The sequence below is a fragment of the Hermetia illucens genome, chromosome 3 (genome assembly GCF_905115235.1).
Source record: "Hermetia illucens chromosome 3, iHerIll2.2.curated.20191125, whole genome shotgun sequence".
NCBI lineage: Eukaryota > Metazoa > Arthropoda > Insecta > Diptera > Stratiomyidae > Hermetia > Hermetia illucens.
Window position 1 is genome coordinate 19582781 of NC_051851.1, and position 105091 is coordinate 19687871.

At 44.4% G+C, this 105091-nt stretch overlaps 3 protein-coding genes across 6 annotated transcripts; all 3 read right to left on the reverse strand.

Moving 5' to 3' along the window:
• Positions 1-6941: 6941 nt before the first annotated feature.
• Positions 6942-24318, reverse strand: LOC119652343 (beta-galactosidase-like). Of its 3 annotated transcripts, XM_038056366.1 has the most exons (10): positions 24163-24317; positions 23938-24094; positions 14177-14288; positions 13956-14116; positions 13742-13892; positions 13620-13683; positions 13098-13515; positions 12779-12977; positions 7682-7957; positions 6942-7604 (listed from the first exon to the last, which is right to left on the reverse strand). In XM_038056366.1, exons 3-10 carry the CDS (start codon positions 14252-14254, stop codon positions 7011-7013), a joined length of 1941 nt encoding a protein of 646 aa, XP_037912294.1. In that variant the 5' UTR covers positions 14255-14288; positions 23938-24094; positions 24163-24317; the 3' UTR covers positions 6942-7010. The 3 variants fall into 3 exon arrangements, with proteins under 3 accessions (XP_037912294.1, XP_037912295.1, XP_037912293.1); XM_038056367.1 differs by having other exon boundaries at positions 23964-24318; XM_038056365.1 differs by having other exon boundaries at positions 23938-24318.
• Positions 24319-46349: 22031 nt separating this feature from the next.
• LOC119652861 (beta-galactosidase-like) lies at positions 46350-59919 on the reverse strand. Of its 2 annotated transcripts, none has more exons than XM_038057217.1 (6): positions 59683-59919; positions 48375-48538; positions 48160-48310; positions 47762-48104; positions 47557-47704; positions 46350-47499 (listed from the first exon to the last, which is right to left on the reverse strand). In XM_038057217.1, the coding sequence occupies exons 1-6, from the start codon at positions 59785-59787 to the stop codon at positions 46431-46433; spliced, it is 1980 nt and encodes a 659-aa protein (XP_037913145.1). In that variant the 5' UTR covers positions 59788-59919; the 3' UTR covers positions 46350-46430. The 2 variants fall into 2 exon arrangements, with proteins under 2 accessions (XP_037913145.1, XP_037913146.1); XM_038057218.1 differs by lacking the exon at positions 59683-59919 and adding an exon at positions 54516-54696.
• Positions 59920-70169: 10250 nt separating this feature from the next.
• Positions 70170-84871, reverse strand: LOC119652495 (beta-galactosidase-like). The gene is made up of 6 exons (XM_038056677.1): positions 84789-84871; positions 72248-72426; positions 72031-72181; positions 71630-71966; positions 71403-71550; positions 70170-71289 (listed from the first exon to the last, which is right to left on the reverse strand). Exons 1-6 carry the CDS (start codon positions 84861-84863, stop codon positions 70221-70223), a joined length of 1959 nt encoding a protein of 652 aa, XP_037912605.1. The 5' UTR covers positions 84864-84871; the 3' UTR covers positions 70170-70220.
• Positions 84872-105091: the final 20220 nt, after the last annotated feature.

Below are 105091 nucleotides of genomic sequence, written 5' to 3' on the forward strand. Positions count from 1 at the left end.
TTTTGTAATGGACTCCTGTTCATAATCAAATGATCAATTTGGGGGTGGTTGCCAATTGGCAAATTGCCGATTATTGACCATCCAGGTCCGCTCGCAGCTAAATACTGCCCCATTGCAGTTTACGTCGATATCGCAGTTTACGTCGTTTGTACACCACTGTGCTAGTCAGTTCGAGAAGGAGCCCAGGATCCTTGGTAATTCGGATTGATCATTTGGTTATCTCACAACCTTGGGATACAATTGCCAATTCAATATTTTCCACCAACTGCCGCCAATGTTATGTACTTCCACGAAACAGACGTAACCGTTGTCCGTAGCATATCCCTGGTTTTTGTTGAAGCGGATTCTTCAATTTGCCTGGAAAGGGCTACATGTCCGTCGTGTGCGGTTGCTAATAAAAACTTATTCGTCCTAAAAATAGGGACCAACGGTTTCGTCCAGGACAGAGGCAACTCTTCAGACGCTGCCACACCTCTGCCCTGGGAGCAGCGTGACCGTAAGTGGCAACAGGTGAAAAACGCTCCTTTATATAATATATTCGCAAAAACACGTCAAAGATGCGAATTATATCCAAGTAAAACCGCCAAAAGTTTCAGCTTAAGCTAGGCTAAAACTTAATTATTGTTTAGGATAGTGAGGGATCCTAAGTCCACATCCACTTGATGTTGGACCGGACCAAATGGAGAACAACTTACTCTCACGTTTTTTTTTTGGTCCACGGATCCCTCGTTTGGGGCATGGCACCTAAGCATTTAAAAATAGGAACCACCTGTTGCCACTTACGGTCACGTTGCTTCCAGGGCAGAGGTGAGGGAGCGTCTGATGAGTTGCCTCTGTCCTGGACGAAACCGTTAGTCCCTATTTTTAAATGTTGGGTTCCATGTCCCAAACGAGGGATCCGTGGACTAAAAAAACGTGAGAGTAAATTGCTCTCCATTTGGTCCGGTCCAACATCAAGTGGATGTGGACTTAGGATCCCTCACTATCCTAAACAATTATTCATCCTATTCCACTGCATGGAGTAATCAGTAATGTTAAAGAGTGACCTATCTAAAGCTACTTTCGTGTGTGCGCCGACCAAGTTCATAATTGGAAATAGTGTATTAGGCGAGGGCACTCCGATGATATAACGCAGCCAGGTGTTGACGAAGGTTCGGAGCTTCCGAGTGGCGGTGTCCCTTTTCATGTACTACTCTCATATAACAACACAGAAAGAACACTAGCACAGAGCAGTCTCAACTTGATCTCGGTGTTGAGATAATTGCATCTGGAAATGCACCGAAAGCGAATCTAATGTTGTTAGTGAGTCGGGCAACTTTCAGTTCGGAGCTACCGTCAGCCGAAACCACGCTTGCTAGATATACAAATTGATCGACGCCTTTAATGCTCCGTCTATTGCAGATAGGCAGAGGATGATAACCAGTCAGCCCGAGAATCTTGGTTTTGTTGGTGTTTACCTTCACACCCTATTTGCTTCCTTTTTCAAATTTAGTGAGAAATCAAACAGATATCAGCATGGTCGAGGTGTTTGAGGAAAGATGTCGTCATCCATTGAATTCCTCCATGTCATCCGGTTAAGGCAGCATGAAGAACGTCACCGATGATAACAAGAAGAAATAACATCGGTAAGAAAACGCAACACTGGCAGAATCTGCTTTGGACTTCAAAATTCTATGAAATTTTACCTCGGTGCCACACGGGACATTTCCTGCCATCATATGTCGCTCTGACAATGACTATTAGTTTCTCCGGAATGTCTCACTCGCTGTTGAAATCGATGAAGAGCAGGCGGAACGCAGTACCATCCTAAAAAAAAGAAACTCGGGTTGTTGTTGAATCTAAAGTGAAAACTAGCCTGCTCTTTGTCGATCAAGCCAATGGAGCCCTCCGTCCCCTTCCGATCGTCGATCCGCTTCCATGATTCCTGAATCAATCAGATCTTGTGATGCTCCTTCGGGACGTGGTAGTGCTTGGCAAAAGAGTATTTTTAATGGCAGCCCAATGCTCATCAATATGGAACGGATTTTAATGTAATTAAATATTTTCTCTAATCAATATATTATCATACGGTCGATCGCATTCTGAGTCATCTTAAGCTGTTTTTATTTTACACATTTTCAAATATTTCAACATAAATTCAAATTTTTACATACTCCACTCTTTATCACATATTTTTACGGCAATACGTAGTTCCTTATTAAGGCAGGCCTAGACCCGAACCCATCATCATCATCAACGGCGCAACAACCGGTATCCGGTCTAGGCCTGCCTTAATAAGGAACTCCAGACATCCCGCCGGGGTCCACCAATTCGATAACTCTAAAAGCTGCCTGCCGTTCAGTCCTACGCCATCGTTCTATCCCAGGCCGGGTCTGCCTCGTCTTCTCTTTCTACCATAGAAATTAGAAATGAAATCTGAAATAACTGGGAACGTCCGCGTCAGCACTAATTTCTGCGAAACCCCTACCTTAGTTTTTCATTCTTTCTCCTCGTTTTCTCTGGAATATTTCAATCGCACTTTTAACTTAAAAATAACAACGTGCCCAAAATTGCGTCTCATCTACAAAAACGCTCGTTATCGAATACTTCTGAGAGTTTCGGCATGAAATTTTAAAGGCAGTACCTACAACAAAACAGAAAATAAAGCGGAGAGAATTAACCCACACTCAAACGTTCATCCCAGCTTCTTCCTCAGCTGCATCATCAAGTAGTAAGTGACCACGACGACCCATCAGGGGTCGTCAACGATCCTTAAGAGGTCGCTTACGATACGGGGAGTGGTGTCCCCGAGGTGTCGGAGCAAGGAGTTCTGACCTCCTAGCTGGCATAATACTTGCGTCCTAGGCAGTAGCATCGAGAAATTTTCTCGGTGAAGAGCGAACTGCTAATGTCCTATACACGGCGGGACACACTGGAAATCCGCGGAGCCGTCGACAACTTCTTCTTGACGTCGATAGGGTGCTGTGAGCCTAGCTCTGCCGAGTTGGTAGTTGTGGCTTGTATCCGGAGCCAGCTTCTTCGGGACCCTGGTCGGGTAGTGTGCATTGAATCGGTATTAGTAGGCCGTCCGTGAGTTTCGGGGTCAGCTAATCGTAGGTCAGGCCCCAGGGAATTGGGTTAGGGGCTTTGTCCCCGAGGGTATACTCGTTCGTGACTATTGCGGCCCACTCCTTTGCACAGGATGTGCTGGTAAAAAAATTTAAATGTTGAACAAAAACAAAATGAACGAGGAAATAGTGGAAATGGAGAGTGAATTAGCTGCGTTTATATGCAGCACGAAAATGCGTCGCTCGCCCCAGCGCCCAGCGAAGGACGCAGCAAGGGCTGAAATACCCGACGAGACATCGGGATGCGCAGGCAGAGAGGAGGACCCGTAAAGTGATGCGGCACCTACAATGGAGACGGGAGCCCAGACAGTACCATGCAGTGCCACAGTTGCAGAAAGAGACACAGTGAAAACTGCCGAAAGTAACCAAATGGTTTCGAATATAAGCCGAGTAGGAGGGCTGTCGACTAATCTGGCGCAAGTTGAAGAGGAAAGGCTTATTAAGAAATGCGTGGGAGTTGTGAAGCGCATGCGATCTGCGACGTTCCTCCAGAAACACGTCGGCAAAGTTGTGATAAACGGGCTGATGGAGCTGGAGGAGCTCCTGGACAGAATTTCATATTATAGGTAGACATGAAGAGCAATATAAATAAAATCCGCGGGAAGCAGAAACAACCGCACTTCCTGATGAGAACAAGTGCTAAACGGATCGCAGACAGCCCATTGCGTAGCGAACTGCTGAAAAACGAAAGGAGGAAGGGGCATCTGAAAGAAGAAGGCGAAGAGGGACAAGACATAACCACTCGCCGCGTCATCAGAGAAAACCTCTGCTTAAAATTAAGGTGGACACGAAGGACGGAGCACCAAAAGAAAAGGTGGGGAGACGAAGGAGGGCTAGACCACCAGCTCAGCTTATTAAGTCGATGGACAGCAAGACTTTTGCGGAAGTCCTCAGTGAAATCCGTTACAAGAATAGTCAAGAAGTGTCTTCCATTCATAAAACGAAGGTTGGTGGAGTCCTAGTCGAACTAGGCTTGAGAACAACAGATAAAGTCACGTTCTGTGAAGCAGCCAAGGGGCTTCTGGAAGAGAAAGCTTTGGTTTTCAGCCTGGAATCCACGTGTTCTCTAGAAATCCGAGACCTTGACTGCCTTACAGAAACACAAACTCTGAGTGTGCTCCATTCTGGTGCTCTTTCTGTGCATGGAATGTTACGGTACACCTGGGCGTGGTGGCGCTGCAGCTGACACTGTCGCAAATTCAGTTATAAACTTGATAATGACGGCCTGCGGAGTCTCCATGCCCAGGAGGGCATCGAGACGTGGCAAACCTTCTATGCATTGGTGGACGGTGGAAATTGCAGAGCTCCGGAAGGAGTGTAACAGGCCCCACCGCTTAACACAACGTCTAAGCGACTGGGAGGAGGCATATAAGAAGACTCCGCAGCGCAATAAACAGGAGCGAAGATCACTGCTGGCAGGATCTGGTTGACGAGGTGAACGGGGACCCGTGGGGACTTGGTTACAAACTGGTAACCCGCAACCACTTAAGGCCGAGTAGATGGGCCGCATTGTACGGGCACTATTCCGTGCGCACCCCGAACGGGATGATGACGTCTGTCCACTCTTCTCTATAAAAGAGTTTGAATAGGCAGTCCTTTCTATCAAAAGCAACAAGGCGGCGGAAGCCGGTGATATTCCAGCAGAGGTATACAAACTGGTATTCCAGCATCGGCCAAACTTACTGCTCGGGGCATTCAACGTTTACCTGAAAGAGGGTATTTCCCTGCTCGTTTGGAAGGTGACGAAGCTTACGCTGATCAGCAAAAGGAAAGGCAACCTCGAGATGCCGTCTTTATACCATCCACTTTGTGCTTGACACTGCTGGAAATGTGCTCGAAAAGCTCATCAGAAGTAGACTCGCCTAAGCAATATGCGCTGCCGAAGATTTATCTCCATGGCAGTTCGGTTTTAGAGCAGGGAGATACACAGTTGATGCTGTCATGCAAGTCGTGGATGCCCTTCGACGAGCGGAGGCACATGGCCGCCGAACTCGACGGGTGGTGCTCCTCGTAACGCTTGACGTCAGGAACGCCTTTAATTCCGTAAGACAATACTTTTGACGTGCCAAACTACCTCTTACGGATATTGAGGGACTATTTGAGGAACCGCCCCCTGCTCTATGAAACGCTAGAGGGTCTGTCATAGCCGTCAATATAGCTAAATTTTTAATGGAAAAAATTCTTGGAAACACGACCTTGTCTACATCTCGGCGAATGTGAACTTTTTAACAAATGCAATTAAAAAATTAGAGGCTAAAAGCATGCAGTTGGCTGACAGCATTGCTGTTGTCAGAAGTGTCGCAGAAAAAATCGAGACGATAGGAGGTACTGGAGACGTAACTATCGCGATGAAGAAACAATTAAAGACTTCCTTGGATAAAAACCCTGGATGGAGAGATGCGGATGCGGATATCCATGATGGGAACACGAATGGATATTTTTCAGTGGAGCTAGATCCCTTGGATATACTACGATTCAAATATGCACCCATTACGTCGGTGGATGTTGAACGATCTTTCAGCTGGTATAAAAAAATACTCAGATCGGACCGAGATAATTTTTTATTTGAGAACGTAAAATGCATGTGCTTTCGAACAACAACAACAATCTTCTACACATCTAACATGTTATATTCTCAAACGGGTTATTAGAGGTATCTGCCGTCCGATCAGTAAGATAAAATCCCCACTGTTGGCCACAACCCGATCATATATATGGTCTATGTTGAATTTGGAGGATCGAAACTCTCCAACCTTGTGTGAAACGCCAGACTTAACACGTGAGCCAAGACATGTGGCCATTAGATGGTGATAAAACGAGAAGATAACTCCTAAATCTACTGTTGATCGCAATTAGGTCAATTTGATCGTTCTTGCAGTGTCAGTGAATTGAAACCCAACTGGCTGTGCTCCAACAATGGAAACTGCAGAAATCCATAAACCTTCCATCATTATCATTACAGTCGTCTAGACCGTGCTTCCCCATCACATGTTCGCGAAAGGTATTGACAGAACTCACCTTGGCATTCATCAGCAGGATCGCAATGTCATCTTTAGGAAACCTCTCCTGAAGTGCGTGTATGCTCGTAGAAAGCATCCTTCTCCACTATATTCGTTAGTGCATTGAACTCTATAGTTATGATGCTCCTTAAATTGGACCGGAATCCTGCTGTTAAAAGTCTGTCCGAAACCGACGCCCATGCTAAGAGAGTCCACCTTGCGGTAGTCGTCAGTAACAATCTGACACTGGATTCGTGTCTGCTACCACTTGCCTTTCCAGAGGATAAAAGTCTAATGTTGCATAGGTGAGAGGAGTACTCTGGACAGTCCCACAATCTCACTTCCCTTAGGCCCGGAATTTCCAGCTTATATCGCTGGAATTTACGGTCAAATTGGAGAAAGCGAGCACTGTGAGGACCCTGAGGTGCTGAGGACTCCTATCGATATCGTTGTCGAGGTGCATGCCTGCATTCTACAGACCAATCATTAGCCGTTTTCAGAGTGAAAGGTCGTAGCTGTGGGGTCAGGGCGGTGCCGACGTTCCGGATGCAATAAAGTTACAAAATTTGCAGGTTGCTAGCCCAGAAATTTCTATCCTTTTTAGTCGTCTTTTATGATACGCAGAGAACACTTTGAGTGTATTTTTAAAATCCCAATTCACAGGTCTGGGATTTGATTTAACCTGTTATGAACGTTCGTTCAGAGAGACGGTTTTTTGACGATTTTCGAACCGAGCGGATAAGGATGCATAGAAAACATAGTGATGTGATGACGATAAAGGCAAAAAGGGAAAGTTTCTGCTATTTATGAAAGTGAACTGAAAGTTCCGAAAACAGGCTAGCAATTATTGTTACACTTTATTTTAAAATACAGAAATATTACATTTGGTCATTGACTACATACATTATCCCATCCACATACCATCTAAATTAGGAACATTCGTGAATCGAATTTCCCCTGATTCAGGGGCTTTTTGATATTCAAGTAGGATAATTTCATTCTCTCCAATTTTAAGTATTTCCTTAGGAACATATAATGTAATTTGCGGTCCAACAACCGGCCAATATCGTCCCAGATTAAAACCGTTAATAAATGCTATTCCTTTTCCCCATCCTGTGGGATCTAGGTAGGTGTCATATGTTTGATTTGCACTAATGGTAAATAGGCCATGGAAAACTATTGGACCAGTTCGTAATAGTTCACGGTTGCGATGATGTCGCAGTTTTCCACTACTTGGTGATGGTCTTTCAATGAAATTCTTTAGTTTGGTTGGATCGTCTAAAGAATACGAGGTTATGGTCCAGTTCCGCAAAATAACAGGTTGGGGGTATGCACTTAAGTCCAGGATTACATCACTGAGAATGCCTTTAGAATCATTGAGCACATGGAAATTGATACGGCCTTGATTTTCCACTAGGATTTGTAGCTTCGAGCCAGAACCTGCGGTAATTGGTAACAGGTGAACCATACTTTGCCGTGACAGGACGCCAATGAATTCCTGCAATAGATGGTTGTTTAGAGCCAAAATAAATCTAAGCCTTGCAATAAATCTTTGATTAAAATCTCACTACTTACCCGATCTAAGTAAACATACGCTCGATCGTGAATCTCGTCAATTTTGAGTACACTTGGATCCTTCCTCAATCTTGGCAGATCCGCCTCGTAAAGTACCAGCCCGGAGTATTGGTCGAGAGCTTCGAAGGATAGAGGTCTCATAGAATTTACAACCTTATCCGATAGATATTTGCGACCATCGTGTGAAAGCATACATCCAGCTGCAGTCATCTTAACAATTCCGTAGCTCTCCTTGTGTGTTGGTAAAGGAACCGATACGTTTGGTAATGGGAGATACTGGTAAGAGGAAAAATGATATCATTGACCATAGGTCTTATTACAAAATAGCAGTGGAAAATAATACAGTTTCAACAGACATATTGCAATGAGACGTACTGGTGTTGATATTTTTCAAACAACTTGTTCCTTTCTTCAGTACTGAACGTCTATGTCAGTATAATAACACTTTCCTTCCCCGAAGCCTTCGTCTCCACTGTTCTCGGTTGAGCAACCATGCTCTCCAAATTTCGGAAACCAAGGAGGTGTAACTTGAAATGAATTTTGCTATTTGTTTCCGGTTTTTCAGGGGTACTCTTTGCTTTCCATCTTGTCTTTGATTAGGCGCCTGGGAATCCTTCTGTCGTCCTTGCGTTTTACACGACCTGCCCGCTGAAGCTTTCAAATCTTAATATGGATGACAGTTTCTGATTCGTCGTATAATAATAATAATCGTTGGCGCAACAATCCAATTGGATCAGGGCCTTGGAGTGTGTTAGAGCACTTCATTCAAGACCGTACACGTAACGGTACACTATAGGATTACAGTACCCTGTAAGAGTCAATATGGTCAGCATTGCGCTCGCCCGAAATTATTACCTTGATTTGAGTCAGGTACTCCTTTACAGCCGAGTTGACTGATAACCGACGTCAAATCACGCTACAAATTCCACTGCTACCAGTGAGATTCGAACCGCGACCTTCCGTCGTAAAATAAATACAACTTATTATTGTAACTTATTCGCCATTCGCCATCGAATCTCACTGGATCTATGATTCGCCTGATGACTCGATATTCGAAAGCGTTGATTTTTTGTTCTCTGGCTTCGTTGGTCGGCGCCTTTTCGGTATCGTAACACAGGACTGACCGAAAAAACAGTGTCAACTTTGTTTTTGAGAATTGGGATGAACTGTACAGAAGCGTACTATTTTAATCCACTGGCATCTGAGGGATTATATATGTAGTTTACAGCGATGTTGAAAGCGATAGCCGTCAACAAAGACACTTCTGTGGTTCTCTGCAAAGATCTGACTAATTATTGGTTTTCCACGTTGGCATTCTCCCTGGTATCCCTCAAAAATATTTTTTGAGAAAGGCGTGAGCCTTTTGCTGATTGCTTTTGACTGACTTTTTAAACTTCCCACACCAACTAATAAACGAGGCAAAGACCAAAGAAGAAAAATTGGCGTTACAGTGGTAATCATTATCCTTGAGTTTGTGCCGTTTGTTCAGCGACAAAGTCTCTCACGATTGGACACTAACCGGGTCAGGGAAACGCCCTTTATTAAATTTGGAGGGCTGACGATTTGTTCCTCCTCGAGTTAATGCAGTTAACCCAAGCGAACCTAAATTATCATCAAATGATGGCCTATTTCGAGGCCGATATCAGCACCTCTTCTTTTGTGCAAATTTAGAAGACCACCCCTAAATTTAACATACTTCTGGTTACGATATGATTGACTGATTAAATATCTGTTGGCAATCGGTCGAAACCCAATTAAGCTTCTGGCAGGCCTTGTGCTCGAATGATGTGGTATCGATGACGAGACGGTGAAAGCCGCAGAAGCCTACAAACTTTTCACTGTTTTTTTTATTAAAAAAAAAGCCGTAGGTTTGCATCCACTTGCTGAAGGACTGCCCTAATTGCAGAAAAACCATTTTTGTTACCGTCATCAACCATATTCCTCCTCCTCAAATAGGAGGAAGGAAGATGTAGTCAAAGCCCACCATTGAATTTAGATAACTTCTATATCTTCTATATTAGAAATCCCTGTTGGTGGCTGGTAATTGTGTACAAATGAGATACTTCCTGGTCTGGAAATGAATCTGGCAGTTAATATCCTGCGGGAAAATGGCTACCTGGTTAGGAAAGCGCATTTGCTCGCAGCAACAGTTCCACACCAAATTCACGCCTACCATCTTTGGAATACTACATACAGGAGGTTCGTCTCTCGGCGTATTGCTCGTACTTGAATGATGAAAGAAAACATCGCACATGTGCCTTGTTTTTCAATGGCATACGCAAGAAAACCTGATGATGGTTTCACTCCGAATACATTAAAAATATGTATAGAACTCACTTTACATAGTATTTTTGGACACGCTTCATTTAGCCACCTCGTACCTAAGAAGACTATACACAAGAGGAGCGACTTCAGCGGCAAAGGGACACGGAATCCCATTGTGCACCTTTCGGGTAGGGACGAGGTAGATAAGTTGTATTGGTGTTGTTAAAATCAAAATAAAAGAAATAATGAATGGCAGAGGATCGAGGAATAAACAGCGATGTCGCCTAGATGGTTTTCTTGTCTCTTTTTTTTTTATCCCAGTAGGAAGTGTATGCATCCGAAAGATTGATTTTGGTTGCATCGACTTATTTTCACCTTACTTCCTAGGAGGGCAAGCATGGATTTATTGCCAAGAATGTTTGCTTGCAGCAAGCTTCCAATAGAGGAATTTTCGCCCGTGATTCCATTAAGATCCATTGCCATTAATCTGAAATGAATCTTTAAGAACCCTGCCTTTGGTTCTCGATGAGATCTGCGAAGCTATAAACAGCTGTGCAATATCTATTGTTATGTTAGATGCTGCCACGTGCCTGCAGCAACTCGCAGTCATGTGCTTGCAACAACGCGGGGGCACACTAGTGCACTGCATAACATACTTGGCACCAACACCAGCCCTTAAGTACGGAATTTAGCTCGCGCAACTCCCGTCACAGTTGAACGTGTGCAAGACTTTTCCATCTCCATAAAATTTGAAAGAATGTGCTGGTAGTTGAATCCCATGTCTATAGTCTTTTTGCTCGTACCTAACCATATGTGATATCAAATTATGTGCGGCGAAGAAAGTGGATTTGGTGCTCTATGTGTAGTCTGCTTGCTACGATCACTTTGCAGAGTTCAGAAGCAGTGATGCAAGAGTTAGTCCGAGTACGGAGCTATTGGTATCCCTATAACGATATGGTCAATCTCTTAATAGATAGCAACTCAACGGCAAGGAAATAGTTGCGTTCGCCAGCTCTTTATTAAAAAACACACAGTTAGGAAATTGTGCGGCCCCAATCTTGTGGAGATAAGACTGAAAACCTCCATGCTCACTTAGCGACTGGATAAGGGGATATTCATTATCTGTTATCAATGAGCCCATTCTTTACGAGCAACTATATCCCTTGACTCCTCTCCCTTGCGCCAGTAGATGGGTCTGCGTTATGACCCCTTTTTCAGTGCTTTTTTTTTATTTATTTTTTTCTCTATTTGCATTTGTTTTTGACACCAAATTTATAGCCAATAAAGAAAATAATCTTCTCAGCCCATTTATGACGACAGGTCGGAATTCCCTTTTCATTCAAAATGACTAATTCGGTTTTTCTCAGCAGAAGGCTTAAAATATAAGTCAAACTTCTCCTTCTCTCGTCGCATAAATACGCCCAGTTTGCTTTGTGCATCTTCAGCAGTGCTTACTACAGCAAGTGCCGCAAAATCATCTGTATAACAAACCAGGTACAACTTTTCTGACATGTTGAGTTTTAGCAGACTACCATAGGAAGCCTTTCAGGGAACCGGCCCTAGGAAGTGACCCTGTGCTACTCTCAAGTGTCGATAAGGCGATCATTCTGCCCTGGTCCCCTACTGTCTCAAAGAGTAGGATAATCCCTCAATATTCGCAAGGCGTGTGTCTAGCCTGTCTGCCCATTGTCGTGATACAATCAATATCTAGAAACAACCAATGAATGTCAAAACACAACAACCAACTTATTATGAAAACATGAATTAGTATTATAACATGCGAACATTTCCCATAAACGCAGTCGGAGTGCAAATCGACTGAGCAATGAATTCTGCTGGAGCTCAGGGTATCATTGCTGCTCAAAAGAAGATAGCTTCTGAGTTTCTCCTGGAAACAAGAAAGAAGGATAGCTTCTAAGCTTCTTCCAACAAAATCGGTCAGGCTAGTGCTATAGCGTCTACGCTGCCCAGGAAGCCGAGTTGAAGCAATTTAGCTACTTGCCCTTGATCCAGTGTTTACCATCGTACCTGACCAGAACTATAACGCTCCTCATTGCTCTCAGCATCAAGATGTGGTCTTCCAGGCCCACCATCATATGGAATTGGCAGAATTTCTGATATCACGCGTTACGAGAAGCATTACCCGCTTTAGTTCGATGAATCGCGTCCGCGCCTTCCATGAGAGCTTTCCTAGAAAATTGTCAGCTGTGTCAAACCTACAAGGTGGCCGGTAAGCAAATGGCAGCTTCGCTTTTGCTAACAGATGCAAATCTTCAGACAACCGTTCAATGTGCGATCGGTAGTAAAACACCAGTTTATTACTTGTGCAGGGATGCTTTCGAGCCTGGGCGCCTTCTTATATCGTAGACAGGACCAACTCTTCCAGATTTATGATGGTGAAAAGTGAGCAAACCTCGGCGACCCCAAACGGGATGCATAGGAAATAATACGGTTTATCCGTTCGGCATTAAGTGAACAGGGTTTCCGCAAAGCCCCCATTTTTCGGATGACTGATTTAGAATCGAGTCTTCAAGGATCCATGTCCACCTCGTCGGCCAGCAATGACTTTCGCTTTTATTTAAGACGTTGGGGACTCTCCTTCAACCGTAGGTGCCCTCCGCGGGTTGAAAGTCGCACAAGCTGCCGTTACTAAATTTATGCTAGTGTCACCAATTTCAAGGACACGTTTCCATCTGGAGCTTGGATGAAACATATCCAATTCATGCGCTTTAGCATTAAAATTACCTCCAACATGCTAGTAAGATACTCCTAACAATTCCAGAGTATAAACCTAAAATTCGAAAAATCTTTTATTTCCACTTTTTTACCTACCCGACTAACAGCATCTCGTATTGCCAGGTATTTTTGCGTGGGGTCACCTGCTTCATCCATAGGGGCATCATAATCGTAAGAGGTAACATCAGCGGTAAAATCACCCAGTACACCATCATTTGCTCCAGCTGTAAATCCGAAATTCGTACCACCGAAGAACATATAAAAGTTAACGTTCGCTCCTGCGTCCAACATTTCACTGCAATTAAGGACAATAACGCATTAAATTATAAAGGTAGTAAAAGTAGGTTGACACCGCAGAAAACACTCATGAGATCTTCTGAAAGTAGCCCAGTGGTACCCCCCACACCACACTTACATCAATGTCTTCACAATAGCGTCGGTGTTTACCCGTTGCATATTCTCCTGCCAGTGGGTTAACCACCCGGGGTAGAATTCTGAATTGACTAGTGGACCTTTTGGCTGGTAGTGTTTCAACTTTGACCAGGCAGCTTTGACATCAGTCCTTGCCCCGAAATCGATTGTAGCCAAGGCTCCTTCAACGTGACCACAACCCACATACGAGGGTCCATCGGTCGTATACAGGATCGCGTTGCCTCCTACATGATGTGCTGTTAGGTCCCGAAGCCATTCCATATATTTACGGTTGCAAGTGAAATATGATCCGTACTCATTCTCAATCTGAACCATTATAATTGGTCCACCATTACCATAAAGAAGTGGCGCAATTTTTGGTAGAAATATATTGTACCATGTCTGGACTTCTCGCATGTAGTCTGTAAAAGAGGAGTAGGAGTTTGAGTAGGATTTAAAGCACCAATTCTGGTAAAGGTTTCATTTTTTTATTATTTTGGTCATCCCATTAATCTTACATACTCACTAAGATCATAAGTTCTCAGTTGAATTCCAGGATATTTTCGTAACAACCAGTATGGAAAGCCTCCCTAGGAATCCAGAGTTTGATGAGTACCGAACAATATTTTTTTAAAAGGGTAAATTTACCATATCTCGTTCAGCACAAATGTATGGTCCTGGACGCAAGATTACCAGCAGATCCTCTTGCTGAGCAAGCTCTATGAATCGTACAATATCAGTGATTCCGTCCCAGCGGTAAACATTTTCCTTAGGGTTATGGAGCGACCATTCGACATATCTGGAAAGAAAATAAAATATAGAATATAGTTTGCAGGGAACAAGTTGAAGGCTAAATCCTCACGTGGATACTGCATTCAATCCGGATGCACGCAATGTTCGAAGTTTTCGTTGCCACGTTTCAGGCAAAGCCCGAAAATAATGGAAGGATCCTGCAACGTAACGGAAAGGTTTCCCATCCTTCAGGAAGGTATCCGAATCATAGTCGATGGTGAAACTACGTCCCTGGAATACGGTATTCAGGTTGATAGATATTTTATTATTCCATTTGCTTATGCTTCTCACCTGAGTCAGGACCACATTTTCAGAGTAACATATACGGAGGCTGAGTATGCATAATAATGCAACTATCACAGTATTCATTTTCAGCGATAAGGTCTGTTTTTCGTATTTTTATCTGAAAAGGGAAGTTTTTTTAAAGATTTCTTGTAGCCAAAAGCTGTAAAATAGATATATCCATCCAATGTGATGGATAAATCAATTTATGGGGACGTAGAGAATCGAAGAGCAGAGATATATTCCGAGGTCCACAAAAAAACTTTGAGGGGATGTTCCTTATATGAAATACCAGTATTAAGAAGCCGTGTGCTCCCTTGTGTCTGGATAAAGCAGCTGACGAAAGCCGTTCCACGCAAGGTATGTTCAGTGTCGTCCTCCACTCCATTGCAGAACACACAATCAGGAGATCGCGCCTTCCCAATCTCATGCAAGTAAGACCGAAAACCTCCTCCATGCCATGGAGTTGGGTAAGGAAGTAATCAATCTCACGGGGCGTTCGGTTCAGTCATGGGTCCAAATTGTCGATGAGCCACGCAATCCATCTAAGAATTGCCACTCGGTAAACATGCGTTGACGTTCTTCACGGGCAAGTTTTCGCCCTTACGGCAGTAGATAGCTTTACGCTCCTTGGCAAGGAGGGCAACGGGGGTCATTCCCGTGATCACCATCACAGCCTGTTCTGAGACAGTACGATAAGCAAAAGCTACTCGCAAAGCTCCCCATCTACGTTGACGTCTCCTAGTAAATATAGGGCCCTCAACATTCGCCATTAGCTGACTCAAGGCCGCGACTTCAGGTGCATCCCTGTCTGCTGCTGATTTGATCTGCTCAAAGAAGCTCATCTTCGAGTCGAGCATTAAACCAAGGTATTTAACTGCTGATTTTGGCTCTATAGTCAACTCGTCGATCGATATGGGACACAGGGTCGGGATTCTCTTTCTGGTCAAGGTGACATCAATATGCCAAGTCTGCTTTGCGCCTGTTCAATAGCGCGTTCGGCAACAAGTGCCGCAACGTCGTCTGCATAATCGAGTAGGCGCGACTCTTCGGGCATATCAGATAATCCTTCAATATCGCAAGAGATAGCTTGGCACGTGGAATGAGTTTCCTAATATGCCCAGCATATCTGTCCATCTTACGGAATTGAAGGAGAACCATGCGTCGAAATCGGCGACTGTGTGCCTTGGCTCGATGAACCGCATCCACGACCTCCATAACAGGATCCACTGTGGATCTCCCTGTTCTGAACCCGAACTGCTTTGGGGATAAGTCCCCGGCAGTGCGGATCGCTTCAGTGAGTCTACTCCTGATGAGCTTTTCCAGCATTTTCCCAGCTGTGTCAAGCAAACATAGCGGTCGGTAAGCAAACGGGAGCTCTGGGTCTCCTTTTCCCTTGCTGATAAGCGCGAGTCTGGCCACCTTCCAGCGACAAGGAAAAATGCCCTCCTTCAGCGGGGCGTTGAACGCCCCAAGTAGCAAGTCTGGTCGTTGACGGAACACCAGTTTGGAAACTTCCGCCGGGATGCCATCAGGATCTGGCGCCTTCGCTTCTTCGAGCTGTCTCATTGTGAAAAGAGGGCAATCTTCGACGTTTTCCGGGCTATTGACATCAACCCGTACAGAATATGTGGGGAATAATGCCCGTACAATGCATCAGGTCGGTATTTAGTATGCAGGGCTTCCACAGAGCCCTGATGTTCCGGGTAACAAGCTTATAGCCAAGACCCCACGGGTCCTCATTCATCTCGCTGACCAGGTTCTGCTAGCTTTGTTTTTTTTTATCACGCTGCGGAGTGTTCTTTTTGGTGATCTACACTGCGCCTTTCTGGCACATGCCTCCTCGTTGGCGTGTTAACGTTGTGCCAAACCACTGCCATCACTGCATTTATGACGGTGTCAGCTGCGGCGCTACCACCCCCTATGACAGTATAGCCAGGGTAAAACTGTACACAGCATTGGAGAATTCGGTATCCCAGCGAAATTGATATGACTGACTAGGCTGACCGTGACCAATGTGCAAGGCCAGATAAAAGCAGCAGGATCACTCTCGCGACCACTAAACATCAACGACGGTCTAAGACAAGGGGATGCTCTTTAACCTGGTCCTGGAAGAAGTGATTCGCGATGCAGATGTGAATGGAAAAAGCACCATCCTCTTCAAGTCCACATAATTACTGGCCTACGCTGACGATATTGACATTATGGGAAGAACAACCCGAGATGTACAATCTACCTTCATCCAGTTCGAGCAGGCGGCGAAAGATCTTGGGCTGCATATTAATGAAGGCAAGACGAAATGCTCGTACCAAAGAACAAATAACCAACAACATCGAATCGCACTGGTCAAACGAAAACAATAATGATAGGAGACTACAACTTTGAGACTGTTAAAAATTACTCCTAGTCCTACCTCTATGCCGATGAAATCTGCGCGCCGTCGTTCGCTGCCAACAAAGTCTATTTCAGCTTACAAGACCTGTTCGCTGGAAACGTCTCACCATAGGGTCACAGCTCTTATTGTACAAGATTATAATCTTGCCAGTCCTTATGTATTACTTGGAGACCTGGCTTCTTAGCAAGAAAAATTGCGTGTTTGAGAGATGAATCCTCCGAGGAATTTTTTTACCCCCTACATGAGGATGAATGATTCCGTAGCCTACATAACGACGAAATCTATGAGCGATACCATGACCGTCTGGTTGTGGATAAAATCCGGCCCAGTAGGTTGCGGTGGGCGAGTCACTTAATCCGTATGGATGAAGGTGATCCACCCCGAAAAGTCTATAAGGGCAATATCTGTGGTAGAAAAAGAAGACGAGGTAGGGACGCCAGACAACTTTTAGGGATATCGATTTTGGACCTCGGCCCCTATTAAGGCAGGCCTAGACCGGATACTGGTTGTTGCGCCGTTGATGATGATGATAAATTCATGGGTCTTGAACATGGAATATATAAGAACAGTCCTGCAACTTTGCCAGCCTTGCTGCCAGTAGATAGGAGGAGGCTTTGGTATGCTGCAGGTTAATTTGACTAACTCTTATATTTGTAGAGATAAGTGTAGCCTAATATGAAAGCGGCCGCCAACCGAAAAGTTTGCTCCGTTCCGTCGAGGTTACCGGCTTCTGAGAGGCCTTCCTCTTCCGTTTTTTGGAAGAGTTAAGCAACAGTGTCATCGACAGGCCGGCCGTAGTCAGATTTCCAGATTCTCTCATTAAAGGGGTTGCTGTGCTATCCTTTCTGGCTGACCAGGCCGCAGACACCGGGTGCAGATTTTCCACTGAAATGGGGAGTCTGTATTCCACAGATTTCCGTGTCTTAAAGTCGCCAGTGGATTCGAAGTCTGTGACACTTAGTGTAATAAACAACAGCAGGCTTCCCCACCAAGACTAGGGGACAATTCGATTGCTAGCTACCCCATGCAAGATGTGGGTGGCCTCAAGAGCACTTAGCGCAGAAGAGTATAGGTGGGGTGTGTGCATCTCGGGAAGTTCTGGAAGGAGTTGAAGGGCATTTTAGCGAACCTTGAACGATGATGTGTAGGTATGGTTGATGCGCTGTACTCTACCAAGTGGTGAATGCAACCATATATGATTTCTCACACTTCCCCGAGCGACGAAAGACATGAAGCAGCTTTTTTTCACGTAAAATACAAGCAGCGGTGCGGTTATTTTGAATTCTTCTTGGCGGCCTCTACAAAGGACTTTCGGTGTACATACCTTCTTTATTCCCTTTTTCCAGGGGTGGAACTGTTAAATCAAACTTCATTAACTTTTGAAGAGGTCGATGGGCCGTTTTTTACAACAGGACTTGAAAGAGAAGACCGCCTGCTCCTCTTTTCATACCCACTTTTTCCTGCAGGAATAGGGGTCGAACTTAAATGCTAATGTTATGATATGAAAATACTGGTTGAATGCCACGAGTTTTTATCGGGAGTTGAAAGGGTTTCCTTCTCGGGGAATGGAGTTAAAAATTCAACTTTTACCTTGAATTTATGTACAAATGGTAAAGCGTGCGAGAATAATTGTTGCATTGTCCCAGAATTTATTTTGGAAAATCTGTTTTTTAGGAATATAGCACTTCTCGCTGGAGCCGAAATAATTGCAAGTTTTTAAAAGGCGATATTGATGTCTGGTAAGAAAAAGTATAGAAGCCCACCCTGTATAAGCAAATACGATAAGTATTCTCTTATCGATAAACAATTTATCAGTTCGAAGTGCTCAACAGGAATATGAGGCGGACTTTTATGAATGCATCGACAAGCAAATATCAATATTAAATCATTGTAAATAAATATTTATTGTTTTTTTTTGTTTAGTAAAGAAAAATTAGATTTTCTTCCGAGATATACCCCAGGTGTGGCGTCATGTCAGCATGGCATGAAACAGGCTTCTTGCTTCTTTATAAAAACATTCCAGTTCACCTTCATCGAGGAAAAAAAGTTCCCACAGAAAAATATATTAAGTTTAAGATTGTGTATCTCAATCGCATGCCTGCGGGTATTGTTGTAAGAACTTTATATTGTCTCAAGCATGATACAATGTCTAAATAATTCAATTGAATTGTAAAGTGAGAGGTTTTTGAACTGTTGCTTGAATACTGGTAGAGTTAGAAAAATCAAATGAATTTTAGTAGGAAATTATTATCTGGAAAACTTCATTCGACACGGGAAAATTAAGATTTTTTTAGTATTCTGAATGTAAGAGTTCATTGTGGAGATAGTGTGAACTTCATATTATTTTTCTCACATCACATATTATACTACACTTCTAATGGTACCCCTAGACTGGCAGGAAGAAGTATCTGAACACTTAAGGGTGCTAGGAGTGGGTCATTTTTTTAACCGTTGAATAAATTAGACCTTACTGTGGTGTTACGGGGGGTATGACACGGCGGACCTCCTAACCCCCATGCTCGTGGGAATCAAATGAGTACAAGCAAAAAAGAAAAGAAAACGAAAACCAACAAAGCGGGGCTCCGTACTGCACAAAAACTGGAGCCATATCTCCGAAATACTGCGAGCCAGGTGAATACACCCAAGAAAGGAGAAGTTGGGACGTCAAGCAATGGATCCAAGGTTAACATTGGTATACTGCGTGGACATCAACCAACGAACGCCACTGCTCGAAAACCAGGGAAAGGCAAAAGCACGTCTGAGATAAATATATCAGACGCCAGGAAGGAGACAAATCTCAGTGGTGCAGGTATTAAATGGTACCTGCGCTATCTGAAAGAAGGCCTGAAACCAGAAGAGGTCGTTAAGAAGGCTCAGGACATCTCTACCGCAACCGAGAAAGGCGGGAGCAGCAGAGATCAGCCCGCATGAATGGAATACTCCTAAAGAATCAAAACCTGAACCCAAGGGGGAGAAAACCCGGGCAGGAAGCCCGCCATTGGCTATGCTAGTGCGGTCAAGGGCATTCGACTGGCCATACTACTAAAAATGTTTCCCGAGCAAATACTCACTCGTGACGAGCAGGAAACCATTGAGGACCTTGTCGTCAGGCAGATGTGCAAGGGATGGACTTCGAAACTTGTGTTCGCCGGGATATGCTTTCAACCAGGCCTTATACTGGTGGACTGCGCGAAGGAAGACATTGCAGAGTGGATTAGAACCATAGTTCCTAGATTGCCAAGCTGGGAAAGGGTGGAACTGTCAACACATGCCGAGGATGATATACCAGGAGCCAGCCCATGGTGACAGTTTTTCTGCCAAAAGCCGCGACGATAGAAAGGGAAAACCTTATGGGCAAGGGTAAACTCCTTACGATCGGGGTAGATAACCAACCCCTGGAGACAATTAAACGTCGGAGTTGCCATATCAACTACCGATTTGGGAACATACCCGTGCATGTGCACAGGGAAAACCGAGGAAAGACACCTCGGAGGAGACACTGGGTGAAGATCCCGAAGAAGTCTCGAAAGCCATAGAGGCGGGAAGGACTGGATCAACCAGGGAAGTAGGCCTGCTGCCCAGTGAAGAGCAGAAGCTTAACGACCTAGACCTAGGACTCCTAGGGTTCAGGGTGGACAGTGATGCGCAAGAAAGCGCCATGTAGGAGGAGGAGGGTGATACTCCGACAGTGGAGAAGAGCTCTAAACAATAACGGAGCCAATGGCCAGCACTAAGATAGCCCAGATAAACCTCCACCATGCGAAAGCTGCATCTGCGGTACCTGCAAGGGCAAGTTCCAAGGAGAACATTGGAATAGTGCTGGCTCAGGGGCCCTGGGTGTACCGAGGGCAGATTCGCGGTCTGCAAGGAGGAAGACTGCAGGTAATTTGGGACTCCTCTTGTGAAAAACCAAGAGCTTGCATAATTTTTAAACGTAATTTAAAATACATATGGCTTTCAGAGTTCTTAACCGGGGATCTTGTGGCTGTCAAAGTCTCATTGGAAGCCGGCAGGAGCACTCGAGAGGCAGTCGCAGCATCGGGATACTTCCCAGGAGACGAAATCCGGGCTCCATCGGAACAAATCGCAAGGGCGTTACCACTTCTCCTCGGCTGCGATGCCAACGCCCACCACGAAGTCTTGGGAAGCGGCGACACTAATCGTAGAGGTGAGTACCTTCCTTAATTTATTCTTAGCAATAAGTTAGAAATATATAACTTAGGGAATACTCCAACATTTGTGACCAGCACTAGACACGAGGTACTGGACATAACTCTAGGAAAAACTCTAATGAACGGAATAGTCAGGAATTGGAGGGTGTCGGATGAACCTTCTATGTCTGATCACAAGATAATCAGATTCGACATTGAGGGTAACTCCGAAATAGGAAGAATAATAAGGAATCCCAGGCGAACGGATTGGGAATGCTACGCAACCCACTCGAGCAATAACATTGCCCACCTTCAAAGGGGAGGTGACATCAGGAGCGAACTGCAACTAGAAATAGTGGTGGAAAACCTTAAAACAGTCGTCATTGGCGCATATGAGGCCAGCTGTCCGGCTAAGACAGTTATGTCATCAAGGGATGTACCATGGTGGAACAGGAACCTGACCAGAATGAGAACAGAGGCACGAAAACTCTTCAACCGGCAAAACAAACCGAGGAATGGCAAAGGTACAAAAATGCACTGACTGCGTATAGCACCGCGATCAAGAAGGCAAAACGGAGCAGCTTCAGGGAATTCCGTGAAGGGATCGAACAGATCACAGAAGCAACCAGGCTTTACAAGGCTGTAGCCAAAGACGGGGGAATATCCTCTGTCTGTTTGAAGAAGGAAGATGGGACATTTATCGAGAATGAGGAAGACAGGGTACACCTGTTTCTCAGAACTCATTTCTCGGGGTCCTACCCCACAGTGGCGGGCGACAGCATTCTGCCTGACGCCCCAATAACGAATAAAAGGAGAAGAAAGGAGAACTGGAAGCTAGCAAAAGAGGTATGCTCAGAAGCTAGGCTAAGATGGGCAGTGGGAACTTTTAAACCCCTGAAATCTCCCGTAGTAGGAGGCATTTTCCCAGCACTAATCCCGAGAGGCCTAAGAATTATCTTAGAATCTCTTCTGAGGGTAGTAAGGGGGAGCATAGCACTGGGATACATACCAAGGGCATGGAGATGGGCAAAAGTGGTCTTTATTCCAAAAGCGGATAAAAAGGATCCTTTTCACACTAAATCTTTCAGACCAATTTGCATATCATCGTTCGTACTTAAAACGGTGGAGAAAGTCATAGACAACTATATTGGAACTAACGTTCTAAAGCGTAATCCCATACATCACTGTCAACACGGTTACCGGGCAGGACGGTCAACTGAAATTGCTCTGTATCAGCTGACAGAGGTACTACGGGATGCCATAGAAACAAAAGAAATAGCACTGTGCACATTTTTGGATATCGAAGGAGCATTAGACAACACATCGCACACAGAGATACAAGATGCTCTGAGCCGCAAAAGTGTGGAAACACCCTGGCTTTCTGAATGGGCAAAATGCTAGAAAGCAGGCAAATAGAAGCACCGACAGGTGCAAATTCGATTGTCATGAACACCACTCAAGGCTGTCCAAAGGGTGGGGTACTATCGCCGCTGATGTGGAGTATGGTAGTGGACGAACTCCTGGACATGTTAACAAATACTGGAATACAAGTCCAGGTTTACACGGATGACATTGTTTTAATCTGTGGGGACAAATATGAAGATACTCTATGTGATAGAATCCAAACAGGACTAAGGGTTACTAGTGCCTGGTGTAGGAAGGTGGGACTGTGGATTAACCCAGCCAAAACCACCATAGTACCATAGGAGGCGTAAGCTTGATCACCTGAGTGTCATAAGATTACATGATATGGAGGTGAAACGAGAAATAGAGGTCAAATATTTGGGAATTACGCTAGACCAAAAATTACTTTGGAAGATACATATCGGAAAGCCACGAGGGCTCTGATGACTTGTAGATCCATAGCAGGAAAAAAATGGGGTTGCAGCCCAAAGATACTACTTTGGATATATACTGCAATGATTACCTATGGAGCGGTAATCTGGGCAGAAAGAACCGAACTCAGCACATAAGCCAGGGAATTACATAAGCTCCAAAGACTGGCTTGTGTGTGTATAAGTGGGGCAATGAGGACATGTCCAATGGCATCTCTGGAGGTGCTTTTGGGATTAACCCCTCTCCATCTGCACATACACATGCAGGCAAGGAGGGCAATATTGAGGATGGCCGGGAGTATCAGTGAGGCAGGGAGCTGCCTAAACCGAAGGAAGGTTGATATTATTTCTAGGCGGTATCCAGAACTATTGATACCAAGGGATTTCACTTCGATAGGAAGTTTGAAACACGTTGGAGTAACAAGGTACACTGGCAGAGCGTGGCTGTGACATACGGCTTAAAAGCAGCAACTGATTACTTGGTACACTGACGGATCCCTCACTGCAGAGGGAGCGGGTGGCGGTATCATTGGTCCAAGGAAAATGTACTTTCAGCCCAGGCGGAAATATACGCCATAGACAAATGTGCCTCCTTTAATCTGAAAAGGAACTACAGAGGGCAGAACATAGCTACTCTCACCGATAGCCAAGTAGCGATCAAGGCACTTAGGTCCAACCAGGTGAACTCTAAACTGGTGTGGGAATGCCTTAAGAGACTGAATAGACTCGGCTCGTCCAACAAGATCTGGATACTTTGGGTTCCAGGCCATTCTGGGTTGGAAGGCAACGAGGTAGCGGACGAACTAGCCAAGAACGGAGCAGGAACGCCTTTACATGGGCCAGAATCCTTCTGTGGAATCGGAAACGGTTTCATGGTTATGACTCTAAAAAATGAAGAGGAACGGTTGAGGGATGGAGCAGTGCAGGGTGCTTATTGGGGGATACGAACCCATACGCACAAAAGATTGCTTAAACCTCACCAAAAAAAACCTCCGAATCATGGTGGGAATTCTCACTGGTCATTGTCGGCTGAACTATCACCTAGGGAAGCTAGGGATATCTACGGACACTACCTGCAGGCTTTGTGAGGAGTATGACGAAACCTCTATACACGTCCTGGGACAGTGTCTGGCACTTGTGCAAAGTAGGTCGAGGGATCTGGGAGAACATTTAATACCAGATACAAAGCTGAAAGATCTGGAAGTAGGGAACATACTAAAGTTCCTGACGGTTATAGGCCTGCTTGAGATACTATGATCAATATGTACACTATAACCAGTAAAAGGGGCACAATAGTTCTTTAAGGACGCGGTGCGACTTTCCCTTAACAGAATAATAATAATTCTGTGGCTAACTAAAAAACTAGATATTAATACTAATATATCTCACCGAAAGGATTGAACCACTTCACTGACCAGAAAATAGGTCCCAATTACTGTTTGTTCCGCTCCAATTTCAACTACTTCACAGCGGGACCCTCCGTTGTCGATTGCGAGCACTTCCAAACTTGTAACTAATACCCCAGAAATGCACTCGTCATTGGGGTCTAGAACATTAATTATTCCAAAAGAATGAACCAATTAGTGAACTTCACTTTCTTAATAGGAAACCCACACGGTTATACGCTGTCTGCGCTGTTATTTTCGCTTCTTTTTTCCTGGTTCACTACATTCACCCGACCCGGCACAGATCCACTGATCTACTTGAGAACCACGCAACCTTACAGAATTTATAAAATATACACGACCGCAGCGAAGAAATGTAACTGAATCGATATCGACTTTGCCGGCTCATTTTATTTCACTCTAAATGAAATTATTTTGTGCTGAGGCTTCTGCTTCGTTACTTTGTTCCGTGGGGCTATTGGAATTGTATATATCGTGAATGGGGAGCCAGAAAGACCAGCAATCGGGCACCCATGGAAGTGATATGTAAATTGATAGGAGCTTCAGTGACGGAGACGCTTTGCCCAGGTTTCTGGAGCAATGGAGACATTAGCAGGGGAAGTGAAAGATTTTCTTTGAATATCATTCACACGAATCCATAATAATTACAAGGTGAGCAGATATGCACACTTGAACCTCTTCCCATGCGTTAGATACATTCTGCACAGATAATGGATAGATAAAAGCTATTCAGAGAAAGCATAGTCAAGAATCATGCAACTTCTATTTCTCAGTTGCTGCTTGAATTCTAGCCCCAACAGAACAATGCTATTATATCATATTTTCAAAAACGATCTGAAAATTAGAATGAATTATAAATTTAATTCGATATATGTGCTCTTGACCGAACTTTCAGACTCATCCCACTATCCAGGATCAGATACCAAAAGCTGTGTCTATTGGAAGGCAAGAGGGAGGAATCTCACCCTTATAAAGGTGTAGTTCCTCATTCGAGATGGTATCAGACCGTATCGGAAACACATTTTAGATAAGACTTGAACAAATCTCATAATTGCAGTTTTGATTTTAGACTAAACACACAAGTTGGAAAGCGGAAGCTCAGCCGGTCAGGTTTGGTGTATTTGATATATGAGAATATTTTTTTGCATAACTTCCATTTCTATGTAGCTAGTATGTCATCGTGCATATGAATTTAATATGGGAGATTGGTCACTGCAATATGATTCTGGCATATTATGCTTACACAGAAAAAGTGATTATATGAAATCACATAAAGTCGTCTATGATTTGTTTGAATTTTTTATGATTTTCAGTTATAACTCAAAAATCGATGAAAGCCCGAATTCAAATTCTTTGGCTTCATTAAACTGAACTTTCAATAATTCTATTTAAACAAAGTACACCAACCTTCCATTTCTCCTGCTCGGAGAACTTCGACGGTTGGGAGGAGGTCCTTGATATCACCCTAACAACCGACAATGGGATTCTTAGGGTGGAGGACTGGAGAGTGTCTGACCAAAGATCCTTCTCTGATCACAGTTGGATACTTTTCAGTCTAGATCTCGTAGCAGAGGTCTCCAAATCCTACAGAGACCCCAGGAAAATCGACTGGAGAAACTTTGGTCAAGTAATTAAGAACAAGCTCTCCGATGCCAGCGAGGAAGACTATGAGTCAGAACCTTGCTTGGAGGGTTTGCGGCCACCCCAGGTATGCGAGACTATCAAATCGGTAATTACCGAGGATAAGATCGGAATGACCAAAAATGCGAAGTCGTCGGATTTTCGCAGCTGATTCCTCGTTTGAGAGGGGAGAAAGCCTAGATTCAGAAAATCCAAGATTTTTTTCACGCTACAACATCGGGAACGCGAAATATCGTCAAAAATCGGCGCCCGTGCGACTTGGGGGCAATCCAAGAAAATAGAAAATTTCCACGACCCCCAGGTCGTAAAAATGACGAAAAATGCGAAGTCGTCGGATTTCCACAGCTGATGCGAAATCTCCAGGCCCAGATGGCATAATGCCAGTTATGCTACAGAAGCAGCAGGAAAGGATACGTACCACAGTCCTGGAGGCGCGTACGAGTGGTTTTCATACCGAAAGCGGGCAGGCGCGATCATGAGTCTGCGAAAGACTTTCGACCAATCAGCCTGACTTCTTTCTTGCTGAAGATCCTAGAGCTCATCCTGAACATTCACTTAAGGACGATTATGGAGAGAACGCCTTTTTCTAAATCCCAGCATGCCTACCTCAAAGAAAAATCCACAGAAACCGCCCTCCACAATGTAATTGGCACAGTTGAGTGGTCGCTGCAGTACAAGCAGTATATCTTAGCTGCCTTCTTGGATATAGAGGGACTAGGCGAGTGTTTTCCGCCCAGTGGAAGAGGCAGAAGCTGGTCTTGCTACCAAAGCCCCGAAAACCACCCGGCGTGCCCTCTTCATATCGCCCTATTTGTCTCTTAGACACCATGGGGAAGATGTTGGAGAGGGTGATATACAACAGGCTGCTCCCGTGCATCGAGCTTGCGGGTGGTCTTTCAGAGCGGCAATATGGGTTTCGGCGAGCCCGTTCTACGGTCGATGCAGTAGCACAGGTCGTGGAATTGGCTCGAAATGCAATGGCCATGGGCAAATGCTGTGCTCTGGTGACGCTGGACGTCAAAAATGCTTTTAACTCAGTCAACTGGGGCTGGATTAAAGGCGCTTTGGCCAAACTGGGTGTTCCTAGCTACTTGGCTCGGCTCATCGAGAGTTACTTTTCGGACAGACTTCTCTGGTACGAGACAGACGACGGGCCGAAGGAGTACATTGTGACAGCAGGTGTTCCTCAAGGTTCTGTATTGAGACCGCTGCTGTGGAACATAATGTACGACGGAGTGCTTGGCCTTCGCGTGCCGGAGGAGACAACGCTGATTGGTTTTGCGAACGACTTGGCGGTAGTTGCAATTGCAAAGCATCCCGAGGACGTGGAGCTTTATGCAAATGAAGCCATTCATACCATCAAGTCATGGTTACGAATGGCCAAGCTGGATCTGGCGGACGAAAAGACGGAGGCGGTCCTCATTACCAACCGTAGGAAGAACAACACAGTTACCATCCGGGTTGGTAATCGTGAGGTCGTCTCAAAATCGGTTGTCAAATACCTGGGGGTGATGATCGATGCCAAGCTGTGTTTCAAGGGACACTTGGATTATGCGCGAGAGAAGGCAGCAAATGCCAGTTCATCCCTTGCAAGGATGATGCCTAACGTGGGAGGGCCGAAGTATAGTCGCAGGTTACTCATCGCGGGAGTGGTGAGGTCGATCCTGCTATACGCGGCCCTTGTCTGGGCGGGAGCGTTGAACCACGCTGTCAACCGGAGGAAGATATGTTCGGCATACCGGCCAATTGCGCTAAGGGTGTGCAGCGCATTTAGGACGGCGTCGAAGGAGGCAGTGTGTGTTATCGCAGGAATGATCCCTATAGATCTTCTAGCGAGCGAGGCACACTGGCTCTACGAAAAACGGAAGGCAAATCCAGCCGAGGTGAATGCGGATTTCCGAAAAGCAATCAGGAGAGAGTTGTGTGGCAAGTGGTAACAACGATGGGATAACTCCGACAAGGGCCAGTGGACCCATACATTGATCCCGTGTATCGAGAAATGGGTCAACCGAAAGCACGGAGAATTGAATTACCACCTGACACAGTTCCTTACGGGACAGGGTGGCTATAGGAAGTACTTGCATCGCTTCGAGTTGGACGAGTCTCCCAACTGTCCTGAATGCGGTGTTACACTCGAGGACCCGGAGCACGTTATGTTCCATTGTCCCAGATTTCTGCGCCAGAAAAGGAGGTTGAACAGCATCTTAGGGGCGGACATCGAGCCCTCCAACCTGGTGGAAGAGATGTTGAAGTCGGAGGAAAACTGGATGGCGGTAAATGAGGCAGTAGCCGTGGTGCAGACAAAACTCGTGGAGTTGGATCGAGCTCGGAAGGCGGCGCGACGGAGACGTGACATGGACGAGCTGGTATTGCGAACCAGAGCCTCCCCCGCGAAGTAATACTTCACAGTGGTCCCGCGGGGAGGGCGGAAGAGTGGGGCTGGTTTTAGTGAGTGTGAATCCCACACACTGCTGCAACCTGGCGCAGCAGCGTCTTTCTAAGATTTCCACCTCCATCCATAAAAAAAAAAAAAAAAATAGAGAGAGCTTTTAACAACGTTAGTACCAACGCCATCAAGGAAGCCTTGACCAGTATTGGATTGGAAGGGTATCTCACGCATTGGATTATATCCATGCTAAGTACCAGGATAATTCAGTCGGACCTGGGAGCTGTGAACAGAGGCACGCCCCAGGGTGGCGCCAGCTCACCGGTGTTCTGGTTAATAGTAATGGGCAACATTTTACATACATTGGACAGCAGCGGGTGAAGGTGGTGACGTATGCCGAGGACTTGGTGATATTAGTATCAAGGATGTTTCTGTCCATTATGAGCGACATCATGGAAGGAGCATTACGAAGGTGTGCCTGTGGACTAAAGATGCGGACTCGGCATAAATCCAACCAAAACGCAACTGATGCTATTCACCACCAAGGCAAGGATGCCTGAGTTCCATCTACCACGGCTAAATGAACAAAGATTGGTTCTTTCCTCTAATGTCAAGTATCTGGGTGTAATCCTGGATCCAAAGCTAAATTGGAGATTGAACACGGAACTGAGGGTTAAGAAGGCTCCCTGTATAGCCTTCTATGCCTGCAAGAGAACGTTTGCAAAGAAATGGGGTCTCCGGCCGAGGATGGTTCTCTGAATGTACGCTGCTGTAGTGCGTCCGATTCTAACGTACAGCTCCATTGTATGGTGGCAGGCTTTGAAGAAAAAATGCAATAGGATGAAGCTTAATAAGAAGAAGAATCGCATGTGCAGGTGCTACTGGGGCTCTGCAGTCCTGCCCGGCAGATGCTCTCAATGTACTCCTGCATCTCCTCCCTCTAGACCTCCACATTAACTACGTTGCAGCGAGCAGTGCCGTCAGACTACGTCAGTCCAGATGCTGGGCAGCAAAGTCCTACGGCCATAACAACATTCTAGATGAAATACCTCGGGAAATCTGGGCATTTCCCATGGACTATGCCACACGCAAGCTGAACTTCACGAGAAACTCTGCTGTGGACTTTCCAGCCAGAGCAAAGTGGAAGACCGGTGGCGTGTTGTAAGGTTATGACACAGTATTCTTTACGGACGGATCAAAGATGGCCTGTGGAGTCGGCGCGGGAGTTTTCTCGAATACACGCAGTGTATGCAAGTCGTATGGTCTCCCGGGTGTCACCAAGTATTGACACAGACAATGTAACCAAAGAATACATTGTCTCCGCGGGTGTTCCACAGGGCTCTGTGTTGGGATCGCTATTGTGGAACATCATGTATAATGATTTCCTCAATGTCCCAGTTGTTAGCGAGGTAATAATAGTGCGTTGCGCCGATGACATAGCGGTGATTGTTGTTGCAAAAGATCTGGCGGATGAGGAATCGTATTCATCCGAAGCTATCACTGCTATAAAGAAGTGGCTGAAAGATGCAGATCTTGCACTCGCGGAGGATAAAATAGAGGTGGTTTTTATCACGAAGCGGCGTAAGGAAACCCCTGCCCGTATCAGAATGGGAGGGGGCATATCAAAGCCAGCAATTAAATAACTTGGAGTGATGATAGATGCTAGGGTGAATTTCAAGCAGCACTTACAAAATGTTTGCACCAAGGCGACCAATGTTAGCATCGCCCTGGCAAGGATGATACCAAATGTTGGAGGCCCGCGGTGCTTGTAGCTAGAGTGGTGAGTTCTATACTGCTCTACGCCAATTTGGTCAATTGCATTGCATACCGCATGCAACGCTCAAAAGATGAGCGCGGTGTATAGAAAGACCGCCCGAAGAGTGTGCTGTGGTTATAGAACCATCTCGGACGAAGCGACCTATGCAGTAGCCGGAATGATGCCGATCGACATTTTGGCCGATGGGATGACATGTATTTCTGATGGACCCGATTCTTCCTCTGATCGGCAAATGAAAAACGCCGAAAGGGAGGAATCCTCAAGCATGTGGCAGCAACGATGAGACCAGGCAAAAAAGGGTCGATGGACCCACAGACTGATTCTCAGCATCAAGGTGTAGACACAGAGAACGTATGGTGAGATAAACTATGATCTCACGCAGTTTCTCACGGGACATGGCGGTTACCGTAAATACCTCTATAGGTTTTAGCTGGGCAGCTCACCCAACTGTCCCAGCTGCGACGGTATTCCGGAGAATCCGGAGCATGTTTTCTTCCTCTGTCCTAGATTCGCTAAGGAAAGGCAGAGTCTAGAGGAGACATTGGGAGGAACACTAGCACCGGAAAATATACTTGGAAAAATGCTTGCGTGCCAGGAGAGCTGGAATGCAGTGAACGACATGGTAGGGCGGATTCAGTGCAGATTAAGAGAGGCAGAGGAGGCGAGAAAGACGCGGTTGCGAATGCAATCGATGGGCGAAGAGAGAGGCTAGAGCCATTTCCACCCCGCGACGAAATAGTTTGTGGTGGTTCCGTGGGGAAGAGGACAGGAGTTAAGGGCTGGTTTTAGTGGGTAAAAATCCCACATGCTGGAACATGTGTACCAGGGTCTTCTTTGGAAGATTTCTACCTCCGGAAAAAAAGACAGACAGACTGTAAACCGATTTTACTAAGGCTTGGTTTCAAAAGAATAATAGGACACACAGACAAATCGGAAAAATTTCGCTATATAACGCTACTTTCTTCCTGGAAATATTTGTTATTGACAGATACAAGTTTGCATGAGTTGAAATTTAAAAGCACTATTTAAGTTTTCTTTGAAACGAAAAGAATATGAAATTAATGGCTGTCGGTGCTAAAACAAACAACTCTTGAAATAAGTCACCTAATAATGAAAGTACATGGAGGAGGTAAAGCTATCCAAACCATCGAAAAAAATATTTGTAGAAGCCGTTATGAGACGTTATAAACAAAGATTTTCAAATTTAAAATAAGAGCAGAACTGCTCAGGAGAAAAAATCGAATCGAATAAAATGAAAAGTGTTGACTGACGATTTCATCCAGGGCAGAAACAACTCATCAGATGCTGCCTCACCTCTGCCCTGGGAGCAGCGTGACCGAAAGTAGCGACAGGTGGTAATCGTTCCATTTATATATAATCGCAAACATGATATGAATGCGAATTATATTGAAGTGAATTCCGACCTAAGTTTAAACCTAAACCAGGCCTAAGTGAACTTATTTTGTTGAGGATGCTGGGAGTTCTGAGTCCGGATCCACTAATGACGGACCGGACCACTTCGAAAGCAACTTATTTCCTCTTTCTTGTGGTTCACGGGCTCCTCTTTTTGGGTTAAATATTTTTTGACTGACGGTTTCGTCCACGACAGGAGCGCTTTCCACTCGAAGGACGCGTCGAGAGTGGCCCGGTGACGGTAATAGGACCGCTGGAGTGAGGTAGGTAGGTATCAGTGGCCACCCCGAAGAGCCCAGTTAGAGCTGTGATGTGCCGTTTTGATGCCACAAACTCTTAAGACTGCTGTTGTGAGAACAAGGAGGCTGAGTTCAGCTCAGATCTTTAGAGCCAGCCCGTAGCGTTCACGAAGGAAAGCAGCTATCCCACCCCATCCCTAAACAAGTCGGGAAACCGGAAGCTTGACGCTTCAGGTATAAAAGGTTTTGTGTTTCCCTATGTGAGGAGCATAACGTAGTTCTCCATTGGCTTATAGCATTGGCCCGAGGTATTTAAATCGCTCAGTTCTGGGCAGGTTACCACCATTGCCAGAACTCAGCGATTTAAATATCTGGAGGGGCAGATTACAGCCATTGAAAGAACTGAGCGATTTAAATATCTCGAGTCAATGCTACCAGCCAATGGAGAACTGCGTAATGAAATGTTTCAAGCATTAACGCCACCTGGATGAAGTGACATTCCGCAACTGGTATTCTTTGTGATCGACGTATCAGCGCACGTCCCAAATCTAAAATTTACTGCAATGTCGTCCGTCTGTCACTCTCTATAGTTTGAGTCACAGTTAGATACTAGACAGCTACCTCACTCCCCCTTGCCCCTCAAGGGGGGAAATCAGTGCGAGTACACACGATTTCAAATTGTTTTGCCCTTAAGCATGAGCGAGATGTACCGAAAACCCGATCAGCTGTGTTTGACATACCGCCCGGACTTGCCAATGTATTGGTGAGATTGGCAAGTTTTTGCTTATGTATAAGTGAATACGTGAAACAACTTTTTGCTACATGGGTGAGCACGCCGTAGTACCAGAATAGCAAAAGCTCACCGATCTCTCTCTTACCAATATGATTTGACGAAAATTATGCCTTTTCCTTGTTTAGCGTCTCTGATGTGTACAGATAAGTTTCTGCAAGCGCATTTGCAAGTGGGGTCATTTTTGTAAGGGTACTGCCTATAGTAGATCTACTGTGGTTTGAGTGTTGAGTATAAAGGACAATGAACGGCGTCTTGCGGTAATGGGGACGAAGATGTTCCATTGTATTGGTGGCGTGACACGTTTTGATCACGTCTGAAATGAGAACATCCGCGATCGATATGGGTTTGCACCGATCGTGGAAAAACTGCAAGAGAGGCGTTTTCGATGGTGTGGTCACGTAATTCACGCTAACGAGAATTCAATAACCAGTATTGGTCAGAACATCGAAGTCAATGGTAAGAAACCAAAAAGCCGGCCAAAACAATGGTCGCATGATACACTGGATGGGGATTTGAAGGTCTCGCGATTACATCCTGATCAGGCATTTGATAAAATAAAACGACGAAACCGATCACGACGAGCCGACCCCGCTTGTGAACTGAAAGCTGAAGAAAAAGAAGAAGATGTGAGGAGCGATGAGCCTGACAGTTCCGTGTCACATAGTTAAAAATCCTATTGGCATCTATTTTTTAGAAAGTAATTTTATGGTCAAAGGGTAGTATAGGTCCCGGGGCGAAACGTGGATTGGTACCCACGATGGAGCATAAAACCTGGGAAATGCCTGCTGAACCAACACCAACAGCTCTACTACCAAACCCTATCTCCACCTCCACGTGGTGACCGCTGGGAGCTCTTTCTTGACGAAAAGCTGCAGACGGAGAAGGATGAAGGCGAGTCTCCCGCGCCTAAAAACGGGACAAATTGTACCAACTGGTCCTCCAGGTTGGGGGTTGGGTAGGGCTGACAACCCTACACGGAAAACAACCGTTACGAAGCCACAACAGGAGCCTCGGATAGGACGGATATTAAAACGACGGACCCGGCAACGACAAAGGAACAACGATTTGCGCATTTTCTCATGGAACGTGCGCTCCCTGTACAGAGATGAAGCTGATAAGCAGCTAGCCGATACCCTGTCCCAATATAGGGCTGATGTAACAGCGTTGCAAGAGATGCGATGGACAGGGACCGGTTTCCTGGAGAAGAGCCACTACACCATATATTATAGCGGCCATCCAGTAAACCATGTGCTCGGAGTAGGTTTCTTAGTCAGCCAAAAAATGAAACCTGCTGTTATCGGCTTTGAAAGTATAAGCGAACGGCTATGCACTCTGCGCTTGCGAGGCAAATTTAGAAATATAAGCCTCATAAACGTTCACGCCCCTACAGAGGAGACTGCAGAGTCGGAGAAGGATACCTTCTACGAGGCAGTAGAAAGAACCCTCGAAGCCTGTCCCAGATATGATATCAAAATCATACTTGGGGATTTTAACAGCCAAGTAGGGAAGGAGCCCGTATTCAGGCGATACGTTGGCTCCCATAGCTTACACGAAAAAACAAATGATAACGGACTGCGGACTATTCAATTAGCAGGGTCACACGAAATGGTTGTTGGAAGTACCTGGTTTGCGCGGAAAGCGGTCCACAAACATACGTGGGCCTCTCCAGACGGGACCACTTTCAACCAAATTGACCACGTGTTGATCGAACGCCGCCACCTCTCAGCCTTGATGAATGTCAGAACATATAGGGGGGCCAATATAGACTCGGATCACTATCTCGTTGGCATGGTGCTCCGAGCTCGAATAACAATACCACCTAGAATCCCCTCTGACAATCAGGTGAGAGTGAACACTGAAGCCATCCACAACACAACCCTCCGCGACACCTATAAGAGGGAAATGGATGCCGCAATAACCGCAGTCAACAGAGGACCTGGAGATGAAGTATCAACTAATGATCTTCACAACCACCTGAAGAACGTTATCATGGATACGGCCACAAATATACTTGGCCCCAGCCGCAAAAGGAGTCGGAACGGCTGGTTTGACGATGAATGTAAGCTAGCAACGGAACGGAAGAATGCCGCATACCGAGTAATGTTGCATTCTCAAAGAACGCGGGCACGCGCAGAGACTTATCACGAACTCCGTCGAGCGGAGAAGCGACTTCACAGACGGAAAAAGGAAGCCTGGGAGAACCAACAAGTCTGTGAACTAGAAAAGTACAGGGAGCAACCGCACCAGGCGCGCAAGTTTTACCAACAAGTCAGCAGGATTAAGTATTTAACATTACTTATATTTATTATAATATTTAAGTTAACATTTATTATTAAATTAGTTATACATGTTATTTGACCTAGTCTTAGTCGGCGGACTCAACTTCCGTTTTCCTATTTTTAATTCAAAGGACTTCAGTATTTATTCATATATTCGAACTTAATATTACAAATCAGAGACATTTACGAAAAACATAATTACTGCATTAGATTAATTTTTTGTGTGTCTACTACGTTTTAGACAACAACTCATGGCACACTTTTCTGCGATCTTCCACTCCCGTGGCGTGCTACGCAAAGTGGATAGATCCGCGCCATCTATTCGCTCGCACTCGCAACATTCGAAATAAATTTCGAATGCTGCGAATCCTGCCGCGCCACATCACTCCGCCCCCAGATGAAACCTAGGGGTTTCGGCGACTGATCCCCGAACTTCGTTCGCCGTTAATCCACAAAGCGGACACGACGTTGCTTCGGGGCGCACGCGGGTTTCAGCCTGGACAAAGAGACCGCCTTTTTGTGACCACCGATCTCGAGCTGGAAGAAATGTTCTCCCCGCTCGAGAACGCGGTACGGGCCCTCATATGGAGGCTGCAGCGGCTTCCGGACGGCATCCGTCCTGATCAGCACGTGCGTGCAAGTGTCCAGCTCCTTGGGCGAACTGGCAGGTATGGACGAGTGTCGAGTGGGTGGTGGCGCCTTGATACGTCGGAGATTGTCCCTCAGCAGACGCACCAACCCCGACTCCGTGAGACCCGATCTCTTGTCGAAGACCGGATCGCTTGGGAGTCTTGGGTTCTCCCCGTAAACCAGCTCCGCGGGGCTGGCAGCAAATTCCTCTCGGCGGGTTGTACGAAGGCCGAGTAGGACGAGAGGCAAGACTTGCGTCCAGGACGGGTCGTCGCGTGCCATAATGGCGGCTTTCAGCGTCCGGTGCCAACGTTCCAGCATCCCATTGGATTGTGGGTGGTATGCCGTAGTCCGCTGGCGTTTAAAACCAAGGAGTTTGCCTAACTCGGAGAAAAGGGTGGACTCAAATTGCATTCCCTGGTCAGTGATGACCACTGCAGGGACGCCAAAGCGAGGTATCCACTCTCGACAGAGGGCTTCAGCACATGATTGCGCCGTAATGTCTTTCAGAGGTGTTGCCTCAGGCCACCGCGTGAACCTGTCGATGATTGTGAGGCAATACTTATAACCGTGCGAGTCTCGCAAAGGCCCTATTATGTCGAGGTGTATGGTGTGGAAACGCTTGGTAGTGCGGGGGAATGAGCCCACTTCTTTCCTTACATGTCTGGAGACTTTACACTTTTGGCATGCGATGCACACTCTGGCCCAGGAATTGATATCCTTGTTCATGGAGGGCCAGAAGTATTTTCCGGTGACTAACCGGTTTGTTGTCCTGATGCCGGGGTGCGCCAAGTCGTGAACTGCGTGGAACACTTCCTTGCGAAATGTGGCCGGAATGTATGGCCGAGGTCCCTTTTCCGAGTCTTCGCAGCAGAGCGAGAGGTTTGAGCCGAAGATGGGCAACTCCCGAAATTTGTATTTGGGGTTGGACTTGAGGCTCTGAAGTGCTGCGTCATCCACTTGCGCCTTGGCAATAGCCGAGAAATCGAGTGAGGCGGGGATGTTAACTTCGGAGACACGAGACAAAGCGTCAGCAACAATGTTGTCCTTCCCGGACACGTGCTGGATGTCTGACGTGAACTGGCTTATGAAGCTCAGGTGTCGAAGCTGACGAGGGGACGCTTTGTCGGGCTTCTGTTTCAAAGCGAACGTGAGAGGCTTATGGTCCGTGAACACTGTGAACGGCCGGCCTTCTAGGGAGAAACGGAAGTATTTGATGGACAGGTATGCGGCGAGCAGTTCGCGATCGTAGGTGCTGTAGTTCCGTTGAGCGGGATTCAACTGCTTCGAGAAGAAGCTCAACGGCTGCCAAACTTGGTCCACCTTTTGGTGAAGGGCAGCACCTACTGCGATGTCAGAGGCATCAACAAAAACGGCTAGGGGTGCATCTTGCAGAGGAAATGCCAAGAGTGTAGCGTCGGCCAGTTGTTGACGGGATTTGTCAAACGCGCAGATAGCCTCTTCAGACCACACGATCTCTCGTGTGTCCTTAGTTTTGGGGCCAGACAAGTACGCGTTCAAAATGGACTGGAGATGGGCGGCCTTGGGCAGGAAACGACGGTAGAAGTTTAGCATGCCCAAGAACCTCCTCAACTCCCTCACTGTCTTTGGACGCGGGAAGCTTGTTATCGCTTGCACCTTGTCTGGGTCGGGCTGTATTCCTTCAGGGGAAATGAAATGGCCGAGGAATCTCACCTGTTGTTGAAGGAATTTGCATTTCTCAACGTTTAGGACTAAACCGGCCTCAAGGAGACGTTGAAAGATGCACTCGAGATGGGCTAAGTGCTCAGACTCAGTGGAAGAAGCGACCAAAACATCATCCAAATATACGAAACAGAATTCGAGGTTTCGCAGGACTGAGTGAATGAACCTTTGAAAGGTTTGCGCCGCATTGCACAATCCGAAAGTCATCCGGGTGAACTCGAAGAGTCCAAAGGGTGTGCATATTGCCGTCTTTGGAATGTCTTCAGGAGCTACTGGGATTTGGTGATAAGCCTTGGTTAAGTCCAAGGTCGAAAAGATGCGGCAATTCGCGAGGTGATGAGCAAAGTCGTGGATGAGTGGAATTGGATATCGGTCAGGAACAGTCTGTGCATTTAGCCTTCTGTAATCCCCACATGGGCGCCATTCGCCGTTTGGCTTAGGGACCATATGCAGTGGGGAAGACCAACAGCTGTTTGAGGGCCTGCAGATACCCTGTTGAACGAGCTGTTCAAACTCTTTCCGTGCAATTGCCAGTTTCTGAGATGGTAGAGGACGCACCTTCGAGAAGATCGGGGAACCAGTAGTGATAATGTGGTGCTGCACATTGTGCTTCACTGGTTTGGAGAGACCACAGTTGGTAGTAATCTGGCTGAACTTTTGGAGAAGTGCCCGAACACGAGAGTCGGTAATGTCTTCTAAAAGAACGGAAAGATTATTGCCTGGGTGAGATACCATATGTCCCGACGAATTAAGGTTGGTCGTGGAATCTATAAGAGACTTGTTTTGCAAGTCCACCAGCAATCCATAGTGACACAGGAAGTCTGCGCCTAGTATGGGGAAGCTGACATCCGCCAGGATGAAACGCCACGAAAACGTCCTACGCAAGCCAAGACTCACGTCCACTTGCCTATACCCGTACGTGTTTATGCGGGAGGAATTTGCTGCCGCAAGTTTGAGCGGTTGAGGGAAAAGTTGATGTTGCCGAGGTACGGGAAGAACCGAAACCTCCGCACCAGTATCGATGAGGTAGCTGCGCCCGCTGAGGGGGTCGAAAATAGTTAGGCGACGTGGCGCTGCGTTCTGGGTGGCCGCCGCCAAGACCCCCCGCGGACCTAGTTTTTTGCGGTAGGAGAGAATCTACACGGTAGCGTACATCTTGTCGCTTTATCCCCGAATCTGCGGTGGTACCAGCAAATCCCTTGGTCCGTGGACTGTCCTGACGACCTGCTACCTGATCGCCCTTTTCGGGTGGCAGACCGTGAGCGTGCTCGCGATCTGGCGCCCGAACGCTGAGCGTCCAACGTCGCCCGCATCTCGGCCATACTAGCTGTTAAAGCAGCAATCTCGCGCCTCAATTCACCCACCTCATCCGACGGTGGTTGAACGGCCGCCAAGGTTGGGCGTACGTACACCTCCTGGACCTGGTCGGCCGTCGCTGCCAGTTCCTCCAAGGAACCGGAGACGCAAGCGAGGATCGCCTGGGTGCCCTCCGGGAGCCGACGCAGCCAGAGCGACTTGATGAGGTCGTCGCCGATCTTGCTCCCACCCAATTGCCTCATTTCACGAAGCAATTGGCTGGGAGTTCGATCACCCAACGTTAAACCCGCCAGCAAGTGGTCTAATTTTGCCGACTCGCTTGCCGACAGGCGCCTGATCAACTCGCTCTTGAGCTGCACGTACGATGTCGACTTCACCACGTCGGACACCAGAAGTATGGACTCTTCGTCCAGGCCGACCACCGCGTAGTTGAAGCGGGTCGCGTCCGATGTGATGCCGGACATTTGGAATTGTGCTTCCAAATGCACGAACCACAGCTCGGGGTTCCGCCGCCAAAACGGAGGAACGCGTACGGCGAGGGCGGTCACTTGCGGGTCCGATGGGCCTGCCGCGTCTTTATTGTCAAAAGACATTTTTCTTACAGAGAAGTACGAGATTGAGATGTAAACGCGGTGAGTTTATACTGAAACGCGTTGAACTTTACACCGACACGGCAGGCCGCACCCACAAATGCACGCACGAAACGAGAAAAAAAAATGATGAGCGAAGCGGACGCTCTCCAGCGCAGACCGAAAACACCACCAATGAAAATGGTGAACTCGCGATGCTAAACACCTCTTCGCCGTCTCTTGCAGCGATTTCAATCTTTTATTACTATTTTTTTTAAAACTTCTAATGTATTGAACAATAATAAATTACAATAATGCTTCGCTGCTGCGGCCTCTTTGGTGAAGACGGCGTTGATGTGAAGGCGGCGGCGGTGGCGGCGGCTTCTGCTGCAGCGATGGTGGCGGGGTCTTCGGTGTCTGCCTGATAGCGGTGATGCTGGTGTCGGTCAGCTGCGCTGATCTTGACGGCGAGGGCTGCAGTGACGGCGGCGGCTTCGACCTCTGCGGCGATGGTGGAGACGATTCCGGCGGCGGAAGTGGCTGCGGCAATGATGGTGGCTGGGGCTGCGTTGATGGCGTCTGTAGCGACAGCGGTGGCAGCTGCTGCGTCTGTGGCAGCACCGGTGACAGCTGCTGCGTCTGTGATGGCAGCGGTGGTGGTTGCGGCGACTGTGGACGGCAGCGGTGGCGGCGACGGGGACAGCCGTTTGCTGCTGTTGTTGATCGTTGTGACAATGATGACTAGTCCGGTGCGTGAAAGGTGTTGTGCAGGAGGGCGTGCGTACGGGAAGTCGCGTGAAAATCTACTTCTGGAGAGGGTCCGACGTGTGTCGCGCAGTACACTGTGTAGAGAAGGTTTTCTCGCGTTTTTTCTTGCCTCTGCTCCGACTCGGGATGTGGAGATGCGACACGTTTTCGTGATGTTTACAACGGCACTCCACACTCAACTGTAGATGCGAACGCGTGAAAATCACTTGCCGTACGGTCTACTGATGTTTTTGATAGATTTCTCGGTGTTTGGAAGTTCTATTTCTGCCGTGTTGCTCGGACGAATTTTGTCGTCAATAGAGCTTCACCAATGGCGGCGATGTCGGATAATTTGTCGTTTTTTAAATAACGGGGTCACCAATTAAGTATTTAACATTACTTATATTTATTATAATATTTAAGTTAACATTTATTATTAAATTAGTTATACATGTTATTTGACCTAGTCTTAGTCGGCGGACTCAACTTCCGTTTTCCTATTTTTAATTCAAAGGACTTCAGTATTTATTCATATATTCGAACTTAATATTACAAATCAGAGACATTTACGAAAAACATAATTACTGCATTAGATTAATTTTTTGTGTGTCTACTACGTTTTAGACAACAACTCATGGCACACTTTTCTGCGATCTTCCACTCCCGTGGCGTGCTACGCAAAGTGGATAGATCCGCGCCATCTATTCGCTCGCACTCGCAACATTCGAAATAAATTTCGAATGCTGCGAATCCTGCCGCGCCACAAGGATGAAGCCTTATACACCTCGATGCTCATCCTGGCGAGACAAAGAGGGAAATCTGATTTCCGACAGAATGGGCATATTAGAGCGATGGGTTGAGTACTTTGATGAGCTACTGAACAACCAGAACATCGGCGAGTTGGAGGTCCCGCCAACTGAAGACGACGGACAAATACTGCCACCACCAAGTTTAGGAGAAACAGTCCGTGCAATTCATCGGCTAAAAAATCATAAGTCGCCAGGAGCCGGTGGAATTACAGCCGAATTGGTTAAATATGGAGGCGACCAGTTACACCAAGTGGTTCATCAACTTGTGCTCAAGGTATGGGACAGCGAATCAATGCCTGACGATTGGCAGCGAGGCATAATCTGTCTCATACATAAAAAGGGAGATATCACACAGTGCAGCAATTATAGAGGTATCACGTTGCTGAGTACCATCTATAAGATATTCTCCACTATCTTGCTAGGCCGGATAGCCCCATACGCCCAGAACATCATTGGCCCATACCAAAGAGGCTTCACTCCAGGCAAATCAGCAACAGATCAGATTTTCTCTCTGCGGCAGGCGATGGAAAAACTGTTGGAATATGGACAACAGTTGCACCATCTGTTCATCGACTTTAAAGCCGCCTATGATAGCATAGCCAGGGTAAAACTGTACACGGCCATGAGGGAATTCGGTATCCCGACGAAATTAATAAGACTGACTAGGCTGACCCTGACCAATGTGCGAGGCCAGATAAAAGCAGCAGGATCACTCTCAAGACCATTCGACATCAACAACGGTCTACGACAAGGGGATGCGCTATCATGCGTCCTCTTTAACCTGGCCCTCGAGAAGGTGATCCGGGATGCTGAGGTGAATGCAAGAGGTACGATCCTCTTCAAGTCCACCCAACTACTGGCCTATGCTGACGATATCGACATCATGGGAAGAACCACTCGAGACGTTCAAACTGCCTTCATCCAGATCGAGCAGGCGGCGCGAGATCTTGGGCTGCACATCAATGAAGGCAAGACAAAATACATGGTGGCAACGTCAGCACCGAAGACGAATCAACCAACAACATCAAACCGCACTGGTCAAACACAAACACGAACAAGAATAAGGATAGGGGAATACAACTTTGAGACCGTTGACAATTTCTCCTATCTAGGGTCGAAAATCACAACCGATAACAACTACGATGATGAAATCCGCGCACGGTTGTTGTCAGCCAACAGAGCCTACTTCAGCTTACAAAGACTGTTCCGCTCGAAACGTCTCACCATAGGGTCAAAGCTCTTACTGTACAAGACTATGATCTTGCCAGTCCTCATGTATTCCTCGGAAACTTGGGTTCTTAGCAAGAAAAATTGCGAACTCTTGGCCGCGTTCGAGAGAAGAATCCTCCGAAGAATTTTTGGCCCCCTACATGAGGATGGACGATTCCGTAGCCTACACAATGACGAAATCTATGAGCGATACCATGACCGTCCGGTTGTGGATAAAATCCGGCTCAATAGGTTACGGTGGGCGGGTCACTTAATCCGTATGGATGAAGATGATCCCACCCGGAAAGTCTATAAGGGCAATATCTATGGTAGGAAAAGAAGACGAGGCAGACCCTGCCTAAGATGGAGCGATGGCGTGGGCCAGGACGCCAGACAGCTTTTAGGGATATCGAATTGGTGGACCTCGGCGCAAAACCGGGATGTCTGGAGTTCCTTATTAAGGCAGGCCTAGACCGGATACCGGTTGTTGCGCCGTTGATGATGATGATGAATTTAAATAAATCATTTCATGGAAAGCCCTGTATTGAAATAGTCAACCTCATATGCTTCACACTCTCAGTTTAATATTATTAGCTAATGCCAACAATTTAACCAACATCAAATATAAAAAAGGGCTAGGGAGAATTAGATTCTTCTTGAATGGAATTTTAATATTTCACTCGAATTTCAATTATTCTCGTTAATTATGACGTCAGCATCTTATCTGTATAGCTTAGAATGCTGATAATTAGCACGAAATTGATAAGTTTGAACTGCTATAACTTTCCCACTAATAGTTGGATTTTCGTGAAACCTGGCATGTGTATGCACGAGGCTGTCATCTATGTCGGTGCAAAATTTAGTACACTTAGGATGAACTTAAGGCGAGTTTTTTAGTCTATTTCTAAAAGTTGATAATATACTATTAGTAAATTTTTTGAGCAGATACCGGAATAGGACATCTCTCGAAGATTAGATTTCACAAGTGTTTTACACAAAATCTTAAAAAGTGCTGCAGATAAGTAGATTCTTCATAAATGCGTCTTTAATATTTCACGCGAATGTCAATTATTCTGAGTAATTATGACGTCAGCATCTGATTTGCATGGTTTGGAAGCGGTAAATTCGCGCGAAATTGCTAAGTTTGAACTGCTATAACTTTGGCGTTAATTGCCAGATTGCTACGAAATTTTGCATGCATATATGAAATATTGTCCTCTATACTGGTACAAAATTCGGAAGTCCTAGGATGAATTTAAGGGGGGCTTTTCAGTAAATTTCTAAAAAGTAGTAATATACTATTAGTAAGTTTATTTGAGCAGATATCGGAATGGGACATATTTTGAGGCCTAGATTTCATCTAGGCGCACCACTCCGATTTTTTCCGGATTTTTAGGTTGGGTAGTTTCCGAAAATGAGTCCTGTCTCACTTCAAGTGCGTACATTTTGACTCATTACTCACGCACTTTGCAATTTATGCCAAAACTAATATCAGTTTCGGAAAGTACAAATCGAGGCCTTTCATTTGATACCCCGCACAACTATATTTTGGTGAAAAAAATTTTTGAATCCCCCCTTTGCATGTATGGGGAGCCCCCCTTTAAACTCCACCTAAATTTACGCCAATCACTGTATGCGTGGGATTTCATAGTTCCCATCTGCCCACCAAATTTCGTTCGGATCGGTTTAGCCGTTTTGGAGAAAAATGCCTGTGACAGACAGACAGACAGACAGACAGACAGACCGACAGACAGACATTGAATCGATTTTAATAAGGTTTTGTTTTACACAAAACCTTAAAAATGGTTTATCCAGTGTCCGTAGCCTGACTCTAGCCAGAACTGGGCAAACGCAAAGGAAGTGCCTGAGGGTTTCCTCAATGCAACGCGAATTGTAAGGTATGCCGAGCCTGGCGTCATGGTCCCCTCTGGGTCAGTGCCCCGTGCGGACCGCCGTGATCTTATATGCATTTGCACGCGTCTGGCACAGGAGCCCTCATGATCGAATTTTTTTATAAGCGGGCCAAACTCTCCTTGACTTGGCACCGGTGTTGAGCCCTTGCATGAGGTCCGCGGCTGCTCAGTAGTGCGAGTAGATTCCGCCTTTGAGAGTCGCCAGTGAGACACCGACTGTACCCGTCGAAGGACTGCCAAGAGCAGAGCCCCACCTGGCTAATTCGTTAGTCCGCTCATTCCCTCTCTATGTTTTTATGACCGGGAGCACAGAGGAGGGTGACCTTGAGCGTGCCGCGCAGACTATTCAGTGCAGAATGCACCTATTGTAGGGATTTTATCTCGCCATGTTTATAAAACAGGGGAAAGTAAACAAAAATGGGTTAAATAAAAGTGTCTCAATAAAGTATTATTTATTTGAAGAAATTCACTAGAAATCCAACTAGCGACTATCCATTAGCACTTGTTTGCATATTCATTTTACTTATTCATGTATGTTCATTTCTTCCAATTTTTATAAGAATTGTGCGCTAGGAAATGATTCATATATGTAGGTATATGTAGAAAGTTTCCATTCCAGTACACAAACTAAGCCTCGGAAATTTTTTCGAGGAGGTCACAACGCATGCCAAGAATTTACATCTGAATTTAATCAATTCGCAAACTTAATTGAATTTAGTTTGCAAATGGCTTAATTTCCAAAATATTAAGATTGCCTGGGTTAGTGGAGAATTTACAGAAACTAGAGTGATTTTCTTTTAGTTTGATGGGGCTTTTCTCGAAATTTACAATTTGAACTCTACTGTGTTATGTGCAGTTTGGATTACTTTGTATTAAAATTGGTATGTCCCATGATCTTGAGGAGGAACTACATAAGTAAATAGGTAAAAAAATCAAACTTCACCGATAACGAGAAGGAAAAATATCGGTGGCAGAGTAGAACTTTGGCAGACTCTCAACTTCGATTTGGCACGCAATATCTGACAACAGCTATTAGACCTGCATAGAATAGCTTTCTCAAAATCGATAAGAAACAGATGATGTGGGGACCTAACTTACACACACTGCTCCAAAATGTTACTGCGGTTGGTGCAAAAGGGTCCAAAGCGGAAAACCGGCTGCTCCCTGTCAATAAAGCTTTGTCCTTTAATGCGTCCCAGGGCAACGCAATGGAAGAAAGCACACAAACACCCCTCCAATTATTAGACTAAAAAATCTGTGTCCGCATGCTACTGTGGCTTGCCACATCTTCTTCTTTTTCTTCAGTCTTTCTCCCATTCACAAGCGGGGTCGGCTCATCGTGATCGATTTCGCCATTTGGTTCTATCAAATGTCTGATTTGTATGCAGCCGCGAGGCTTTTAAATCCTCCTCCAACGTATCAAACCACCGTTGTTTTGGCCGGCTTTTTGGTCGCTTACCATCAAGTTCGATGTTCAGATCAATATTGGCAAGTGAATTTTTGTTAGCGCGAATTATATGACCATACCATCGAAGTCGCCTCTCTCGCAATTTTTCCACGATCGGTGCAACTCCATATCATTTACGGGTATCCTCATTTCGAATGTGATGAAAGCGTGCCACGCTATTACCACCTGCTAAGCTAACTTAACTTCCCCTACAGGACTCTCGAAACTTACCTTGCCAGAAGTTCAGCATCACTTTGCATTCGCAAGTATTATCGTTAGGTTTGGCAAAGGAGAAAATATGCGCTCCGATTTTCCAAGTTCCTCCCTGTATACTTTTGATTGCGAATTTCACCGTACACCAGTTTCCCTCCGATTTCAATATTTCCCCGACGATGTTCTGCGGGGTTATTGTCCGGTGGCTTGTCTAAAATCCGGAAATGCAGGAAATTGGTCCGGGCTAGTTCCTTTTCTGTGCTGTTATATAAGAGTAGGACATGAAGTAACCTCCATTTCGACACTATTACAAACGAAGAACTTAGTCGGCGCACAGTCTTGGCATTCGTACGCGATGCGAACGGAAACGGTAATGGACAGGTCATACATTAAGGAGGGGCTATATTTCCATTGCCTCAAAATAGTCGACGAATTGGTTGCCCCAAACGCACTTGAAGCAGAACAATGCAAAAGGATGTGCAATTCAGGTACCCGTGAGCGATGGCACGTAAGTGTGGTTGACATGCTATTCCCCAACTAGAGATTAAAGACAGCCGTATATATATATATCCCACCAGGGAAGAGTGGAAGACCATTCAAGTATCACAATACCCTACGACACAGTATTCTTCACAACGGATCTGGTGCGGTCTGGGGTAACGGAACGAAAATATTCTTGGATACCCACAGTGTAGCCGAGTGGCATGGCTGGGTACGATTTTGGTCCCAAGCTTATCGTGGTGATTCTGACCGACAGCCAAGCGGTCATACACATGACAAGGAACAACGACACCAGTCTATAAGTGCGTTGTTCAGCATTCATATTGGTGGGTGAAAACCTCCCTAAATCCCTACCGAACTAAGGAGTACGGCACCAGAGGTATAAATGTTTGAGGTCCAAAGGTCTTTGGTCCATTTAGACGCAACCACAACTCCCCGAAACTCCCATTAGGCGACCAACCGCAAATAACCTGGCTGAAAATACATGTCCCAGGGATTCTTCTGAGACATATGAAAGTAGAAGGTTATCTCAGCTCTCATGGTACCAGATAACCTGTGGTGAGGCTTCGTGGCCGAAGCCCCTTCAGATGAGCTCCCGTGCAGACTAATTAGGCCTTGGAGCATCCCCCTACTGCATTGCGACCAGCAAGTCAAAATGAGTAAAACGTTTTCGATTCAGCTACGAGGAGGTTCTCCTAGGGCACTTGGTTTTGATTCGGCCGACAGGGTTCCTCATATGGAGTGGTTATAAAACCTTGACACTATGTAGTCAGAATTACAGAGCAATAAAAAATGCTTCTTTATTTTATATGTAACTTTAATAATAAACCAACATTTTACTTCAAAATACTTTGTAGGCTATAAAGCTAAAACAGTGAACATGAATTTCCTACAACTCAGTTTTGTCTCTAGTGGAGATACCATCCAATCTCGCCGTGGAAGTAAAACTGACTCTTCCATCAGTTGGAGCTTTCTGATATTCCACAATAACTATTCGATTTACGCCTTTCTTTAGCAGGTCCTTCGGTACATAAACTGTAATCTGTGGTCCAACAAGAGGCCAATACCGACCTAGATTAAATCCATTAATGAAAACGACTCCTTTCCCCCAACCACTCGGATCCAAATAGGTATCTTGAATATCATCACGGATAATAGTAAATTCAGCATAAAATATGGCAGGTCCTTGCAACAATAATCCTGTAGAATCAATTTTGACTTTCTCCTGTTTGCGTTCATCAACTAATTTTGAAATTTGTTGAGCCTCAAGTGGGACTGATGATGAAGTCCAGTTTACAATTTCCAATTTGGTCCCATCGAACTTTTGCACCTCCACTTTACCGAGAATTCCTTTGGTATCATTGGCCTTATTGAAGTTGATCCTGCCTTGATTTTCAACGATAATTTGAAGTATCTTTCCGAATCCAGCACTTATAGGCAAAGCTGTGATACCATTTTCGCGAGATAGGACACCGATGAAAATTTGATCAATCAGTACAACAGCGCGATCAGCGAGTTCGTTTACTGTGAGGAGAGAAGGATCTATTTCAAGTGAAGGAAGTTGAGCCTCGTAGATAACTAGTCCTGAAAATTGATCAAGCTCTTCGAAACTAGCGGGTTGTCTTGCTTTTTGGGACTTAGTGACTAAATTTCGTCTTCCAGATTCGGAAAGAAGGAGATCGATAGGTTTCAAATCGACTGCAGTTAAGGACATTTTTGGAGCAGGATCGGGCACAGATACTGCTGGTAAACTGAAAAATTGATCGATTACGTTGCGAATTTTCACAAATTTTAGGGTTGGATCGCCAGCCTCATCCATAGGTGCGTCGTAGTCGTAGGATGTTATGTCGGCCATGTACTTCCCGTATCCCCAGTCGTTGGCTCCTGCAGTGAAACCGAAGTTAGTTCCTCCGAAGAACATATAAAAATTAACGCTGGCTCCGATTTCAAGCATGGATCTACAGATAAAATAGGATTCAATATTTTTATTTTGGATTTAAGCTATTGTGAGTTACTTCAACGTGTCCGCCACTTCATCTGCATTCCTCCTCTGGTTTTCTTCTTGCCAATGGGTTAGCCAACCTGGATAGAATTCCGAATTTACCAGTGGACCATTTGGTTGGACCGTCCGGAGAGTTTCCCAAATTTTATCCATTTCATGCGCTGGATACGAGGTAAAACGGTTTTTTGGCTATATGTGATTACATTACAACAACTAACCTCTATCAATCCCGAAATCCGTGGTGGCAAAAACTCCTTCAATTTTTCCGCAGGATATTCTCTCGTCTGGTATGTCAGTGGTAAATAGAAGAGCTTTCTCCTGGACATAAATTTGAAACTCATCCCGGAGCCAGTTTAAGTAGTTCTTATCACATGAATGGAAGATGCCATACTCATTTTCCACTTGGACCATTATTATAGGTCCTCCGTTTCCGTAGAAATATTTTTGAAGTTTCGGCATTAATTTGGAGAACCAAATGGAAACCTCTTTCTTGTAGTCTTCATCGTTAGTTCTCACTTTTATGTTAGGGTACTTCTTGAAGAGCCAATATGGGAGACCACCCTAGAAATAATTGGAACGTTAAATTTTTGGGTCTCCTTGAAACAAAGATGCTTACATTGTCCCGTTCAGCACAAATATATGGTCCAGGCCTTAATATAACATACAAGTCTTCCTCCTGCGCTATTTTGATAAAGTTTTCAACATCAGCGATGCCTTCGAAAGTGTATTCGCCGTCCTTAGGATTATGGAGTGACCATTCGACATATCTGCATAGAAGAGAAGTATCATTCAAGTCGTCCTTGTTAGATGTGATTTTCTGAAGTATATTACGTATCAACCGCATTCAATCCAGCTGCCCGCATTGTTCGCAGCTTTGTACGCCAAGTTTCAGGGAGGGCCCGGAAATAATGGAATGATCCTGATACGTAGCGAAATGGGACGCCATCCATGAGGAAAGTGTTCGCATTGTAGTCAATGGTGAATTGACGGGGCGCCTGTAATGATAGTCAAATTGTGTCAATCAGTTTTTAGGAATTTTTGGGAAAGTTCTAATCAAGGTTTATAGAAGGATATCTTTACCGATAACTTGCAATGGCTGGAAAACGCTATACGAGTGAGAACGAACCATTAGGCAAAATGGCTAAGGACTTCCCTCGGACACCACCTTGACGTGATGGTATTGCTTGCAGTAGTTCATTACTACACTAAAGGTGTCCAAACATGGATATGGGGTCAAGGAATATTGACTCTCCTAGTGATAAAAAGTCATAGATTTCGGATCTACCAGCGGCGATGAGAACTCAAGTCGCGGCTGAGAAGGCCTCATCAGAATAGCATCTCCCCATGGAGAAACCCGTGGAAGGCATGTTCTCCATTTTAAATGGAAACGTTTAGTATCTACGGCACAATAAGCTAGAAATGTGGGTACAGAAACTCTCCTGATGAGAGAAACTGAACGGCCGAATATGACTGCCTCTTCGCGGCACTACTAAATGCAAAGTGGAAATGAAAGGCACGGAGAAAGAAACAGTAGACTTGAGCCACCAGTTAGGAGGGAGGAGGGCATAATTTCTTGCCTGTAAGAATCTCCTCTTTCGCCTCTACCAAAAAACTAGAAGAAAAAGCTAGTGATGTTCACTTAACTTGCCTAATACCTGTATATGAAAACGGATCCATACGGACCGGGCATAGTGAACCTGGAGACCTGCCAGCAAAACAAAAGACTGTGAAAAAAACGATGCTGCTTCGGTGGAAGATAGAAATAAGTTGGTAATTCCGCTGAGATCCACACTGAACGTTTTTGGCGAACGTAAGGCGAACACATCTGTGGTGGGCAAAGCTTAATGCGCCCCACACTAGGGTCTTCCACATTTTCGGGGAGCACTATGACGAATGTGACGTGGATAAAAATTGGCTATGAGAAGGACACCCAGAAATCAAACCAAATATGGAGGATGAGAAGAGTAGTTTCTTTATAGTGCAGGGCTTCGGAAACCCAGTACCGGCGGTTTTTGGGCATAATCAAGCGGGCTCCCGGCCGTCGATATCCAGCGGCCGCAGTGCCTCAGTAACGGGAAACTTGGCTACTTTGGCATCTAAGGCTACAAGAGATCTTAGTGGAGTGGAAAGGAGATCTATACGGGATCCTTTTCGAAAAAGCTCAAAACTTGGAAGGTCACCACTGAAGGCAACTTTACCCCTAGGCAGTCGAGATTCTTCAAGGGGCTCGGAAAGGACCTTGGAGAGTCCCCGGACTGACATAACTGTCGATGTTGTAAAATTCGATCGTAGAAGGCAGCAAATTGTAACAGCATTTGTTGCATTGGGGGAACGGACTCTGTGAAAGGTATTAAGTTGTCCTATATTAGGGCGATGGAGGAGAAAAACGCCCAAGCGTCTTGTGGCAAAGTCACACGGGAGACGCAGGTGATGCCACCTCAACGTAAGATAGGTGAGAAAACGGGCAAACGAAGTAGGAATGGAATAAGTGAATCCCTTGGTGTCCAACAAGTGGCCAAGAAGAAAAAGGCTTCATCGCCAAAGTAGTTGTTCGATTATGGGTCCAACTATTACAAAAGGGGAAAAGGAGGTGGGCGGCAGAAAGCGGCAAAAGAAGAAAAAGTAAACTCGTCCGGAAGTAATCATTATTTCCAAGAAAAGAGATGTGTGAAGAGGGCCACCTTATCAAAGACTGCACTGGAGATCCACGATGCATATTGCGCAAAGGGAGAACGAGAGTAGATGACCGGCACGTTGCAGGTGGTGACAGGTGCCCGGCATATAGGAGGGAACTGAATTGTAAGGCTAAATGAGGTTGATACAAATCAACCCCAACCATTGCGAGGGTGCTCAAGACTTGCTCTCGCAAACCATTCGAGAGTCGAATGTGGACGTGGTGGTGGTATTTGAACTATACCGAAATTACGATAGTGCTACGTGGGTGAAAGACTCATCGGAAATTGAGGCGATATGGGCATGTGGACGGCAAGCCATTCAAGAAACAATGGCATTCCCGGGAGTCGGCTTTGTACGGGCGAAAGTCAACGCGTCCATATCTACAGCTGCTATGCTTCTCCTAGTGCAACATTAACGTAATATGAGGACATGCCCACCATCCGAGGCAAAGGACTAGGCTCAATTGTCGATCTAACCTACCTCAGTACCTCGTTGGCGAGAGAGATGGTCTGGTGGGTGAGTGAGTACCATACCCACAGTGACCATCAGGCCATCTTTCTCGTCATCAGGAATGGTGAAGCCGATAATCGAGTGAGTACCAAAAACGGAAAAACCAAGATAGCTGGGTGGTGGCGGCTTTAGAAGGAGGTTACGACCCGAATGGAACGGCGCTGGGAAAAGTGAGTCTGTTTTGTCAACAGGTAACTGAGGCCTGCGATTCTACAATGCTGCGCCGCAAGTTCCATCACAGTAGGAAACCAAACTACTGGTGGAACCAAGTAATCGCGCTATAGAGAGCATCGTGTCTGCGAGCGAGGAGGCTTTGCCAAAGTATTATACCAGAGGGAAGCGAGAGTATCAGCAGCCGGAGAAAAAATACCGTGATCTTCGAAGTAGCCTTAAGAAGACTATACGGGAAAGTAAGAGGAATTGCTTCAAGCAGTTGTGAACCCGTGGGGCACTGCTTGCAAGGTTGTAATGAACAAGATTCGTCGACCGAAGCTTCAAAAACCACCTATTTGTCTGTTAGACGCTATGGACGAAATATTGGAGAGGATGATATACGACAGGCTGCTTCCGTTCGTCGAGCGAGTGGTCTATCGAAGCGGAAGTATGGGTTTCGTAGAGCGCGGTCCACGGTTGATGCCATTGTCGTGGATCTGGCCCGGGAGGCATCGGCCGCTGGTAAGTGCCGCGCGGTGGTAACGCTGGATGGGAATGCCTTTAACTCAGCCAACTGGGGTTGGATTAAGGGTACCCTGGCTAAACTGGGTGTCTCTGGTTACTTAGCTCGGATAATCGAGAGTTACATTTCGGAGAGACTTCTTTGGTACGAGATGGACGACGGACCGAAGGAATATATTGTGATAGCATTTGTTCCCCAAGGCTCCATTATGGGGCCTTTGCTGTGCTGTGAAATTCATCCTGTTATACGCGGTTCCTGTCTGAGCGTGTGCACTGGATAACAAAGCGAACCAGAGAAGGGTAAATTCGGCATACCGGCCAATCGCGCCAAGGGTGTACAGTGCATATAGAACGGTATCAGGTGAGGCAGTGTATGCCATAGCGGGAACGATCTCGTTGGATCTTCTGGCGAATGAGGCGCACTGTCTCTACGGAGAAGGAGGGTGAATCCGGCCGAAGTGACTGCGGGCTTCCTAAAAGCCACTAGGAAGGAGTTGCGTAGGAGATGGCTGCAACGGTGGGATAATCCCGAAAAGGGTCGCTGTACCCATAAACTGATCCCGTGTATTAAAAGATGGGTCAACCGCAAGCATGGAGAATTAAATTACCACGTAATACAGTTCCTTATGGGACACCGTGAATACAGGAAGTACTTCCAGCGCTTCGGATTGGATGAGTCTCCAGACTGTCCCGAATACGCCGCTATATCCGAGGGCCCGGAGCATGTTATGTTCCACTGCCCGAGATTCGCGAATGAAAGAAGGAGGTTAAACGTTGCTCTCAACGCAGTTATCGGACCCCATAATTTCGTATAAGAGATGCTGAGGTCCGCAGCAAACTAGAATGCGATAAGCGGAATAGTAACTGCCATACAGTAGAAGCTGAAGGAACTGGAACGAGCTTGAAAAGCACAACGGACGCGTGGGTTAGTTATGCTGGTGTAAACCAGAGCCCTCCTCGCGAAGTAATATTTCACGGTGGTCCCGCGAGGATATGGGCGGAAAAGCGGGGCTGGTTTTAGTGGGTGAGAATCCCAAACACTGCTACAACCTAGCGCAGCAGCGTCTTTTGAAGATTTCCACCTCCACCCATAAAAAAACCCACCCACCCATTTGTATGCTTGGTGAACAGAAACAGGGCATTGATCTTGAACAATGGAGGGTAAAGTTAGTGAATACTAAGAAATCCACTGAAGATCTCAGCTTTTTGTTGGAGGTGGACTAAATGAGCCTGAACATACTCAGGGGCATGATCCCCCACTTTTTCCTGAAAAAATTGAAATTCAATTATATTAAGAAACTGTAAAGCATTATTTTTATTTGGAGAGTAAAGAACGATTATGATCTTTGGCTCATACTAGAGGGACCAAATCGCAACATCTTCAGTGCGATTTTCCGCGCTGCGGATAGTGTATACATCGGCAGAGCTCCCATATGTGCGTTTGCACTACTGAAAACATTACCCGATAAATCCTACCTGTTAAAATTTGCTCTTAAACCGTAAACGTAACAAGCGAAAGAAAGAGAAGCTAATGACGTCAGACCACTGGTGAGCGTACACCAGAGATAGCGCTATTTCGAAACAGTAGAATGCTCTGCGGGAAGAGACATGACCCTTTGTAGACGCAGAGCAATCGATCGTAAGGTAATCGAGTCCTTGACGATGAAGTTAAGAGGAACCTGTTGACACCGATGGGGTCCAAACTGGCCGTAGCATACGCTCCTGTATCCCATTACATATAACACTGACTTCTTCGTGGGTTCCAATCAAATCACTGATACTAGGATCTTTTCTGTTGGAAACTCCACAAGACCGACATCCTGTGTGCTGACGTTAAAATTATCGGAAACAACCTGAGACTACTCTGTACCCAGGACTTAACTACTATCATCTTTCAATAACAAGGCAATTGTAAGAGGAGAAACGCGATAGTTGCCTCTGCATACATACCCTATATTTGTTTATGTCATCAGCCTAAGAAGAACTAATCTGATATGTTATCAGTGGAATCAGGTGGTCTTGAATTCCAAATAAGTTGTGATGTGAATGTTCAACATTTGTCAAGGAAGTAGCAAATGGAATCCTCAAGTAAAGAAGCTATTTGATTTCATCACTTGAGCTTGTCTGACTTCTGTACCACCAGAAGCCAGCAAAAAGCAGAGGTCCACAGGAGTTCTGTTCAAGAGCCATTATCAGAAGGCCATATGTATTCTGAGCAGATAGAGATGGATAATGGACCTTTCTATTTTAAATAGTCTGATAGTAGTGGAAATGAATCTGCTGTCAGACTGGTGCTGACAATTACCCGTAGCCTCGCAATTATAATTTAGGAATCGGTTCTATACCATATCGACTGCAAATTTCGCTTCAGTTTAAGAATTATCACAAGAATTATCACAGAAGGATACTTTCTAAGAGCAAAAAACCCTTACATGACGAATCGATCTCGAAAATTCTAACTCCAACCGCGTAAGTACGAAAGTCATGGATACACATGGATACGCTATTTATCAAATTCTATGAAACAATATAAATAGCAATTTTTCCGAACTTCGTTCCCAGGACATTCCTAGTCCACTCCGAAATCACTTCCATCTAGCCAAATTGCAAATCCTTTGAACTTCGAATTCTTAAGCATTATCCATCTAATTGCTCTTCCAGCTGAAAGTACATAGCATTGAAACAATTAGAAAAAAAGCTAACAACTTTTTTCTGGGAGCAACTTTTTGAACAAAGTATTGAGAAGAAAATGTTTGCATACGATTAAATATGTGTAAGGCTAGACACTATCAAGATGTGAGTATTTACTATCTTTTTATCAGACTGTTATCTGCTTTCTTTCAGACTTTCACAAGTCTGATGCCAGATATATGTTGTTGTTGTTGTTCAGTTTGGAATCATATTACTTAAGATTCACCTGTAAATGTTAACTCTTCCAAATATCACTTTCCCATGATACAATTCACTCATTCGGTAGCTGTTCAAACTTCAAACATTTTCTAAACTTTAAAGTCACAATTCAAGCGTGTCACAAAACACTGTGTTTACAAACTAGTTTGCGGTTTTTGAACCCAAAGGTTGATGATAACGTTTTGATATAAAGTCACTTACCATTTCTACTGTTGTAACTGATAGAATTTTTACGGTTCTACCTATCGCTTCTGAACTATTATTCAATTTGGGATCGCACATCTATGTTGTGTGCGACGGTAGAGAGTCAAAATTTGATACATGTATTCAGATAGCGTCAAAAAGATATTGTATCTTTCCAGATAGACTACGAGAACAGCTCAATATTTGCAGCTACTCGAAAAGATGATCAAGTTCGCGTTGTGAGAATAGCAGAACCTGAGAGTCGAGCTTAGTCTGACTGATGAACTTTTGATTCTTGTTACTTTAAGCCTATGGTGCTTAGTATAATAGATACGTTAGTTATTTGTGGAGACCCGGGGAGAAAATTATGAGGAAAATCCGCCCCGGGGTAAAAATTATTCGAATGTCCTATTATCCCTTTATTTCATTGAAGATTCTAGGCCGGGGCCCGAGAAAATTTCCGACCTGTGGGGAATTCGTCCTTTCCTACTATCCTTTCGTAAGGAGTGGGGGTATGAGGCTACCGTATAAGCAATACTTGCCGCGAACAAAGTTTTCCCTATAAGTACCCTTTCTCGAACAAAAAAATCGAATTCAGGGCTGTTGGGAATCGAGCAGCATACTCTCTCCGACTCCTTGACTCAAACGCTAGCAAAGAAGGGCCGGTTGTTGCGACTAACTTTGGAAAAGGCCACTGAGCTATTCATCTTTAAAAGGAGGGAATATAATATGGTATCTCTTATCTTATTTGAGAAAGGCGAACTCGATCAAGACCGTAGTCCTTGACATGCAATACTATGTCTTATGACTAATCCTTGACGGAAGTTTTCGGCCTATCATATGAAGCGTGCGTGTTTCATATGGCGTTCTAGGCCATCGTTTCTCATTAGAGGTAAACTCGTCTTGTTTGCCTACTCTCTGGTCAATTCGCGATGCTGCGTCTAGACAAAATTTAAGCTTCGAAATACAGCCCCTTCGGATGTCTACTTAAATAAACTTAATAATAGCAGGCTGGCCTTTAACTCCCTCGTCACAGCCTGTTTTTTTTGGCTCCGGTGCGTCTGCGTAGCGCCACTCATTGTGGACTAGTCTCCATGTCAAACTCGCACAGCCACATCTCATCACCAGTAATTATACGTTTCCTGAAAGTCGGGCCATTATTCGCCGTTTTGAATAAAATTCAGGTCTTTTTGGACTAGCTGGGATGCAACATGTTTCATACCACCACAATGTTTTGAGCGGGTCCACGCCTAATGTCAACCTCACTAACAATCTGTTAGGCTGGTATGATAATTTTCGAGTATCCTTTTTGTCTTACTTTTTTGACGGCCTTGTTGATGTTTGACATGGATGAGTGTCCCGAACTAGGCAAATCCTCTAATAGTGCTTAGCCACTTTTAAAGTCATTATACCACTCGTATGCCCGAGTTTTCGACGGAATTCATTAGCAACATAAAATTTCAAACAAACTCTTTGCTCAACTGTCCATATTAAAATGCGACAAAAGATAAAAAGTTGACTGATGTAAACAGACACTAAGCAGATACTTATGATGCATTGACACTATAATAACCGGTTTCCCCATGCATGGTTTGTTTAAATTAAAAATTCCTCAGACTTTATGATCATAGACTACCTTCGCTTGCATATTCCTACTGCATCCGCCCGCCGGGAAGAGAACTTCGGTTCCCCAAATCCATTACGCGCCGTCTCCGCAATCCGACTGTCATCCAGTAGTGGCAAAACTTCCTTGACAAACAGGGCAGAAACTTTAAAGAACTCGCTGATGACCACTAGAGCACCTTCAAAGATGTCTTTGCCTCTGGAGCGAATGAATTTGTCGGCCCCGTTCCAAACAGCTGTTAGAAGACCTGGGTGACTGTGGAAAAGTGAAAGTAGATCGTTGACCGTAAGACGCTGAGAACTCTGTTGATAGCTGCGAGCGTCATTCTTAGAAGCCCGAAACTTCTTCCGCAGTGCATGTTTCATGGCATAGTGCAAGGAAATAAAGAGAGGCGGCGCTCGGGGAGGTTGGAAAGGAAGAGATCGAGAGTGCGGGCCAAGGAGTTTTTGGTGGTACTGAAATTCAGAACAGAGCAAGTGTTTATAAAGGAAGAAAGTAGAAAGGAAAAATGGGAGAGGTTGTTGGAAAGAATGGGAAGGCTTGGATGATTAGGCCAGTGAAGCATGGGGAGGTTAAAATCTCCGCAAAGGAAGAAGGGGAGGAAAGAGAATCTGACAGTAAGGAGTTCAGACAAACTGTCAAACAATTCTTCATATAGGTGAGAATGGCAAGCACAGGGGACGTATCTTCTTTTTTTCTTCAGCCTTTGTCCCGTTCACAAGCGGGGTCGTATACACAAGATATAATGAACGGGAGGAAGTTGGGCGGGGGGACACGAAGAGTAACACAGTCAAAAGGGAAGCCAGAGGAGGAAAAGGCGAGTTCGGCGGTGAGTCTATCTTTTATTACCATTAGGACCCCACCGTCGGTGGTCTTACGAGATGCATCCCGGTCCCTGTCGCAGCGGAAATTGGAGTACCCTTCGGGGAGCCCGGAGTTTATAATGGCATCGTCCAGCCAGCTTTCGAGATGCAGATGGCGTGGTGTTGCTTAGTCAGTGCGGATAAATTGAAGGCCCCTAGCTTGGTTCTTAAATCCCTAACATTCTGATAAAACAGACAGACACTAAACATGGATCCAGTTATATTGCTTGGCGAGACAAGCGTGTTGTCCTGAAATTTACCCGCGAATCGGGCGCTTGTATGGCTTGATGAATACACCTTCAGGCCAGAAGGAAGGGTTGCCCAGGACGTCAAATTCGTGAGAATAAGTCACCTTGAAAGACGCAATCACCTGGTCGGTGTTGTTGTCTTTTGTCAGTTTGACGCAGGATAAAGGATAAAATAAACCAACTTTGCTCTTTATGTACTCCAGTACATCGTCCCTAGAAGTTGCCAATGGTAGCCTGGAGATAAAGAGCTGTTTAGGTGGGGATGCCACCTTTAGCCCGGAGCCGCTGATATGGGTGGATGAAATGCCAGGGTGTATAGCAGCGGCTGAAAGTGGTTACGGGAACGATGTTGACGGGAACGATGTGAAAAAGTGGAGCGACTGTGTTCCGATTGATCTACTACGGACTACAACTTTGAGACCGTTGAAAATTTCTCCCATCCAGGGTCTAAAATCACAACTGATAACAGTTATGACGATGAAATCCGTGCACGGTTGTTGGCTGTCAACAGACCCTATTTCAGCTTACAAAAACTGCTTCGCTCGACACGTTTCACTATAGGGTCAAAACTCTTACCCTTACTTAAATTCCAAAAAACAGCGAACTCTTGGCCGCGTTCGAGAGAAGAATCCTCCGCAGAACTTTTGGCCCCCTACATGAGGATGGACAATTCCGTAGCCTACATAACGACGAAATCTATGAGCGATACCACGACCATCTGCTTGTGACTAAAATCCGGCTGAACAAGTTGCGGTGGGCGGGTCACTTAATCCGTATGAATGAGGATGATTCAGCTCGAAAAGTCTATAAGGGCAATATCTATGATAGAAAAAGAAGGCGTAGATGGGGCGTAGATCAGGACGGCTGACAGTTTTTAGGGATATCGAATTGGTGGATCTCGGTGCAAAACCGGGATGTCTGGAGTTTCTTATTAAGGCAGGCCTAGACCGGATATCAGTTGTTACGCCGTTGATGATGATGATTCTAGTGGAGATGATTGAAGAAGAGGAGATGTTGATGCCACGTGCATTACTGGAAGACGAGTTGCTGGCATACAGCCAAGAGGCAGATGCTATCGAAGGCAGAACAGTTAAGCAGGGAAGAACAAACTGGCAATTTACAACCTAGAAACTACTGTCGTTGAACGTGGCGAGCACATTCATAGTACTCTTGCGCCCAAACTGTTGCCATCAGCATTTTCACATGGAACGGGGGCCGACAAGAACGCTGGCTGCGAGGAAGCCAGCGAAGAACTAGAGATTCCCAGGACACTTCTTGCTCGCATCTGCTTGCGAACATCAACATAGACAAGGATAAACTCATCTGATCCCTGCGCCTTTCAAATTCCAGAGTCCCCATGGATGACTGCGCAGTGATCAAGAAGAAGGAACATCAGGCAAACGGCCAACTTTTCCTGGTTCGTTTTAGCGAAGAGTGATTGCTGGTAATGGCAAAAAAACGAATTGGAAAGTGCAGTTTGGAGTGAGAAACGTGAAAGTCAAAGTATTCCGCTCTTCGAAATTGGACGTTGAATTGAACCAAAAAGACGTCACCAACGGGCTCTTGAAGTAAGTAAGGATTGACGATCTGATGAAAACCAACAGTCCCCCTATATAAGCAGACTATGTTGAGGGTAGCACACTCTAAAGGAGATAACTTGAAATGCATCTTGGCTAATCTGTTAGTCTTCCTCCGGGAGGAAGACATTGATACCGCATAAATATAGGATCATTTAATTGGAGGAGGCCGAATCATCGAAGAGGTTCAAAGTACATATTACCAATCTAGAACCTACATCCACACCAGGAAGAACCTGTACATCTTGGCGATCAGCTTTCATCATTTCTTAGTGTAGAAAGTTCCTATCCTTTCAGAAACCAAGACCAATCCAAACTTACCGATGCTATCAACGGTAGCATCGACACAACGGACAAGCTAGGACCAAAGGTCGGGGCTCTGGAGATGGCATTCAAAAAGTCCTTTATAGTCACGTACGTAGCAAAAGATATTACGTAGTGGCAACGTGCTAGAAGCACAAATACTGGCAATCATACAAGGGCTGCCTGCAGAGGTATAAGTCGTACACTAGGATTGCGAGGAAGCGGTCTTGGCTAGAGATGGAACACGCAATTGAACTATCTTTTTGTAACTCCATTTTGCCCAGTGCATAACCTATGCTGTTCGTCCACTTTACAAATATACTTTCAATTTTTATCACAATTTTTAACTTAACTCTTAAAAACAATCACTTCAAATAGTCTCTACATTCTTTAGTGTAGAAACACCATCCATACAAAAACTGACCCACACAAAATTTTCATTCAAAAAACTTGGTACTGCATTGAAACGAGGTTAAGGTTAACTTTTAAAATTCAGCCCCATATAAATGCTTTTAAAAATCAATAGATAAAGCCACAAGTAGCTATTTAAGAATATTATCCAAATATTACCCTCGATGTTATATTCAAACCGAACACAAGAGCCACGGAGGCGGCTAGGACCAGTACACTCCCGACGGTGATCATTGTAACTATGCATTTCTTATCGAAAATCATAGCTGCCTCAACCAAGTCATTGGTTTCCCCCACACTATTTTTGCATTTGCTATCTAACGCTATGGCGTCACTATAAACTTCTTATGATAGACAAGAAATCAGCAAACTTGAAGCCTCTTCAGTAACTTGTTCCGGTCATTACCTTGCGCAAACACTCGAAACCAAGAACTACCAGCACCCCTTTCTGAATGCCATTTCTACCCCATCAAATTGTGAAAAAATCTTACATGTTCCCTTATCAATTAACAAAAGATACAAAAATCTGATAAATTCAAACGATTAATTAATCGGTTAATAATGGCGATAGAGTAGGTATCCAGCGAAGGCTTCACACGTACTTCAATTCAAAACAAATTTAATATTCTGAGCCATGCGTGGCCCTCGTCATTTTTGGAGGCATAACCAAATGTGTTACCAAATTTTGTTAGAGATCCTAAGTATATGTGGTTGGCCAGTGAACATTGATTTTCAAATTGCATACTTTCCAGAAAATTTAGTAAATTCTCGGATTATTTCAAAATGTTTGAAATTTTAGACCAGTTGGTAATATCATGACGAGTACAAATATTTTTTCTGAATTGTCACAATCTCGCGAGATGCTGGATTTTACCTAATACTAGCACTAACTGCCAAGCATTTTGACTCGAGCGATCCTTAAATTATAAAGAGGCGCTGGTGGTGGCGGCCGGTGGTAAGTCAATGGGAGAATCCGTCGAGAACTTCCTGCAACATCGAGCACGTACTCAGAATGGTATATTTCTGCATAGTTTGAACCACGCTGTTTGAGAGCCCCAGGACATCAAGGGAAGTCATGAGGGATTTAGAGTAATACATGTAGCTGACAATATTATGAGAACTACAACCACCCGTTCGAGACGCCAAATTTCTTTGATTTGGCGAGCCAGTGGCTCATAGTTCCCCTTCTTCTCCACGTATTTCCGTTCAATCTTGATTGTATTGTGGGGATAACATCAATAGTATACGTGGACCGACCGGTCTTGTCAACTAACAGCACGTCAGGCTTGTTGTGTGTTTAATATGACGATCAGTTTGAACTTACCGGTCCCAATACATGCTGTAAGCAAAACTATCAAGTACTGCTTGCGGCTCATATCGGTAAACCGGACATGTTCCCGTGATCAACCCATGCTTGTATACAAGGGTTTGATGAATAACCTTACATACAGGACTATATCTGTTCGTGTATTGCACTGGTGCCAAACAGTGCAACCAGAAATGAGATGGTCCAACGTCTCTAACGCCGAACCACACATTCTGCACTGGTCGTTCTCCACCCGTTCTTTCATTCTGAGCTTTTTATAAGCTCGGGTGGCGGTCACACCGTCCTGAATGGCTCACATGACTCCCTCTGTCTCAGCAAAGATCTCGCCAGCACACAGCCATCTGTTTGACAAGTGCAAATCAACAAATGGCTGCCAAAGACAATTCACGTGTTTACCGTGCATTGCCTTCGACTTCCATTTATCGATCCGCTCTTGGTTCGACTTCGCGCCACTCAGAGGATTGAAAGATCGATCCTTCAAGTTAGGTGGAGCCAGTCCAGAGTTTGCTTTACAGACAGCCGCAAGCAAGGGACTCGCCTGCTCTTTGCTGTAAAAATAAACGCGCGGCGAGTCGACTTGGCGATAGTGTTGTGCCGCCACGCAAACCACGCCCCTACCTCCGATTTCACGAGGCAGGTTCATCCGCTCCAGGGCAGACTTTGAATGATGCATTCAGAATTTAGACAAAGTTGACCGTATCCACCGTTGGACGTTTTCCAGATCGGTCTTCGTCCACGGCAATATTCCGAATGCATAAGCCAGTGAAAGTATAGCTAATACATTCAACGCGCTTATTTTATTCTTCCCCGAGAGATACGATTTCAGCATCAGCTTTACATGTCGCAGGAATTCGGACAGCAGAGCATCCTTCAGATCACCAACTTGAGCATGGGTTGCTTGGATAATTCCTAGGTACTTGTAGAAGTCTGCCTCGGTCATAGCTTCGATGTGGAGGTCACCAATGCTATGTCCGGCATGCGGCTCGTGATAACCTTTCCGGATGATTTGGATTCGACACTTGTCTAATCCAAACTCCATCCGAACATCATGGCTGAACATGTCTATTATTCGCAAAAGACTTCTTAGATGGTCGTCAGTACCATCATACAGCTTGATGCCATCTAAGTACATCGAATGTTCGCACGTAGCACGTAGGCCATACTTTATTGCAAAACCATGCCCTCTAGCTTCATTCAGTAGCCATGAAAGGGGTTTAGTGCCATACAAAACGAAAAGAGGACTCAACGAACACTCGCCATGTAATTGCAACTGGTGGAGCTTTTGCGGCACCATCATTAGATTCGTGTACATGCATCTGGACCTTCTCGTTACGCCTTATTACTATGGGAAAAGTTGTTGACTAACCTTTGCCACGTTTGTCGGGGATAGCGCTATTCTCAAATCTATAAATCATCTCCTTATACGGATGAGCTCTGAGGTATTAGCACCCTCAGATGTATGCACTGATAAGGTGATATGCCACCCTTCCATGACTGTCGCCAAAAACTTTATTAGTTTCGGATCAATGCGATACAGATGTAACACATCAATTAGCCAGGTATGCGGAACGCTATCGAAAGCCTTGGCATAATCGATATAGCACTAAAGAGGTTTCCTTGGCCTCTATTTGCTTGTCCTACAACTACCGAGTCGATAATGAGTTGCAATTTTCAACCCCTTGACCCAACTCGGCAATCCCTCTGCTTCTCGGACAGAATGTTGTTGGTCTTGAGGTGCGCATTGACTCTTCCACTAATAATGGACGTTATGAATTTGTAGAGGGTTGTTAAGCAAGTAATCGGTCTTGTATCAGCGGGGTCCTGCACCGTGTCCTTCTTAGGGATAAGGTAGGTAATCCGCGCAGTGAGGAAGGGTGGAAATTCCTCCATCCGATTCATGACCTTATTTATACTGTGTGCCAACCGACTGTGTACGCTGGTAAATTTCTTATACCAGAAATTCTGTCCCCGATCCACACCTGGGCCCCTTCAATTATTTTTATTTCTCGTCGAACTTCCTCTTCGGTAACATCCGCAAAATTCATGTCAAGCGTAGTGGCATGGCGGGTGCTTTCAGCGGTGATCCACTCAGCATGCTGAATGCGGTTAATCCCCAAAGTCCACCCCGATATTCTTTCGCTTCCGTTACCGAAAACAGTACGGTCTGGACGTTGTGTTGGGATTTGTTGAGTGATCTGAAAAAACTCCGCTAGTTCCTCGCGTAAGTTGCATTCTAGACACGTCTGGAGTGACTTTCGCCATACCGTCGTAACCGACTGCATATGACAGAAAGTTTCTACTTTGGTGTGCCAAGAATTTTAACTACGGGTGTTTCGCTGAAAATGGCATAGTTTCTCTAAACTCTCTGCACTTTATTTCTCATCCGTCTGCTGGCATTGCTAGCGCAGAATTGAATCAGCCTAGCAATGTCCTGCCTTAGTCAGTCCCGCCGACGTTCCAGGCGAATTTTCCACTGTGGATCTCTTTGGTCACTCAAACCAATAACACGAAAGCGAATCTTCTAACCGTACAATCTGATAGCTGTAACATGCACCACAATACACAAGTGATTGTAGTTGCAGCAACGACATATCAGCACACAGTCGAGATGCAATCCCATCATTGATTTGAGATAGAATTCTCGGAGGTGCTGGAGATACCCTGTCTATGCAAAGAATCCCCGTCCGAGATTTCTATACATGCTCTTCGGAATTCGTTCCAAACCTCAGCGGAAACCTCAGCTGGTGTTGTTGATGATGCCGTGTCTGCCCCCATCAACTCTTGGTCACCAGTTTCTGCGTTGACCTCAAGTCGAATACGCACCCTGATGATGGCCGAGATTGTGTCGCTGTGAGTAATAAAGCGGTACTGGTTTACGACTCGCTCCAGAGTCACGTACGCGAATTGCGGGAAACGTTCGGCAAATCTCTGTTGCAACAAGGGGCGGTAAGATGTTGTACCCGCCCCCGCCGTTATTTCGTAGTAGAACCGAATGATGAAGAGGTTCATTTCCTCAGCCGACTTCATCGGCTGCCTACGCGAACCTGTTGAAGTGGTTGCCGCAGACTGTGCGAAACAGCTGCAGCAGACGGAGCAATGCTCCTGGTCGTCGTGGCGCCTAAACGTCGAACCGCCCCTTGATCAGCGGTACAAGGCGATGCTGTCCATTACGAGAGCCCAACCCAGTCGCCAAGTCAGACGACTCCCACCGGTTATCCGTACCGCACCTCAAGTTTCTCCTTCTTTTCATAGATGAATTTGCATTTTATATCTAACTTCCAGGTACGGTGACAGCTTCCTCAGTGAGTAACCTGCAAGACTGCAAAGTTCCTGCACTTTCAATTATTATTATTAATTTTCATGTAGATTACTCAAGCAGCTGAGTCGTATAGCATATCGTATATAATGAATACGAGGGTTGGGAGATGATCGTCTGAGTTTGCGATTGTCAACCACAAGAGCAGAGCTGTAATACATTTCTTTGAACTAACAAATGCAGCTATACCGAAGTACCCGTCGATATGCGTTGATTACCTCTTTGTTAGCCCGTTCGAGACAGTGAATCAAATTCTTGTACCTTGGTCCCTCATATGGTCTCATATGACAAAAGCCAGATGTCTTAAGTCCATCGTTTCAAAGCTTGGGCTGCAGAAAATACAATTTGAACAAACCGGCTCAACCTGAAACGTGACATACTCTTCTTCTTACAAGTGTTGAGATCTTAGAAGGAGTTGAGAAGAAAAGGAGAAATAGGGGTCGTCAAATAGAATAGATTGTTTCAAATAAGTAGTAGTAGATTCCATTACATGACATAGTTGGTAATGGAATTGTGTGTGGGGCTTTCCCGGTTCCCATGGTACCAGTATACCCCTGGTAAGGTTTCGTGACCAATTTGCCACTTCAGATGAGTCCCCGTGCAGACTCGAGTCTGATCGCCCTGATTAGGCGTTTGAAGCATTCGCCTACTGAATCACGGCCGGCAAACCAAAGTGATTACAGCGTCTCACGGTGCCACCACTATGGAGGTTCTCCTCGGCCACTTGGTTTTAGTTTGGCCGATGGGGTTGCCGCCCCATCTTCCTCGCCGCCACCTCTGAGCACCTGTAATGGTTAGCACTCAGGACTCTGTCTGTTTTGAAGTGTGACCTATCCACTGCCACATCCGTCAACATGTCCACGGAAATCTGGCCCGTACGCACACGCATCGCTGCATTTCCAGAGGTTTCCGGCTGTATTCGAGCTTAAAAGCATGATGTTGACACGCTCTCCCTCTTAACGGGTATAGCAGCCTTTGATTTCTTATGGTGGTCGATCCGTTTCTGCTTTTCCCGATTATGTCAGAGCTTATTTTGCCCCTTCGGAACGTAATCGACAACCTAACTTGCATCAGAAAAAAAAATTATTTTGACTCCCACTATCGAAAGACAGCCGCATGATGAAGGCGGACCGGATTAAGTTTTGGAGATTAAGAATGTTCAAGCCAGCGTGCGTTGTAAGAAGGCTTATCAGAGTACAATATCACATATTTGCAAAAGGAACAGAGGATCTTCTTTTTCTTCAACCTTTCTTCCATTCACCAACAGGATCGGCTTGTTGTGATCGATTAAGCCATTTTGTTCTATTAAATGCGTGATCTGGATGCAATCTCAGTTCTGGGCAGGTCACTTCCGCTGACAGTGATTGTGTCTGTTTCATGGGGATCGGTCGTCAAAAGCTTTTATTAAAGTTCAATCTGAGACCGTGAGGCATTAATTCCATTTTTGGACAAGTTGCTCGAGATCATTTTTGTTATTAGACGCTAGGAAAACATTATCTGCATAAAGCAGGGTGCTGGACGTTGGATGTCTCGTGTGACGTTGTCCATACCAAGAATAAAGAGGAGTGGTGAGAGGGCACTTCCTTGATAAACACCAATAGAGACACAAAGCGGCTTTGATACACTATGGGCTGCTGGTGGACTTGCAGAACAAGGCTTTGGATAGACCCCGCAACTTCATTGCAGACGTCAGGGGAAATTTCTACCTGCCAAAATGATAATCTCAATCTCAATTTCAATAATTTTCGAGGATGTTGGAGACCACCGAATTCGCGCACTCCTCAGAAAGTATAGCAACATTACTACGGAAAGTAGTTTCTCCAAGCCGGTTAAGCACGAGGTGCAGCACCACATCAACAATACCGGCTCTCCAATCTTCTCAAAACTGCGTCCACTTTCACCCCAGAAGCTTGCTGTTGAGAGTTCAACGATTTAATGAAACAGAGTATTTGCAGACCTTCCAATAGCTGGTGGTCCCCACCCCTTTATTTGGTTCCTAAGCCAAACGTCGAATGGCGGCCATGAGGAGATTATAGGCGTTTGAATGCTTAGACAGTTCCGCTAACGAACTGCCGTGTTTTTATGACCTTAGATCTAGCTAAGGCGTATTACCAGATCCTTGTCGCTCCCGAAGACAGCTATCTGCACACCTTTCGGACTCTTCGAGTTCACCAGGATGACTTTCGGCTTGTGCAACGCTGTACAGACTTTCCAGAGGTTCATCCACTCTGTCTTGCAAAACTTGAACTTTTATATCGTCTACATAGATTATGCTTTGGTTGCTTTCTCTTGAGAATCTGACCACTGGGAACATCTCGAGTGCATTTTTCAACGTCTTCTTCAGGCCGGAATTGTACTAAATGTTGAAAAATGCAGATCCCTCTAGAGGCAGGTAAAATTTCTCGGCCAATGGGATAACCCCGACGGTATCCACCTTGACTCAGACAAAACAGAGGCGATAAAGAGTTTCCCCCTACCAACCACGGTAAAGGATGTGCGAAGGTTCTTGGGCATGTTAAACTTCTATCGTCGGTTCTTGGCCAAGGCCGGTCACCACCAAGCGATCCCGAACGCCTACTTGTCTGGGCTCAAAACCAAAGACGTAGGCGCAGCTCTTTACCAATGGGTGAATCAAATCTGGCAACCGTTGAGTTTCTTTTCAAAACAGCTCAATGATTTACAGCCCCTACGATCACAGCACAAAAAGACGACGGGGAGCTTCAGAGCTTGAATGTAAATTCCAAATACAAGTTCAAGGAGTTTCCTATTTTCGGTTCAAACTCTTATTTATTCTGCGAGAGCTCAGATAAGGGACCCAGGCTATTCATTCCGGCCGATTTGCGCAGGGAAGAATTTCACCCAATACATGATCTTGCGCACTCAGGCATCAGGACGACGAACCGGTTAGTCATTGAAAAATACCTCTAGCCGTCCATGAACAAGGTTGTAAACTCTTGGGCCAGACAGTGCATCGCGTGCCAGAAGTGCAATGTCAACAAGTGCGTTCAAAAGGAAGTAGATGTATTTCCTAGGTCAACCAAGCGCTTTCACACCATCCATCTTGACATCATCGACCCTTTGCGAGACTCGCACGGATTCAAGTATTGCCTCACAATCATCGATAGGTTTACGCGGTAGCCCGAAGTAACACCTCTGTCTGATATTACGGCACAATTATGTGCCGAGGCCCTCTGTCGAGAGTGGATTCCGCGCTTTGGTGTTCCAGTCGTAATCATTACGAACCAGAGGATGCAATTGGAATCTACTCGTTTTGCGGAGTTACAAAAGCTCCTGGGCTTCAAAAGGGCATAGGACTATTGCATACCATCCACAGTCCAATGATATGTTGGAACGTTGGCACGCTGAAGGCTGCCTTAATGGCTCACGACGATCCATCGTGGTTGCGGTCCTTGCCTTTCGTCCTCCTCGGCCTCCGTACAGCCCAACGAGAGACTTTTCTACTAAAATGTAAGAGATCTAAGAGTGAAACGGTTGGACATCAATCTTTTTGCCATGGATTACCAGCACTACATAATCTGCACTTCTGAAACTTTGTTGGATGATAAGATTTGGATTCTGGATTCTGAGCACCTCAAAGGTTTTTTTTATTTGTCGCTGTGATGGGAGATGCACGACTTAAGGTAACACAGTTGACAAGGGCGTCCTAATCGCTGTTGAGCGACTTTTCAACAGTTCAGTCTCACCAAAAGTCACACAAACCGCACTTTTGCTCTTGTTTGTGAGTTGCTTTTCTAAATTTATTATAACGGGTACACACTCCTCTCAAAGTTGTTTCAGACGCCCATCATCCTGTTTCTAAATTCCATACTGTACTCAAGCCTGTTAAGTTCAACTTTAATTTCGAAAGTTTGAATTTAGACCCTGCCGACCATCAAGTGGGATTTTATCCTTATGCGATCAAGCTCTTGACCTCTTTATACCATTATATCCAACCTGCTTCCCTGTTACGTCAATTCTTCCCTCAGGTCCCTAGACTCTTACCTATTCTTGTCCACTACTAAGGTCCCATGTCTGTAACTTCCTTCTTCACTTGGCGGAGGTGTTGAGTTGTCGTTATCTGACGTCAGGGTATGTTACGTTAGAATGGGACGAATCACGACTGTGTACATCCAGAGAACCATCCTCCGTCGAAGGCCCAATTGCCTTACAAAGTTCCTGTTGCAGGCGTAGAAGGCAATACAGACCATCTAAACCCTCAGTTCTTTGTTCAGTCACCAATTTAACTTAGGATCCAAGGACCATATTTTTTCACTGGAGGAAAGGCCGAGTCTTTGTTCATTTAGCCGCCGAAATAACATCAGCTCCATTTTGCTGGCATTTATGCCGAGTCCGCATTTTGCATCCTACAGAAACTCCTCCGACGGTACCCCCTCCCCGCAAGCCGAAAGGCTGCCTGTCCAATTCGTCAGCACGCGCAGTCCACGCATTGCCCCACTTTCCTGGAGGATGTCGTCGTTGAGTACAAAGCCTTGATAGCCGCTTGGCTGTCAATCAGAATGGTTATGTTACGCTTGGGGCACGGATCACGCTTCAGCCATCGACAAACTTGCAGTATCGCCAGTACATTCGCTTGGAATATACTGGCGAAACCTGGGAGACCATACGACTTGCATACGCTGTATGTATTCGAGAAAACCCCTGCGCTCACTCCACAGGCCATCTTTGATCCTTCGGTGAAGAATACTAAGTCATAACCTTGCAGGACGCCACCGGTCTTCCACTTTGCCCTGGTTGGAAAGTCCACAGCAAAGTTTCTCGTGAAGTTCAGCTTGCGTGTGGCATAGTCCGTGGGGAATGCCCTGATTTTCCGAGGTACTTCGTCTACGGTGTCACTGTGGCCGTAAGACTTCGCTGCCAGCATCCGGACTTAGGTAGTCTGACGGCACTGCACGCTGCAACGTATTTAATGTGGAGGTCTAGGAGATGCAGGAGTACATTAAGAGCATCTGCCGAGCAGGACTACAGAGCCCCAGTAGCACCTGCACACGCGGTTCTTTGAATCCTATTAAACTTCGTTCTATTGTATTTTTTCTTCAAAGCCTGCCACCATTCAATAGAGCCGTACGTAAGGATCGGACGCACTACAGCGCTGTACATCCAGAGAACCATCATCGGCCGGAGACCCCATTTCTTTTGCAAAGGTTCCATTGCAGGCATAAAAGATATAGACCTTCTTAACCCTCAGTTCAGTGTTCAATTTCCAATTTAGTTTGGATCTAGGATTACACCCAGGTACTTTACACTGGAAGAAAGAACCAATCTTTGTTTATTCAGCCGTAGTAGGTGGAATTCAGGTATCCTTGTTTTGGTGATGAACAGCATCAGTTTCGTTTTGGTTGGGTTGGTATAGTCCGCATCTTGCAACCCACAGGCACACCTTTTGCACCTTCCGTGATGTCGCTCATAATGGACGAAAACATTCCTGACACTAATATCACCATAGGCATACTGGGACTTAGAGAAAGGCATTCTCTCCATAATCGTCCTTAAGTAGAAGTCCAGGACGCGCTCTAGCAAGAAGGAGGTGGGGCTTTTTGCCTTACATTGCATATTCCCAATATCTAATGAGCACTAACGATTCGCCACAGCAGTGGGAATATATCATTTATAATGAAGGTATCTTTCCTGATAGGAAGGAAGCTCATATCATTCCCTTCTACAAAAAACCTGACGTTACACGGGATGGAAACTATTCTCCGAGATAACTTTCTTCTTCTATCTGCGAAATTCTCAAGAGGTACTTGAAAGCCTATCTTTCGGCCTGTTTTGGTCTCCCCCTTTTGATAGAGGAGCATGGCCTTCAAGCGAGACTATCAGCTGTCACCAGTTTATTCCAGTTTACCAAATACAACATCTACACTGGCTGCAAAACCCAGGTAGATCGTACCCGAATCCCTAAACCAGAAAACTTAAATTGTCCTAAACCTACCCCTTCAAGCTTAATAATGAGCCTGTTCCCTATCGAAAAAACCAGAGTTTTTTGAAAGTATTGCTTTATTTTTTCAGCTTCTTATAATTGATCATCCAAAAAGATTATTCTAAGGTAACATAACTGTTGCCTCCATCTAATTGCGGGGTTGAAGTGAAACGGATACGGCCATTCGAAGGAGCATTTTGATATTCCACAATTGTGATTTTATTAGTGCCTTTCTGCAACAGTTCCTTGGGGACATAGAGAGTTATTTGCGGTCCAACATTAGGCCAATATCGTCCCAAATTGAAACCGTTCACAAACACTACACCTTTGCCCCACCCGGTTGGATCTAAATATGTGTCGTAGATTTCGTCACCATCAGAGATAACAAATTCACCATAATAAATTGTTGGACCCTCTAAGAGCAGTCCACGTTTGTTGACTTCCACGACTTCATCCTTACGTTCCTCTACCAGCTTCATTATTTGCTCACTTTCCAGTGGGACAGATGACGATTCCCAACCTTTAATTTCATATTTGCTGTCGTCCGCCTCTTGGACCACCACACTCCCAAGGATTCCCTTCTGATCATTTGCAATAGCAAAGTTTATCCTTCCTTGATTTTCGACAATAATCTGTAAGGTTTTCCCGAAGCCATCATTAATGGGCAAGGAGTTGATATTATTTTGGCGCGATAGAACTCCAATGAAAGTTTGATTCACTAAAACAATTGCCCTGTCCGCAAGACCATTAACGGTCAGCAAAACTGGATCTATCTGGAACACGGGAAGTTCAGCTTCATAGATAACCAATCCAGAGAACTGGTCCAACTGTTCGAAACTTTGCGGGTGGTCTGATGTGACAGTTTTTGTGACAAGATTACGTCGTCCTGAATCAGAAAGGAGCAGGTCTATGGGCTTCAACTGAATATCTGGCAAACTCATTTTAGGAGCCTTTTCCGGTACTGGTATTGATGGTAATTCCAAGAATTGACCAACTGCTTCACGAATTTTCATATACTTTGGAGTTGGATCTCCAGCTTCATCCATGGGTGCATCATAATCATAGGATGTGATGTGGGCTGCGTAGTTTCCTGATCCTTGGGCATTAGCTCCAGCGCTGAAGCCGAAATTTGTTCCACCGAAGAACATGTAGAAGTTGACATTCGCTCCAGTTTGCATTATTCCTCTATTGAAGATAGAATAACATATTATTGTCTAACGAATTTAACAAATATCTTTTTAAAAAAAGGATCCTTTAGGCTCTAGAAGAAAAATTTAATTAAGATGAAATATACTTACTTGAAAGAGTCAACAATATCATCAGCATTGCGTCGTTGATTCTCTTCACCCCAGTGAGTCAGCCATCCTGGATAGAATTCTGAATTCACCAGAGGACCTTTTGGTTCTACTGAGCGCTGTCCTTTCCACTGGCCGTTTATATCGTTTGCTTAAAAAAATTGGTCACGTTATGTTAAACTACTTCGAAATTGAGATTGATCCTTTACTATTCTAAGACCTGCACTTACTTGCTCCAAAATCGACTGTAGCATAAACACCTTCGACCTTCGAACAGGATAGTCTGCTACTAGGAGGATCAGTCGTAAATAGAACAGCTTCATCTTTAATATATTTCCTGAACTCATCCCGGAGCCAATTCATATAATCCTTATCGCAGGCACTGAAGAGAGCGTATTCATTCTCAACTTGGACCATAATGATAGGTCCACCGTTCCCATATAGGTATTTCTGGATTCTTGGCATCAGTTGGGAAAACCAAATGGAAACTTCCTTCGTGTAACTTTCGTCATTGGTCCTTGCCTTCATGTCAGGATTTTTCGAGAGTAACCAATACGGAAGTCCACCCTGTACATTTTACAAAAAAAATTAAGATCTAGTGTTTCTGAATCCTATAAGGAAATTTTGTTACATTTTCAATTTCAGCACAGATATAGGGTCCTGGTCGTAATATCACGTAAAGACCCTCCTCTTGGGCCAGGTTGATGAACTTCTCAAGGTCCGCCATACCGTCAAAGTTGTAGATACCATCCTTTGGGTTGTGTAGAGCCCAGTTGACATAACTGAAAGAATTGTTCAATTAAGGCTACTCAGCTGTTACTCATTAGGACATGTAAGCCATGCATTACGTGGAAACTGCATTCAAGCCTGCTGCACGCATTGTCCTTAATCTAGTCCTCCATGTTTCCGGTAAAGCCCGAAAGTAGTGGAATGATCCCGACACATAGCGGAAGGGAACTCCATCCATAAGGAAAGTGTTGTTTTCATAGTCTATTGTAAAAGAGCGTCCGGTTGTTTGCAAGTCTTCCTAGAAAGGGTAATATTTAGGATATTTATTAGGTACTAGTTGTGCTCAAAAAGTAAATGCAATAGTATCCGCCCGACTTCGACGATTTCCCCTTGTTATGTTGGTAAACTTGTCTGAAAAGTTGTATTTTGTAAGCCGTATCGGCTCCCTCGACGATTACCTACATCGTCGTCGAGGTCAAAGGAGATCGGTGAAGAAGATCCTTAGGGGAACCAAACGAGAAACTAGAAGCTTAGCTGTGGCAACGAAAATTGAACTCTGGGTAGCAGACCCTTTTTTATGGATGGAGGTAGAAGTCTTAGAAAACGCGTCTGCGCCAGGTTGCAGCAGTATGTGGAATTCTTACCCACTAAAGCCAACCCTTACTTCTCTGCCCACATCCCCGCAGAACGACCGTAAAGTATTACTTCACGGGGAGCGCGACTAAATCAAGCGTCCGTCAGGACTGCTCCCCACAACTTCTTCAGCTGGCACTCCTCCCCTACTGTTCTGAACCAAGTCTCCTTGGGATGACTCATTCGGCTATCTTGAGAGAGTGGATTCTACTGCATGCGTAGCCAGTAATTCAATTGTCGTCACTTCTTGGTGTGTGACCTATCGACTGCTACTTCCGTCTTCCGATAATTCGACGCAAATAGATAGATTTTCGCTGACAGATCCAAGGGAATCACCCCCGCGATGCCTCACTGGATACTGTCCTATATGCGCTGTACACCCTCAGCGCGATGGGCCGGCATGCCGAACTCACCCTTCCTTGGTTCACCGTGTTATCCTGCTAATACAGGAGCCGCGTATAGCAGGATCGATTTCACCACCCATTCGATAAGCAACCGGCGACTAGATTTTTGTCTTCCGATATTAGGCACTATAAATGAACTAACCAATCAACGTTGTCTCCTTCGGCGCGGGAAGACAAAGCACTCCTCATACATTATGGTCCACAGCAGGGGATTCAATGTAGAGTCTTGGGAAATACCGAGTTGAAGGCACTCCTGACATACAGTATTACCACGGCAACCTCCCAAGCTAAATTCACGCTATTGCATCAACCCTAGAATGCACTCTCTAAAGCCCACTACCGACCCAATAGCAGTCTGATGTATTTCACCCTCTCCAACATCTTCCCCATAATGTCTAAAAGACAAATAAAGCGATATGAAGAGGATGCGCTATAGCAGAATCAACCACTGGACGGGAAACAGTCCTTCCATCTTCAGCGATTCAAATGTGTTCATGAACCATGCATGATTTTAGTAGCAAACTTCCAGTCTTTACTCCGACTCTCGTTCAGTCCGGAAGCCTTATTATCTCAGATTCTTCCACATGTCTCTTGTTACTCCTCGGTCACTCTGGGGATCGAGAAGACGTCCTGTTGAACTATCGGTTGAGGTTCACTTCTTTTGTGTTGTGGGAAAAGAATTGCGATTACTATGAACAAGAGTCGCGGGCACAAGGGACGTGCTCAGGACTCTTACCCTTGATTTTTGCCCACGAATCTTGTCCATTACAACAAGGCACAGCTGCCGGTAGAAATTCCACTTACTTTCCCGTAAGGCCTTCGAAGATTGCCGTATTTTTTTTTCATCTCCGGGCGTTCTGACACCCTCTTGTTCTTGTTCCCGTTCATAGATACGATAATCACAATAGTAAGATTTTCTGGTTCCACCAGTAGTTTGGTTTCCTACTGCCGTGGAAACGCTGTTGGCATTGGAGAATCGCATGATTCAGTTACCCGCCCACATAGCTGACTCAGCCGCCAGGAATGTCTCCTTCTCGAAGGGTCCAGTTAACCAGCCAGCTACTATGGTTTTCCCAATTCTGTTGCGCATTCAAACTGTGACCTCCTTCATTTCTAATGCCGAGAAAGATGACCTGGTGATTACTGTGGGTGTAGTGTTTACTCACCCACCTTGCATGAACCTCATTTAGCCCTAGAATTCAGCTCCCTCCTATATGCTGGATAACCGTCGTCCACTCGATTTTTTCTTTTCCACAAGATGCATTGTGGATCTCCAATATGGGGCAGAGGACTATCTTATCAAAGATTGGCTCTCCGGTCTACACTTCCTGCACCTTTTCGACCAATCGTACTCACTATTACATACCACTCCAAGTCGAAGTCGAGGCATCTGAACCATCCTTTGAAAGATACTTGCTTCCTAAGTCGGCACCCGACCCAACCTATTCTTATCTTGCTCGCGGTAATTATTTGAACCCCTAATCCCACCGGCAAGCTAATAATAGCGGTCTGTGTATCTCCATGCGCCTTCTTCCTATCTTTATCCCCCTCTCTTGTATTCCGCTAAGATCGACATATCTGGGGACTATCCTTATTCCTTCCCGAGTCCCGCGACTAATCTCTACTGTTGAGAGGTAACGTTCCCTTCGATGGTGACTTTATTCAGCATTACTGAAGCACTGCGGTCGCTGGATTTCTACGGCACAAAGGGATGTGCCTGATAAGAGATTTGGCAACTCCACACAGGGCTTCAAGGAGCCTTGTCTTAGTGAAAATGGCTTCTGCCGGAGTCGACCTACTTTCTTCTGTGATAATGCAGCTTTGAATTCGTCAGTGTAGAGCGACTCAGTCCTTAATGGATGAGCAGACCGCTTCCGACAAATCATAATCTCTCGGGTTGTACCAAGGTTGAAGGGAAAGGATCAGTCAGAGTATCTGGGACTAAGGATAAAACGAAGTGGCAGTAGTCCTCTTACGATTCCAACTCCTCAGCCCAAATGGTAGCAAAGGGGGCTTGGCCGGCAATGGCTAATTCTTCATTTACAGTCAAGGCTATCGGAGCCAATGGATGGGCCATGTATAAATGGCACATATTCATTAGGTTGCTATAGTGAGGGGTGTGACCAGTTTAGAAAGAAGCTCCTCCTAATCGCAAGGACGACATCGTGGCAAGTCGGTAGGTGTATACCGTAAAATGTTAGGGGTGAACTTGACCAACAAAATTACGAACGATGAGTGTGAAAGGATTACTGAGCTTCCATCGTTGAACAACTGCTTTATCTGGTTTACGGCTGAGGAACGTAAACGCGCAGAAACTCTGGAACAATTTAATGCACAGATCAACCTTAACACAGCAGGAGAGTAACATAGAGTCCTGATAGGCCGAGAGTTTTCCTGACCATCACCATTTCTGAAACAGATACTAAGAAGGTTCGGGAACAAACGAACTGTCGGCTCTACTACAGGATTGGTACCGTCTCGTTACTAGTACTGGTTCCGAGGCCAGTGAAGGTGAAATCCAGCCCACGGCAACTTATTCTAAACCGTAGATTGCAAAGAGTGGTAATTTCAAAAGGCGTTGAGGCTTAATTGATTATCGGCCTAAAGAATGGCGAAACCACAACTGTCAATTTGAGAGGCCAACACGGAGACTTAGATTTGGAGATTTGGTACTTTGGCACTCTGTTTACCTCCCCAATCACAAAGACGGAATTCCTAGTGAAACATTCACAAGAGCTCCCCAGTATGCTACCACCAGTATGCCAAAAGCAAAAGCATGAGGTAATAGCAGTATGCGATGTTATCGCCCACCATATATATTGGAGAAGTTCAAAAATAAAGACGTAGGAATCCAGACTTTTAAAAAGTCTAGTAGGGACCGAACTACAGATCCTTAGTTTGATCAGGGGAGAGATTATCAACTCCACGGTACCACTCTCTGACATGATGGCTCTTATCATAGAGTGGCAAAGTGTCAACGGAGGTTATGGTTGATTATGCGGCGCTTTTATTCACTTCCAGCCTTTTCATTTCGTAACCCATAGACGACAGATTGAGCGATGTAGAAACTAGATCAAAGTATCCGGGTTATAATCCTTGGAAGGCGCATCAATGTTATTGCCAGAGAAGACAAAACAACCCAGATGATCACAACTACTATGAGAGAAGTTTTCGAAGCGAGCTGTCCTTTCAGTACGCCAAAGGAAGGTAAAATATCATGGTGGACCTCGTGTTTAACAAAAGGGAGGAGAACATCAAAGGTATTCCCCAACCAAGCCCTTAAATCTGATGCAGTTGTTGGATGGAATTAGTAGAAGCTCTGAAGAACGGCATAAGGTGGGTTAAGCGATCATCAGGGCAAGTAACTTGCTTGAGATGACTTCGAAGGTGAAGTAGGTCCTACCATACACATCAAAGGTGCCTTCGAATATGCCTCATTTTCAGCGATTTTCAGTCACTAACTAATTAGATTCTTCACCTACTGAAGTGGAGAATGATTTATATATTGATCAAACGGATGTTTATTGAGACAGGATACTTTAGGGGCTACCCACAACTATGACTTTTGGTCATAGACACCTTCCTATGGTTCCTGGAGGGCACAAAGGTTTTTGAGTAGTAATTATTAGCAAGTTTGCGGGCAGAGTATATGACCGGAGACAATCCAATTGGGGCCTCCGATTCACAGTAAACCTAAGAACACTAGACTAGTTATGATCCTTAGGAATGTTAGTTGGGGCAGCTACACGCTACCCACCTTATCAGGGGTCGAAAAAAAGCCGATGCAAACAGACTAATATTCAGGAGTGTATGTAGACTCCAAGCTAAAGTGGAAGAATCCCATTCAGAAATAATACCAGCAAACCTGCAATTGCTCTGATGCTGAAGGACTCCGATAAGTAATATCTGGAGACTTTTACCGCAACAGGTTCTACTAAGGTTTTACTAAGAGCAGAAGTTGCTGGCACAGAACAAAATTCACTGTTGCTAAATTATTACCGAAGCGATGAGTAGTACGTCCAACACGGCACTCGAAACTATCCTTGTTGGAGTAGGATAGGTGAATGCGTTTATGCACAGAGTGTTGGACTCCCAAAACAGTACTCTGTCGGACTACCAACTAAACACCTCCCTGTCATCAGAGAACTAGCCTGGAACCGTTTGACATCATTTCGGGCTGGCCCTCCCGCTCTCCCAGCTTTGGGAGCCTTCAAGACAGGGAATCCCTTTCACCAATGTTGACAATGTTGTCTGGAGAAGACTCCCCTGTGTCTACATAAAGCTACTAACGAAAGCCGTTCCACTTCTCCCAATCCTGTCCAGATAAGACTGAAAAGCTCCATGCCCGCTTAGAAGTTGGGTAAGGAAGTAATCAATCTCACCGTACGTTCGGTTCAGCTACGAGCCTAAATTGTCTAAATTGCAGTCCATCTGCCCCTTGGCTCATTTTGCCACTCGATAAGGGTGCATTGACGTTCTTCACGGGCAACAACCTCTCTTAAGTTCTCACCCTTACGGCGGTAGATGGCTTTGCGCTCCTTGGCAAGGAGGACAACAGGAATCAATTCCACGATCACCATCACGGCCGGTTCGGAGGTAATGCGATAAGCAGACGCCACTCGTAAAGCTCCTCGTCTCTGGACTTGAGCAAGACGCTTACGACGCACCTCCTTATCAAGGGCATCAGCCCATATCTCCGCGCCATAGAGCAGAACCGACTGCGTTGCTTACGTAAAGAGATGTCTTCTAGTAGATATAGGACCCCCAACATTCGTCATTAGCCGGCTCAAGGACGCGACTCCAGCTGCAGCCCTGTCCGCTGCTGTTTTTATTTCTTCGAAGAAGCTCATCTTCGAGTCGATCATTAAACCAAGGTATTTAACAGCTGCTTTTGAAACAAGTGCCGCAACGCCGTCTGTATAACCGACCAGGCGCGACTCTTCGGTAGGCGCTAGGAAAGATCCCTGTACTACTCCCGATGTGATTTCCATCCTCGTGTGGCTCTCTAGCGTCTCGTAGAGCAGGGAGCGGTCTTTCAGATAATCCCTCAATATCAGCAAGAAATAGCTTGGCACGTGGAATTAGTTTTCTAATGTGCCTAACATATCTGTCCATTTTACGGAATTGAAGGCATTTCTGACATCAAGCGTTATGAGGAGCACTATCCGTCGTGATCCGCGGCTGTGTGCTTCGGCTAGATGAGCCGCATCTACGACCTCCATAATAGCATCCACTGTGATATCTCTCTGTTCTGAACCCGAACTGCCATGAGGTAAGTCCCCGACAGCGCGGATCGCTTCAGCGAGTTAATTCCTGATGAGCTTCTCGAGCACTTTCCCGGCCATGTCAAGCATATACAGCGGTCGGTATGCTGACGGGAACTTCCGGTCTTCTTTACCCTTGCGGATCAGCGCGAGTCTGGCCACTTTCCAGCGTCAAGTGAAAATGCCTTCTTTCAAGCAAGCATTGAACGCCTCAAGCAGCAAGTCTGGCTGTTGGCTGAACAGGAGTTTGTAAACTTCCACCGGGAGGCCATCAGGACCTGGCGCCTTCTTATTCTCCAAAGTGAGAACCGCTTCTTCAAGCTCTTTCATTATGAAAAGGGGGCAATCCTCGACGCTATCCACGCTATTGACATCAACCCGTACAGGATTCTGGGGAACAATGCCCATACAATGCAGTCCATCCGGTCGGGAGTTAGTATGCAGGGCCTCCGCAGAGCCCCGATTTTCCGGGTGACAAGCTTATAGCCAAGTCCCAACGGATCCTCATTCACCTCGATGAATAGTTTCTGCCAGCCGCGAGCTTTGCTTTTATTTATCGCGCTGCGGAGTCTCCTTTTTGCTTATCTATGCCTTTATGGCGCATGCCTCTCATACGCAAGCGCTACTTTCTAGACCGATATCCCATTTGAAAAAGACCGGTGTAACATATATTAAGGGATGATCAGCTCTAGATGTAGAAGCCCACTTTTTTCTCCTCGATGAACCCGACTTCTGGGACCACCAGCATTTCTTGAAGGTGCGTGATTTCAACACACCCAATATTGCTACCTTTCCTGTTAGATCTTTGATCCAGCCTTTGCTGCTGTTGTTGCAATAAGGTTCGCAGATTATGACCCCACCAATGTTCTTCTAAGAGATGATTTTTGAGAACAGTTCCTGTGCTCTCTTGCAACGGTTGAGGCTGATTTAAATTAGTTTTATTTCATCATTATTTTTTAGGCTCTTCTAATAATGGGTATCTACCACTACCAGTGGGATATCAGCAATCAACACTCTCCTTCCTGTTGGCAAGCATGCTTTCAGGACCCGCTTTGACTTCGTGAATATGTTGCCTCTCCTCCATTCTTTCTCCTTTACCCTTTTGTTTACTGCCGCCACCAAGTCAAACTCAAGACATCTGAAACGGAGCTTCAGGAACACATCTTGCCCTCTGAGTTGGCAAACGTAGTTTGACCATTGCTTCTGGTGCTAAATTAATGGTTACGTCTGCAGTGCTATCTAGCATACCCAGAACATCGCCAAGCTCCGTTCCGTAGAGCACGCGCGAGCCACGCGGAGTGCACGGAAGACGAGCGCGGTGAAAGTCGTTCTGTTGGTAGTGAGCGTGATGAGGGGGGTTTGAGGGCTTTGCGAGTGTTGAACGATCATCCATCTATAATCTATTTATGTCATGTAATGTCATCTAATTTGATGTTACGACTATCTCAACAATCTCGTCCTTTTGGGTATCGAAAACAATTAATTCCTGGTTTGACATTTCGTCTCAATGTCTTTGAACTAATGACCTACCAAAGGACATGGGTCGTCGCGAACAAAGTGGGAGCTAAAACTGACGTTTACGAATAACGCTCGCGATTTGACGCAAACGTCAAACGGTACACTTCGCGAGGTTACCGAGCGTTGTGAACACCAAAGGGAATTGCAACGTGCATCGTCGCAAGCAGGTCCTTGAGCCTAGAGCATCTTAGCCGTATTGAAGATAAAGGCTTGTAGACTTCGGTAACATATACGTTACTTTCTCAATGCATTTGTCTAAAAGTGTCTAAAAGGCAGACAGACAGGGACTAATCCGTTGAGTTAGCGGAATTTCCCCCGAAATATTATCAAGGAATTCAATCTGCAGCAGGAGAGATGCACCTTCATAAGCTTACCCCTTGGAGTTTGAAACTGTGGCTGATAAAAAAGCGCTAATCTATCAATAATTCATAATTTCCTCATTGATTTCGTTTGATTTAATCAAAACTAATTCAGAAAAATTTCTAATCATATGGAAATTTGAATACTCAGAAGATAACATACAAAAAACAATGATACCCTTATCAGTTATTCAAGCAATGAATTGACGAATATTCGGAAATTTTTCACTATACCGTTTGCGATGCTATCTTAACTGATAGAAACTGCAATAAAAAATAGTTCAATGTAGATACCATGACGTAACCCTGAATATCGAATGCAAAAAATTATTTACCGCACGATTGAATGTGCATTATCATTTCAGATATTTAATCAAGATCACCTTGAAGATATCATGATTTATGGCAGAATATATAAACAAGTTCCAAGTTTAAATCATTATGTATCCTGTCACTCCTTTTTAGAGCACAGGAAATTTATTCAATTCCTCTTTCTTAACTTTTTTTCTTTTCTCCTTTCCCATGAGGTTACGCTTCATTTTCAACATCATCATAGTTATTGCTATGCAACTAATAACCTTGATAAAACGGAATAAGTGTTCAAATAAATACAAACATCCATGACACAACCAGGATTCGAACAAGGGGACGAGTAACCGAAATTCATGATTTTATTGGCAAGGTCCCGGTGGTTTTACGTGAGTACCTGCCTTATCACTCTAACCACATGATCCCCTTGGGACAGGAATTGCTTTGGAGACCGCAATCAAAGCCCCGTCATGACTAGCACAGCGTCTCAGCGGTTGCGAGCCCTACCGCAACTTGGGGGTAGGGGGCCCGCGTTGTACAGCTTATTTCAACGCTTGAGGCAACAAGGAGCTCTGACCACGATGTGAGCGCAACCACAGCCACCATGCAACTTCCACAAAGGAGCCAAAAATAACCGGACCGAAAACACTTCCCCTAGGATTTCTCCTGAAACATATGCTCTTGGAAGGATATTCCGGTTCCACGGTACTAGATAACCTCTAGTCAGGATTCGTGTCAAAAACAACTTCAGATGATTCCTGTACAGATTCAGGTCTAATCGCCCTACTTATCCCCAGAGCTTTCACCTACTGCATCACGACCAGCAAGTCAATGTGCATACAGCGTTTCCCGGTGCCCCTACTTGGAGGTTCTCCTTTGTCCATTTTTTCGTTAACTCTGAGCAGCTATATTGGCAAGGTGATCAACTGGACTCATCCTCTTATTACTGATACTGCCCAGGTGGCAATACCCAACAAGAGAAATCAGGCGGAGCCAACATTGGCCTGCTGCGAAGAACAGAACCAGAGGTCACAAGGGAAGTACCAGAAAGAAAGCAGAGCTCAATGGTGCATGCACTAAATGGTATGTACGCTATCAAAATGACGGCCTGTGAACAGAGAGAAGGAGGCTGAAGGTAGACTTAAGCCTCAAGCGGGCGAATTGAAGAAGAGAGGATTAACAGAGATTAGGAATCAAGAACGAGATATTCGGAAACCTCGGATAAGTGAGAGGCAGAGGTAAGAGCCATTAGACCTGGCATTGACTTTGACTTTGCTAAGGCGGTGAAGGGCTGGTTATTTTACTTAGATCACTTTCGTAGCATATATTTACTCATGAGGAACAGGTAATGATCGAAAACCCTATCCTTGGACAAATGTGTAAGGAATGGGGTGCCAAGATTGTATTCAGCGTCATACACTTTCGACTAGGCTTCATACTGGAAGATTGTTAGAACACGGAATGGCTCAGGGTGCGGCCCTAAAAATTGCTAGTCCAGAAGAGGAGCAGAAGGAATCGTGGAGGCCTTTGAAGCTGAATAGGTAGGAATGTTAAAGAAGTCGACCTGTTGCCTACTGAAGAAGAGAGACTGGACAAACTAAATCTGGATTTCCCAAAACTCAAAGCGGACAATGAGACGCAGACAAGTGCCATATCAGAGGAGGAGTCTGACCTCTGGCATTGAGGAAGAGTTTGAAGCATTAATGAAACCAATAGCTACCACTAAGATAGCACTGGTAAACCTGCAGCATGCAAAAGCTGCATCTGCTCTAATTGTAAGGGCAACGCTAAGGATGGTAATGGAATAGTGCTTGCTTAAAGGCTTTGGGTACACCAGGAACAGATTCCTGATCTGCAGGGAAGAAGTATGCAGAAAACTCGGGACTCCGCCTGTGAAAAACGAAGAGCTTGCATCATTCGTTAACCGAAATTAAAATATATATGTGTTCCAAAGTTTCTGACTGGGGTTTCGTGGCTATCCAAACTGCATCGGAAGCCGGTTGGAGAAAACGTGAGGCAAACGTAGCATCAACTACTTCACATGATACAATACCCAGATTCCATAGGAATAAGTCGTCGGACCTATGAACAAATGCAAAAGGAGGGCACTATCCCCCCTCATACCACATTGGGGAAGCAGCGGCATCAATCGAAGGAGTGAATAGTGTCTTCAACTTAGAAATTGGCAATGCAAACGGTCATAAATATAACCTTAAGGAATACTCTTATGAATGGCGGATCATAGAATAATAAAATTCAAAATTGAGGACAACTTTGGAATAGAGAGAATGGTGAATGGTGGCTCATCTAGGGATCCAAAAACTATTCAACTGGGCGAAACAGACAGAACTATTCAACGGCGCAATAACCGGTATCCGGTCTAGGCCTGCCTTAATAAGGAACTCCAGACATCCCGGTTTTGCGCCGAGGCCCACCAATTTGATATCCCTAAAAACTGTCTGGCATCCTGACCTACGTCATCGCTCCATCTTAGGCAGGGTCTGCCACGTCTTCTTTTTCTACCATAGGTATTGCCCTTATAGATTTTCCGGGTGGGATCATCCTCATGTATTCCTCGGAAACTTGGGTTTTTAGCAAGAAAAATTGCGAACTCTTGGCCGCATTCGAGAGAAGAATCCTCCGAAGAATTTTTGGCCCCCTACATGAGGATGGACGACTCCGTAGCCGACACAATGACGAAATCTATGAGCGATACCACGACCGTCCGATTGTGGACAAAATCCGGCTCAATAGGTTACGGTATGCGGGTCACTTAATCCGTATGGATGAGGATGATCCAGTCCGGAAAGTCTATAAGGGCAATATCTATGGTAGAAAAAGAAGACGTGGCGGACCCTGCCTAAGATGGAACGATGGCGTAGGTCAGGACGCCAGGCAGCAGAGTCAACAAACCACAAAAGCATCTAAACTATGCAAAGCTATAGCCAAAGAGAGTGCAATATACTCTGTCTGTCTGAAGAAGGAAAATGGAACATTTACTGAGAATGGAAGGGCATATTGCACTCCCTATTGTGGAGGTTAGCAATATTCTGCCTAACAACCCAATAACACACAGAGGGAGAGAAAAGGATAATTGGAGTAAAGAGTAGAAGAATTATGCCCGGAAGTCATTGTAAGATGGGCAGTGGAAACTCTTAAACCATTGAAATCACCCGAAGTAGATGATATCTTCCCAGCACTTTTCCAGTGAGACCTAAAAATCATTCCAAGATCCCCCAAAAGGCAGTATAACCTTAGGATGCATACCAAGGGCATGGAGGGCGGCAAAAATGATCTTCATTCCGAATGCCGGTAATAAGGAAAGACCGCCATAGATAGATAGTGTCTACTTCAACTTCCATAGGAACTGTAGAGGGCCCACTATTGCGACTCCAACCGACAGTCGGGCCACTATCAAATCATTCAGGACATTAGACTGGAATAGGAATGCCTTAATAATTTCAATACACCTAACTCCCACAGTAGTAGCATCCAGGCCATATTGAGTCAGAAGGCGACTTGACAACGAATGACCTGGCCAGAAAAGGAAGAGAAATGCCGCTCAATGGACCAGAATCCTTCTGTGGAATCGGGAGGGGGTTTATAGCCATGACAATAGGACGAGGAAGGGGGAGAAACGATTGAAGAAAGTATACTGGATCTACTGAAACCTGTCCTGGGTGCTTATGGAAAAGTATGGGCTAAGACACACATAACATTGTTTGGACTTTATCATGGAAAGCCTGGATCATATTGCAAATTCTGCATGGGTCACTGCAAGCTAAGCTGTAACATGGGGAAACTAGGGAACATTGTCTGCAGACCCTGTGCAGAGAGTGATTAAACATCCATACTTATTCTGGTAAACTGTCTGACAGTGGTGCAATGTAGGATAATGCACATAGAAGAATGCTTAATACCAAACGCAACGCTACAATAGTTACTTCTTGTCGGTTAGGAAATATATCATCATATTATAGTTAGTTAGTGGAATTCCCTCTTTTTTCCTGTGGGTACGATACTTTTGCAAAACCATTCAGATCCTCCCTTACAACTACTAAACTAACTACTTCACTGCCACAACAAGAACAACACTTTATTGCCTTATTTATCACTAGTGTGGTTGATTATTAGACAACTTAAATGTTACTTCAAAAGGTAGGAACTTCTTACCGCCGATAGACTGCCCAGTCCACAGGCCAAACTAACTAGAAGGAATAAATCAACGAACGTTCTACTCGTAGCCATTTTAAAAGGGAACTAACAGTCACATCCCATCACTGCTTCTATTTATACTTCATGTCCCCTCCCAGAACACTTACTATGCACCGATATGAAGACAGCTTTTTTGATAATACTGATTGAAACCCAGAAAATTACTCAGTATAATAGTCAATGAAACCAACACATCCGTAATTTATTTTTTATCTAGGCAATCATCTAAATTTGAAGCATCACTGTAATAAAAGAATCTTTTCAGGCGCAACATTTTATAAAATTTCAAGAAGCTTGAATAGAAACTTCACCGCTGGAAGAAAATATAACGTCACTTGGTTTGCTCATTACGATTTACAACGAACTCTTTTTGTTTAATGACAAATTAGACAAACAATAGCTGACCACAACTCTGGACAATTTTGACAAAAAATGGAAGAAGCCTTCGAAAAACTTACTTTAAATGCCGATATTTCGTTTAATATTGAGAATTCCAAGAAAAGGAGCTTAATTCGTGATCACCAGCTTAGGAGTTGCCGAAAAATGGCGAAAGCTTTAGAAAAGATTCAAGATGGATGATTTTCCCTTTTCTTCCGAATGTGATTATACACCTGACGACCCAGAGCATGCCATATTCTATTGTCCGCGATTTTAGTCAGAAAGGAGGAGCTTGAAAGGCTCCCTAAAAGTCATTCTAGATCTGCTCAATATTATCTGCCAAATGCTAAAGTCAAAGGAAAAAAGGTGCACAGAAAATTTCGTGTAAAGAAGATAGTGTGGTTCAAGGTGGAGATTAAGAAGACGGAAAAAAGGCTTGTTCGCTTGAAACGCATTTAATTTTTTTTCCATATCAATGCAATAAAAATGCATTCGGTAGTGTCCATTTTCTTTGCTTTGCTAGCTGCTTGTAAAGGGGGAAGGAATACTTCGATTTTTTTAAATTCTGTGGGAAATAAAACTTTATTAAAATCGATTTACTGACTATCTGATTGTCTGCCATAGGAACAGTATATTTCAAAGCAGGTTTAAACAAATTTATGCTAAAACAATATCATCGAAATATATTTCAATTCCAATACGTTCAATCAGTTAACATTAAATTTCTTTACTTTATGTTTTTGCTCCAGTCAGCTGACGTGACTCCTCTTCTTCTCAACAAACTGTCATTCCTCAGTCTCATGTCAGTCCGTCAGCGGTTTCTGTGGCCATTGAATGCAGCGGCGGAGGCGAATTCATATTGGCGCCTAGGTTCGCACCTTCGATGTGTCACCACATCACTCCGCCCCTAGCTGAAACCACGCGGGTTCAGCAAAGCAAATGGTCCTCGTGATCCCGTCAATGGGGGTCACCGGGCGAATCTTACGCTTCGTGGGCGCTTTTTCGAATTGACCGCCGGTTCGTCGAAGCCCTTCAGCCTCGGCAAGGGTACTTGCGACGATTCGGACGTTGAATTTGAACGAGTGTTCGCCTAGTTGCAGAACATTAGAGGGCCCTCGTATGGGGTTTGTAGTGGCTTGCGAGGGGCATCCACCCTGATGAAGACCTGGGCACACGTCTCGAGATCCTTGGGGGTGTTGACCTCCAATGTCGCGTTTCTGGAATCGTGTCTCTCTTCGAATCGCGTCCCTAAGCAAACGCAGCATTCCTGAGTCGTTTAATCCTGGTCTGATGTCCAGAACAGGATCCGCCGGGAGGCGTGGATTCTCCCTGTAAACCATCTCCACTGAACTGGCCGCGAACTTCTCTCGCTGGGCTGTACGGAGTACGAAAGGCAAGTACCGAGACCACGACGGATCGTCGCGAGCCATTAGAGCAACCGTGAGCGTCTGATGCCAATGTTCCAGCATACCATTGGACTGTGGATGGTATGCAGTAGTCCTATGCCGTTTGAAGCCAAGGAGCTTTCCTAACTCCGCGAAAAGAGTAGATTCGAATTACATTCCCTGGTCCGTGATGATAACGGCTGAAACACCAAAGCGCGGAATCCATTCTTGACAGAGGGCCTCGGCACATGGTTATGCCGTAATGTCAGACAGAGGTGTTGCTTCTGCCCACCGCGTAAACCTATCGATGATTGTGAGGCAATATCAGAATCCGTGCGAATCACGGAAAGGGCCGATTATATCCAGGTGGATGGTGTGAAAGCCCTTGGTTGACCGAGGGAACACATCTACTTCTTTTCGACCGTGTTTGTTGATCTTGCACTTCAGGCACGCGATACACTGTCTGGCCCACGAATTTACGTCCTTGTTCATGGACGGCCAGAAATATTTTTCAGTGACTAACCGGTTCGTCATCCTGATGGCTGGGTGCTCAAAATCGTGAATGGCGTGGAATACTTCACTGCGAAAATCAGCTGGAATGAATGGCCTGGGTCCCTTATTTGAGGTCTCGCAGAGTAAGTAAGAGTTTGAACCGAAAATAGGAAACTCCTTGAATTTATATTTGGAATTTACCTTCAGGCTCTGAAGCTCTGCGTTGACCGAGGCGAGGACTGTGACCTCCGAAAGTCGAGACAATGGATCTGCAACAACATTGTCTTTACCAGACACATGTCAGATATCAGAAGTTAACTGGCTGATATAACTCAAGTGCCTGTCGAGCTTTTGTTTAAGCGCGAATATAAGGGGCTTGTGGTTCGTGAACACAGTGAACGGCTTGCCCTTAAGGGAGAAACAGAAGTATTCTATAGTAAGGTACGCGGCGAGTAGTTCACGACCGTAGGCGCTGTAGTTGCGTTGAGCTGGGTTGAGCTGTTTTGAAAAGAAGCTCAAGGATTGACAGATTCGATTCCCCTGTGGGTGAAGAGCGCGCCTATCGCAGAATCTGAGGTATCGACAAACACAGCTAGGCTGGCTGAAGAAATTCCAGCAGTGTTTCATCAACAAGCTGTTGTTTAACTGTCTCAAACGCATGGACAGCCTCAGCAGACCACGCAACCTCGTGAGAGTCTTTAGTTTCGGGCCCAGACAAGAAGGCGTTAAGGATCGCTTCGTGATGAACAGCCTTGGGTAAGAAACGACGATAGCAATTTAACTTCCCCAAGAAGCATCGTTACCAGTGAATTAGCCAGGAAGCGTTTGACAGATTACCTCGGGCCATCCCTCCTGTTCCCCCGTCATAGGGAGCCTTCAAGTCCTACAATCCTTCTCACCAACGGGAGAGGGAAGAAATAATGAGACTTGTTGGTTCAAAAAACCCCTTGTCCATCGATCCTCTCAACAGGGCAAACCCAACCTTAATGCACAGCGCAGTTTAATCTATCAGCACTCCTCAGCATCTCTCTGACAATGTTGCCCGGAGAGTAAACTGCCCTGCGTCTGCGTAAAGTAGAGAGAAAATTCTTCTCTTCTCCTGATAAACTTTTCGGGCTGCATCAAGCATGCAGGACTTTCGGTATGCAGGCGGCAGTTCAGAATCTCCTTTGCCTTTGCAAATCAAGCGTTGAATGCATCGAACAGTAGGCCCAGTGGATAGAACAACAGTCCATATACCTTTGTCATGAGACCGTCGAGACTCAGTGACTTGTTATTTTTCATAACGAGGACTATCGTTTCGAGCTTTTTCTTATGAATGGTAGATCATCATAGGTGGCGTCAATCCGAAAGGTACATATAGGCAATAATACCCGTATAGCATCGATTTTTCTGATGATCAGCTTTAAATCGAGTCCTCATGGATCCTCACCCACCTCATCTACTAGCTCTGCCAACAGCGACATTCACTTTTATTCATCGCGGTGCGAAGTTTCCTTTTAGCTGATATGCACTCTATCATTCTGTCAACGTTATGCCTAATGACGAAGCTTATTATCCTCTTTTCGGTGGTCTGCAATTAGAAGAAGCCCCACACGCTATTGGTATCACATTCATAGTTTAATTTAAGACAGTGGCAGCTACAGCCCGTCCACTCACGAATTGTTCTCAAGTGCACCGTTGCCTATTTCAAGTTCTTCAAAGAATCTGTCGATGTTCACCTTTGCGACGTTGTATCTGCAAGGAGAGTACAAGTCTGATGCGTGAGGAGAGAAAACATGATCTGCTTCAAACGGGATATAAGTGCTTTCAGAATCCCCCACTGATGACACAAGTGATTTCGACGCAAAGGTTAGGTTCCTTCGAAGCCCGGGTTCCAGTATTTAAAACAAGACGCCCCGTAGATAGGGTAAGTATCAGTGGGCGTTCCGAGAAGCCTTAAAGCGCAATTGCGGTACACCATTTTAATGCCACAGGTTCTTAAGGCTATGGCTGCTGTAGTAAGAGCAAGGGAGCGGCGGCCAGCCGGCTCAAATTTTCAGAGCCAGCACGGAGTCATCAGAGCCCTTTGGTCTAACGTAATTGCCAAATATTTGACCTCTGTTCCTCGTTTCATTGCTGAACGATATGAGAAGACATGGAGACTAAATTATATATAGCAACACATTTTTGCAAGGTCGTGAGCTTTTAAATATGGCCGTCCACCTGACCTTAGGTTATACGTCCCTCAATTCAAGGAAAGGATGGAGGGGGGCGTGCTTGTTGAAGGGTAGTGTAACTATGCTGTTTTTGGAATATCTTCAGTGGTATGCCTGGTAGATCTACATATAGCCTGTTACATAAGATCTTCGAACCTTTTCTTTGCAACAGTCAACTTGTGGATGATTGGGAACGCACCTTTGAAAATATAAGGAAGCCGGTAGTGTTGATGTGGTTCTGCAGATCATGACTGGCTGGGAGAAACTACTATCAGTAGTGAAGGTCAGCAATGTCCTCGAAAACAAAGATGAATCCAACTAGTTTGCGGAGTCTATTAGGGCTTTATTACGCAGAACCTCCAGCAGCCCATAGTGACACAAGGGTGCTAATATCACCCAAAACGAATCGCCATGAAAACGTTCCGAGACTCACATCCACCTGCCCGTATCCGTAAGTACGGATAGGAGAGGACTTCGCGGCAGCCAGTCGTAAGTTTTACGGTATTAGTGTATTTGGGCGGGGTGCGGGAAGAACCGACACCTCCATGCCCGTGTCAACCAGAAAGCAACGTCTGCTCAGAGGGTCGAAAATTGTGAGACTACTTGGCACTGCGCATCGAGTAGCCGCCGCCGAGGTAACAAGCGAGCCTAGTTCTTTTAGTTGAAATTGCCTACGCTGGTATATTTAGTTGCTTTGTCTCCAAATTTACGGTGGTACTAGCAAATTGACGGGCATGCTTAGGGCCTCGCGACTACTCCAACGCCCATTTCGGGAAGCAGATGTCGACCTCGAACGCAAAGTACTCACAGTCGCTGTTAGTTTTGAAACTATGAACGCCAGTGAAGCCACCATTTGCTTAGGGTCGTCGACCTCTTGTCGTGTGTCCCTAAATACCTCCGCAACCACGGGGCGCGCGTACACCTCGTGTCGGTTGCAAGTCGAAATGGGGAATTCAGATGCGCCCAAATGTATGTGTCCACTGTCAACTGGACTATTCTCCATTTAGAAACTTCAATATTTATATATGTGTATTTCCTAAGTATCCCTTAAGTCTGAGGTTATTTGCTTCAGAAACCCCAGTGGGAAGTGCCACTGGCGCACAGTGCCAGAAAACAAAAACCTGCATTTACGCATTGCTAACTACACACTCAAGCAGAAATCAAATACCTGGGAATCTCCCTCAACAACAAACTCAAATCCAACCATCACGTCAAATCTGCTATCGCCAAGGCCTCTAAGGCCTCAGCTGCCTTAAAAAACCTCCTCTCATCCTGGGCCCTGTTCCCTGCCACCAAAATCCTTTTATACAAAACTCTCATTCGTCCAATCCTGACTTACGGTTTCCCAGCATGGGGTGTTGAGATAACTGCATCTCCAAATTTTGGACAAGACGGCGAAGCCGGATGTAACGCTGTTAATACGAAGAAACGATGCTTCCTAAATACAAAAATTGATCGATGTTTTCGTCTTTGCCTATGAATGCAGATGACCTGTTAGACTAGAAAACTTGATTTTGTTAGTGTTTATCTTCAGTCTGACTCTATTTGCCTCCCTTTCCAAATATATTTGGCCAAGGTCCATGACCCGGTGAGAAATGAAGAGATGTCATCAGTCATAGCCTATTGAACTCCACCGGACGAGACAGCATGAAAAACGTCACCGACAGCATGAAGAAATAATATTAGTGACAAGGTGTAATCTTGACGGACTCCGCTATGGACATCAAATTGTTCAGAGAACGTTACCGATAATAAAAAGAAATAATATGAGCGACAAATTGTAACCCTTACGGACTCAGCTTTGGACCTTAAATTCCTCTGAGATTTTAGCTCGAAACAGAACGTATTATTTTGTGTTATCATAGGTTACTCTGATAATAGATATTAGTAAGTAGTGTAAGTGAAAGTAGTAGATCTGGGGAAACTGCAGGGGTAACAATAAATAAATCTGCCGGGAGCCGAGACGTTTGGAGGAACAGTCCATATTCGCATGCTCCAGTCACTAATTCCTTCTATCTCTCCGACTCCTCATTCCCGATGACGAGCAGCTGATCATTAACGTCGCCCATGGGAATATTGAAAGACTTGGCACATGATAATTCTTTCGTGATACGGTATACAGCTCCAAAATCAACGCTACTTTCAATTCAGAGGCGGTCCAATGTTTATCGATGTTTTCCTGCGGTTATACAGGGTATCTGTCCTGCGATTAGCAAGTTAGCTCGCCGCTGTCCCGAGACAATTAGATCATATAAGCGTTCGGTGCAGAACATGGGGAGTCGCAGCTCTCCAACCCCACTAGAAGTGGCGAACGCAATACGCAAGCGAAGGCAAGTAACCGTTAGATGGTGATCCCTTTCGATTCAGATGTCAGCGCCTCTCTTGTTACGCATATTTAGAAGACAACTCCTGAATCTGCTGTTGGTTGCAAATTGTTCAATCTGATTGCTCGGACGATGTCGGTCAGTTGAAATCCAACTGACGAGGCAGTGTTAGCCGCAAAAAAAAAACACAAATCTCCCACCATCATAATTACGAAGCCCAAGACTGTGATTCCCCATCACATGTCGGAGCAAAGTGTTGTCAGACTCCATCTTGGCGTTCAGACCCACTCATTTGGATCACAATATCACTTTTATGGAGCCCCTCCTGCTCATAGAAAACATCCTTCTCCACAATATTGGAAGTGTTCGTTGGGGTTTAACACTGTAGAATTGTGATCTTCTTTAACCTGAACCGAAATCTTGCAGTCTGATCCAGCTCCCAGGTGCGCTCTCTTGACCTCGCGGAGTCGCGTCTGCTACCATTCGGCTTTCCAGAGCACAGTTAGATACTAGACAGCTACCACACTCCCCCTTGCCCCTCAAGGGGGGAAATCAGTGCGAGTACACACAATTTCAAATTGTTTTGCCCTTGAGCATGAGCAAGATGTAACGAAAATCCGATCAGCTGTGTTTGACATACCGCCCGGACTTGCCAATGTATTAATGAGATTGGCAAGTTTTTGCTTATGAATAAGTGAATACGTGAAACAACTTTTTGCTATATGGGTGAGCACGCCCTAGTACCAGAATAGCAAAAGCTCACCGATCTCTCTCTTACCAATACGATTTGACGAAGATTATGCCTTTTCCTTGTTTAGCGTCTCTGATGTGTACAGATAAGCTTCTGCAAGCACATTCGCAAGTGGGGTCATTTTTGTAAGGGTACTGCCCACAGTAGATCTACTACACATTTGGGAAATCCAAACAAAGGTGTGATTTCCTTGTAACCTTCACAACACTTTCTGATTGTAAACCTGGATGTAAGATTCACAAAGACAGTCTCTTCCCTTCTTATCTTCTCGAATTCCTGGTTGAAGGTAATCCAGGAGGGTGGTATACGCTGCTGTCCGAAAACTGATACTTCTTTGCTGGCCATCTTCTCAGTGAAATTGGAAGTTCGACAATAGTGATCGTCTTCACTACTGGCTAAGAACACATGCACTGTAATTATGAGGCTGAAGCTTTTGAACCACTGCCTGTTTATTAATACCATACTTTGTACTATTTATTTTATAAAAAACCAGTAAGATTGGACTATAAGTATAATTGGAACTCCACTAATGTCAAAAAAGCAAGCGATGACGACTTTACGGTTTCTTACCAGGGCAGAGGCAAATCGCTGTCTTACTTCTGCCCTGGGAGCAGTGAGGTCCGGTCCAGCATTAAGTTGATGCGGACTTAGGACCCCATCATTCTCAAAACGAATATCCACCAATGTATTTTATGTATATTTTACTTCAGAGAAAAGAAGAAATGAAAGCACTGGGTGAGGTTTCAAATATGCAGTGTGGACGTTGCTGATATTAACTCGAAACACCACTCACAATCTTTATCTACAATACCTAATCAGTTTATTTTATCTTTGTGATTTGTACTATCTATGAAGAAATGCGTCGTAATACCTTCAGAAAATTTTATGGTGGGTTAACAAGTTTAAACGTTTGCCAATGCATGGCGTCGCTTTAGCAAAGCCTGTTCCAAGAAGACTGAACACAGGGGTTTCAATTCACAACGCATTGTTCGAAATTTTATTATGGGGAAAAATCATTGCATATGTTGGATCGTCGGCGGTAAATGCGTGAGAAAAACTCCGCGCATAGGTTATGGTATTAGTGTTGTGCATGTGATGGAATGGATTGGTGCATGTCACCGAACGTAGCAGAAGCCCTCCAACGCTTTGAAAGGACGATACTCAGGAAATGCACGGCCAAATACAGAAGGCCAAACCTAAAATTTCACCAAAACTCTCTTCTGTACGACCTTTCCGGGGTTTGCCCCATAATTCCGCACATGATCAAGTTGTCGCGCGTCAGACTGAAAAAGTGGTTGTCCCACCCTAACCCGCTGATAAAAAATCTCGCTAAACGCAATGCACTGTTACGCGAGTAGAGGTACTACCTGTCAGGGCTGACTCTCCTCTCGGACAGTAACTCTCCTCTCAACCATCACGCCTCCCCTCCCTCCTTCATCCCCTCCTTTTATCAAAGCTCCTCCCCGGACTTCCACAGAGGCTAAAGGCGTAAGTCCAATGTTCTGGCAGTCAATCCCCGCGCAGGTGTAGATCACCTTTTATTATTTTTTCTTTACTTAGTCCAGATTAAGACAATAGACACTAATTAGCCTGTACATAATGTAATACCTCCGAGCATTATCTTCTTCCCTAAATTAAGGTCCCTCCTTCTACCAGTTAAGCCCCACAATACATGCTCCGCAATCCCACAGTCCTTTTCATCCCTCCCGTCTTGGGTCACTGTCCTCGCACAGGCCCAAATCGAGTAAAAGGTAGCCCTTTCTCAGAATGCTAACACCATTGAGAAAGGACTGCGCTTTTCTCCAATTCCGTTGATCAATTCTGTCCACCGGGGCCTAAAAAACTCCTTTTTTGCCGTTTCCCAGTATGGAGTACTATTTTGTGTTATGTTTTTTTTAGTTGTAAGTTATAAATTATTCTTAGGTTTAAGCACATGTTATGTTAAATGAGCACTGACATGTACCACCTTTTCACTTTATAACATGTAACCGGCTAGGCCGGATATCTTCGTAGGTTAGCGTTACATACTTAATTAGTCACGCTTGAGTTTTTAAGTTATTATTCCTTTTGTACCGCACATGTATTTCTTTTCTTTGCTCAATAAATAAATCTGAAATCTGTATTTCCTAAGTGGCAATTATTTATATGCACGTACTGCGTGAATCAATCACCCAATCACCTATTTGCTTTAAATACATACATATGTATGCCTGTTCTGATGCAGACTCCCTGATGTCTGAAACAGACTCAGATATTTGTCTGATACAGAAGCAGACTGTCTGAAACAGACATTTATCCGAAACGGATATTTGCCTGACAGAGACATTTATCTAATACAGACTGTCTGCCTGATATTTGATGCAGACTGAGACATTTACCTGTCAAAAGCACAGAAGAAGAAGAATATGTCACGTCTTTGCTTTCAAGTGCTTTCTCTTCACAAAACAATTCTTTAGGCTTGCAAATATCTTTTGTGCTTATATGTATGCACATACATACTTTTTTTTCTACACCTGCAGCGCCTTTTAATTTTCTCATTGGATATTAAGTCCGACTCCACCATACACACGTCCAACATGATCAGATCATTAAGGCCGTAATATTCGCTATCAACTTTTCTAATACGAATATATTCGTACTCGTATTCATAGAAAATCATCGTACAAATTTATTGGGATTCGTATTCACGAATATAAATATGCCTCAACACTTCCTCCAATACCCTAAGCGTTAAAGCGCCCACAAACGACAAACCAAGTTGGTGACCAAGTTGTCGGTTGCAGTGCGGTTGGACGTCTGTGGAGAAATTCTCCATACAAACTCAGGTTGGGGAAACGGTTGCAGCAACGGTTGCGCGAACATCAAAATGTTTTGATATTTTTGTGGGCGTGGCCTCTAAATGTGAATCGGTTACGAATCGGTTCGGTGTGTGCTTGATCATTTGAAAAGCTTTCGAGCGATTTTAATGTGACGCGAACGCTTGAGACGTGTTTTCTGGGTAGGATGGGAAATGGAAATTAGATTGCCACTATGTAAAATTAAAGTGCAAGACTTTTAATTACCCGGTCGATACAAGTTAATTACGATAATGTCTTAGTTTTCTTCTTGTTTGTTCGCTCATATTCTTTTGTTAAAATGCATTTAGCTTATTTGGAATGTAAAGACATGTTCTGTGGTATCTTATGATGTTCCTTATCCTTGAATATTCAAACAGATGTGCATTTGATATTTCATACATTTCATTATTGGTTTATGACGCTTCGGATGCACTTATTCCTTATCGTTCAATTGAATGGTTTATAATTCTCGTTTGAACAGGTGTTTAGGGTAGTGAATTAGATTCTATGAGTTGAGGAACAGAAGCCGATTTATACTGGATGTACTTTCTTATAAAAAAGACGGAGTTGTTGTTTCGTACGGCTGATTCTCACCGTTAATTATTTGTATATGTTTACATCAACTCTTAAAGAAAGAAATTACGAAGGAATGATCCCTCTGGTCTACCTTAATCCTTTTATTAGGTTGCTTAATTGCAAGTAGGCGACGAATGGCTGTGTAGGTTAAATTCCCGTGCGGCACATGCCTCGTAATTAATAATTATGTTCTGTGTTAAAGAAAGCTAAATACCGCGTTTGGGTATTGTTCAAATAGGAATTTCGTTTTTTAAAAAAAATGGGTTTGCGATGTACCTGTACTCTGTGACTTTGCCTACCATTTTCTGAAAATGAGAAATCATAGTGACACTTGTCCTTTGCTTTATCTTGAAATTAACTCGTTAATTAAGATGCAACAGGTAATCACAGGAAAATAATTTAAGATACAATAATTAGCAATTCGCTCAATATACCGTTAATTTCTTTATATTTATAAACATGAAATTAAATTAAATTATGCGCACTGAAAAATAAAAAGTTGATCCACCAAATTCTAATTAACCTATTGGTGAAAGATGACGCAGATATACAGTTTGATATGTTTATATTTGTACTTAATCTATAGGTAAAATGGCCTTCTATAAGCGGAATAGCTACTTCTATAAATATAATTTAATTGTTTGGAACCATTTATTAATTTTTCAGGAGAAATATAAATGTATATCACAAGAAAAACAAAGCATTAAATGCAATGTTCAAAGGTGGCACATACATTTCCTCATTTTGCTTTTGTAAATAAGCACATTATTTACCATAGTTTTCCCATTTTTTTCTGTTTAGCAATGGGGAATGTCCCTTGCAACGGATCGTCGGCTAACTTAATTAGTTTGCCTGCAAAATGGAAAGTAAGACCGACAATGGCAATCATGGTAATTAGGTTGGAGACAAAATTTCAAAGATGTGTAAAAAAGGAGAGGAACGCAATTAGTGAATGTTCACAGGTACCATATATCCATTTTCAGGTTTACCTCTTTATCATGTTTCATTTGTGTGATGTTTTATAAAGGATTGTTGGTTGAGTGAGGTGGGAAATGCCGACAATGAAAATAATGATGGCCAATAAAAATTGAAGTCTAATAAATGTTGGGATGGGATGCATATATTTTGTTAGGAACCTTTTTAAAATATGCACGGCGCCTTTGAGAATTATGGCTTGCATTTCAGGAAGGACAGCTTCAATAAAGGAATATGTAGCTGTACGAAAGTTTCCATTTTTTTATTGTTTTGCAAGTATTTGCCTTCTGCAGGATCAATAAATTATATTATTATAGAATATTTATGGCTTAAGTATTTTCCGGTGGGGTGAGCTGGCTAATCCCAGATATGAGGATTATCATAGGCAATAAAAAGTAAGTCTGGTTTAAAAATAAAAGGAAAATTCTTAATACATGTTCAAAGGTGAAATATATACTTCGCGTTTGGTAATGATTAAAAAATGGCCCTTTAATAGATGGTGACGTCGCCATACCGAATACGATACAAGATATTTTCACGCTGGGGCAATTGGGAGCCCTACGTTTGACTACAGTCAATATTGCTGAAGCCTTAGCAACTTCAAGTGAGCATAGCGGTGAATAACCTTCCTTCCTTCCTTTAATCATATAGTTACATATAAATACATACTTATAAGATGAAAAATCCTAATTGTTGTTTTCATTTATAAACAAACTTTGCCAAGGCACTGCTCCAAGTTCATTAAAATACCTTGTGTATTTCATTCTTGTTTCTTTTGCTATTGAAGCTGTATTTCTCGATGCAGTTGGTTGAAGTTCAGAAAGCTGCTGGCTGTCTTGTCTCCAAGCACCCAATTGAATATCACCATTATTTATATGTTCAACATCAACACTTCCTCTTAAGTAGACCGAGGGGTTGGTTCTCCTTAAAAAATTGTGGAGATAACAACATGCTAGAACTATTATGCTAGCTTTTTTAGGGTTCAAATTCATGCGGTTTATAAGTATGCGGAATCGCGTTGCCACAATTCCAAAAGCATTTTCCACAATCCTTCTAGCCCTTGACACCCTGTAATTGTATACCCTTTCCTCTATTGATAGATTATTGCGGCTGTACGGTTCCATCAAATTCCTCAATAATGGAAAGGCATCATCCCCCACAAAAACAAAGGGCATATCTACTTCAGAAAATTCAGGTATAGCTTGTGAGTGTGGAATGTTAAGTAATCCATCATGCAATTTCGCAAAAAATTTGCTATTATGAAACACACCGGCATCAGAAACACGCCCATTTGCGCCGCCTTCAACCATTAAAAACACATAGCTCGCGCTAACTAACGCTAGTAGTTCGAATGTGATAATTCAGGCCTATTTAAATACCAACTTTTAGACCAAACCTTTCTCCTCTTTATTTGGGTTGGATCTTGTATATCATCATTACATAGTTCGTCTATTATGACACATAATAAGGCCCTTTTCAAATTCACACTCATGTTTATTTTATTAACTGCACAATTTATAAAATCCACTGCAAATACGTTCAATTCACTCTTAAATCTCTATATATACACTTTTCCCACGCAATCCAATTCAACCACCCACTTCCAGTTCACGACAATGTAACCAAAATTACTTTCACGATGCGCGAATGTACACTCCTCGAGATCTCGCAAGGAAATGAAGTTGCAGCACCAATTGCTGCCTGTGTGGCGAACAAACCGAAATCTCGTTACCAATAGTTATCGTTCCGATGCTTGTAGTTCTTCTAAATAAAAATAAAACTAGGTAGCTTTCTCCTACTACAATATATTTTAATAGTTAGTAAATACGTATTTCGAGAGCTACTTACTCTCTTCCTCAGTACTTAAGTTACTAAATCATTAGGAAGTTTTCCCTGATTTTTAAATAAAACAAATTAAAGGTCTGTAGGGACAGATGATAAAAAGTTGTTTAAAAGTTAAAGATACGTATGTGGGTACACATTCTAAAAGGTAAAGAGAAAAACGTAAAAAGGCCCACATGCAGGTAGGGATAATCTTATAACTTTTGGGTTGATGGCCATCAATTATCAATAGTTAGTGGGTGGTGCGGTCCCTATGTTTGTCAGCGAGTTTTTTTAATCAGCCTCGATGCACAATTCCCTGCATCTGAGTTCATCAATTTTGCCGCATCCTTTCGCAATATTTCCAAGCTCTCCCATGCGTCCAAAGTGTGCGGCTTATTCACTTGTCGTACCAGCTTCAAATTTGGCCTCGTCATAGAATGACCCTCCTCGATGACGTGCATCCCAACCGAAGAACACACCGTGTTGGCTCCTCGTCTTTCTCCCTTCTCTACTTCCTTTAGGTGTTCTTGGAACCTAGTCGTGATGAGGCGTTTTGTTTGGCCAATGTAGACCATCTTGCAATCATTGCAGCTGATCTTGTAAATCCCACTTTTTTCCTCTTCCGTTAATGGGTCCTTTTCGCTCCCTAATTGTCTTTTGAGGGTTGCGTCTCTGCTTGATCCGACCACTTTTATATTGTATTTTCCTAGGAAGGATTTTATTCTATACAGTCTGTTACATAAGAGCGTGGTCACTGTTACACGTAGATAAAAAATCAGAGCGTCCTGTTTCTTTTTCTATGACATAGAGGGCACCTCAGTCCTTCATGCTTTTTGTAAAAAGTCAGCTGTCAAATTTAGTCTTCAATTGAGTGGTTTTTCGAAATGAGTGCTGTTTACGCCTCTCGCTTTGAGGCAATTTTTCTATGTTTACATGAAAAAGGACCCAAATTAACGCAAACTGCTGCTGCGAAATATATGGGAAAGTTGAAGCAGTTCGTTAGCAAGTGGATAAATCGCTATAAAAAGGTCGGTAACGTTGATGATTTTCCTGGTCGCGGAAGTGCAAACAAAGTCTCAAAAAAAGACGAAAAAAAGATTCTCGCATTGTTCTCGAAAGATCCAACTTTGACTTTACGTGGAGCTGCTGTGAAATTGAAAGCAAAAGGTGTTGACATATCTTACGGAACGATTCGCAGACACTTGCTTGCCAATAAACTGAAATATCGCAGTACTTTGGAAAAACCAATGTTGAGTGCAAAACATGTTGAAAAACGAGTGGAATGGGCGAAGGAAAACTTGGACCGCGATTGGAGCAACGTAATTTTTTCTGATGAATCCTACTTCTGGGCATTTCCGAGCATCAAACACGCCTGGACAACCTCCACCAGCAGGATGCTTCAACGGACTGTTAAACACCCCGTCAAGGTCCATGTTTGGGGGTGCTTCTCAAACAAAGGTTTCGGTACTTTGTTCTTATTTACCGAGAATTTAAATGCCGAAAAAGTGAATAAAATATATCAAAAGGCTTTGTTACCATCTGCTAAGCAATGGTATATCAAGAAAAATGAAAGCTGGATCCTTCAAGAGGACAACGATCCGAAACATCGTAGTCGAGCGTGTAGCGAGTGGAAGGCGCAAAACGGAGTTGTCATTTTAGATTGGCCATCTCAGTCACCGGATGCAAATCCCATGGAAAATGTGTGGGCTCTGATGAAAATGCAGCTTCGTAGACGCAAGCCATGTAATTTAGATCAACTTTCTCGACAAATTCGGAAAATTTGGAGATCTTTTCCGGTAGAATATGCAGAAAAACTAGTGGAAAGTATGCCCGACGGTGCCAGGCCATAATTGACAATGCAGTAGATTGGACTTGCTACTGAGGTATTTGCATTGAGTATTGACGACCAAATTATCAATAAATTTGCGAATTTTCGAAAAATCAATTGTTGTTATTATTTAACAGTGACCACGCTCTTATGTAACAGACTGTAAAAGTCTTTGGATAATGGTATGCTCACCCATTTTGTATCAGCTAGAGTGCTTTGTTGCTCGAACAATGTTGAATGTTGGTTCTTCCATATCTGGTCTTGCTTTCTCTTAATCAGTTTTTCGATTATTTCGACCGTGTAACCATTCTTGATTGCTGTATCAAGAATGAACATTCTTTCTTTATGGAAGCCATCCTTGTTTAGGGGGTATGTATCCAGGTTATACTACGATTCGATTTTATAATAATATAATACCAAAATCCCATCAAATCCATATAAAATCTAATCGTAGTATAACCGGGGAGGTCAAGAAACGCATGGAACTACAGGCCCTGAATATCACAATCTCGGGTCTCTAAGCGCAACAAGCAAAACAAAACTTAAAGGCATATAGCACCCATTTAAAATTGGCCAGAGAAGCAACATTAATTGGAGCCCCGCTGGATCAAACGTTGGTAAAAATCCAGAGAGCGCCACGAAAAAGACATGTAACGAGCAGTTGAGTTGTTAGAGTTGGGTTTGACGATTGGAAATAAAATCATCTTAATAAATAAATCCTGCGTTTTCACTTTCAAGAAAACATATCTCGCCACACTAAAAGAGAGCGCGCAACATAGCGAAGCTCACGACGCAACGATGTACACTCTTCGACATTTCGCATCGTAATGACCATTACGGCTCGACGATGTGCACTCGTCGAGATCTCGCAACGAAATGAAGTTGCCGGTCGGTTGCTGCGTCTGTGGCAAACGAACCGCAAACTTGGTCACCAACTTGGTTTGTCGTCTGTGGGCGCTTTTACGAACAAGGAACACCTAACTTTCAGAAATTCAAAGAAAAGTTCGCAGAATTCATTGATAATAAAATCAATCAATCACATTTATGTTATATATTAGATATATATGTCATAGATATCGTCCTCACCCTAAACAAACAAACTGCTTATTTCCGTATACTGTACATATACATATATCATCATCATCAACGGCGTAATAACCGGTATCCGGTCTAGACCTGTCTTAATAAAGAACTCCAGACATCCCGGTTTTGCGCCGGGGTCCACTAATTCGATATCCCTAAAAGCTGTCTGGCGTCCTGGCCTATGCCATCGCTCCATCTTAGGCAGGGTCTGCCTCGTCTTCTTTTTCTACCATAGATATTGCCCTTATAGACTTTCCGGATAGGATCATCCTCATCCATACGGATTAAGTGACCCGCCCACCGTAACCTATTGAGCCGGATTTTATCCACAACCGCACATCAGCGCGCCGTAAAAGCGCCCACAGACGACAAACCAAGTTGGTGACCAAGTTTGCGGTTCGTTTGCCACAGACGCAGCAACCGACCGGCAACTTCATTTCGTTGCGAGATCTCGACGAGTGCACATCGTCGAGCCGTAATGGTCATTACGATGCGAAATGTCGAAGAGTGTACATCGTTGCGTCGTGAGCTTCGCTATGTTGCGCGCTCTCTTTTAGTGTGGCGAGATATATGTTTTCTTGAAAGTGAAAACGCACGATTTATTTATTAATATGATTTTATTTCCAATCGTCAAACTCAACTCTAACAACTAAGCTGTTCGTTACATGTCTTTTTCGTGTCCTTATATGTGGACAACATTATCTTAAAATCAACCTTTGAACCATTGACTAAATAAGAAAAATGAAACGCTCATTAGGATTATCTGAAATACATTATCGCGTGGACTCATTAAAATGCATCTTTCTGCTCATACGCATTCTAAGCCTAATCAGAAAATTGATTCTCGCGTCTCAAATTTGTCTTTATTTGTCGTTGTCGTTTCATTTTGCTTATCTGGAGTGGTCTAGTTTATGACTGGCGTTAAATTACATACGTGCGTAGTCCTTCGGGAGGGTTTTAGGGAGTAGCAATGATTGAGAACAACCAGGTTTTAACCAAAACGATGGTCTTTATGTTCAATTTGAAAGCCATTAATTGACTAGTAAGTTTAAATTGCAACGGAAAAGTAACAAATCTAATGTGAGCTGAGTCTAATATTATGTAGGCAGGCCAATATTATGTAAATCTTACTAAAAACGATCCTTGTTTGTTGTCCTTTAGTTCCGAAAAGCCATGCATTCTTATTGGAATTCGGCATTAGTTTATTGGAACTGATATGTTAGATTATTTGTGCATTACAACATCTTATTTACTAAATTTTATTGAGTGTTTGTGTTGGTTTGTATAGTCCGATGTAACACTTTGACGTCGTGAGCATGTAAATGCCAATATTGTAAATTGTTTTTGTGGGGGAAGATGCCTTCCCATCATTGAGGAATTTGATGAAACCGTACAGCCGCAATAATCTATCAATAGAGGAAAGGGTATACAATTACAGGGCTAGAAGAATTGTGGAAAATGCATTTGGAATTGTGGCAACGCGATTCCGCATACTTATAAACCGCATGAATTTGAACAATAAAAAAGCTACCATAATAGTTCTAGCATGTTGTTATCTCCACAATTTTTTAAGGAGAACCAACCCCTCGGTCTACTTAAGAGGAAGTGTTGATGTTGAACACATAAATAATGGTGATATTCAATTGGGTGCTTGGAGACAAGACAGCCAGCAGCTTTCTGAACTTCAACCAACTGCAATTTTAATAGCAAAAGAAACAAGAATCAAATACACAAAGTATTTTAATGGAGTTGGAGCAGTGCCTTGGCAAAGTTTGTTTATAAATGAAAACAACAATTAGTATTTTTGATTTTATAAGTATGTATTTATATGTAACTATATGATTAAATAATAACAGAAAGGAAGGAGGCAAAGTTATTCACCGCTATGTTCACTTGAAATTGCTAAGGCTTCAGCAACATTTACTGTAGTCAACCGTAGGGCTCCCAATTGCCCTAGCGTGAAAATGTCTTGTATCGCTTTTTTGGCATATATTTGTTGGAGCGACGCAAGCTAAATAGCAAAAATGAGAAAACTATGGTAAATAATTTGCTTATTTACAAAAGCAAAATGGGGAAATATATGTGCCACCTTTGAACATTGCATTTAATGCTTTGTTTTTCTTGTCATAACATATACATTTAGATTTCTCCTGAAAAATTAATAAATGGTTCCAAACAATTAAATTATATTTATAGAAGTAGCTATTCCGCTTATAGAAGGCCATTTTACCTATAGATTAAGTACAAATATAAGCATATCAAAATGTATATTTGCGTCGTCGTTCACCAATATTTGATGGATCAACTTGTTAATTTTCAGTGCGCATAATTCAATTTAATTGCATGTTTATAAATACAAAGAAATTAACGGTATATTGAGCGAATTACTGATCATTGTATCTTAAATGATTTTCCTGTGATTACCTGTTGCATCTTAATTAACGAGTTAATTTCAAGATAAAGCAAAGGACAAGTGTCACTATAATTTCTCATTTTCAGAACATCGCAAACCCATTTTTTTAAAAAAGCGAAATTCCTATTTGAACAATACCCAAACGCGGTATTTAGCTTTCGTTAATACAGAACATAATTATTAATTACGAGGCATGTGCCGCACGGGAATTCAACCTACAGAGCCATTCGTCGCCTACTTGCAATTAAACAACCTAATAAAAGGATTAAGGTACACCAGAGGGATCATTGCTCTTTCAAGTAAAATTCCTTCGTAATTTCTTTCTTTAAGAGTTGATGTAAACATTTACAAATAACTAACGGTGGGAATCAGCCGTACAAAACAACAACTCGGTCTTTTTTATAAGAAAGTACATCCAGTATAAATCGGCTTCTGTTGCTCAACTCATAGAATCTAATTCACTACCTTAAACACCTGTTCAAATGAGAATTATGAACCATTCAATTGAACGATAAGAAATAAGTGCACCGGAAGCGTCATAAACCAATAATGAAATGTATGAAGTATCAAATGCACATCTCTTTGAATGTTCAAGGATAAGTAACATCATAAGATACCACAGAACATGTCTTTACATTCCAAATAAGCTAAATGCATTTTACGAAAAGCATATGAGCGAACAAAAAAGAAGAAAACTAAGACAGTATGGTAATTAACTTATAACGACCGGGTAATTAAAAGTCTTGCACTTTAATTTTACATAGTGGCAATTTAATCTCCATTTCCCATCCTACCCAGAAAACACGTCTCAAGCGTTCGCATCACATTAAAATCGCTCGAAAGCTTTTCAAATGATCAAGCACACACCGAACCGATTCGTAACCGATTCACATTTAGAGGTCACGCCCACAAAATATCAAAACATTTTGATGTTCGCGCAACCGTTGCCCCAACCTGAGTTTGTATGGAGAATTTCTTGACAGACGTGCAACCGCACTGTCACAGTAGATTTGGCATAATGACAGTTCCTGCTCGGAATTTATCCCCCAAATGACCCCAACGCAACCAACAACTTGGCCACCAACTTGATTCGCGTTTTCTGGGCGCTTTTATCTCTCTTATCTCCCATATAAAACGAAATCTCACCTTTATTTTTACCCAGTTATTTTCTAAACAACATAGAGGAAAGTATGGAAC

Excerpts from the sequence above, each read along its gene's own strand:
- LOC119652861 (XM_038057217.1), bottom strand. The coding sequence starts at position 59,787 with ATGATTTTCGATAAGAAATGCATAGTTACAATGATCACCGTCGGGAGT. Across the intron at positions 48,311-48,374 it reads GGATTGAATGCGGTTGATAC|ATATGTCGAATGGTCACTCC; the intron begins GTAATATACTTC and ends TCTTCTATGCAG. Across the intron at positions 47,500-47,556 it reads GAAGTGGCGGACACGTTGAA|ATCCATGCTTGAAATCGGAG; the intron begins GTAACTCACAAT and ends TTTTATCTGTAG.
- LOC119652495 (XM_038056677.1), bottom strand. The coding sequence starts at position 84,863 with ATGGCTACGAGTAGAACGTTCGTTGATTTATTCCTTCTAGTTAGTTTG. Across the intron at positions 71,967-72,030 it reads TCTGTGCTGAAATTGAAAAT|GGTGGACTTCCGTATTGGTT; the intron begins GTAACAAAATTT and ends TAAAATGTACAG. Across the intron at positions 71,290-71,402 it reads GATATTGTTGACTCTTTCAA|AGGAATAATGCAAACTGGAG; the intron begins GTAAGTATATTT and ends TATCTTCAATAG.
- LOC119652343 (XM_038056367.1), bottom strand. The coding sequence starts at position 14,254 with ATGAATACTGTGATAGTTGCATTATTATGCATACTCAGCCTCCGTATA. Across the intron at positions 14,117-14,176 it reads AAAATGTGGTCCTGACTCAG|GGACGTAGTTTCACCATCGA; the intron begins GTGAGAAGCATA and ends ACCGTATTCCAG. Across the intron at positions 13,893-13,955 it reads GGATTGAATGCAGTATCCAC|ATATGTCGAATGGTCGCTCC; the intron begins GTGAGGATTTAG and ends TTTTCTTTCCAG.